Below are 130,903 nucleotides of genomic sequence, written 5' to 3' on the forward strand. Positions count from 1 at the left end.
GGTTTCCTCCGGGTGCTCCGGTTTCCCCCACAGTCCAAAGACATGCAGGTTAGGTTAACTGGTGACTCTAAATTGACCGTAGGTGTGAATGAGAGTGTGAATGGTTGTCTGTGTCTATGTGTCAGCCCTGTGATGACCTGGCGACTTGTCCAGGGTGTACCCCGCCTTTCGCCCGTAGTCAGCTGGGATAGGCTCCAGCTTGCCTGCGACCCTGTAGAAGGATAAAGCGGCTAGAGATAATGAGATGAGATGAGATATTCTTATTCTTTTATTTTTATTTCTTCATTCATCTTCTTGTTCTTTTATTTTTATTTATGTTTTCTTATTTTTTTATTTCTGCATTTAGTTTGTGTTTTTTAATTTCTATTTATTTTCTTATTCTTCTTCAATATTTATTTTCTTAGGGGCGGCACGGTGGTGTAGTGGTTAGCGCTGTCGCCTCACAGCAAGAAGGTCTGGGTTTGAGCCCCGTGGCCAGCGAGGGCCTTTCTGTGCGGAGTTTGCATGTTCTCCCCGTGTCTGCGTGGGTTTCCTCTGGGTGCTCTGGTTTCCCCCACAGTCCAAAGACATGCAGGTTAGGTTAACTGGTGACTCTAAATTGACCGTAGGTGTGAATGTGAGTGTGAATGGTTGTCTGTGTCTATGTGTCAGCCCTGTGATGACCTGGCGACTTGTCCAGGGTGTACCCCACCTTTCGCCCGTAGTCAGCTGGGATAGGCTCCGGCTTGCCTGCGACCCTGTAGAACAGGATAAAGTGGCTAGAGATAATGAGATGAGATTTATTTTCTTATTCTTTTACAGATTTATGGCACTCCTATGACTCAATGCAATAATTGTTAAATACAGTATATATAGGTCATCATCTTCTCCCTTGTCCAACACTGTTGCCAGGTCAGGGTCCATGTGGACCCTATTGATCCACATGTCATATTAATTGGGGCATAGTTTTATGCTGGATGCCCTTCCTGCCACAACCCTCCCATTTCTGGTCTTGGAGAAACAACAATTCACAGGACTGAGCTCAGAAAACTGATGGCACCTTGTTCTTGCCAGATTATCATAACAAACGTCATCATGGTGTGCTGGTGACACTGATGGATGTCAGATTTAAAAAAAAAAAAATCTAAACATGCATTGTGCCAAGCCCAGGCCTGCGTGAAGTAGAACACATTGTTACTAATGAATATATCCAATCTTCAGGAATTAGTTATCATTATACATTCAATACAGGGTGTCCCAGAGGAGAAATTAACACTCATCTCATTATCTCTAGCCACTTTATCCTGTTCTGCAGGGCCGCAGGCAAGCTGGAGCCTATCCCAGCTGACTATGGGCGAAAGGCAGGGTGCACTGTGAGGAGTCCCACAGTGACTGGAGCAGCCCAGTGGTCTTGGTTCCCAAGGCTGACGGGTCGGTCCGGTTCTGTGTGGACTATAGAAAAGTCAACACGGTGTCTAAATTTGACGCATACCCAATGCCTCGTATTGACAAGTTGCTCGATCGACTAGGCACGGCTCGCTTTTATTCAACACTGGATTTGACAAAGGGATATTGGCAGATCCCCTTGACTCCGCTATCCCGAGAGAAAACGGCCTTTTCCACACCATTTGGCTTACACCAGTTCGTCACACTTCCTTTTGGGCTGTTTGGGGCGCCCGCTACGTTCCAGCAGCTTATGGATAGGGTCCTCCGCCCCCACACCACCTATGCGGCTGCATACCTGGACGACATTATTATTTATAGTAATGACTGGCCGCGGCACCTAGAACACCTGAGGGCCATCCTTAGGTTGCTGAGGCGAGCGGGGCTCACAGCCAACCCGAAGAAGTGTGCGATTGGGCAGGTGGAAGTACGGTATCTGGGCTTCCACTTGGGCAATGGGCAGGTGTGTCCCCAAATCAATAAGACAGCAGCGATTGCGGCCTGCCCGAGGCCCAAGACCAAAAAGGGGGTGAGAAAGTTCCTGGGGCTGGCTGGCTACTATCATAGGTTTATACCTAATTATTCGGACGTCACCAGCCCACTGACTGATCTCACTAAAAAGGGGGCACCAGATCCGGTCCAGTGGACAGAGCAATGCCAGTGGGCTTTCTCTAAGGTAAAGGTTGCACTGTGTGGGGGGCCACTATTACACTCCCCTGACTTTTCTCTCCCCTTTGTTTTGCAGACAGATGCATCGGACAGAGGGCTGGGGGCTGTTCTGTCCCAGGAGGTGGAGGGGGAGGACCGTCCAGTGCTGTACATCAGCCGCAAGCTGTCGGTGCATGAGGGCAGGTACAGCACCATAGAGAAGGAATGCCTTGCCATCAAGTGGGCGGTCCTCGCCCTCCGCTACTACTTGCTGGGGCACCCTTTCACCCTCTGGTCGGACCACGTGCCCTTGCAGTGGCTCCACTGCATGAAGGATGCCAACGCACGGATCACCCATTGGTATCTGGCGCTCCAGCCATTTAAGTTCGAGGTGGTCCACAGGCCGGGGGCGCAGATGGTCGTGGCGGACTTTCTCTCCCGTCGGGGGGGGGAGTCGGCTGCAAGCTGGACGGCTGCCCGGCCTGAGTCAGGCAATGGGGATATGTGGCAGCAGGGGCGTGGTCAAGCGTCGGTCTGTGAAGGGAGGGCGGAGTCAGGGAAGGTAAGTGGCAGAATCACTGCACCTGACGGGAATTAACCTGTGTTTGTGTGTCTTCCCCAGTGACCGCGCCCTATAAGAGGACAGGGAGTGCAGAGGAAGGGAGCTCTCCCGACCAGAACATGTGTGTGTGTGTGTGTGTGTGTGTGCGTGTGTGTGTGTGTGTGTGTGTGTGAATATAAAAGCTCATCTCATTATCTGTAGCCGCTTTATCCTGTTCTACAGGGTAGCAGGCAAGCTGGAGCCTATCCCAGCTGACTACGGGTGAAAGGCGGGGTACACCCTGGACAAGTCACCAGGTCATCACAGGGCTGACACATAGACACAGACAACCATTCACACTCACATTCACACCTACGGTCAATTTAGAGTCACCAGTTAACCTAACCTGCATGTCTTTGGACTGTGGGGGAAACCGGAGCACCCGGAGGAAACCCATGCGGACACGGGGAGAACATGCAAACTCCACACAGAAAGGCCCTCGCCGGCCATGGGCCTCGAACCCAGAACCTTCTTGCTGTGAGGCGACAGCGCTAAGCACTACACCACCGTGCCGCCCTGAATATAAAAGCTGAAAAGCTAAAATAAAAAAAAGAGTTATTGAGAACTCAGTTCTGGTCTGCCATGCTTCTGTACTCCACCCACCTGGTATAATTCTACAACCTGACTCTAATTTCACCTTCAAATTAACTGCTAATCCTAGAGGTTCACATACTTTTGCCACTCACAGATATGTAATACTGGATCATTTTCCTCAATAAATAAATGACCAAGTATAATATTTTTGTCTCATTTGTTTAACTGGGTTCTCTTTATCTACTTTTAGGGCTTGTGTGAAAATCTGATGATGTTTTAGGTCATATTTATGCATAAATATAGAAAATTCTAAAGGATTCACAAACTTTCAAGCACCACTGTAGTTAAATTGGATATGTATTGCAAATATCTGTAATTCAGTTGTGCCTGGCTGAAAAGAAAATTTCAGATATCTCCAATGACTTTCTTCCTAGGACAAATGATGTCATGTTTGTGATTCATGTGTATTGAGTTTTCAATTCTGATATCCACAGTTACATTTTTGATACCCAGAATGAACATTCTAGATATCTGCAGTAGAATTCTTACTTGGAGAAACTTCCATTGATATTTACAATTCAACGGTTATTAGTCATAATTGAAGTGAGCCATTTTGGCATTTATTATTACATTGTTCTAGGAAGAATGTCATTGTTAATATTTGAAATGACAATTGTGGATAGGAAGAATGTTTTTGTGGATATCAGAAATGTTCCTTTTGACCAGGAAGAATTGAATTATGGATATCTGCAATACATATCCAGTCTCGCTATTAAATGTTAAAATGACCAGTTGTACTTGTTAATGAGATAAAGAGATCTTAAATTGAATTTTGACCAGGAGAAATAAAGTTTTAGATGTCTTGAAATCCAATTTCTGATCGTAAGCATGTGATTGTGGATGTCTGTATTTCCCATTCTGCCTCATAAGAAAATAATTTTGTCTAGGAGAAATGTTATATCTAAAATATAATTGTGGATAGTCAGTGAACCATTTATATGTTACTGTGTTCTATTTGTATGGCAACCCCTTTTAACATTTAATAGATAAGTTTGACTATCCAGAATTACTTGTGACTAGTATGAATTTTAATTGAAGATATCTATAACATTATTCTGACTAATCAAAACTACAGTTACAGATATCTGTAGTTTGGTTTTGACTAGTCACAATTGAATTACAGATATCAGCAGTGGCGTCAATCAAAACGGTGCTCAACTCGTCACACATCCTAAATAACAATTGCAAATATCTGTAATTCAGTTTTGACTATTCCAAATAACAGTTGCAGATATCTCAAATGTCATTATGACTTGTTGTGCATGACATTGCTCATGCGAGGCTTCCTATTGGATATTGGCCCAGCAAAGCATTTGTTTTGAAACAAATTTGAAGACTTAGCAGAGGCCATGGCGGTAGCAATCATGGATAATATAGTTAGAAAATGCCATGAAATAGAAAGAGCTTATAACGTGCATGGGCTGCAGCATTAAAAACCCTGTTAAACAACTGAGATTCTGCCTGCTCTGACATGGTGGTATGGTTTTCCCATCTCCTGCTTGCTGTAGCGTTGATTCTGACATAACTACAGATATCTGTAGCATCATTTTGCCGAGTCAAAACTCTAATTCAAGATATCTCTAATTATATTTTGACTAGGCAGAATAAGCATTAAAGATATCTGCAATTTCAGATATTTCTAATCTAAACTGATTTCAAGATATCAATATCTTGATAACAGATGTCTATAATTACATTATGACTATAATTCCAATTTGAGATATCTACAATGTCATTCTGACTAGTCCTAATTCAAGTTCAAGATATCTACAACATCATTCTGACTATCTGAAACTTAATTTAGGATATCTAGAAAGGACAATGTAGATATTTTCAATTGAGGAGGATTAAAGATATCTTGAAGTCGAATTAGGACTAGTCAGAATTAAATTGTAGATATCTGAAACTGGAATTAGAGATATTCACAATTCAGTTCCAGATATCCACAACTAAATTATAGATCTCTATAACGAGAAACCCCATACACATGAATGGGAAAATTAGTTTGAATCTTACTGGTCAAAACTGAATTACAGTTATCTTAAATGAGAGTTTTGACTAGTCAAAATCTAATTACAGATATCTCAAATTAGAGCTTTGACTAGGCAAAATTATATTGCAGATATCAGTAATGAATATCCAGTCTAGCTATTAAATGTTTAAACAGCTTGCCATATATCTGCTTGTCAACAGATATCCACAATACATTTTAGATATCTCCAATTGCATTGTTTCTGGTCATAATTCGAATTGTAGATATCCTAGTCATAATATGAATTGTGGATATCCATAGTGACATTTTAATTATTCACAATGTATTTTTGGATACTCAAAATTTCATAATGGACACATACATCTCATCTCATTATCTCTAGCCGCTTTATCCTGTTCTGCAGGGCCGCAGGCAAGCTGGAGCCTATCCCAGCTGACTATGGGCGAAAGGCGGGGTACACCCTGGACAAGTCGCCAGGTCATCACAGGGCTGACACATAGACACAGACAACCATTCACACTCACATTCACACCTACGGTCAATTTAGAGTCACCAGTTAACCTAACCTGCATGTCTTTGGACTGTGAGGGAAACTGGAGCACCCGGAGGAAACCCACGTGGACACGGGGAGAACATGCAAACTCCGCACAGAAAGGCCCTCGCCGGCCACGAACACGGACCTTCTTGCTGTGAGGCGACAGCGCTAAGCACTATACCACTGTGCCATCGGATACATACACATATACACACATTTTTTATAAATTTTTTTTGGGGGGGGTTCATTTAGGAAATCTGAAATTGCTAAAATTAAAATTATAAAAACTACTAACAGTTGCATACTTGCCAACCTCCTGAGAATGAAAAGTGGTAGATCAGATTGTGCAACCCAGTCACGCTCTACTGGGGGGTCCAGAAATTTTTGAAAAAACATGGTGTAAAATGGTGCATTCTCCAACATTCTGAGTGCTACATCTGAAGAAAATTTATCAAGAAATCAGACCGACATACAGTGCCTTGCAAAAGTAATCATACCCCTTGAACTTTTTCACATTTTTCCACCTTACAACCACAAACTTAAAAGTTTTTTATTGAGATTTTATGTGATAGACCAACACAGAGTAGCACATAATTGTGAAGTGAAATGAAAATGATAAATGGTCTTCAAAATTTTAAACAAATAAAAATCTGAAAAGTGTGGTGTGCATTAGTATTCAGCCCCCTGTACTCCGATACCTCTAAATACAATCCAGTGCAATCAACTGCCTTCAGAAGTCATCTAATTAGTTAATAGAGTCCTACTGTGTGTAATTTACTCTCAGCATAAATACACTTGTTCTGTGAAGGCCTCAGTGGTTTGTTAGAGAACACTGAAGAACAAACAGCCTCATGAAGACCAAAGAACTCACCAGACAGGTCAGGGATAAAGTTCTGGAGAAGTTTAAAGCAGGGTTAGGTTATAAAAAAATATCCCAAGCTCTGAACATCTCAAGAAGCACTGTTCAATCCATCATTCAAAAATGGAAAAAGTATGGCACAACTGCAAACCTACCAAGACATGGCCGTCCACCTAAACTGACAGAGCGAGCAAGGAGAGCACTGGTCAGAGAAGCAGCCAAGAGGCCCATGATCACTCTGGAGGAGCTGCAGAAATCCACAGCTCAGGTGGGAGAATCTGTGCACAGGACAACTATAAGTCGTACACTCCATAAATCTGGCCTTTTTGGAAGAGTGGCAAGAAGAGAGATATTGTTGAAAGACAGGCATAAGAAATGTAGGGGACACAGCAAACATGTGGAAGAAGGTGCTTTGGTCAGATGAGACCAAAGTTGAACTTTTTGGCCTAAATGCAAAGCGCTATGTGTGGCGGAAAACTAACACTGCTCATCACCCTGCACACACCATCCCCACTGTGAAACATGGTGGTGGCAGCATCATGCTATGGGGATGCTTTTCTTCAGCAGGGACAGGGAAGCTGGTCAGAGTTGATGGGAAGATGGATGGAGCTAAATACAGGGCAATCCTGGAAGAAAACCTGTTGGAGGCTGCAAAAGACTTGAGACTGGGAAGGAGATTCACCTTCCAGCAAGACAATGACCCTAAACATACAGACAGAGCTACAATGGAATGGTTTAGATCAAAGAATATTCATGTGTTAGAATGGCCCAGTCAAAGTCCAGACCTAAATCCCATTGAGTATCTGTGGCAAGACTTGAAAATTGCTGTTCACAGACGCTCTCCATCCAATCTGGCTGAGCTTGAGCTATTTTGCAAAGAAGAATGGGCAAAAATTTCAGTGTCTAGATGTGCAAAGCTGGTAGAGACATACCACAAAAGACTTGCAGCTGTAATTGCAGCAAAAGGTGGCTCTACAAAGTATTGACGCAGGGGGGCTGAATACTAATGCACATCACATTTTTCAGATTTTTATTTGTTTAAAATTTTGAAAACCATTTATCATTTTTGTTTCACTTCACAATTATGTGCTACTCTGTGTTGGTCTATCACATAAAATCTCAATAAAAAACTTTAAGTTCGTGGTTGTAAGGTGGAAAAATGTGAAAAAGTTCAAGGGGTATGAATACTTTTGCAAGGCACTGTACTTCACAAAATGCATGCTTCTTACTTTGCCACCCTGGTTTGATGTATGAATGATCCAACAACCAAGTTGCCTTAATGTTGTTGTCATAGCAAATCTTTTATTTTTCCTTCAGAGTTTTCATGGTTTGTGATCACCAGAGCATGTTTGGTTTGTACATATGGGTGGTTGACATATTTGGCCAAAAAAAAAGGGATTTTTTTAAATCTCAAATTTAAGTCATGGAATTCATTTGATTATATTCTACCAACTCTTATATTTCCAAATATATATGTGGTCTTGCAGATTTTGTCCTGAAATTTACATTTATTTACTAGTTTACGGACTTAGTGATTAAAATTGTCATATGGTGTGACATGAACGTTATTGTGCACTAAATTAAAAAAGGGTATAATGTGATATTGTAAGTCAATTTATCCTGATTGTCATTACTATATAAAAGTATATAATTTCTTATGTGCAAATATGTTACATTTTGATTGTTTTACTTTATCAACTCTCATAGAAAGATGATTACTCGTTATCTTTCAATATACTTCAAATTAATTTGGGTATACCTTGTTATAAAAGTACCAAAATGCTTGTAACCTTTGCTGGCACTATTCCCCATCTGTCACACTGATTAATTTTTGATTAATAATCAAAAAGACCTTTTTTTTTTCAAAATTCTGAATGTCACCCCAAATGACATGGTGTCATGCCATATGCATTTACTTTGCATTCAAGAGTGATTGAGTGAGTCTGCATGCATGTCTGAGTGAGTGAGTGAGTGAGTGAGTGAGTGAGTGAGTGAGTGAGTGAGTGAATGTACATGAGTGAGTGAGTGTGTGTGCGTGTGCCTACTCGTGCAAGCGTGTGTATGTTTATCTGTAGAGCTTTCTTTGAGCCGAGTTTTTCCAAGTATAATGTGCTTTTCAGGCGGCACGGTGGTGTAGTGGTTAGCGCTGCCGCTTCACAGCAAGAAGGTCTGGGTTCGAGCCCCGTGGCCGGCAAGGGCCTTTCTGTGCGGAGTTTGCATGTTCTCCCCGTGTCTGCGTGGGTTTCCTCCACAGTCCAAAGACATGCAGGTTAGGTTAACTGGTGACTCTAAATTGACCGTAGGTGTGAATGTGAGTGTGAATGGTTGTCTGTGTCTATGTGTCAGCCCTGTGATGACCTGGCGACTTGTCCAGGGTGTACCCCGCCTTTCGCCCGTAGTCAGCTGGGATAGGCTCCAGCTTGCCTGCGACCCTGTAGAACAGGATAAAGCAGCTAGAGATAATGACATGAGATGAGATGAATGTGCTTTTCAACTTGGTCTCAACATAACTGCACATTGTACAACTGGCATAGGCTATTTGATGCAGCCCCCTGCATCACTATCAATAAGTTGCTCGTCTCTTCCTCAGGACCTCCTCTCTCCTTACAGAATCTGCATTTAATCTCTCCCTGTATTTCCTTGTTCTTTCTTTACTCGCCATCTCTTGCCATCTACTGAAATCTGCCTCAAACTAAAAATAAATAAATAAATAAATCGCACTGTTCCATTGGCTCTCAGCTTCACTTAATACAAATATTTGATACTATATACTTGTATCCCCTGTGCTGAAAACAGCCGAAGCGAGGTCAGAAGAGCAAATCCAATCATGCTCAGTGATTATTTTGTAATGCGGTATTTCTTAGAACTAAAATCAGTAGGTGGTATTTACCTGTCAAAATCAATAGACTACGTCATGAATCAGTAGAGTCAGCAAGTATGCAACTGGATTGAAGGGGGGGGGGGGGTCCTAGTAATATGTCTATTGCAGGCATCCAGAATGGGAAGCCATGGCCTAATGGTTAGAGAAGCAGCTTTGGGACCAAAAGGTTGCTGGTTTTATTCCCTGGACTAGCAGGAATGGCTGAAGTGCCCTTGAGCAAGGCGCTTAAATGCCCAACTGCTCCCCAGGCTGCTCTGGGTATGTTGTATGTCACTCTGGATAAGAGCGTCTGCTAAATGCCATTAATCTAATGTAATTCTAGATATCAAAAATGCAGTTGTGAATATATGAAACTGAAAGCACAACACAAGTGCATGAATAGCAAACGTGATGTCATTTGTCCTTGGAAGAATGCCATTGTGGATATGTGAAATGTTCTTTTTTGACTAGGAAGAATGGAATACAATACAAGTGCAGTCTATCCATCCATCCATAGCCGCTCATTCTGTTCTACAGGGTCGCAGGCAAGCTGGAGCCTATCCCAGCTGACTATGGGCAAGAGGCGGGGTACACCTTGGACAAGTCACCAGGTTATCGCAGGGCTGACACAAAGACAAACAACCATTCACACCTATGGTCAATTTAGAGCCACCAATTAACCTAACCTGCATGTCTTTGGACTGTGGGGGAAACCGGAGCACCCGGAGGAAACTCATGCAGACACGGGGAGAACATGCAAACTCCGCACAGAAAGGCCCGCTGCTGGGCTCGAACCCAGGACCTTTTTGCTGTGAGGCGACAGTGCTAACCACTACACCACCGTGAAGTGCAGTCTAGCTATTAAATATTATAACAGATTCATCTCATTATCTCTAGCTGTTTTATCCTATTCTACAGGGTCGCAGGCAAGCTGGAGCCTATCCCAGCTGACCACGGGTGAAAGGCGGGGTACACCCTGGACAAGTCGCCAGGTCATCACAGGGCTGACACAAAGACATACAACCATTCACACCTATGGTCAAGGGCGGCACGGTGGTGTAGTGGTTAGCGCTGTTGCCTCACAGCAAGAAGGTCCTGGGTTCGAGCCCCGGGGCCGGCGAGGGCCTTTCTGTGTGGAGTTTGCATGTTCTCCCCGTGTCTGTGTGGGTTTCTTTCAGGTGCTCCGGTTTCCCCCACAGTCCAAAGACATGCAGGTTAGGTTAACTGGTGACTCTAAATTGACCGTAGGTGTGAATGTGAGTGTGAATGGTTGTCTGTGTCTATGTGTCAGCCCTGTGATGACCTGGTGACTTGTCCAGGGTGTACCCCGCCTTTCGCCCGTAGTCAGCTGGGATAGGCTCCAGCTTGCCTGCGACCCTGTAGAAGGATAAAGCGGCTAGAGATAATGAGATGAGACCTATGGTCAATTTAGAGCCACCAATTAACCTAACCTGCATGTCTTTAGACTGTGGAAACCGGAGCACCCAGAGGAAACCCATGCAGACACGGGGAGAACATGCAAACTCCACACAGAAAGGCCAGCTGCTGGGCTCGAACCCAGGACCTTCTTGCTGTGAGGCGACAGTGCTAACCACTACATCACCGTGCAGTGAAGTGCAGTCTAGCTATTAAATATTATAACGGCTTGTCATAATATACTGTAGCTCGCTTGCCTTTTTCCTCAGTGTGTGAGAAATTTAGGTCATTGGACTTCGGTGTGGGTCCTACATCAGGAGCTCGGTGTGCTCTCACTTTCTGATGGCGTTGAGTTCCTGTTTAAGGGAACGAGTATGTCAAGTCAAAGCTGTCACAATTCGTCACATTTCTAATACGTTTTGTTAAGAAAACGGCGTAAAATGCGGCGTTCAAACTGTTAAAACGGCGTAAAAAGCGGCACTGACAGAAACGTGACGAATTGTGGCAGCTTTGGCTTGCCATAGAGACCCGACGTAATATTACGCGTCTGCTTTCGTCGCAGCTGTGGTCGGTTGTCCGTGCACGGTTGCAAACAAATCTCACGCACAGGCGTCGCTTCCCGTCAGCCTTCCCTCTGCGCGCTTTCGGTGCAATCTGCGCCTGAGCAGCGTGGGGGAAACGCATTGACAGCTCTTAAATGAAACGAGGAAATCCTGCACCAAAAGTGGGAGGCGATAAACAGGTATGCAGAATGTGTCGCCAAGGCAGACTTGTGATCAAAACAAGGAGAACGATGATATGATGCTGCATGATTTCTGCATGTAGGACACTGTAGAAAGGACACATGGAACAAATGCATTTATATATTTACCACATTTTATATGCATGTAGCATTGCCTGGTTTGGGTGTCATCAGGGCTGTAGTCTTGGGTTTGGAAGTGTCAGATGCAGCTGTGACTGCGCACAACAGATGTTTGGCTGCAGAGGGTATGCGGCGCGTGAGTGCGGCTCGGTGCGTTATCAAGGTGCTGCGCGTGCAAAATTGTCTGAAATACGTTTGTACAGATGTGTTTACCTGTAAGACCTCGCGGTTTGCATTTGGATCCTTTCAGGGACGGGGGAACGTGTGCTGGCTTTGTGCCTCGTGAGTCGTGACAGGTGCAGCAAGCTTGTGTGCTAGGGCCTGCTGTGACCTTGCATATTTTTGTCACAAATCATTTCCAGTTACCAATATACCCCTATTGTCAAGGTGCAAATCCAGTTGTTTGGTGTATGCAATGACTGACCGGGAAGATTTTCCATTCTCATTTCTCCCATTCAGATACTGTTGTTTCAAGCTAAGGTATTACATGTCTCAAATTTAAGAACATTCATCCATCCATCCATTATCTGTAGCCGCTTATCCTGTTCTACGGGGTCGCAGGCAAGCTGGAGCCTATCCCAGCTGACTATGGGCGAGAGGTGGGGTACACCCTGGACAAGTCGCCAAGTTATCGCAAGGCTGACACGTAGACACAAACAACCGTTCACATTCACACCTACAGTCAATTTAGAGCCACTAATTAGCCTAACCTGCATGCCTTTGGACTGTGGGGGAAACCGGAGCACCCGGAGGAAACCCACGCGGACGCAGGGAGAGCATGCAAACTCCGCACAGAAAGGCCCTCATCGGCCGCTGGGCTCGAACCCAGGACCTTCTTGCTGTGAGGCGACAATGCTAACCACTACACCACCATGCCGCCCCTAAGAACATTCATAATTCATTTATAACATGATTACCCTGCTGTTAAATCCATCATGGTCTGATCAGTGACCAGCTGCAAAAACACAGGCTGAACTGGTCAAGCTGGTAGACCATCTTTGCCACCTGGTAAATTATTTTGCAGTTCTGTTACTACTTGACATGTCTTATTGTTGTGTAATTTGCATAAAAGCAACTTCCCTGCAACACTGAATTAATAACAGTACTTCAGAAACTGTTTTTGTTCTACGAGTGCTTACAAACTGGCAAATATAGTCCACCAGTTTGACCAGCTCTGCCTATGTTTTGGCAGCTGGTAGTTGGACAAACTGAGCTGGATTTTTCAGCAGGTACACCAATTATTTTCTAATTCTGTTCTCTGTTCTGTATCTCTCCACTGACACAGCATGTCGAGACCCAATCTTTACACTTTGTGCTGATCACATTCTGGAACAGTGGCTGTCTCCATGGAGACTTCTTTCACTCTGTTGGTGTGCAGCCTCATGTGTTTTGTGTGTGTGTGTGTGTGGGGGGGGGGGGGGGTTCTGTGCATGTTTTGTTCAGTACAGTTCATTGGCATCCATGGCAAAGCACTTTTTCTCTGTAGTATTTATTTGTACTATACTATCTATACAACAATACTGTGAAAGGCAGTTGGTATAAATGGGCTAGCAAGGCTAAGTCCCATGTGTTTCAGAGATAAAAATACATCCATATCTCATTTTTGGCATCCACAGCAGATTGTATGCTGTTTGTAAAAGTCTTAAGACAAATTATTTCAGATTTATTTGGCATATGGAACCAAGTATTTATCAGGTCACCAATGATCATAAGAAAAATACACAGTATGGTATGAGGAAATGAGTCTGGGTTTATATATACAGATTTATATGCAGCACAGACTGTAGATTCATGCAGCCTATCAGTGACGGTCATGTCAGGTGATTACACAGAATTAAATGCCCTCTAGATTTCTGTGCATTGGCACTAGGAATTTTCAGACATTTTCACTGACGCATCCATAACATGGTATCAGCAGTGATTGAGTAGGCGAATGAGAATATAGTCTCATCAAATCATAATAGTTAAATGGCCAGTTACTTAAAGCGAGACGTTTCATAAAATCAGTGAAATTTAGTTCCCTCTGAAATTTGGTCATTGTGATATATGTTTATTTCTGTAATATCTCACAAAATATCAGGCCATTCTGTGGCTGGGAAGTTATTTAATTTGAGGGGATTCCCTAGCAAATAATGTGCAGAAAATCACCTGCTTAGCGCAGTCAGCAGACAGAGGAAGTCTAGTGTGCGCATGCACAGGTTTACCTTTGACCGTGCACTGACAGTTATATCATTTTGTTGCTAAACGAACAGCTGATCACACCGAGGTGCTCACTGACCGCCGATATTTATTAGTTTGGTCCTGCATTTCCTTTCCTTCCCAACATAAGGTCTTTTCTTCTCATTTTCCGTTACTGTAGTCAGTCTTCCACATTTCATTCACACACTCACGTCCTCCATTTTTCTCTCCTGTTTCAAATTTGTATCTCACAATGCCTTGCGGGAACAGGGAAAGCCCACCACATGATGCATGATGTAGTATCTTGAATTGGGTCATATTGAAGCAGGCAAAAATAGCGGAGGATTTAGGGCCACATGGCCCTAAATTCATTAATTTTTCTTTTTTTTTTAAACTAATAAAATTGGAAGTCTGTGACTTGAATTCAGTACCTTTCGGTCCACTATGCAAAAATAATTGGGTCTCTGGGAATTTTTTATTTTTTTATGACCTACACTTGAAAAATCTGAAAGGCAGTCTACCTTTAAAGCAACATTATGTGAAAAATTGTATATTTTGCTCCTGGGCTCCCCCTACAGTTGCAGTATGTAATTTACTTTTATGCCATTGTCATAAATACAAATTGCACTTTGAGCTCCCCTGTACATGTGCATTTGTTGACAAGCTGAAGGATACAGAACCGGCAAAGACCATGCCAGAAGCCAAAAAACTATGTCAACTGACAAGGCAGAGTAATATTACAGGATTTTCACAAACATGACTGCATAGTTTTATTTATTGTGACATCAAAGAGAATGCTAACATAACAAAAAGAACAAGTGTTGCCAGGCAAAGCAAACCTCGCCCGGTAGCACTTATGATGAATATGAAGATATCATGAAAAAAATAGGTACCCTATGGGTCCATGTGGCTACTGCTTATAAATTAAATTGTTTTCTGATACCATGTCCATACAGTAAATATAGCATATATATATTTACTCTATGAGGCAGTAGCTACAAAAATGACGCGTAATCCAAAAATGAAAATTTAAAAATCACAGAAGTAAAATATACCAAGTGTCTGTACTTTATATTATTTTACTCTTACCTCTTACAGTTTTCGAAACTGAAACCTCCGAACCGAGGCTGACACACACACGCTGTCGCCATGACCAAAACTCTTATTTCCCGAAAATGGCCCGGCGCTAGAGCTCAGTGGAACGCACTTTCCCTCTGTAATAAGCATAAACATGTCTGAAAGCAATTTCTTTAGTCTAGTCCATTTATTTTGAATGGTGAACCGAATTGTATACACTCACCGGCCATTTTAATCGGAACACGTGTACGCGCATGCAAAGTGCATAATTGTTACACTCTTACATTCTTACAGTACAATGACATTGTGGCTAGCGCCTGTATATGAGGCAGTAGCCACAACAAAAATGATTTTGACCTTTTGGGTGACTTTGACCGGATGACCCTCAAAATGTTGGAGGTTCTATTTGAGACCAATGCCCATCTATCCTGAAAGTTTCATGAAGATTGATCCAGCCGTTTCCCCGTAATATTGTTAACAAACAAACAAACCTGACCAAAAACAATACCTCGCCCCCTGGTGGACTCCGTCCCAGCCGAGGTAATAACAGAAAAGAATGACAAACTTAGTTTTGCTGAAGTACAGTGTTTACCTTTTCAAGCCATATACATTGTTTGATAAGTGTTTGAATGTGAAGTATGTATTTAATCAAACAAAATGTTGTTGGCGACATGATATAGGCACATATTACACATACATTGGGCAGCGTAATTTATTACAGGCTAGCTGAGATAAATTTGCAGAGTTGTCAGCTTTCAATGCTTATTTGGCGTGAAATTGATAAAGCCTAACCAAACATTTGGTGTGAGATGAATTTATTTATTTGTAGGTTAGCCTGAGACGGGACTGAGGTTAGATGACTTTTGTCATCCAGAAATACTACAAACCTCCATGAGACAGGGATAACACTGATAAGGTTATGGCCTATGTCACAGTCTTTCATAAATAATATTGGCAGGGATGTACACTCTGCTGCTGGGTTGTCATTGTTTTCCAGTGACCACTGTTGCAATGGACTGACTTGGGTTTTGATCAAAAGCTAGTGAGTCAACAACTTTGCGAACACAGCCAAACATCAAACAAGTGCAACAATGAAGACAGCTAACGCAGTATTACTTGTTAGTCCAACAGAAAGAAACCCAGCTCTGCTTCTGCCTTGTAGCTTTTTATCTAACTCAACTCTCGCCAATGAGTAAAAGCCAGTCCAAGATTTACTCTTGTCCAGTCACTCTTGTTTTCTCTTCTTAGCTTCCTCTTACAGTGCCTTCTTTAGTCTCTTTATCTCTGCTATGATGTCTGTATTGAGAATACCAAGTTACCTTCTTCATAATTGTTGATGTGTGACATGGTGCCATAAGCATGATGCAGTTCTTGCGAGAGGTCTCAGGGATGCTCCACCAGAGGGACATGGTGCTATAACTGGTGAACTGGGTGCAGACAGAGAATGAAAGACAAGCCATTGTCCCTATTACAAGTCAATGGATCATCTAACTGGTTTTGAAGCAGGTAATTTAATCGAATGCATTAAAATGTGGTGGATAGAGGGTAATCTAGGACTAGGATTGGGAACCTGTGGTATAGCAGAACAAATTAGAACCAAATCTAACAAAATGTTCGACCCTCACCAAGGTATGGCTGAGGCAGAATAAATGTGAGGGTCTGATTGTAGTACTGTTTGCGTAGCATATTGTAGAAGATGAATGGGTACCAGGATAAGTGATTAGCAGTATGGGATATACCGTAAGGCAATAATATGAAAATCTTGAATACTCTGATTTAGTTGGAAACTGATAAATATGCAGTGATTGGTGATATGAGAGAATGTCCGGATTGTACATCATTAGCGTACACAGAAAAAAAATAACATTGACTAATTAAATGGGACTGCAATGAAAACAAAATGGTGACAAATTAAAAGGAAAAAAAACATGAAGTGTTTTGAAGTAAGGTAACAACTTCAGTGCTTATTGGCACAGATTCTACAAGTCTCAGGAATTGTACTGGAGGGGTGAAACACCATAATTTTCTAATCATCAAAGCATTCAGTGAACCCTCATGCCCTGTGGATAGGGACATTTTCACATTTTCATTCTATAAGAGACCATCAAGATATAAATATTTCATCAGAGGGTAAAGGTGATCAGTCAGAATAACTTTGTATTGGTTTGCAGTGATCCTTTCCCCTACAAGTGAACCCAGACCATGCCACATTGTTGACCCTTAAAGTGCATATCACGGGTAAATTCAGGAGCAAGATCAATGTAATTCTCCTATTTTATATTAAACTTTGGTTAAATATCTGTAACATTCTGCATTTTCTGCTATTTTTTTACCTTGCGCAATACCAGAAAAATTCAGTTGAAATCAAGCCGTTTGAGACAAATTGGTCCGCCTCTGAAAAAAATTGCCATTTGAATTTCCCAGCAAACATTGACTTTCATGATGTCATCTGCGGGACGCCTCTCTCTGAATCCTACGTCATCGCTGGTTTGCTTATGAGAAAACAACCTGGTGGTTTTCTGCAAATTTCTTCAACGTTATCGCGTAATTATTAAAATGGTTAACAAATGTATCGTAGGAGGGTGTAGCAACACCAATCTTGATGGGATTAGTACTCATCATTTTCCAAAAGACCGGACAGTGAGAGAGAAATGGGAGCGCTTGGTCTACACAGGCTGTGCACTTAAACCGTGCAAACCTCGCGCAGCCTGCTCACGCTTCTGCAGATAACGTCACGAATCTGGCTCCAGACTCCCTTAGGATTTTTCCAGACACATTTTGTTATTTTATTTTTTTCTGCTGTAGACAGATGGCCTTGTGCAAAATTACCCTTCGGGATGAGTGTGTAAAGGGACATACTTTCATATAAAAACACGAAATTGGTCCAGAATATGCACTTTAAGTTCTCAGGCCATCAAGAAAAACTCAGTATAACACCTCCAAAGAGGAAACTGAAACCCAGCCAAACTAGAAGATTAAAAACTACCTTACTAAGTAGACTGAGGATCCTGGTGACCTAGTATGACAGATTCATGATACTTTATAAGTATTGGCAAATTAAAAACGATGTGAATGTGTCCTAAAATACACAGAAGTTGTTTCTTTTTGACTGTGTTTGGTAATGGGTATTCGTGTGTGTGTGTGTGTGTGTGTGTGTGTGTGTGTGTGTGTGTGTGTGTGTGTGTGTGTGTGAGAGATGTATAAGGCCATCCTTTTTCCAGAGATGATTTACATGCAAAACGAGGAGATATTATCGGGAGATAATGACCGTCATGTCATTAACTGCCCATTAGAAAACCTTTTAAATGTCAATTAGCTTTATAATTAATGATGGAAGCCAGGTGCATTAACATCAAATGAACAAGTTTCCTGGCACATATGAAAACAAAGTTAACTAATATTTTAGAAAAGCTATTCTTAAATATTAATGGTTGAGGTTAATAGCAGAGGCCCATACTTAAGAGAATATGGTAAATGCATTGACCTGATTTTTGATGGTTTGACTGTATGACATCTGTCCATCCGTCCGTACGAATGTGTTCCACCACAGGGAACTCGACTGTAAGTACAAGGCAATGTATCTCATAAATACCTGACCACTGGACAATGAAATTGGTATCTTTATTTACATAAGATAGATGGATTTTTATCCAGCACTTATTTTTAATTTGATTTTCAAAAATAATATGGAATTATTTACTAATGCATTTTACAGAAAATATTCACGACAGTTTCATATAAAACTAGTTAAAATAGTTTTATTAGTCCACTAGCTTGTTGGACAATTGATAGTTTCTGTCATGTAAGGGTGATAGATGGATGCAAGTGCAGGAAGAGTTTTATTGAAAGTACGCTAGCAAACAGATCCAAAACAGACATAGGCAGAGTCAAAAAACAGGCAGTGGTTGAGCATGGCACAGACAAGATATCAGAGGTAATACAATATTCAAAGTCCAAAAACACAAACAGCATCAAAACCAGAAAAGTAATTCGAAATACAAGGCTTTCACAAAGTGTGTGTGTTACTGACAGTCCTTATATGTCTGTTCTGTGATTGCGCTCTAATCAGGAACAAATGCATTCTAATTAGTTCTGATAGCATGCACTTTACAATCTGCTGCTGTGCGCTCTGAGCTCCAACACGCATGGACATGAAAGATGGAACCAGACAACTGTTTGACATATCAAGTTTGATATTCGATCGTAACAATATAGTAATGATGTAATGTGACAGCACTGGTTCACTGCTGTCCACCAGGCACCCAGCAGAGTCACACCATAATAAATGTCATGGTGTTGTTTCTGGTGCATGGCATACTGTGTCAAAGAAAGGAATAAATATGTATTCATAACTACAATGCGTATCTCGTTATTGGCATCTCTGTCACAAGACACTGCAGCAATTTATTGACACGAAATACGCTACACTACACAATTTGATGGTTCATATGCTGTAATATTATATTCAGGTTGATTTTTTGCACTTGCAAATATTTTGCTCATATACTCATCAGGAGCTCTGCTTTTAGGCAGTGCCTAAATATCTATATTAGTGCCACTAGCTTGATTGGCTTTAGCTTGTCTTCCACTGGTTTAGCAGTGACTGAGCACTTGAGTTCGTTGACTCCATCCTTGGCAAACCCTATATTCAGGGGCCTCACTTTGTGCATGGGGCATGACAATGCCCCATGCACAAAGTGAGGTCCATGAATATAGTGTTGAAGAACTCAAGTGGCCTGCACAGAGCCCTAACCTCAACCCCACTGAACACCTTTGAAAGAATTGGAATGCCAACTTCACACCAGGCCTCCTTGCTAGTCATCAGTGCCTGACCTCACTATTGCTCTTATGGCTGGATGGGTACAAATTCCCAGAGCCATGCTTCATAATTTAATAGAAAACCTTCCCAAAATATTTGAGGATATTATAACAGCAAAGGGGACTAAATCTGGAATGGGATGTTCAAAAAGTATACACAAGTGTAATGGTCAGGTGTCCATAAACCTTTGGCCATTTTGTATACAGTGGTACTTGAAATTTTGTGAACCCTTTAGAATTTTCTATATTTCTGCATAAATATGACCGAAAACATCATCAGATTTTCACACAAGTCCTAAAAGTAGATAAAGAGAACCCAGTTAAACAAATGAGACAAAAATATTATACTTGGTCATTTATTTATTGAGGAAAATGATCCAATATTACATATCTGTGAATGGCAAAAGTATGTGAACCTTTGCTATCAGTATTTGGTGTGACCCCCTTGTGCAGCAAGAACTGCAACTAAACGTTTCCGGTAACTGTTGATCAGTCCTGCACACCGGCTTGGAGGAATTTTAGCCCATTCCTCCATACAGAACAGCTTCAACTCTGGGATGTTGGTGGGTTTCCTCACATGAACTGCTCACTTCAGGTCCTTCCACAACATTTTGATTGGATTAAGGTCAGGACTTTGACTTGGCCATTCCAAAACATTAACTTTATTCTTCTTTAACCATTCTTTGGTAGAACGACTTGTGTGCTTAGGGTCGTTGTCTTGCTGCATGACCCACCTTTTCTTGAGATTCAGTTCATGGACAGATGCCCTAACATTTTCCTTTAGAATTTGCTGGTATAATTCAGAATTCATTGTTCCCTCAATGATGGCAAGCCGTCCTGGCCCAGATGCAGCAAAACAGGCCCAAACCATGATACTACCACCACCATGTTTCACAGATGGGATAAGGTTCTTATGCTGGAATGCAGTGTTTTCCTTTCTCCAAGCATAAGGCTTCTCATTTAAACCAAAAAATTGTATTTTGGTCTCATCCATCCACAAAACATTTTTCCAATAGCCTTCTGGCTTGTCCACATGATCTTTAGCAAACTGCAGACGAGCAGCAATGTTCTTTTTGGAGAGCAGTGGATTTCTCCTTGCAACCCTGCCATGCACACCATTGTTGTTCAGTGGTCATATTTATGCAGAAATATAGAAAATTCTAAAGGGTTCACAAACTTTCAAGCACCACTGTATATAGGTCCAAAAATAGCAAAACTGTTTTGAGATGACAGGAAGGCTATGGTAGCTCAAATATCCACTCTACACCCAATACAACCGTGGTGAGCAGAAAAAGATCTCAGAATGCACAACACTTAGTACCATGAGGTAGATGGGCTACGACAGCAGAAGACCACATCAAGTTGAAACCCCATTCTTCTGTTTGCTTTTTTTATGCTGATGCATGCAATTATAGACTAGCATATTTATGCTGAACCAGTACTCTTGGTCTAATCTACTTCAATTAATATATAAATATATGAAAGATTGTGTCAGTTGCTGATATTAGATAATGTTGATGATATTATATGTTGAGTAAGAGTATAATCACTTTAGCCTAATCCTGTCTGCATGTAATACATAATTAAAACACAAGCATGCTCACTCACTGTGGTCTTTATACCATCCCACTAAGGCCAGGTTTCTTCTTGTGTTTCTCCTCCATTAAATGGTATTGGCTTAATCTGGGTTCTAGGGTCTAGCAATTATTGTGTGTTTATTATGCATAATAGAAGCCAAGGGGAAAAGATGAAATACTGACTGTCAGGCACTCAACTTAATCTGCAAGCTTAGTTCTGGGCTGCGTTTCCTGTACCTTACAGACCAACCTGAGGTCAACCCAGTCACTGTAAATGAGGATGATGCAGCACTGTTTGACATGTAGTGATGAATATGACCTTGGAAGGTAATGCTAGAGTTATTTATTTATTTATTTATTTATTAAGCGGTAGACAGAAAAAAAAGCTATTGATGAATACTATGGTTTATTCCTGTTAATTTGCGTGAACATTTATGACCGTGTGTGTGTGTGTGTGTGTGTGTGTGTGTGTGTGTGTGTGTGTGTGTGTGTACGCACACAGTTGGAGGGGTGGGGAGCATGGGGAGAGTGGAAGGGAGTGACTCACTTTTTCTCTGCATGGTATTGAGTCATGTGTGAGGGAGTCCCAGGGTGCATTATTGCAGTTAGTGCATCCTGATAACATGGTACCCATTTCATTTTCATTAAGATGCTCCATAAGACATCCCTCAAGGCCATGTTGTAATCTGTACAATGCAAAACCAAGCCCAATCCAAAGAAAATCCTTCCTATGAAACTACTGCGCGATGTCAGCTGTGCTGCTATATTTTGTTGAGCTGTACATTCCTTTGACACAAAAGAAGTCTGCATTATAATGGCTAATAAAACCAAGGAATAAAGTATACTGCCAAGGCACTACTTATTTGAAAAGGCATACATCTAACAACCAGTTGGGTGCATCTATAAACCAGACATTTGTAATCTTTACTGGCTCCCATAACAAATATGTGAATTGAAATTCTTGAGGAAAAACACAAAGAAGCATGTTGTTTTTCACCCAAATTACAATAGATGAGGATTTTTGTGGTATTTGTAAAATAATTCAATGTCGTATTTCCCTTGGAGTAGCTAAATGCTCTGGGGTGTAGATAACCAAGAGAATGCATAGTCATCAAGTGAACCTGTTTTAGCATTTTGGCACAATTAAAGCAAACTCTTGCAAAATATCCACTGCACACTACAGTATACAGAGGTGTAAATTTTCTGACGCATAAACCCCCCACCCCAGTAGGGTGTGTTTAAAGCTGCATGCAGCAAGGTCTGTTGTGTGTTTCTACATCTACGTATAAAAGTGTCTGATATAATGGGGCTGCACAGAGGACATCTGCTAACCAAACTCACAGAATAGACTATGCTGTCATCTCCTCTTTCTTGTTTTGATATGTGTAGATAGGTTGATGTTTTTGTGTCTTGGGAAAGTAATAAAACCTTTATTTTTTTTAAAGCTAATTTCAGCACACTACGCTGGCTATCATGGTCACAAAAAATCTAATTAAGATTGGATTTTGTCCCACATTACCTTTGTGATGAGCAGCATAGTAGCGCAGTGGGTAATGTTGCTACCTCAGTCTGAGGTCCGGTTGCTATCTGTGTGGAATTTCACATATTCTCCCAAAGTCCGCATGGGTTTCCTCTGGGTTCTCTGGTTTACGTATGCCTCCAGTAGGTAAATTGATGACACTAACTTGTCCTCCATACAGGGTGTTTTCCCGCCTCATGCTCAATATTCCCGGGATTGGCTTGTGATCCACTCCAACCCTGACCAGGATAAAGCAGTTAATGAAATTCATTACCTTTGTGATTTCGGGGAATATCAGAATTTGAACTTTTACACTTAGGTTTTCAATATAGTTAAGCCTAATTATCCTTCAATTCAGCAAGCTTTTAACAGATATTTTGCTCAGTATTGTCATTATTGCCACGTTTCCTACCCTTCCTTTTAATTTTCCTATTTTCTGAGCATTTTCTTTTTTCTTTTTTTTTGTCACATTATCTTAACATGACGGGGAAAATCTTTTTTTTCCCCCCAGATACATTGTACATTGAGAATTTGTTCAGAAAAACTGTATCAACAGTGGTATTTGGTTTTTCCCCACCCCCTTCCACGTAGTAAATAATTTTTGCTGGACTTTTGCTTCATTTGCTATATTTTAGAAAATGGAGTCAAAGAGACTGGAGGCCTCACAGCTCATAGTGCCATTAAATCCCAGAATAAATTTTGTTTTAGAAAAGATCATTTAAAAATGTCATTGCCTTCACAGGGTGTTTTCTGTGACTCACTGAAATTGTGTAAATTAAAAGTTGTAAAGGTCTGTCCATGGAGACAGATCATTGTCTCTTGTATGTGAAGACTGATCTTTGATTTATATATGCAGCATTGCTGATTTTTCCATTTGTTGGTGTTGATGTGTCTTTGATTTATTGTGTTGTTCGCTATACTATTAGACAGATTGGTGTTGCGTTAATGTTCAATGATAACATTTAAAGCACAGTGACTAAATCTGTATCTGTTGCTAGTTTAAAGGGCTGATGACACGAACATGACTCTATGCAATTTCTTAAATAAACTATACAACATGGCAAACATGTTAGATTTCTGTTATAATTACGTGAAAAGAAGCTGTTGTTACGCGAATATCCAACTTTTAATTGCACAGCGCAAGAAAACTGGGTCCGTGGCTCGCGGCCATGTTGTGACGTCAGCGGAAGAACACGCTGCGGTTCACTGGCTGTTCTACTCTGGTTCTACTCAATGGAAATGGCGCATGAAAACGCCGGTGAACTCTCTAGTGCTAGTTCTTCCTCTTCTGGGAGTCTAGAATTGTGTTGATCTCTTCCGAATAGAATCTATGATAGCCTACCTTCTTTACCCTTTGCCTCTCGTTGCTAGGCGGCAGTTACATGAAAGCCACAAGCTTTCACAAGCAAATACATGACTGATATCACGCCGACTTTATGATTACATTTATGATTATCATGTAGAATCTATAGCTCTACGTACCTTTATCTTATGTCGTTTCACAACACATGTTCTGACAGGAGGACTGTCTTTGGATCCGGCATAGCTACTAGTAGACCCCCTCCGGAATACTGGCAATGTTGCCAGATTGGGAGGTTTCCCGCCCAGTTGGGCGGTTTCAAGTGCATTTTGGTGGGTTTTGGACATATTTTGGGCTGGAAAACGTCAGCAGTATCTGGCAACAGATACTGCTGACGTTTTCCAGCCCAAAATATGTTCAAAATCCACCAAAATGCACTTGAAACCGCCTAACTGGGCGGGAAACCTCCCAATCTGGCAACACTGTGTAAGCACTGCTGATGGTAGTAACACACGTTTGTGCTGAACTGAACACCCAAGAGATTCCTTTAAGCTGGGAAGGGTGTCAAAACAATCCAAATCGAAGTGTTCAGAGCACAGGACGGATGTTGGTGAGGGCTCCCACTTGTCACGAGTGCGCCTGACTTGCTTCACCCACTTCGCATGCAGCTCGGGATCTCTGGGAAACTTGAATAAACTTACCCCATCCTTGTGGGTTTTGGAGCAAAAGCCGGCAACACAACGCGAAGGCATAATAACTATATATATAATAATGTATAATAATGTCTAATAAAAATACTAATAATGATAAACTGAACACCTGTCGCATCAACAACAAACTGGTAAGTTAGGAGGAAGGTTCTTTCGCTGACGTCATATAGCTCCTCCTCCTCCTTCGTCTCCTGGGTGCTGCAGCCCCGTCAAATTTGCCCAAATAGTCGTGTTTATCATCATAACTTGTAAAATAGGCGCCTTCGTGAATTAATATATGGATCATCGGGAATTACTTTTTATGTTATAAAACATCGCCAAAGATGTCAAAAACGTGTCATCAGCACTTTAAGCTATGTTCAAAATAACCTGAATTTTTCAGCAGCTCAGCCATTCTCAATGGTGTGTTGCCTTGTGTTTTTTTTTAATTATTATTATTGGGGGGGGGTGTTAAATAATTATTTTATTTATTTATCTATCTATCTATCTATTTTTTTATTTTTCCCTTTTCCAGGCTGGTTTGAGCTAAGGTGTTCAAGCTGTGCTAAGTGGGGGAGAAACAGAGGGAGGATAGAAGTGAGACACTGAGCTGCAGAGTGTGCTGGCTTGCCTCCATGTCTTCACCTGTCAATAAGAGATCTACTTCTGGGTCCCGCAGGTAGGGTGTTGACCCTTTTTTTTTTAATTAACTAATTTATTTATTAATTGGTTCTGATTCCTGTAATCTATATCCTGTCACACTCCTAAGACAACTCAGCTGCACACCTTTACTTTATTCTCACACTTTTTCCTGTCTTTCCTCTCTCAATGTTTCTTTTTTCATTTTGACTATGAAAAATGAGTCATACAATATGGTGTTCTTTTTTTATTATATCCTACTCTTGTTTATAAATATGGATACAGAATTGAATTTTTGGGTCAAGGTGTCTGAATATTGTATCTTGAAGACTAATTTTAGTTTGCAGCAAAGATTTGTTTATTTTTCTGGTTTCATACGTATATCACAAGTGTCACAAGTGCTGTGCTAAAGATAATGAGTCTCTTTCATTGTCTTTCTCTCTGCTTGCCTATGCCAGCTCTTTAACTTTGTGATTTTACCCATGTTTTTCTTGGTCTCTTTTTTTTTTTTTTGGTCTCAAGAACATGGATGATTGCCTTAAAGTGCACATCTTGGGTATATTTAGGAGCAAGATCAATGTAATTCTCTTATTTTATATTAAACTTTGGACAAATATCTGTCACATTTTGCGCAATTTTTTTACCTTGCGCAATACCAGAAAAATTCAGTTGAAATCAAGCCATTTGAGGCTAATTGGTCTGCTTCTGAAAAAACTTGGCATTTGGATTTCTTGGCAAACATTGATTTTCGTGACGTCACGTGTGGGACGCCTCCCTCTGAATCCCATGTCAGCATTGGTTTGTTTATGAGAAAACGACCTGGTGGTTTTCTGCAAATTTCTTCAACATTATCACATAATTATTAAAATGGTTAACGGATGTATCGTAGGAGGGTGTAGCAACACCAATCATGATGGGATTAGTACTCATCATTTTCCAAAAGACCAGACAATGAGAGAGAAATGGGAACGCTTCGTGCGAGGCACCTGGAAAAACTGGCAACATGCAACAGACCACAGCATCATATGCGGGGCTCACTTCATAAAGCCCAACAACTTTGAGAACTATTTGCAGTGGGAAATGGGCTTCAAGAAGCAACTTGACCTGAAAAAAGATGCAGTTCCATCTGTTAGAATGCCCAAAGCAACACCGTCTCCATCTGCGTCAGCGTCACCAAAGGAGCCAGCCGTGTTCGTCTCCCCTGACAGAAGGCGAAGTGCCGCATCCACTGAGGCCCTTGAAGCAGAGGACCAAGCAGAGCCAAGAAAAAGACCAAGAAAATCAGCAATTCACAAGTTGACTGTTGCCAGGGTAAGAAATAAGAGAGACTATATTATAAATTAGGTGTTCCTGTGTTTGTGTGGTACACGGATAATGTTATTTATTGAAACACACAAAAGTAAACAACACGAAAGCGCTGGGCGATAATACACTTACTTCACATGTATCAAGGGATATGCATGTCAGGGCTTGAGATCTTGGGACCTGTCAAACACATTAAATGTATATACAACCCTGCTTAGCCGATTCCATGTGTGTAGCTTATGAAATCTTTCTCCTACAGTAGCCAGTACTCTTCTAAATGAAGAAATATATAAATACATAATAGTAATTAGAAAAAATATGATTTATATAACAATAGATAGATGAGCAAAATCGCTAGCTGCTAAACTTGGTCTATACAGACTGTGCACTGAATCCATGCAGGATCTCCCTGCCTGCTGGCGGATCCGCACGTGACATCACGAATCTGGATCAGTATGGCTCCAGACTCCCTTGGGATTTTTCCAGACGCGTTTTGTTATTTAATTTTTTTCTGCTGTAGACAGATGGCCTTGTGCAAAATTACCCTTCTGGATGAGTGTGTAAAGGGACATACTTTCATATAAAAAAACACGAAATTGGTCCAGGATATGCCCTTTAAGTTGCCATGCTGAGTAAAAGATTTTAAGGCCAGCATACTTTGCACTAATCCTTAGCACTTGTTGTATGAATAAATTACTGATTAGGTTAGCAAAAATTTGACTTTGGTGATTTTGTGTGATGATAATAGAAACGACGATAGATTGAAATGCATGTTAATGATCTATTCTGTCTTGGAGTTGGCGTTGGTGTGATTGTCTTCCTATTACTCAGGTATGTTTAAACATGCTTATATCTGCAAAAGTGATGGTAAAACATTTACAGATATAAGTGTTTGAATAAAAGTATTTATACTTTCATTAGCTAATTGCTAATTTAGCATTAGCTAATAAAATAACTACTATTAGAAGCAGTAACATCTTTGCTTCTGGTAGAGCCCAGCTCTCTGCCTGTCTTTCTTGTCTTTCTCCCCAGATTCAATCCTCTGAAGGCCCTGCAGCCCAAATGGCGCTTGCAGCAAATACTGTCCTCTCCTTCTGCACCCCCTCTGTGAGCCTCAGATTCAATACCGTACATAGGACATGGTTATAGTAGACAGCACTATGGTTATAAAACTAGTTATAGAAAACTGCAATCCACACATGAAGCCAGGTCCAATCTAAAACCATCCCTTAACTTACACTAGGGAGGTAAAAGGATTGGATAGGTAAGGTAAAGAATTTAGTTCTGGTCACTGTTTTGCAGTGAATGTCCTATTGACCCAGACAATCTGTTATGATTTTGAAAGTTAAAATTTTGAATTTAAAAAAAATTAAATAAAAAAATAAAAACTTTCTCAAGTTGCACAACAAAAGCGCATTTGTCCGGTCATCAGGAGATTGTGAGTTCGAATCCCAGTGGTGCCACAGCTCTCCTCATTCATGAGTTGTTCTCTCTCCCCTGTCAATCATAGCAACATTAGTCAGTTATAGGCATCTGTGAGCTCATGTATGCAAAAGAAGGTAGACAGCCCTTTCCTTTTTGTGAGTCATGCTGCCCTTTGGCGCATCATGAGCAGTAGTCCAAAAAGATGCTATTGGCTGACTTTGTGTCTCAAAGGAAGCACATGCTACCCTTCATCCTTCCTGGCTAGTAGCTATTGTATGATAAGGGAGAGTTGGAAATTGGCAAGTGACCAAATTGAGAAGAATATGGGAAATTTAATTTTTAAGATTAAAGTACCAATAGCTATAAAATCAAACTCGATCAATGGGCGCTCATGTATCTTTAACTACACATTTATTGATGTCAACAATTTTTATAGAAATGTACATCCAAAACCCTTTAAATGTGGGGATCCTCCTGATGGCAGGTACGTCTGTACAGATTTGAAAAGTAAATAAGATATAGACCCAGTTAACTCTAAAGGTAAATAATTTGTTTATTGGTTGTGCATCACATAACAAATATAAGATAAGTTGACATATGCCACAGTTAAAAATCATGACACTGTAACTTCAATCCTTTCACACGTGCAAACTTGAATAGAATAGCCAGGTTGAGTTGTCTGAGATAACTGTATTTCTTTGTTGACTGAAAAGATAGATATGTTGAGACTCAATACCATGACCAACAAGTCAGTGATATTGGTAGTGATGAGTGGTGCAATAAATCAAAGTCAGATAAATTTAATGCCAAATATAACCAAATTATGTTTAATTTATGCTTTTACTGTATATAAAGAAAGGATGTACACAACTGCCTGCGTGGGTTCTCTCTGTGTGCTCCGGTTTCCTCCCACAGTCCAAAGACACATAGATTAGGTCAACTGGCTACTCTGAATGACCCATAGGCGTGAATGGATGGTTGTCTCTGTGTTAGCCCTGTGATAGATTGGTGACATGCCTAGGGTGTACCCCACCTCTTGCCCGAAGTCAGCTAAGATTGGCTCCAGTTCACCCACGACCCTGACGGATAAGTGGTATAGATAATGGATGGATGGATATACACAACTTAATTAAAGTCATTTTATCGATTATGTGTTCAGTCTCTAGTATGGACCTCATGGCTATATTATACTAAATTAAAAATGAAACATTCGCATAACACTTGAGCTTCTCATGTTTATGTTGATTAAGTCTGCTCATGAGCACATTTCAGTTTATGGACTTGTTAAAATCAGCTTCAAAGAATGGAAAATTACAGGACAGTATCGAATTGTCAGCAGTTCAATCTAGCTCACTCAGCAGTGCACATATTGTATGTACACAGTCTCTGTAATGCAGCTATTATTTAAATGTTTGTTGTTGGATTTTTACTAAAACAAACCTAAAGTGTTGCAATGAAAAATATTATATTTTTTTGATTAAAACTTTTAGCAAAAGTTGTGATTCCCAGACTATGTTCACACTAATACATTTTAGTTTTAAAATTAAAACAATCTCCATCTAGACGAGTGTTTTAGCATCTGTATCAGAAATAATTTTTATCCATACTAACATGCCTGAAAATGCATATTATACAGTGGTGCTTGAAAGTTTGTGGACCCTTTATAATTTTCTATATTTCTGCATAAATATGACCGAAAACATCATCAGATTTTCACACAAGTCCTAAAAGTAGATAAAGAGAACCCATTCAAACAAATGAGACAAAAATATTATACTTAGTCATTTATTTATTGAGGAAAATGATCCAATATTACATATCTGTGAGTGGCAAAAGTATGTGAACCTTCGCTTTCAGTATCTGGTGTGACCCCCTTGTGCAGCAATAACTGCACCTAAACATTTCTGGTAACTGTTGATCAGTCCTGCACACCGGCTTGGAGGAATTTTAGCCCATTCCTCCGTACAGAACAACTTCAACTCTGGGATGTTGGTGGGTTTCCTCACATGAACTGCTCGCTTCAGGTCCTTCCACAACATTTCATTTGGATTAAGGTCAGGACTTTGACTTGGCCATTCCAAAACATTAACTTCTTTAACCATTCTTTGGTAGAATGACTTGTGTGCTTAGGGTCATTGTCTTGCTGCATGACCCACCTTCTCTTGAGATTCAGTTCATGGACAGATGTCCTGACATTTTCATTTAGAATTCGCTAGTATAATTCAGAATTCATTGTTCCATCAATGATGACAAGTCATCCTGGCCCAGATGCAGCAAAGTAGGCCCAAACCATGATACTACCACCACCATGTTTCACAGATGGGATAAGGTTCTTATGCTGGAATGCAGTGTTTTCCTTTCTCCAAACATAATGCTTCTCATTTAAACCAAAGAGTTCTGTTTTGGTCTCATTCATCCACAAAACATTTTTCCAATAGCCTTCTGGCTTGTCCATATGATCTTTAGCAAACTGCAGACGAGCAGCAATGTTCTTTTTGGAGAGCAGTGGATTTCTCCTTGCAACCCTGCCATGCACACCATTGTTGTTCAGTGTTCTCCTGATGGTGGACTCATGAACATTAACATTAGCCAATGTGAGAGAGGCCTTCAGTTGCTTAGAAGTTACCCAGGAGTCCTTTGTGACCTCACCGACTATTACACGCCTTGCTCTTGGAGTGATCTTTGTTGGTCGACCACTCCTGGGGAGTGTAACAATGGTCTTGAATTTCTTCCATTTGTACACAGTCTGAAGATCAGACTTTGATAGATCCCTGTTCTTTAAATAAAACAGGGTGCCCACTCACACCTGATTGTCATCCCATTGATTGAAAACACCTGACTCTAATTTCACCTTCAAATTAACTGCTAATCTGGGAGGTTCACATACTTTTGCCACTCACAGATATGTAATATTGGATCATTTTCTTCAATAAATAAATGACCAAGTATAATATTTTTGTCTCATTTGTTTAACTGGGTTCTCTTTATCTACTTTTAGGACTTGTGTGAAAATCTGATGATGTTTTAGGTCATATTTATGCAGAAATATAGAAAATTCTAAAGGGTTCACAAACTTTCAAGCACCACTGTATATTACCATTCACGTAAACTGGGCATATGCGTCCCAGTATAAACAGGCTAGCACCATTTGTTTTCTTCCAGAAAAGGGTCATGAGATAGGAGCTTGATGAATCAAAGAAGGACTCATAAGACCCAATCAGGAAGCGAACATGGGTGTCTGCATCATTGTTTCAATGTCTTCATTTTTGCCCATCTACAATAAAATGCTACCCTGGAGTTTTCAAACTAAAACAGGGCCAGGAGCTTTTCCAAATGTCTCAGTTTTTGGGGCTTGAAACCTCTGGAATAGTGCGGACACCAGGCATAAATGTAGCAAAAGTGATGTATTTTAAAACTAAAATGTAATCATGCAGATACAGCCCCAGTTCTCTTACTCCAAAGGGTTGTATGAATACAGTGGTTAGGGACTGGTTAAGGGTTGGACCGATAGATGGCTTCCACTTGCTTAATTGACAATTGCACCCCTTAGTGGCTGTTGTGTCTATAACTGTGGCTTCTCGGTTTAAGATCTGTGTGACAGAGATACTGGATTTCTGCAAAAAAATCTCAAATAGTACCCAGAGGGTACATGACTTAACTTATTATATATTAGAACTGTAGGGTTCTAATTTCTTTCTTTTTTTTTGTTCTACTTCTCCACAACTAAATGTAGCATCTCTTTCACCAAACAGCATCATTAGTACTGCAATTGAGTCAGTCCATCTTATAGAACAAAGTATGATGGACAACCCTGGTGTCCACTGTCCCTGGCTGTCTCACTCTGCTATCAGTAATGATACCAGATTTCTTATGTCTACATTCCTTTGCTTCAGCTTCATCGCTTCTTTTTGCATCTTTGCCCGTATGGTCATGTCTATCCCCATACTCATCCTTACAGCCTTGGAAGAAGTATGCTGGAGAAGAACGTATATATTTTGAATAGAACCTTTCTTATGAATGGTTTGTTGCTGTGACGTAATTATTCTGGGTTTCGACATGAAGCTACTCTGTGGCTTATTGAGGTTTTGGCATTAAAAAAAGCTTTTGACTATTGATCCACAATGATAGTTGTTGGTTTTTCTTGGTGTATATCCAAAGTATCTTGCAGCCTATGTTAGGAGCTTGTATCAGAATTTCCTAAGCGGCAAGGTCAGTAAATATGTAAAATAATAATAATAATTTTACATAGGACTTATGAACCAGTGTCTAGCATGACCGCATTTCCTAGTCTCTGAACCTGTAAATAAACATTGCTTCTATTCTTGTCTAACCTGGTGATTTAATTCCCCCTGAGGGGAAAAAGAGCATTTATCCTTTAAGCTTCCTTCAATCCACTGTTTGTAGGACTTGTCTGGTCTTTGCCTGTTGCTTGGTTTAATATTCTCTGATTTTGGGAGGATACTTAAAGTGCCATTCCACCATTGGATGTATTCTTTGGCATAAAATACAATATATTTTATGACAACATGACTAGACAGAGAAATCTTTTAGCTTCAAAATGATATATCAAACATAATTTTTTGACAACGACAAGTATATTAATTTTGCGACCAAAGTCACCTACCCTTTTAATTTCCGCGCGGTAGTGAAACGTGATGTCATCGGCAGGTTCCCCTTCTTGTGTACCACGTCACGTGTGACGTGGCACAGATTATCAGCAATGGCGGATAGAACGCGATTTCCACTTGTCGATTGCTGTGCCGATATTCACCATCGACCGTCTCCTTTGGGCATCACTTGCTATTTTCCTTCGCTTCTTTTCCGAAGCTGACGATCGCATTCTATCCGCCATTGCTGATAATCTGTGCCACGTCACACGTGACGTGGTACACAAGAAGGGGAACCTGCCGATGACATCACGTTTCACTACCGCGCGGAAATTAAAAGGGTAGGTGACTTTGGTCGCAAAATTAATATACTTGTCGTTGTCAAAAAATTGTTTGATATATCATTTTGAAGCTAAAAGATTTCTCTGTCTAGTCATGTTGTCATAAAATATATTGTATTTTATGACAAAAAAATTAGTGCTGTCAAAAATGTCGCGTTATTATCGCGTTAACTTGACTCAATTTTAACGGTGATAATTTTTTTATCGCGAGATTAACGCTCTGTGACATGATGTAGGTTTTTCATAAGCTTTTGAAACTGCCAGGAACTTGGAACAGAGACTTTGCTTAGAAAAACGATAGCAGCTAGACTGTAATGCCACGCCACGCACAGCCAGAGTCCTCTGCCCTCCCCCCAAAGAACCAGCGCGGGCAGGGCGCTGTGCTCGGCTTAGGTTTCGTTTTCCCATCGGCGGCTCCAGCCCAACTTTGCAGTGGCTGTGACAAGACGTGTTATGCTCTGCAATAAAAAAAAAAAATCAGTGGTACAACCAGTGTTCAAACTATGCCGATATTTTTGGGGGGTCCCTTTTTTTCCCTTGGGTGTGTGTGTGTGTGCTTGCACTTGTCTCAGAGCGCGGATCTCCATCGCGCGCTCTGAGACAAGCGCGCGCTCCACCGCGGATCTCCATCGTGCGGATCTCCACTGTTGGCACACTTCCTTTCTACTAGTTTGTGCCCCCAACCTGGCAGCAGCAGTCGTTGTCATATCGGTTTATTTTATCTTTGATGTAAACACAACACTTCGGATATGCAAATGCTTCCCGTTACACACGATTGCTATGTCAATAAACATCATTTTGCCAATATTTTAGAGACCCCCCAACATTTCCCAAATCATGTTTTCAAGGGATCTCATGTCTGTTTCAGGGGATCTCGGATCCCCCGAGTACCCCCATAGTTCGAACGGTGAGCAAGCCCATTCACTTTTTTATGCTGATAAGAGAATTACAATGATTTTTCATGTGACAAAAATGTGCGATTAAATTGCGATTAATCGCGAGTTAACTATGACAGTCGCGACATTAATCGCGATTAATAATCGCTTGACAGCACTAAAAAAAATACATCCAATGGTGGAATGGCACTTTAAGGGGAGAAGTGCGCAGTGAGATTTAAGGACTGACACATGACCCTCAAAGGTATAGGTTAAGGCTATAATTACATGTCATTGTTAACAGAAAAGGCAGGAATACGTCATGCATGTCCAAGGAGCAAGGTTCCTCAGAACAGGCCTAAATCAGAATCCTCACTTAAAATATACACTTATTGGCCACTTTATTGGAAAACTGTACACTTGGTCATTCATTCAATAATCCAATCAGCCAATCATGTGGCAGCAGTACCATCAGGAGTAATCCACATTGAATTCTACTCCTGTCAGCCAACAACAAGAATATGAGGCTACACTGGGTCAACAAAATTGGGTAGTTGAAGATTGGAAAAAGACCAGCCACCACAGGAGTGGAAAACAATGTGGTTTTCTGTTTTAGCCCATCCACCTCTACAACCCCAGATCAAAAACATTGGGATGGAATGTTGAACTTGAAATTAAAACTGAAAACAATGATTCGTAAATAATCTTTGACTTGTATTGCATTCAGAACAAAACAGTACAATATAACATTATTTGATGTTTTACCTCATGTAATTTATTGTGGGTTTTTTTTTCAAAACATTTATTTCAATTTTGATTCTTTTCATACATTTTTTAAAAAGTTGTGACGGTAAAGCATTTACCAATTTGTAATGTTGCCATTCCTTCTCACACCACTAAAGATGTTTAGGGACTGAAGACCCCAAGTGATTAAGTGTTTCAAGTGTTATTTTGTCCTATTCTTCTTGCAAATAGGTCTTAAGGTGTGCAACAGTACAGGGTCATCATTATCATATTTTTCATTTCAGAATTCACCACACATTCTCGATTGGGGACAGAGGGGAAAACACCTTCTTCCGCAGCCATGCCTTTGTAATGTGTGCAGAATGGTTTTGCTTTGTCTTGTTGAAATGTCCCTGGAAAAATGTTATCATGAAGGCAGCATATGTTGCTCCAAAACCTCAGTGTACTTTTCTGCATTAATGCTGCCATCACAGAAGTGAAAGTTACCTTTGCCGAGGGCACTGACCCAAGCCCATAGCATGATAGACCCTGGTTTTTGGGCTTGTTGCTGGTAAGTCTGGATGGGTTTTGTTTTTGTTTTTTTTTGTTTTTTTGTCTTTGGTTCGGAGCACATAGCATCCCTTTCTTCCAAAAAAGACCTGGAATACTGATTTGTCTGACCACAATGCATGTTTCCACTGTGCGATGGTCCATTCCAGATGCCTCAGTGCCCAGAGAGGTTGACAGCACTTATGTAAACATAAGGCTCTCTTTTTGCACAGTAATCAGAGGTCACGGGATCAGAGATCAGAGATGTTCAGCTTAGACTTGTGTCCTTGCCCTTTGTGCACCAAAATTCCTTCAGATTCTTTCAATCATTTAATGATATTATGCACCGTAGATGGTGATGTATCCAAATCCCTTTCTATCTTTCTTTGAGGAACATTTAAACATTTCAATAATTTCTCATGCATTTGCTGACAAACTGGTGACCTTCAGCCCATCTTTGCACCTCGGTGACTAGGCCTTTCCTAGATACTGCTTTTGGACCAAATCATGATTACCTGTTGACATCACCTGTTTCAAGTCACATCATTATTTAATTGTTTTACCTCATTACTAGCCCTAAATTGCCTCCATCCCAACTTTTTTGGAATGTGTTGCAAGCCTGAAATGCAGGAATGGATGTATATTAACAAATGAAATGAAGTTGTACAGACAAAACATGAAATATCCTGTCATACTGTCTGCAATAAAATACAAGTCAAAGTTAATTTATCGAACACTGCTTTATTTTTTTTATTTGCATTTTCCATACCGTCCCAGCTTTTCCTGATTTGGGGTTGTAGGTTCAGCATGTTGTACATTCTGAGATGCTTTTCTGCTCACTGTAATTGTAAAGAGTGGTTATTTGAGTTACCATAACATGTGATATGAGTTACTGTACCATAACATAGCCTTCCTGCCAGTTTGAAACAATCTAGCCATTCTCTTCTGAGCTCTCTCATTACAGTATAAGGGTAAGGCAAGGCAAGGCAAGTTTATTTATATAGCACATTTCATACACAATGGCAGTTCAATGTGCTTTACAGAAGTAAAAACAAAAACAGTAAACAATAGAGAAATAAAATTACATAAAATAATTTTATCTTTATTCTAAAGTAATTAATTAAAAGAATTAAAAGAAAATAATAAGAATTAAACAATAGTAGAAATAAAATATTAAAATGCCAAAAAGAAAAAGGAGAAAAAGAAAGAGAAAGAGAAAAAAAAACTAGCAGAATAAAATAGAATAAAGTTAAAATAAATTTAAAACATGCAGAGAAAAAGATTATAAAAAATGTAAAATATTAATTATTTAACAGAAAGCATCTGAAAACAGCTTGGTCTTTAACCTAGATTTGAAGCTGCCAACAGCAGGAGCATTTTTGATGTCCTCTGGCAGTTGGTTCCATAGCTGCACTGCATAGTAGCTAAAAGCTGCTTCACCACACTTTGTTTTAACAACTGGTTTTAATAGTAAATTTTGCTGCTGCGATCTGGTAGATCTGATTGGGTTAGGCCGCTGCAACATATCAGAGAGGTAATTGGGCCCTGTACCATTTAGAGATTTGTACACCAGCAGTAATGCTTTAAAGTCAATTCTGTAGCTTACTGGAAGCCAGTGAAGGGACCTTAGAATTGGAGTAATGTGCTCTGTTCTTTTTGTTCGTGTGAGAACCCTCGCCGCTGCATTTTGAACCAGCTGAAGTCATTTAATGGTCTTTTTTGGCAGGCCTGTGAAAAGGCCATTGCAGTAATCAACCCTACTAGAGATGAAGGCATGTATTAGTTTTTCCAGATCATGTTTTGACATAAGTCCTCTTAGTTTGGAAATGTTTTTTAGGTGATAAAATGCCGTTTTAGTGATTGCTTTCATGTGACTGTCAAAGTTTAGCTCGCTGTCAATGAAAACACCAAGATTTTTAACCATTTCTTTAGTTTTAATCCCTTTTGTGTCAAGAATAGTGGTAATCCTGAGTCTTTCATCTTTTTTTCCAAATAGAATTATTTCTGTTTTATCTGTGTTCAGCTGAAGAAAATTTTGTGACATCCAGTTGTTGATTTGATCGATACACTGGTAGAGACATTCAAGGGGGGCATAATCATTTGGTGATAGAGCAAAATAAATTTGGGTATCATCTGCATAGCAGTGATACAGAATTGAATTTTTATTGATAATTTGCCCAAGTGGGAGCATATAAAGGTTGAAAAGTAATGGTCCAAGAATCGACCCCTGGGGGACACCACAGGTCAAGGGCATTGACGTTGAGGAACAATTTCCCAGGGTAACAAAGAAGCTTCTATCTTTTAAGTATGATTTTAACCAATTGATAACTTTACCAGTCAATCCAACCCAGTGTTCAAGTCGATATAGCAGTATGTTGTGATCAACAGTATCAAAAGCTGCACTGAGGTCCAGTAATACCAGGACCGATGTTTTGCCTGCATCAGTATTAAGACGTATGTCATTTATAACTTTAATCAGCGCTGTTTCAGTGCTATGATTGGCACGAAATCCTGACTGAAAATTATCAAAACGGCTGTTTGATATCAAGAAGGCAGTTAATTGATTGAAGACAATTTTTTCCAGGATTTTCCCGATAAATGGTAGATTTGATATTGGCCTGTAATTATTTAACACTGAAGGATCCAGATTATTTTTTTTAAGAAGGGGCTTTACAACAGCTTTTTTTAGGGACACAGGAACAACGCCAGTCTCCAAGGATGTATTTATAATTTGAAGCACATCTGTAATTATAAGGTGAAGAACAGACTTAAAAAAGTTGGTGGGCAGAATGTCCAGTTCAGATGTTGAGGAACTGAGATTTTGTACAGTTTTTTCAAGAGTCTCATAATCAATTAAACAAAATTCTGACATTGTGTTAAAGTTATCTATCTGTGTCATTGGTGATTGCAGTTTTTCAATATTTTGCAACTGAGATATATTATGAGAAATATTCTGCCGTATTTTATCAATTTTACCTTTGAAGAAGGATGCAAACTCATTGCATTTATTAACTGAGAGAAGTTCAGGTGCTAATTGTGGTGGGGGATTAGTTAGCTTCTCTACTGTTGAAAATAGCACACGGGCATTGTTCATATTCCTGCTGATGATATTGGAGAAGAAAGACTGTCTTGCTTTACGAATTTCATAATTATAATTACAAAGCATCTCTTTATGGATTTGATAATGGATGTGAAGTTTAGATTTGCGCCATTTTCTTTCAGTCTTTCTACATTCTCTCTTTAGCAGTTTAACAGCCGGGTACTGCTTCCATGGTGCTTTCTGCTTATCATTGATTCTTTTGATTTTGAATGGAGCAATATCATCCATAATTTGGGTCATATTTAAATTAAAAAATTCCAGTAAATCATCTACAGAGTCTGACATTTTGGTTGAGTTCTGAGAGAGAGCTTGCTTAAAAAGAGCACGTGTTGTCGTTTATGACTCTCCTGCCTATAGTCGTTGAGCTATTCTGAATGTGAGGAGACATAGAAACTTCAAAGAAAACACAGAAATGGTCAGATAAGGCCAGGTCAACAACAGTATAAGAAACAGTAAGACCCTTTGTGATGACGAGGTCAAGAGTATGACCACGAGAGTGGGTCGGTCCCTGTACATGTTGTACTAGGTTAAAGTTATCAATAATTGCAAATAGTTCTTTGGCATAAATGTTATCAGTATTATCTACATGTAAGTTAAAATCCCCAGATATAATAAGACAATCAAACTCTAAGCAAATGACTGATAACAATTCACCAAACTCTTCAAGAAAGACTTTGGCTGAATGTCTCGGAGGCCTGTAAATAGTTAATAATAATATGTTAGGAGAGCATGTAACAAGTGCACATAAGTGTTCAAAGGACATAAAATCACCAAATGAGGATTGTTTACATTGAAAAGAGACTTTGAAAATATTTGCGATCCCTCCACCTTTCCCTTGTCGGGTAACATTCAAAAAATTAAAATTTGGGGGAGCTGCTTCGATAAGGGTGGTAGCACTATTTGCTTGATCCAGCCAGGTTTCAGTTAGAAGCAAAAAATCAAGATTGTGTTTACAAATAAGATCATTAATTAAAAATGACTTGTTTAAAAGTGATCTAATATTCAGAAGGGCTAGTTTTACAGTAATATTTGGTTGTGCACTCTGATGCTGTTTTAAAACAGGAAGGAGATTAAATTGGTTCACCCCCAGGGTTAAATGTGCTCTATGTTTTCTGTTTCTTATCAACACAGGAATAGTGTCAACATCGGATCCCTGCTTTTTTCTACATCCATTTGCAGGGACCCAGAGTACATCAAACAAGACTTTCTAAATTCTTTTCTTTTAAGTTCGTTTCTTAAGACACGTATTTTTAAGTATGTTACCTTGCTTGTTGACAGTTTCGGCGAACACTTCCGCCTTCTTCAAAACAGTCACCAGATGTCGAGTGGTGACGTGCCTTATCAGCTGTCAACAAGCGAGGTAACATACTTAAAAATACGTGTCTTAAGAAACGAACTTAAAAGAATAGTTATAATTATCAGACAAGACTTTCTAAATGTTCCATTTGGTTTGAGGGTGAAAGGACTGGAGATGACATGTATCTTTTGGATGGTGAAAAAGATTTGTAGCCAGCTGAAAGTCCTGGACGAACACAATTTTGATGAACTGGGTACACTGCTTGTCACGACAAATTTGGACTAGAAAAAGAGAGCGTAGCCATAGGAAGCAGTTTTTTCATGCTATTTGGGAAATCCATCCGAGGAGAAGTGGAGTCGTCTGTCCTTGAATGTTGGGAGGCCTGCAAGTCAGATGTTTGTGTGTCCTTGATGACGACTTGCAAAGATGATTGTTTAGGCTTTGTAACTACACTCTAAAAAATAATGGGGCCAGTACCGGTTCTTCAGGGCGATGCCATAGAAGAACCTTTTTCAGGGCTTCAAAGAACTGTTCATGCAACAGTTCTTTAAAGAACCATTTAAACCATTTGTTTGAGCAGTGAAGACAGATTTGTGTAAACATAGCCTATGTGCATTGACCAGCAAATGGTAAGAGAATGCCAGGCTCTGAAGAACCATTTCCAATGTGAAGAACCTTTCGCATAATGTAATGGTTCATCACAGAGTTTTGACTCTCCATGGAACCATCCAGAGATTTGAAGAACCACTGAAGCACCTTTATTTTTTAGAGTGTATGTCAGTCTGCGACATCTTATCAACTGTTTTCCTTGGTGCTGGCTGAGAAAAGATTGCAAGTTTGTAGTGGTCTGCTAAGACTTTGGCTCCAATCCAGCTGAGTTCAGTGCTATTTGGCTTGTAGAATTCTTTGCGATTCCAAAAAAGATTAAAATTGTCTATGAAATTCATACCAAATGAAGAACAAGTTTTTCCAAGCCAGGTGTTAAGACTGAAGAGTCGAGAAAAAGCAAAACTTCCTCTCGCTGGGAGTGGGCCACTGATAAAAGATTGAATTCCAGTCTTGTAGAGCTCAGAAAAAAGTTTTCTGAAATCATCTTGGACAAACAGCTGTTCTCTGAAAACATCGTTTGCTCCCACATGTACAACGATACGCTTAATCGTTTTATGCTCGGACATGAGTTTCAAAATGCTGTCTTTGGTGTCAGAGATGGATGCATTTGGAAGACAACAAATAATCATCTCATAACCTTTTAATTGTCTTACAGTGGAATCACCAAGAACAAGGGTTGTGGGATCAGGTGGTGTTACGAGCTGCTTTTTGCCTCTTCTCACAGCTCTTCGATCTTGGTGCGATCTCTTTTTACTATGTGTTTGTCCACTTGACAAATCCTCTTCCACATCCCTGAGGCATTCAAATTTGTTCTGAAGCTTTATGGGCTGTGGATTTTCCATAGGATTGTAGATCCTATTGTAATTTGTAGAACGAGCTGGTGTTGAAGTAATTACTCTTCTGTTTTTGTTTTTAGGCTTAGCACCCATCATTTGCCAGTTTTCAGTACTCACATTTTGTACAGCTTGAGTTATGAATTCTTCCGCTTGGTCTGTAATGTCCTCAGTCTGTCGGAGCGCAATCTCTGCATTCTCAGCCACTGTTTCTGTACTCCTTTCCTGAGATATCGCTTTTAATTCGTCCGTTTTTGGCAAAGCATTAATCTTTGATTCCAGAATAGAAATCCTCTGTTCTAATTCCATGCATTTTCTGCAGGATTTTTTGCTTCCTGGCATTTAAAAAAAAAAAAAAAGTGGAAATTAAAATTAAATTTAAAAGCTTATAAAGATGAAGAAAAGAGAAGAGAAAAAAAAGTGGAAATTCAATGAGAAAGTAAAGTATAGAAATAAAGATTAAGAAAGCAGGAGCAAAGCAAAGAAGCGTCCTACTCGCTTGAGTAGGAGGAGCCTTGTCACGCTGGGTACGCTGACACTTGCACGATTCCGTGGCACGCATTGGCACGACTCGAGTCGTGCCAGTGCGCAAACTAGTCATAAACTGGCGTGAAGTGTGCGTAAACCCGTCGTGACTGCGTGCCATGTCGGGACGAGAATTTTGAAATGTTCAAAATTTTGGTCACGACAAAATTTCGCGACCGGGTCGTGAACTATGCGCAAACTGTTCGTGATCTCGTCGTGAACTCGTCGGGACGATGCGGGAGGATGCGTGCCAGTGCGTGGAAGTGCGCGCCATGCCACGACTGCCACGAACTGCCACGAATAGTTCACGAACAGCTCATGTCGAGTTCACGACATGTTCACGAATTGGTGCGCGTCGCAGCGTGGCCGTGCCTTCCCACTGACACGGTCACACATTGATGGCACGAGCAGTTCACGACTAGTTTACGCACTTCACGAACAGTTTGCGCATGGCACGAGCAGTTCACGACGAGTTCACGAGCAGTTCACGACTACTGTGCGACAGTGGCGCTCGCGTCGGTGCGGGGGTATATATAGGGCTTCCCGGACACTTCTCGCCATTCGCAATTTTTTTTCTTGCTTTTTTCTTTAATGTCTTTTATTTTCTATTCCTTCATGACTTTTTTTTTGGGGGGGGGGGAGTTTCGTTTCTTTTATTTCAAAAATGGAACAACTGTGGATGCAGCTCATGAAGCTACTACCATTCTTTCTTGCCAAGGGACAGCACCAGCAGGGGACATGTAGTAATGTGACAGGTAGTCTCGCTGATCCTTTGCATCCTTCTGGGTATGATGGCCGGTTAGAGGCAGCAGCCCCTGCAGGTGTCGGTCAGTCCTCCATCCACCAGGGATCAGATCATGTGTGTCCGGATCTTCGCGGTCCACTTCTGAAATTGCGTGTGGGTATCTGATGAGGATGAGGTTGTGCATGACACAGGCGTGCCCAAGTCGGCATGACACCGTCCGAATTGCGCAAACTCGTCGTGCCAATGCGGGAAGTGTGTAAACTATGCGCAAACTATGCGTGAACTCGTCGTGCCAGTTCGTGAATGTGGACGGGCACGCATTCGTGAACTCGTCATGAACTATGCGTGAACTAGTCATGAACAGTGCGGGAGCCTCCCAGTTCGTGCCCCAAAATGGCACGACTTGCCACGACAAAATCGTGGCCAAAAGTCGTGCAAGTGTCAGCCTAGGGTAACACTAACACAATGCATGACCTACCTTGTACATTGAATAAGTTTGCTCATGAGCAGGTTTGAGTTTTCGGTCTTGTTCTTTTAGCAACAAGTCCAACAGCAGGTTCAGAGAACACAGAAAAGCTATTAAATCCAGCTGACATACGGTAGTGGTATGCATATGTACACTATCGCTGTAATATAGCTATTATTTAAATGTTTTGTTTGTTTAAAGGTAGACTGCCTTTCAGATTTTTCAAGTGGAGGTCATAAAAAGAATTTTCCCTGACACCCAGTTATTTTTGTTTAATGGATCGAAAGCTACTGAATTCGAATCACAAACTTCCAATTTTATTATTATTATTATTATTATTATTATTATTATTATTTAAATAGAACAATTAATGTTTTGGGTTTTTTTCCTGCTTCACCGTGACCCAATTCCAGATACTACGTCATGCATCACGTGGTGGGCTTTCCCGTTCACTCAAGGCATTGTGGGATACAAATTTGAAACAGGAGAGAAAAATGGAGGATGTGAGTGTGTGAATGAAACATGAAAGACCGATTACAGTAACGGAAAGCAAAAAGAAAAGATGTTATATTGCAAAGGAAAGGAAATGCAGGACCAAACTAATAAATATCGGGGGTCAGTGAGCACCTCGGTGTGATCAGCTGTTCGTTTAGCGACAGAGTGATGCAACTGTCTGTGCACAGTCGAGGTAAACCTGTAGATGTAATAGAGATATTACAGAAATAAACATATATCATAATGACCAAATTTCAGAGGGAACTAAATTTCACCAATTTTATGAAATCGAAAGGCCGTCTAGCTTTAATGGCTGCGTTCGCTGCAGTGAAGTCAATATGTAGCTTTTCCTTCTTTTCCCACCTGTTTCTTTTTGTTAACTGTATTTTATTGGGGGGGAAAACTGATTTTAAAAAAAATGGCCCAGTTTCAGAGCAGGTTTTACATTGTTTGAGTATTATGTTTTGGTCTGCTTGTAAAGGTTGTACACAAAATATCAACACTGATATTTCAGCAAAGCATTTTTATTACTGTATGAAGAAATGGAGTCATACCTTTCATTAACATGTTAAATTTGTGCTAAATAGGAGTTACGTGCACAAGTTAGTTGCTTACCTTCAAAAATGTAGACCCCTCACCGGACAGTTAAAATATAGTTTCTGGCTTCAGGTGTTTGTCAGGGTCATGAACTGATCTTTTTCTTTTCTTTTACCACTTTCTATGTATACTTTGCTTAAAACGTTCAGAAAAATAGGTGTTTGGGGAAAATGAATAAATCCATATAACGACGTTTTGGATTAAAATGGGATATTGGATCACAATATGTGTAGTCTCGTGATTAATGGTGTGCTCTTGTATTTGGGTCAGTTTTGACTATTGCAGGTTTATAGAGCTAGACTACACCCCCATGGAGGCAGGAATTATGGTCTCTATGAGGCAGAGCAGAGGATTTTTGACATCAAAGTCTCCGGAGCGCCACTGTCGGTCAGAGCATCATCCATCGATTGCCCACTCTTAACATACTCTCCTTTTGCTGTTTCCTATGTTCTTTTTTTCCTCTAAGGCAGTCCTCTAGCATGAATTTATGCTCCTCACTTTATCCATTTTTAATTTGACTGGATTGCATATCCAGGCATTTATCAGTCATACTGTTCCGTATGTTACTGACTGGAGTGCTTGCTCAGTCTTTACCATCTGGCTTGAAGCTGCATTCTTTCTTTCTTTTTTGCTAAATCATAGCCCATAAATCAGTTTAAATAATTTTTCTTTAATTTCAGACTTTTGTGCTTTTGTGTTTTCCGGTTTCTTAGGAGATGGTGGGCCCTGTCGAGTTATTCACCCTGTGTTGTGGCATGTTAGTGATGTTATTGTCGACAGGCATGTTTTGGTGTTCATGCTCTACAGGATTGTAGTTTATGGCTGATTTTTAGTTTTTATTACTTAAGGAGTATGATTATTCCAAAATGCTGTTTGCCACTGGCCTATGTTATGCTGTATATGTTCATTATGCAGGAGTTGCTTTAGCTTTTTCTTTTACCCTGTGCTGTAGGCGGAGTCCAGCACCTATCAGTAACCGTGATCCCTATGGCAATGCCTCGCTCAGCAGCAGCAGCAACTCAGGATCATGCAAGGGGAGTGACTGCAGCCCCACCCCCAGGTTGGATACACATGAGAAATTAGATGAATACATTCAGACTAGAGATGAAGTTACATGAAAAGTTCATAACATCATAACTGTACAACTCAATGTCATAGTTTCACAGTATGGGCTCATAACCTCACATAGAAAGAGAATGGCTTAACTAACAGCTTCCTTCCATACTCCTCTTCCCCAGGCGCCATATGAAGTACACCTCCTGCACGGATAACCATGGTATTAAGCCACCTCCTCCTGAGCAGTACCTGACTCCTCTGCAGCAGAAAGAGGTGTGTATCAGACATCTGAGGGCACGACTGAAAGAGACTGTTGAACGACTCCAGGACAGGTAATATCCCTTAGTGAAACTTTATTGCCCATGAATCCATAGTACAGACTCCCACAACTGCCAGTCAACAATTATTCTGTAACCAAAGTTCCTGCCAGGTAGATTTGTTCTTCCTCACAGATCTGACCCTTTAACAGGCAGTCCAACCACATGGTTACACACAATTATCATTGTAAGTCCAATATTCAGAATATTCCAGTATTCATAAATTTGTCTAATATATAGTGTTCACAACTTTTCCCTTTATCTCAAGGGATTACAATAAGTGTTTCTGCTATAATACATCTGCAATGGGGTGCTTTCAGTTTGGAAATACAGCTATGAAATCGGCATTAACACTGGACACCTATATCACCAACGCTACTCCTCATTCCACAAGTTACTGAGCTAAAAGGTAAAAAGTTAAAACTTAAAAAGATAAAACATACCTTGATTTTGATTTTTCACTCTTGATATGATGAAAATATGATATTAGTCATTCTATATTTATCGTACCAGTGAAAATTTGGACACACTCATTCATAGTAATTGTTGACTGGTACGTATGTTGTATGCATGAGTTGTGTTAAAATGTGTTACCATACAGGCGTGTAGTCGCTAAACTGAAGTGACTTCACTGTTCATAGTGAATTCACTGCAAGACATCAGTCAGCTCCGCTGTAAGCTAGATTTATCAGCAATTTCACAAACATCATGTTTTATTAAGATAACTTTTTACTTTACAAATATCAAAAAGCGCATATACAGCACTTGTATTTTCATACAAACTACATCCAGGGCATCGAGAACCAAAAACGTGACACATTTTCCAATATTCTCACTTGTGAGGACATCGATGAATTGTTTTGATTAAATTTTAGTACTTTTTGTTTGTGAATGTGTCGATATAATACAAAGAATATCACATGTTGGCCTGAAGATATGAAGTTTATCTTTTTGTTTTGAGAAACTCGTACTTTCATACAAAATGCATCGCTGATCTGAGTGGCATTTAGCACAAACTGCTGAAAAAGTTAATGCTGACAACTTTCTGTTTAAACCAGCATTAATTTTTTTCAGCAGATTGTGTTCCAGTAGCTCTTCTGTGGGATTGGACCATATGTGCTAGCCTTTGTGCCCCATGCAAGTCAATGAGCCAATGACACCCATGACCCTGTCGCCAGTTGTCCTTCCTTGGACCACTTACGGTAGGTACTAACCACTGCATACCGGGAACACCCCACAAGATGTGCTATTTTGGAGATGAGCAGACCAGTCATCTAGCCATCACATTTTGGCCCTTGTCAAAGTCTCTCAGACCCTTACGCTTGCCCATTTTTCCTGCTTCCAACACATCGACTTCAAGAACTGACTGTTCTCGTGCTGCCAAATATATCCCACCCCTTGCTCCTTCCGAGGTGCCACTGTAATGAGATAATCAATGTCATTCATTTTACCTGTCGGTGGTCATAATGTATGTGTGATATATACTGTATATATTAGGCAAGCTCACAAACTTTGTGACTATGGCTGAAAAATTTGTGAGCTTTTACTAAAATATGTAGAATAAAGTTTCAAACTATGTTTGTAGAATGTGTAGTATTTGTTTTTATAGAAAGTGACAGAAGGTAGATGGTCTTATAGAATGTGATAGTCACGGTCTCATCCTGTCAAGAGTATGTGAAGGGACTAAATACCTAAATATATTTATTATAATTAAGTACTAGGAAAATGTTATCATCAAAATAAATTAAATTTGTAGTTCTAAATTGAAACAATACTACTGGTCCATTGAGCTCGATGGGCACTTCTGCTGTTGCCATAAACAGGCAACTCAAGTGGCTGGTAGATGGCCATAACTTCTAATCTAATGGGTGAATTTTAAAACTTTGTTTAAAATGTTTTATTGTGTGCCTGTAAAAGGGTTAAATACATTCAATTTAGATTAGTATGTTTGCAGAACTTTGTATTACAGTGGTGCTTGAAAGTTTGTGAACCCTTTAGAATTTTCAAAATTTCTGCATAAATATGACCTAAAACATCATCAGATTTTCACACAAGTCCTAAAAGTAGGTAAAGAGAACCCAGTTAAACAAATGAGACAAAAATAGTATACTTGGTCATTTATTTATTGAGGGAAATGATCCAATATTACATATCTGTGAGTGGCAAAAGTATGTGAACCTCTAGGATTAGCAGTTAATTTGAAGGTGAAATTAGAGTCAGGTGTTTTCAATAAATGGGATGACAAACAGGTGTGAGTGGGCATCCTGTATTATTTAAAGAACAGGGATCTATCAAAGTCTGATCTTCACAACACATTTGTGGAAGTGTATCATGGCACGAACAAAGGAGTTTTCTGAGGACCTCAGAAAAAGCATTGTTGATGCTCATCAGGCTGGAAAAGGTTACAAAACCATCTCTAAAGAGTTTGGACTCCACCAATCCACAGTCAGACAGATTGTGTACAAATGGAGGAAATTCAAGACCATTGTTACCATTGTGGTTGACCAACAAAGATCACTCCAAGAGCAAGGCGTGTAATAGTCGGCAAGGTCATAAGGATTCCTGGGTAACTTCTAAGCAACTGAAGGCCTCTCTCGCATTGGCTAATGTTAATGTTCATGAGTCCACCATCAGGAGAACACTGAACAGCTGTGGTGTGCATGGCAGGGTTGCAAGGAGAAAGCCACTGTTCTCCAAAAAGAACATTGCTGCTCGTCTACAGTTTGCTAAAGATCATGTGGACAAGCCAGAAGGCTACAGGAAAAATGTTTTGTGGACGGATGAGACCAAAATAGAACTTTTTGGTTCAAATGAGAAGCCTTATGTTTGGAGAAAGGAAAACATTGCATTCCAGCATAAGAACCTTATCCCATCTGTGAAACATGGTGGTGGTAGTATCATGGTTTGGGCCTGTTTTGCTGCATCTGGGCCAGGACGGCTTGCCATCAATGATGGAACAATGAATTCTGAATTATACCAGCGAATTCTAAAGGAAAATGTCAGGACATCTGTCCATGAACTGAATCTCAAGAGAAGGTGGGTCATGCAGCAAGACAATGACCCTAAGCACACAAGTCATTCTCCCAAAGAATGGTTAAAGAAGAATAAAGTTAATATTTTGGAATGGCCAAGTCAAAGTCCTGACCTTAATCCAATCGAAATGTTGTGGAAGGACCTGAAGCGAGCAGTTCATGTGAGGAAACCCACCAACATCCCAGAGTTGAAGCTGTTCTGTACGGAGGAATGGGCTAAAATTCCTCCAAGCTGGTGTGCAGGACTGATCAACAGTTACCGGAAACGTTTAGTTGCAGTTCTTGCTGCACAAGGGAGTCATACCAGATACTGAAAGCAAAGGTTCACATACTTTTGCCACTCACAGATATGTAGTATTGGATCATTTTCCTCAATAAATAATTGACCAAGTATAATATTTTTGTCTCATTTGTTTAACTGGGTTCTCTTTATCTACTTTTAGGACTTGTGTGAAAATCTGATGATGTTTTAGGTCATATTTATGCAGAAATATAGAAAATTATAAAGGGTTCACAAACTTTCAAGCACCACTGTAAATGTTCTGGGATATAAAAAAAAAAGGTTTCAAAAGTTTTAATCAGTTATGAATGGAAAGTACTCTTCACTGTCATCAGTCGCTGAACATATGCATTTACAGATGCTTTACAACTGGTAATTTATTCCATAGCACAATAGAACACATATTTCTACTGTAATATCGTTTTGCTTGTCATCAGTCCTTCATTGCATTTTGAGTGACTCCAATTCTTGTGAAAGGTCTACCCTTGCTCCTTTACCTCAGTTCAGAATTTTTCCATTTATGCACTGCTGTCTATCATTATCTATGTTTGTTTGGTACATGAAGAGCTTAATGGCCAGACAGGGCAGGCAGTGTGCCCTATCTTTCTTCAGAATATACTTGTATATTCTGAACCTGTAGACCTAGGACCAAAATACCTGGTAGGCTGCCTTTTTTCCTATTATGGATTCATCAGCTAGTAAGCTTATTGTCTGGAATAAGTATAAATGTGACGCTTGTAGTTGTGATGTCTACAGTTACTGTACAATCAAGTCCCAAAAGAACTGCACCACCCTCAGCTCTCTTCATCAAGATTAAAAACATTTTACCTGTCTCCCTGTGCCTATGAGTTTTAAGTTAAGCACTGTTTTCTTCTTTAACATTTTATCCATTTTCTAAGTTTAACATATTTCAAGTCATCTTTCTTTTTTGTAATCTTTTCATCACTACCCATGTAAAGCACATTGACTTTCTAATATAAATGTGTTGTACAAATAAATTTGACTTGTATTGCTTCTGTCTCATATTCTCTCCTCAGAGACTCAGAGATCGATGAGTTGCGAACTCAGTTGTCCCGGATGCAGGAGGACTGGATTGAGGAGGAGTGCCATCGGGTTGAGGCCCAACTGGCCCTGAAGGAGGCACGCCGGGAGATCCAGCAGCTGAAGCAAGTCATTGATGTTGTACGGTCCAGCCTGGGTGAGGCAGACTCGGGTGTGCAGAAGTGCTTTCAAGACATCAATGTCCAAAATCACAAGTTGGAGACCCTGCTGCAGAGCATGGAGCTGGCACAAGCCGGAGTGGCAAAGGTTGCGGAAGCCCCAGCTAGGGGTGGGGCAGTGGGGGCAGGGCCGTGGGTTGGTGAGGGGTCAGTGGGCTCTTGTGAAGGCTCGCCGGCTCACTCACTAACCCGCAGCTCTACCTACACTAAACTGAGCGAGCTGGCACCACCCGAACGCAATGAAAGTGGCAGTGGCTCAGATGTGGCATGCTGCCTATCAGCTGAGGGTACACAGGATAGTGGTTTTGTGTGCTGTGGGGATATGGAAGGGAGCGGAGCCACACGGACTGAGCTGCTGCTGGAAGCTGCTTGCCTATCAGAGGAAACAGCATCACTGCTGAGCGCTTGCTCACGCCTGCCCCACTCAGCTACCTATGAGGCACTATGCTGTGGAGAGACGCGAATGTTGCCACTGCGCTGCAGCTTGGGTAGAACTGCTGGAGGAGAGGCAGCTACGAGCGTCAGTCAACCCTGCCTGTCGCATCACCACCTGTACCTGCATCACCTACGAGAACAGGCAATTCAGACAGAATGCGACCCTGGACCAGCCTCAGCCCCAGTCCATGGAGCTGCTTTTGGCTCTGACTTGGATACTATTGCTGAGGTTCGCACTTTCCGCTCTCAGGCCTGCAGCCCCACCTCCACCTGGCTGTCAGATGAGGGTGACGATCTAGACTCAGTCACCACTGAATCAGTCATCACGGCCACAGCTGGTGGGAAAGCCCTTTTCACAGAGACTGTCTCCACTGAGTCAGCCCTAGCATTAGGTGCCATGCCATTTTCTGCAGTGGAACCATTTAATAAATCATCTGCTGCCACTGAGTCTGCTGTGACGCTAGCTGTTGTTGATAATTCTTTTGCTGTGTTGCCCACTGCAACACCTATGCCAGAACCTGATCCTTCCCAAAATTCTTCTTCTCAAGATCTGCTCCCAAACCCTGATTATGCCTCTTGTCCTGTGTCGAGGATGCCATTGATGGAGGAGAATGGCGAGCCCACCCCACAAACCACCCAGCCACAGCGTGTAGCCTCACAGGCTGACATCAATGGGGCCACTGTTGTAGAGGTGGATGAGGATAATGAAGAAGACCAGGACAAAGGAGCAGCCAGTGCAACGGGCTCTGGCTGCGGTGTGGCTGTAAAGAGCTACTGGAGCCGCCATTTTTTAGTGGATCTATTGGCTGTGGCAGTACCAGTGGTACCCACATTGGCATGGCTGTGTCGGGGCCCACAGCACAGAGGCCAGCCCATGTACCACATTGGGTCATTGCTGCGTGGTTGCTGTACCGTAGCCTTACACTCCCTGCGCCGAGGGGGAGGTCTGCGCCATTACCCTGCAGGGGGAGGGGGACCAGGAGGCATAAGTATATGAGATCAGACCTTGAGCACCAGAAAGGATCCTCATGCTGCTCACAGTGCTGTTTGCAGAATAGACTGGGAGAGACTGGTGTGGGGTGTTTAATGAACAGTTGACACCAGCTCAGGAGGCAAGATTAGCACCACACCTCTGTGATCAATTAAGTCCTAAGCATCACAACCCTAGTCCTGATATAGGATGTAAAAAAGAGGGAGAAGTGTTTTACCAATAAATCTTTATTGAAAATATGACTGTCATCTGTGGCCCTGTTATCCATGATTAGTTGGCAGGACAAGAAGCTGTTGATGGCCATCTGATAGACATGAACAGTGTTGGTATTATCAGGAGTATAAACAGAGTGAGGAAAAGAACACAATGTCTAATTCTCTGTCTTCCTGTCTCCTGATCCCATAATGTCCTCTTCTGGTCAAATCCAGTAAGATGGAGGTTTTAAAAAATATATATGTGTGTGTTAATACATGTGAGTTTGTGTTTGTGTTGTGTTATTGTACAGTGTAGCTCAAGCACCTGAACAATTGGAGATGATCATTGCTGCATCTGTTGTAGGTGCATGGTTAGTTCTCCCATTATAGTACTGCTAATCTATAAACTATTTAAGCTTCACATAGATTCCTGGTGTTCGAGGTGGCTTCTCTTGCTAGAATGTAATCCATAGGCAAAAAGTACATGAAACATATTAGCTTTATTGTCTTATCCTAAACCAAAATGAGTGTGTGAAGAACTACTTATTACAGAATTACTATCAATGGAGTTTTGGACCTCCTAAATGGCTATGTTTGCAAAAATTAAAGCATTGAAGAATGCATGGAGAGAAGCAATCATACAATGTTGATAGTAATAATAATAATAATGACGCTTAATTATGATGATCAGAATTTAAGAACAGGTATATATAAGGTTTCTGTAGAGGTACATTTCATGTTTCTTTTACACTTTGAGAATTTGTAAATGTTAATAGTCCCTGAACCGTACTTGTGGTGGTAGTATCTCATTTTTCAGTGTTTTGTGTTACTCAAGTGTCCCCCCATGGAAATGTTACTTTTGACCGAATGAGCTCAATGTGGTTTGACATTTGCCTAGATCACTTGCACTATAATTCACTTTACCACCAAGATACTTGAAGTTTAGTGTGTATGCCAATGTTCAATGTTCATAGGGCAGATATTCACATAGATCACAGTTTCAACTGGCTCAATCATGTACACCTATGTAGACATATATATATACTTAATAATGGACAAATTGCAGCCATAAGAGCTCATCAGATATAAAATCATAAACCACTGGATAATCAGTTCATATAAATAGAAATTGCTGTTTTATTCTTGTGAATGTCTCTCTACTGTATATCTTTGATTATAACATCCATTAGTTGCCTTTTACTTTATTCTCCCTTCGCTGTGGAGTCACTGTTTGTGCTGTCAGCTGGCTTTTATGTATTGCAATGTACATTCACATGGACGTTGTGTAGCTATCATATAATTCTTTTTAAAAGCTGTTGTTGCTTTTTCCTCCTAAAACCATGTCAATCTTTGTGTTGTGACTTGTGTATTGAAAACATTCACAGACCTGTGGTGTGCAGTTTACTTAAAACATGCTGGGCTCACTCTGCCTGTTTTAGCACTTGTGCGTGATTGTATGCTGTTGAACACGTGGCATAAATTCATTTTTTATTTTTATTATTTCATATTTTAGGTTATGATTGTTTCAGATAATGGATGTATGGGCTTTGTGTATTATTTGTCCTGAAATGGTCAAAGAATGTTTTGGCCCAACTTGACAGCAATCCATTACCTCTAATTTATTAGCCAGTAAAGAGCCATTTAAACAATCTTCAATGGTGTTGATAGCAAGATCAAAGCAAGATTGCATTAAAGTGACTGACTAATAAGGCCTTGAAAGTTTTCTGTAAAGCCATATTTTATTAAAGGACTGTATGTGCAACCTACATTCTAGTCTGAGTAATAGACATGACTTAATGAAAGACTCCTCATTTGGTAGTGAGGGGACTTCAATTTGTGTGCGAGTCTGTATGCGCTATGAAATCTGTGCTTAAAATGCTTGATGGTTCTTTTCATTCCACTGCAAACTTTGTTACTTTGAATATCTTACTCTAAGTCAATCAGATTTGTGAATTATAATTAAACCAAGACAAACTCTTATTTACCCTACATATAAATAAATTACCAACTAGGGGCCAGATTTTTGCAATCACAGGATCATGAATAAATCATGGCATTACATGAAAGACCAAGTATTATTAAGAGCTCTCTTCACCTTATACCATCACAAAGCTTTTAGAAAATGCAGACCAGCATTGCTTAGATCACTACGATCTGGAATTTTTACATTTAGGCATAGTATAACAGATATTCCCTTTAGATACTTGAAGCTAAGCTTTAACTCCCAAGTCTGGTATTTATCTCTGCATACAACAAAAGAACAGAATGTCATCTGCATCACATGTGATGTGTGTGAATGATAGCACTCTATATTTTTTTAGCTATGCGTAAATTATGTTACACTTCCACACAATGTGTAAAAATGAGGAATAATAAAAATTGTTTCTTTCAATGTTTGCAATGTCATTTGTCAAGTTGTTTGTCAAACAAATATTATGGGTAAATAATTCAACTATAAAACTGCTATTTTAATAGTAATTCTAAATTGTACAGAAATCCTTGTTTGTATTTAAAAAAAATTAAACTAAAAAAAAAAAAGACTATATTAAAACAGCATGGTGTATATACTCCCCTCTTTTTGCATTCAAAGTTTGTCCTTTTAACCATTTAAAAGTGTCTTACCATTCTGCTCAATACATGGTTTTCTCACCTTATCCTAGCATGGTCATCTGTAAGTAAACACTTCCAGCAGTCCAATCTCTTCAGGGGTTAAGCTAGTCAAAATATTACCACAGTTATACCACTATATTTATTTGCTTTTATTACAAGTATGTTGAGGCTATATTTTAATACAATGTAACCATCATAGAATTTACATAAATGGCAGAAAGTGTCATCTGTGACGTACATTTCAAAAAGACAACTAAAATGAAGACGTATTTTAAAACAAAGACTAATCAAATCAACCTTGGTTAGAGTCTGGCAGTGCAAGTCCTTCTTGGCACATACTTGTGAATGATATGCTCTTAATAAGAGACTGATAACCTGTGCATAGTGGGTGGCTTTTCATAGTTTTTAGACTACTGAACTCAATGCCCACAATCCTTATCGTTCTTCGGAAGCCTGAGAAAAGCCTATTCCTATTTTTTTCCTCCTTCTTTGCCCACTAACCAATCAAAAGAAATTAAAAAAAAAAGAAAAAGCTAAAATTCAACGCCAGTAATACAGGGATAGGTAATGGATTATTATTATTGTTGTTACATATAAAATACAATTAAACAATGCAACAGTAACAAGGAAGATAGAAAAAATAGATATACAAGAACATCTAAAGTAGAAAAAGGCAAATTTCTTGTGTTATACATGAAAATGATTGAAGAAGGATTAATTCTAACATAAACCAGCCATGTGATAGAAGGGCCTGATGGAGATTGCAGATGTTCTGGAAAGGGCTGAGGTGTGTGAGAGGCTCAGACCTCAGGCACCGAGTGATCCATTGCTGACCTCAGCAGGCCACCAGACATCCTACAACAAGCAGAAAGGAATTAGCATTTAGCACCATTAGTTTTACAAGCCAATGAACACAACCAGCCCATTTTATAAGAAAAAAATGAATGCATTATATTTAAACCTAAACATCTATTAAAGTTTGCGCTTCTAGAGTCTGTAAATGTCATAATGCAAGCAAAAGTTTGACCTTCAATAGAAAATAGACCCCTTTCACTGACGTCACCCGAAACCGGAAGTAAACAGACCCTGCGCCATTTTGGAAGACCAACAAACTCGTGATTAGGGGGAATTAACGGCAGCGGTATGTGAACCCACGAGAATAAAGTGGAGTGGCAAACGACTTAAACAAAAAAATCTGAGCTGTTTTATTTATGATTTATTGGCCCAACAGTAGACTTGAAAGAAACCTGTGTGAGACTTGGCAAAAAACTGTGGATATAATGGATAAGTCTGTGCATGATCTGCGGACACTTTGAGGTAAGCAAACGCAAGAAATTCAGATTTAAAACATGCTAAATTGGCCCCAAGTTGATAACTGTATGAGGAGCAAGCCTCCCAGACTTCTACAATTTAATAATTTAGGATGGTTTGGGGCTTGCTCGCTGCTGCCAGGTTGGTTGTTGAGTAGCCTGACTGTTTTTTTTTTTTCTTGCGTGTGGTATCATTGTTGACGCGAGGTTGTTTTTTGAACATGCCAATGCGGACACGATTTCCCCTGATGAGTTATGACTTCAGACGCGATGCATGTGTGGAGGTGTGGAGTCCGCGTGATATGTGCGCAAGATAGGCTTCTCATATGTTTGGAGATCCGCGCTCTGAGACAAGCGCAAGCGCCCCCAGGGAAAAAAAGGGACCCCCCGAAAATATCGGCATGGTTCGAACACTGAGTGTAAACAACAAATAGTTTACAATATCTGGGTAGCAAACAGATGGCAGAATTGGTGTCCGGTCCTCCTTATGTTTCCATTCTCCCTTGCCCCGAGAGAGCCAGTTTCTCCACATACCGTGCCCTTTCTGCAACTGGTAATGTACTCACATAACCCGAATTATCAGCCATCGTGTCACTTTACTCTCGCTCGTACTTTGTTTTATATTGTGAGTGCATGTACTTAGTCTTCCAATATGGCGCCTAACAAAATCTCGCGGCGCGGTGTCGTCATGTGAAAGGGGTCTATACTGGTAAATTCTGTCACCCTCACCTTTTCAAGCAACACTTAGTTTCCCCTACCCTTCTCCTGCAGCCTTTTGGAAAAATCCATGATCAAAACTGCCATGTTATTGCTCTAAATTTCAAGCTTTACTCAAGAATCAGGCTTTAAATCCAATTAATCTTCACATATCAAGCACTGATTTGCAAGAGTAAATTATCACACAAAATTACACAATTTTTAGCATTTTTATTTGTGGCTGAATTCAGCAGGGATGAGAGTGGGTGGTCATCAAAAAAAAAAAAAGCAGAAAACGAAGCCAACGGGGTCTGGGAGGGATACCCCCAGGAAAATTTTGAAAAATAAGGCCTCACAAACCACTTTTCCTGCAATCTGAGCTGTAGTAGATAAAAAAATATCTGTTGTCTTTTTTATATATTTACATGAAAATATGTTTCAAATCAATAGGAGTATTGTTTGAATTCAAAATAAAAATCACATTCTACATTCAAGGGTATGGTTATAATTCATGATCAACAAAAATGACAAACTAAATTCACATTAAACTTAAGTTCTATTAATTATCAAAATGTTCATACATTAAATAAAATTTCTTAGGGTGACTGACCTTTTCTCCCTATGTCTTCATTAGTTGCATATGATTTCTTCAAAAAGTCTTTTGAAATATTTAAGTTTTCAAAACTGTCAGCATTAATTCAGATTTACTGACTATCATATACATGTTCAATGTATTAAATCAAACGAATGCTAAGTTTATGGGATAAACTTAAAAAAAAAAAAAAGCCGATATGAAAGAGAAACGTATTTTTGAAGAGCAGCGACGATGAACATGTGCAAGTTGCAAGTTTCGATAAAATAGAACGGATGTGGGTACTTTTGTAAGAACTGTTATGATTGGCTATCATGCTCTCGCCATCGATGTTTTGGCCAGTTACATTGTAGATAACACGTATTCTACCACAAGACTTAGTGAGACTAAAGATGGTGAAAATATAAACATGTAACATCGTCGTAGGAATGAATCACACTTGAGTATCACGAAGGAACATGCCCCAACCCCCCTCAATAAATGGAAAAAAAAAAAATCTCAACGGATTTGGCATAATATAAAAAGGTCGATTTTTACTCAGAAAAAGCGGAAATCTGCCGAAAAGCGGAAAACTCTCATCCCTGATTCAGATAAATGTGTTTTACCACTCATCTGTATCCTTAGTATAATTAGGTTATCAAGGGTTTTTAAAAAAATTAATTAAATGACTACTAAATCTCTAAACCCATCTAATGAGTGTCAAGATCCCTTGTGTGCAGTTTGAAAAACACCCAATCAAATTTTAACACCTGCTTTTTATTTCTCTTTAAAAATACCAATAGGTAACAGAGGAATCTTTAACACCCACACACACACACAGATCTGGATAATTGGGTGCTGTTCAATACACCCTGACTAATAAAGCTTAAATAAGTACTACTGGTACTGCCATTAGATACCTCTTAATCATATGCTCATAGATGATCTTGGGCATGATGGTGATGGTCATGGCAGTGGGAGATGTGGTCAGGATGTCTTTAATCTGAGGATCCTGCAAACACATTCAACACGAACAATTAAATCCACTGCTTGGACTAATGTCTTGGTGAAATATAATAAATTTGATTAAGTGAATGAAAAGTAAAATAAAAATTTAAGACCATATCAGACCTGACAACATTTATGCATTTTGTGTAGGAGCTCTATATTTTAACATCTGAATACTTTGGAAGATAGTTTAAATAAATAAATAAATAAATACCACCCATCCACAGCAAGAGAGCTGTCTTCTCTTTTCCCAGTAAAAACTGCATGAATTAATCGACATGAACCTGGAGCGATTCATTTGCACAGCAGATCAGTAGTGAAAAATGCTGGCTGAGGGGTTTTTGTTTGTTTGTTTTTTTTAAACACAATTTCTACGAGTCTACATGGGACCTGTAGACCAGTCACTTGTAGAATATGATATTTTCAAGTGCTTCTATTTTGTTTTACTTTTGCTAGTTAATAATCAGTAACAAAAGCTGCCCAGGGCAAAAGGGATGAATTGACCTGCTTTTCCTAGATATATGCTGCAGTAATTTGAGTATTGAATGTAGAAATGGGCAAGATGGCCTTCAAATATAAAATCACAGTATTTGGGGATGTTTTTGCGATAATGATATTCACGAATGATATTTCAAAACAGTAAGTTTAAATTTTAACCTCCTAAGGCCCAAGCTGTTTTTTTACATGCATTTTTTATTTCTCTTTGCTATTTGGGCTTATTAGAACCTGATTAGAATAAAAACTAAGCATCATCTTTTGATAAGATGTACTTTTAGAGAAAAAGTATGTCCACATATGTGGATTCTTGTTCAGAATTTCTAAAAAGTGCTATCCACGCATGTGACCGCTAAGCCCTAGGAGGTTAAGACACATTGTTTTGCAGCCAATCCTCCAATTATGACCTTCACATTTTCACTTCAACAGTAAAATAGAGAACACAGTACCAGTCAAACATTTGGACACACCTTCTAATTAAATGTTTTTTTCTTTAATTTTATTAATTAAAAAAAAAAAAAAGACTTCAGGTCTTAAAAGTAATGGTAGACTAATTTCCCTTTACTTAGTTGAGCGGTTCTTGACAATGTTTTACTACAGTTGTGGAATAGGGTCATTTACTATATTTTATTATTATACATACGGGCCACTTTTTCCATGGAATAAAAACGTACTCTATTCCCTTCTAGCTGGTTTACTGATGGCATGCAATATTGCTGTCATATCGCGTATCCTCCATGTATTACACCACTCTCCCCAATGGAGAATAAGCATGCAATATTGTTATAATATTGCACGTTGTCAAGACAACACGACGTCACATCGGAGCTCATGCAAAGATCCAATGACAAAACTTTTCTGCTGCGCGTGCGCACAATCATTTCTTTGTTGGCTGGGAAAGAGAGAAGATCCAGTGCTAGATTTAAGCACTAAATAAATAAACTGAAATATGCACAGAACATCCGAAAGGCTACCAAAACTTCACTGGATATTCTTCACACATTTACAAGAGAACAAAAAAATAAAATTAAATAAAAAAAAAAAAAAAAAAAAAAACTGGAAGAGACTAGTCTGGCTAACGCGACTTCAAAGCTCTACGAGCTATTGGCCTGGCCAAGATATTAAGCCCAACCGTTTCCCAGAGCCCGTGGTTGACCCGCCTCCCTGAAATGCCTCAGTTTGCTACTGGTCGAAGCCAGAAAAGGCTGTGATGAAGCTTACACCAATCACATCACTCTTTCCTCTGACGTATGCGACACGACGGGGCTAACTGGTAGATTAAACTCTTACCGAAGCCGGTCGGGAGCAAGGCGAAAACGTCCTTCCTTTCAATAAATACCTCCAGGGCTGCTCTTTGCTCCGTTTTCAATGAGAACTTCCCGTTGAATGCTTTCAATACAGCATCTATGCGTAATAGATACGGAAGCGTGAATGAAGCGCTTCCGGCATAGATTCTGTAAACAATCTATGGCTTCCGGTCGCAGTTCTCCTACGTCAGTGCCTTGAACACGCCTCTACCCAGGGCCGTTGGAGATGCTCAAAGTTGATTGGTTCCCGATTTTTCGGGAGCTTGGAAGAGCTGTAGATAGCTTGCCTGGCCAGACTAAGCTCGCAATAGGCCCTCGTGTTGCATCACGCTTAGGATGGGCGGGCCCAGGCTAGGAAGAGACAGCAATAGCGGAAATATTGTCAAAGTTCTACTTGGAGGTGAGGAAAAGTGACGGAGACTTTTACAAGAGGATTTCACTCATGGACTTCACTCAGCAAAGCCCTTTTGTTTTGAACAACTGCAATGTGACAATTAACTACGGCCAAAAGTAACTTTGAACTTGAATGGTCAAGCTGTACATAGCTTGTATATAATTTGGGTTGCTGTTCATGCTTTTTGGACTTGTACCATTTTTATTTTTTTAACTTTGACTTTGTACATGTACATTGGATTGACAGAACATTGAATTACATTCGATCAGAATCAGCATTCAATATTGGTAAGTTACTCTCCTGTTCTTAACTTTTTGGAAAATCTATAATTGTTCCATCGAATGTGTATGTATAATAATAATAATAATAATAATAATAATGGCTTTTTTCGTGGTATATCAGATATATTCCATTCAGCTAGCATGATACTGAATGAGTCGAAGTTCAATATCATGCTAGCTGAATGGAAGATATCTGATATACCATGAAAAAAAAGACAGCCAATATTATTTATCATTTGATAGTCTCAAACGTATTAAAGTGTTCTTTTGATTAGCTTGGTTTATTTGCATGTGCGGATGTATCCATAGAATATAAAAAGAACATTATATGGCTGCACGAAGATATGAAGTTTATCTTCTCGTGTTGAAAAATATAGCACTCGTTCGTGTCGCTCACTTGTGAATATATTCACCACTCGATGATAAACTTCATATCTTCGTGCAACCATATAAATGTTCTTTATAATGGACACATCCACACACATTTCTATTTATTTAAACCTGTTACAGTGAAAATTTGAAGGTTATAATTTAGTATATATTTTGTAGAATTTGTACGTGTACATTAACTGAAGCATTTGAGCTGTAGCTACTTGATTTTATGCACTGTTTGATAACTGAATAAGTAAGGGTACAGATGTTCCCATTATAGTGAAAGGTGTGCATATAACATCAAAAACATGTTATTCACTGTAGCACACCTGTTAATGCAGTTTAACACTTCAGTCATTCAAAAACTGTACTTGTCAAATTCTTGGTCAGTTACCTTGAGTCCAATGACATTCTGGCCATTGATCTCACAAATGTAGTGATCAGTGAGAAGGCCATTGCGGGCAGCAGAACCATCCTTCACCAGAGAAGTGATACGGCCAGACTTAAAGATGAAGCCAACATGACCGGAGCTGTCCTTATGCATGGTGATTGTGCGCTGGAAGGGCCTGTGAGCAAAAACACCATGAAATAAAACACGTCACCCAAAAAAGTAAGGCCTGGTAGATCTCTGCACAAACATCAGGCATGACACTGTACTCAACTTACAGTAAAAGCATCTTCCCATTTAATCAAAACAGTGAGTTATACTGTTTATGTTCATAAACATCATTGTGCCATGAAAGAGAAAAAAAAAAGTTTCCACAGGGTGGAGCCAGAGCCACCATGCTGATGTTATTAGATGCAAAGCATCCAGAGTCCAATGTGTTTTTAGTGGGTTATTTCAAACTGGCCATTTTATCTTTATCGGTTATGTATTTGATATAGTTGACAAACTAATGCATCACCATTTCACAAAATATAGGGGCAAACTCGAGCAAGTTTTTCTTTTTTTTTTTTAATTAAGACAGCTCCTCTCACTAATTATATAGAGTGCAAGTTTTAGTGATTGGACTAACCTATCACGGACCACAAGCTCAATGCGCTGTTCAGCTGCTGCCTTCAGAGCCTTGTGGGCTTTGTCTGTGCTCCAGCCGGCACAGTTCTGCCCGTTGATCTGCAGCACCTGGTCTCCAAAACGCAGACCAGCCAGTGATGCAGGGGAATTCGCCTGCACCAGCTGAATAAACACACCCTAGAGGAAAGAGGAGTAGTTTAAAACTAAGATTCCTTACAGAGTTTAATAGGTGACTGTAATTTCACAGGTATGGAACCCAGTAGTCTCATTCCTCGTGTCACACCAGAATCTGACTGCATTCTTGTTTGTTTTTTAGCTTCACATTTCAGGCCTCAATGTTAACTTTTGACACCTTGTGCCCTACAGGACAACTGGCCTCAAAAAATCCCCCCCGAATTTCTTTTTGCTCTAAAATTGTGCGGTATTTCGGCAAGTTTTCAAGTACACGATTCACGGCAATACTGATATGTTTTCTAGGGGCATAATTGAGTTATTTAGACAAAAGTGAATTGTTCTTTAAAAAAAAAAAAAAAAAACTTATTTCTGCAACAGAACAACAAGACAAGCCCTGAAAACATGAAACAATATCATGTATGTAACACTTACATACGGTACTAGTACGTAATACGTCTTTTTATATAGAGTTTAGGACACAAAACACACTTTGTTTTGCCTATAACAATGACTAGCAATATTGCAAAGATGAAATATAAAACTAAAACATTATAAATGATAAATGGGGTAAGATATACTTCTCTACAGGATAATTCACTATGTAAATGATATATATTTACTGTAGAGGGTGTGGTTTACTATTTGAGACACAAAAGCATGTCTTTCCATTCATTGAATGTGCTTACCACTAGCTTTTTTTTTTTTTACACACACAATATTATATATATATACAGTGGGGCAAAAAAGTATTTAGTCAGTCACCAATTGTGCAAGTTCTCCCACTTAAAAAGATGAGAGGCGCCTGTAATTTTCATCATAGATATACCTCAACTATGAGAGACAAAATGAGAAAAAAAAAATCCAGAAAATCACATTGTCTGATTTTTAAAGAATTTATTTGCAAATTATGGTGGAAAATAAGTATTTGGTCAGTAACAAAAGTTCATCTCAATACTTTGTTATATACCCTTTGTTGGCAATGACAGAGGTCAAACGTTTTCTGTAAGTCTTCACAAGGTTTTCACACACTGTTGCTGGTATTTTGGCCCATTCCTCCATGCAGATCTCCTCTAGAGCAGTGATGTTTTGGGGCTGTCGCTGGGCAACACGGACTTTCAACTCCCTCCAAAGATTTTCTATGGGGTTGAGATCTGGAGACTGGCTAGGCCACTCCAGGACCTTGAAATGCTTCTTACGAAGCCACTCCTTCGTTGCCCGGGCGGTGTGTTTGGGATCATTGTCATGCTGAAAGACCCAGCCACGTTTCATCTTCAATGCCCTTGCTGATGGAAGGAGGCTTTCACTCAAAATCTCATGATACATGGCCCCATTCATTCTTTCGTTTACACGGATCAGTCGTCCTGGTCCCTTTGCAGAAAAACAGCCCCAAAACATGATGTTTCCACCCCCATGCTTCACAGTAGGTATGGTGTTCTTTGGATGCAACTCAGCATTCTTTCTCCTCCAAACACGACAAGTTGAGTTTTTACCAAAAAGTTCTATTTTGGTTTCATCTGACCATATGACAATTCTTCCAATCCTCTTCTGGATCATCCAAATGCTCTCTAGCAAACTTCAGATGGGCCTGGACATGTACTGGCTTAAGCAGGGGGACACATCTGGCACTGCAGGATTTGAGTCTCTGGCAGCGTAGTGTGTTACTGCCTTTGTTACTTTGGTCCCAGCTCTCTGCAGGTCATTCACTAGGTCCCCCCGTGTGGTTCTGGTACTTTTGCTCACCGTTCTTGTGATCATTTTGACCCCACGGGGTGAGATCTTGAGTGGAGCCCCAGATCAAGGGAGATCATCAGTGGTCTTGTATGTCTTCCATTTTCTAATAATTGCTCCCACAGTTGATTTCTTCACACCAAGCTGCTTACCTATTGCAGATTCAGTCTTCCCAGCCTGGTGCAGGTCTACAATTTTATTTCTGGTGTCCTTTGACAGCTCTTTGGTCTTGGCCATAGTGGAGTTTGGAGTGTGACTGTTTGAGGTTGTGGACAGGTGTCTTTTATACTGATAACGAGTTCAAACAGGTGCCATTAATACAGGTAACGAGTGGAGGACAGAGGAGCCTCTTAAAGAAGTTGTTACAGGTCTGTGAGAGCCAGAAATCTTGCTTGTTTGTAGGTGACCAAATACTTATTTTACCGAGGAATTTACCAATTAATTCATTAAAAATCCTACAATGTGATTTCCTGGATTCTTTCCCCCCATTCTGTCTCTCATAGTTGAAGTGTACCTATGATGAAAATTACAGGCCTCTCTCATCTTTTTAAGTGGGAGAACTTGCACAATTGGTGGCTGACTAAATACTTTTTTGCCCCACTGTATATAATGTGTGTGTGTGTGTGTGTGTGTGTGTGTGTGTGTGTGTGTCCTGAAGTCAACCTGGGAAAACGTAGAGGGCACCAACGATCACTCGCAGTGATGAAAAGCACAAATGCACACACGCCTGAAGCGAGCCAATCAGAATTGCCATTACAAATCGAGGAAAAAAAAAAAAATGGTGATCACAGGGGAGGCAAGGATGCTGATTAATACATCTTGTTTTTTGTAATGTACTCGCTCAAAAGTCATTTTTGTGCTTAAAGAAGCCAACCATAGGCATGCCCGAATGGGTCTAACTCACTAAAATATTTCTGCTCGAGCATCTTGGTCGGACAAATCGGGCATTCGGGCAACGCCTGGCGTTAAGGCTTGCATTTAGTGCCATGGCACATGGAGAGAAATTAACAGACTATTCTCACATGCAACTTATTACAATAGAATAATCAGAATGCACACATGACCTTACCCCTGGTGTCAAGAACATTTGCTCAAGTGCCCTATAGTCATATTCTGGCAGTTCTTGGATTTGTTCGTGCTCATTTGTAAAGAATTTTATCTTCTCGCTGCTCCAAGATTTGCAGTCAAATCCCAGTTGATGTGTAGCTTTACGCACTAGGTCACTGCATGCTAGTAAATATCAGATTTACTCACATTGTCAATATCCCGTAGCCGCAGGCCAACCTTGCCATCCTGGTCCTTGCAGAGGATGACCTCCCTCAGGCCTGGGCGAATTTCAGCTCTCCTGATGCCCAAGTCTGCGCCCGTCACTGGCCGCACCATGCCCCCTAGACCTGATGGCACTGCAACCTGCTGCAGAGAGAGAGAGAGAGAGAGAGAGAGAGAAAGTGAGAACAAGTTATGGGTGTAGCAAACATGAAGAGGACAGTTATGACTATTGATTTTTCTGCTAATAGAGGGCAGGCAAGGCCAGCAATTTCACTCTTTTTTCCGTAAGTGTATTACTACCACTTGCAATATGTAGTGTGACATGCATATATCCGATGGAGACAGATGGAGGAAATTCAAGACCATTGTTACCTTCTCCAAGAGTGGTCGACCAACAAAGATCACTCCAAGAGCAAGGTGTGTGTGTGTATATATATATATATATATATATATATATATATATATATATATATATATATATATATATATATATATATATAAAATAGTCTGCGAGGTCATAAAGGAGCCTAGGGTAACTTCTAGGCAACTAAAGACCTCTCTCACATTGGCTAATGTTGCTGGTCATGAGTCTACCATCAGGAGAACACTGAACAACAAATGGTGTGCATGGCAGGGTTGCAAGGAGAAAGCCACTGCTCTCCAAAAAGAATATTGCTGCAATCTACAGTTTGCTAAAGATCTCATGGACAAGCCAGAAGGCTACTGGGAAAAAAAAAAAATCTGTGGATGACTGAGCCCAAACTAGAACTTTTCAACTTAAGTAAGAAGCTTTATATTTGGAGAAAGGAAATCTCTGCATTCCAGCATCAGAACCTTATCCCATCTGTGAAACATGGAGGCGGTAGTATCATGGTTTGGGACTGTTTTGCTGCATCCGAGCCAGAAAGGCTTGCAAATCATTGATGGAACAATGAATTGTGAATTATTACAGTGAATCCTAAACGAAAATGTCAGGACATCTTTCCGTGAACTGAATGTCAAGAGAAGGTGGGTCATGCAGCAAGACAATGACCCTCAGTACACAAGAATACAGTTAACATTTTGGAATGGCCAAGTCCTGACCTAAAACCAATAGAAATGTTGTGTGAGCAGTTCACGTGAGGAAACCCACCAACATCCCAGAGGGGAAGCTGTTCTATCCAGAGGAATGGGCTACAATTCCTCCAAGCCAATGTGTAGGACTGATCAATTACTGGAAACATTTAGCTGTAGTTACTGCATCACACCAGATACTGAAAGCAAAAGGTTCACATACTTGTGCTACTACAGATATGTAAATAATCGGCTCAATAAATGACCAAGTATACTATTTTTGTCTCATTTGTTTAATTTGGTTCTTTTTATCTACTTTAAGGACTTGTGTGAAAAATCTGATGATGATTTAAGTTATATCTATGCAGAAATATAGAAAATTGTAAAGGGTTCACAAACTTTCACGCACCACTCTATGATGTATGTCATGAGAAAGTTAGCAGTAAGGTTTCAAACATATTACTGGAGAAAGAGTTTAATCTGTGTTTAGCTCAATCTATGGGAGTGTAGAACAATGAGCACAAGATCACAATTTTTTTTTGTCCTTAAAAATGAGATACACTTGCTGTTAACAGGTATAATGCATCTCTTCATACTGTAAAAGTAAAAATGCTTTGACATGCAACAATGTTGACCATTGCTTGATACTGATTTGTTTAAAATTAAACCTAAAACTGGTGAATACGGAGTATTTTCTCCTAGCGATGCAGTCTTTGAATATTCGCTTCTCACTCTGCCCCAAGTTCATCAGCCAGAGTAAAAAGAAGAGGAAAACAGCAGAGGAAGATAACGTTCTCATCGAGGAGAACTCAGCAGTGAACATAACAGAGACCAAAAACACAGCACCAAGCTCAGTGCAGAGAGGAAGATATTAACAAGTAAACAGATGTGTTTTTACATTGTGCAATGAAGTCCACTGCAGCAAATCCATCAGCGCAGATGGACAAAGCCAGTAATACTGGCAGATACTGTCTTCGTGTGGGCCTGAGTGTATGCATAGCCTGAGATTGCATTCATGTGGGCGCAAATACCCACACACCCATGTTTGCTGATCTCACATGCTCCATGAGTCAGTCTCGGTTTGGGAGATATGACCGAAATATCACATCAGTAAATATTTCACATAATTGAAAAGTATTACAGTATTCAACTGCATTTTATTTTCCAAAGCAACTTACATGAGGGGGCGGCACGGTGGTGTAGTGGTTAGCGCTGTCGCCTCACAGCAAGAAGGTCCGGGTTCGAGCCCCGGGGCCAGCGAGGGCCTTTCTGTGTGGAGTTTGCATATTCTCCCCGTGTCCGCGTGGGTTTCCTCCGGGTGCTCCGGTTTCCCCCACAGTCCAAAGACATGCAGGTTAGGTTAACTGGTGACTCTAAATTGACCGTAGGTGTGAATGTGAGTGTGAATGGTTGTCTGTGTCTATGTGTCAGCCCTGTGATGACCTGGCGACTTGTCCAGGGTGTACCCCGCCTTTCGCCCGTAGTCAGCTGGGATAGGCTCCAGCTTGCCTGCGACCCTGTAGAAGGATAAAGCGGCTACAGATAATGAGATGAGAACTTACATGAGGGGAAAAAAGTGACTTATGGACAGTAATATTTTGTGTATTTTTAAGTCTGCTTTTACAAATATTCACCATATCCGCTCACAAAAAGATTAGAGGTGTTTCTCCCTTCGCAGTAACTCATAGTTTGCATATAATGTTCTTTGCACAAAAGCATCTCTTCTTTTCCTTTGCTCAAAAGCATGTCCACACTAAGTATTAAATCAATGTTTTTAAAGCAGATCGGTGGTATTTCAGGGTGGATAACTCACATCAGCTTGTTTTAGCTAATAGGTAAATCAGAACACAAGACAACGAACAAAAACGTTGTGAAACCTTGTGGGCAGTCATGTCAAATTGACAAATTAAATGTTAACAAGAGTGCTCGGAGAGCACAATATCCCCCGCTGGCAAGTATGCCGTAACTGGTAAAATGCGACTGAATTGAACGAAATTGCAATATGCGTATTACCGACATATAACAAACAATCCTGTCACGTTTCATGAAATTCCTTCAAAAATTGTGAGAGGAGTTGATTTCAGAAGGTGAGTACCCTTCCTGGGACGGACATCACCACGACAATCCCCCTTCAGGCCTTTCTGCCAGCAGGGATAAAAATTGTGAGGGAAGTTGATTTCAGAAAGCAAGCACACCTTGATGAAATTACCAAAGTACAAGTTTGTTAATAATCAAAGGCATAACTCTGGTAAAATTTGCCCAAATTAAATGAAATTTCAATGTGTGTATAACTGTCATATAACAAAGCCTTTTGCCAAGTTTGGCGAAATTCCTCAACAAAATTGTGAGAGGAGTTGATTTCAGAAGGAAAACACGCTCATGAACTTGTCAAATTATAAATTTTGTTAATCAAGGGCTGTAAATCTGGTAAAATGTGCCCGAATTTAACGAAATTACAATATGCATATTACCGGCATATAACAAAGAATCCTGCCAAGTTTCGTGAAATTCCTCCAAAAACTGTGAGAGGAATTGATTTCAGAAGGTGAGCACCCTTCCTGGGACAGACGGACGGACATTGCCACGACGTAATCCCCCTTCGGGCCTTTCGGCCAGCGGAGGATTTAAAAAAAAAAAAAAGCACCCGTACACCCACAACACCCCACCTTGTTAAATGGTTAAAAGGTTCACCATTTAACATTTCTGAGTGTGGCTACATCACTTGATTTTTCAAAGCACATTAGCATGTAAAAAAAAAAAAGTTAATTTTATACAATGCCCAAGACTCAACCTATAAGTGTTAACCACTTCCTCCTAAAGCTGGCCTGACACCAAAAGACTTTTCAAGTTATTTTACTCATCAAATTTCCAACTTCGGAATAAAATCATGAGAGTCTTGCTGGAGTTGTGGTGTGCTCCCGTCATCTTGTTCATTTGTTGTAAGGTGGTCAGGATAGCTGTCTTAAGCAAGTCTTTTTTCTTGTCATGATATTCTGATCAAAATCAACCAGGTTTAATATTATCATAGGTTTTTAGTCTTGGCTCATGACAATGTCCATGTCACTATTTGCAACAAACAATAGGTGAGCTTTCTCCAGCCCCAAACAGGAAGCAGGTACAGGAACATCCTTCAAAAAGAATTTAGCTGCAGTCTTGAAAACTGAAACAGTGCATGATCCCCAGTCTTTGCAAAATCATAGTCTGTTAACAAGAGTTCTATGACTAATGATACATTGCCTTTAGCTATCAAAGGGTGTCAGATTTTAGGCTTTTAAGTCTTCTCAAAAGTCTTTTAGTGTATGGTTAGCATTACAGAAAGCTTCCCCAAATCGTGATTTTTTTTTTTTTAAAGCTTAGATTATGTGGAGCATCTACCAGTCAAGTCCATGTGAATGAGCCATTACTATAGAAAATGATATCTTAGAATGAGGGTATTAAACAAATCATATTCAATCCCAGACGCAACTTGAAAGAGCTCAAGTACAGCTTAGTGCCTGACAAGCACGTCTTTCATAATATCAAACTTAAAAACAGGCTATGTAATACAGCCAAGTTACTGCAAGCATGCACACACACTTACATTATCTGCAGCTGGGATGAGAGCCAGGTTCTTCTGTACCTCATCACTGGTGAGACTGAGTCCCATGTAGTCTCCTAGCTCCTCCAGATTTGGGTACAGACCTTGAAGAATCAAAAAAAGTAAAGACGAGAGAGGGCATAAGTTACCATTATTTTGTTCACAGGTGGATAAGATAGCAAAAATACTTCAAATGCTAGCTTTGTGAGGCTCCCAAGTGCTGCAACAGAAAAAAGTGCTCGCCCCATCATTCAGAGCTTGCAACTTGGAATCTCAATGATGCCACAACCATCATGACTGGAAGCCCATGTGGTGGGCTCTGAAGGGAGGCATGGCATACTCTGTCTCACTGGTCAATTACAGCAGGTTCCTTTGGCAAACCTTTGTCAAGCACTACAATACTGAGTTACATCCACAAATGCCAGATTTTTTGGGGGGGGGAAGAAATGGATGCAGTGTGCTCCAGACCAAAGATGAAAAGGGCCATCCAGACTGTTACCAGCAACAAATCCAAAAGCCAGGGTCTGTCATGGTATGGGGTTGTGTCAGTTCCCTTGGCAAAGATAACTTTCACTTCCGTGATGGCAGCATTAATGCAAAAAAGTACAATGAGATTTTTGAGCAACATATATTGCCTTCAGGATGACATCTTTTCCAGGTATATTTCAACAAGACCATGTAAAACCACATTCTGCACACATTACAAAGGCATGGCTGTGGAAGAAGAGAGTGCCTGTCCCTCTGTCCTCAACAAAGAATGTGTGACAAATTTTGAAATTAAAAATGTGACAACGAAGACCCCATACCGTTGCACACCTTAAGACCTGTTTACAAGAAGAATGGGACAAAAACCACACCTGAAACACTTCATCACTTGGTGCCTTCAATCCCAAAATTAAATGCTTTACTGCCCTGACTTTTTTTTTTTAAGTGTTGCAAAGATGAAAATTGAAAAATGATTTATTTTAAAAAATTTAAAAATACAGTTAAAATAAAATTCATGAGGTAAAACATCAAATGTGCTGTTGTATTGTTCTGAGCGCAGTACAAGTCAAAGACTATTTACAAGTCACTGTTTTCGGTTTTAATTTCAACATACTGTCCCACTTTTTCTCATCTGGGAATGTAATAAGTTTCCTTTATATAGTGCCTTTCACAATCCCAAGGTTGCTTTACAAGTCTGAGTCATACAAAATCCTGGATTTCAACAGTGTATGCATACCTCCTCTTATACAGCACTCCCATACAATATGATCCCATTACAATTCTAATAGAGTAGCAGATAAATATTAAGCACAGAGGCTTTGTCAGATTTAAAAAGCACCTGACCAAAACATTAACAGCACTGAATTAACAAGATCAACTGTGAGCTACTGCTCACTTACGTATCCCCCTGCTCTCGCTTATATCAGGATTAGGGTTTAAAGGAACAGTCCACCGTACTTCCATAATGAAATATGCTCTTATCTGAATTGAGACGAGCTGCTCCGTACCTGTCCGAGCTTTGCGCGACCTCCCAGTCAGTCAGACGCAGTCAGACGCGCCGTCACTCCTGTTAGCAATGTAGCTAGGCTCAGCATGGCCGATGGTATTTTTTGGGGCTGTAGTTAGATGCGACCAAACTCTTCCGCGTTTTTCCTGTTTACATAGGTTTATATGACCAGTGACATGAAACAAGTTCAGTTACACAAATTGAAACGCAGCGATTTCCTATGCTATGGAAAGTCCGCACTATAATGACAGGCATACTAACACCTTCTGCGCGCTTCGGCAGCGCATTGATATCGGAGCTCAGATATCAATGCGCTGCCGAAGCGCGCAGAAGGTGTTAGTACGCCGGTCATTATAGTGGCAAGAAAGTGGCCATGCTGAGCCTAGCTACATTGCTAACAGGAGTGACAGCGCGTCTGACTGCGTCTGACTGACTGGGAGGTCGGGCAAAGCTCGGAGAGGTACGGAGCAGCTCGTCTCAATTCAGATAAGAGCATATTTCATTATGGAAGTACGGTGGACTGTTCCTTTAATATTTTTCCCGAAAATGACATGAATCAGATCCCGGGATAAGATGACCCATTTCCCGGGAAATAACTGCGGGTTTTTTTGTTCATTTTTTTTTTTTTAGCCCAAGTAGGCCTTATGTATGTATAATTCAAATATTCGTCCCAAACTGACATTTTGTATCAAATTGTTACACATTATTTGCATCATTATTAGGGCAAAAGAATACAGTTTAGGCTGTGTCCATTGATGAACACAGCAATAATAAAGTCTGCCACTGCCGTCGTGCGCGACATCTGCTGCAGCACTAATTAAGGTGGATTGTCCCTGACTTGTCTTCTGAAGAACCCTTAGCCTATATAAAACCAATATTTTACAGAGCTCCATTATAAAAACGAAATAATGTTAACCACTGAATGATTCCTTCCTCATCCATTATCCTAAACTAAATCCATTATGTGGCTGTTAATATTTGCAAGTGGCTGCAAACTGGAATAAATCACTCGAAGTTAATCAAATATTTCTTTATTGTTCAGGGCAGGCATATTTCTCTCTGATTTTAAATAATAATACAAAAAAAAAAAAAAAAACTTAGGCTAAGCACATAGCCTACATGTTCAATAAATTAAAGAACATCACCCCAAAATGTACAACTGCACTGCACTAGCCTACTTAAACACAGGCATAGTATAGAAAACGATAGACTGAACTGAAATAATAAATTTCGCTTTGCAATGAACTCATAGCTCAATATTTCTTTAAGTTTACAATTCATTTCTCACCCTGACCCTGTCCTTCTTTCTTTTTCTTCTGGAAGTTGATGTGCGACAGACCTAAAACCAGATTTTTAGGTCTTTTGATTTTTTTTATTAGGCTATTTTCCCGGTTTCCCGTCATAACCTTTCCCGGGAATCGAGAAACAGTTTTGATCAGATTTCCCGGGAATCCCGGGTCCCGGGATTAAACCCTAATCAGAATGCAAGCAATCGAAGCAATAGGACACTTATTACGAAGGTTGACTTCAACAAATAATTAACCCTGAAACAAGCTGTTGCAGGTGAGGTGGTCTCCTGTTGGTGGCCTCGAAGAGGGAAAATTCTTTGGTTATAACTTTTCATGAAGTTACCGTCTTTCATTTCCTCTGATGCTGGCATAGTGGTCATAGAAACTGCCTGCTGCAGATCTAATGCTAGGTTCCCTTCACTCTGAGTCGAGACTTCTTCATTCAGACTCGGAACTTCCCTTTGCGTACTCGATTGTGTAGGCCTACCATCTACTGCCTCTGAATAAGACGCACCATCGCTCTCAGTAGGCGCCAGCCTACTGCTGGTGGTTCTGTATTACCGTAACTACTGTGGCACCGTCGCCTCCATCAACGTTACTGTAGGTCAACAAATAGACGCCAACCATTGATTTTTTTTATTAGGCTATTTTCCCGGTTTCCCGTCATAACCTTTCCCGGGAATCGAGAAACAGTTTTGATCAGATTTCCCGGGAATCCCGGGTCCCGGGATTAAACCCTAATCAGAATGCAAGCAATCGAAGCAATAGGACATTTATTACGAAGGTTGACTTCAACAAATAATTAACCCTGAAACAAGTAAATAAAGAGCAGCGTTCTCCCTAGGGATTTCAAATAGCGTCCTGGCAAACTGTCATTTTGAAATAGCATTTTGCTTCTTGAAATAGCGTCAAAATCCACACTACATGTTTCATAAATACATTCAGTCGGTGTGCGACAGACCTGAAAACGGTACACACGGTATAGAACTCCAAGCTGAAGCTCAGCACCAAATAACAAGCAGCTGTGATTTGTAGCTGCCGAGAAGAGTGTTACAAAAATTTTGTAAATCCACGCTATACGTTTCGTAAATACGGTCAGTCGGTAAACAGGAAGTTGATGTGCGACAGACCTAAAAACAGTATAGAACCCCAAGCTGAAGTTTGGTACCAAATAGCTATGATTTGTGGTTGCTGAGAAAAAGGGTATTTCGGATGGACGGAAATACAGACGAATGGACAGACTGTCCAAACCAGTATACCACCCACCCCTTCGGAACAGGGTTATAATAATCTCATTACCTGTAGCTGCTTTATCCTGTTCTACAGGGTCGCAGGCAAGCTGGAGGCCATCCCAGCTGACTATGGGCGAAAGGCGGGGTACACCCTGGACAAGTCGCCAGGTCATCACAGGGCTGACACATAGACACAGACAACCATTCACACTCACATTCACACCTACGCTCAATTTAGAGTCACCAGTTAACCTAACCTGCATATCTTTGGACTGTGGGGGAAACCGGAGCACCTGGAGGAAACCCATGCGAACACGGGGAGAACATGCAAACTCCACACAGAAAGGCCCTCGCCGGCCACAGGGCTCGAACACAGACCTTCTTGCTGTGAGGCAACAGCACTAACCACTACACCACCGTGCCGCCAGGTTATAATAATAATTAAAAAAAAAAAAAAATCACCTTGGGTCACGTAGGAGAAACTGATGAGTGAAGCATATAGGTGTTATTAATATATAGTGGGGGCAGCACGGTGGTGTAGTGGTTAGCGCTGTCGCCTCACAGCAAGAAGGTCCGGGTTCGAGCCCCGTGGCCGGTGAGGGCCTTTCTGTGTGGAGTTTGCATGTTCTCCCCGTGTCCACGTGGGTTTCCTCCGGGTGCTCTGGTTTCCCCCACAGTCCAAAGACATGCAGGTTAGGTTAACTGGTGACTCTAAATTGACCGTAGGTGTGAATGTGAGTGTGAATGGTTGTCTGTGTCTATGTGTCAGCCCTGTGATGACCTGGCGACTTGTCCAGGGTATACCCCGCCTTTTGCCCGTAGTCAGCTGGGATAGGCTCCAGCTTGCCTGCGACCCTGTAGAACAGGATAAGCGGCTACAGATAATGAGATGAGATAATATATAGTGTTCTTAATATAGTGTTCTTAGTGAATGAGAGTGAGACACAGCTCAACATAACAGGGAGAATAAGCGAGGAAAAAAAAAGAAAATAGTGAGAGGCTTAGAAAGAAATGGCATCAGTCTCCTTCTGCCCTAGTCCAGCAGTTCCAACACTAATCTTAAAAAAAAGAAAAAGAAAGAAGGGGGGGGAATAAACAAAAAAAATCCCCCCACTTCTCCCCTCCGTCCTTAATACACAGAACTCCCAGTGAAATCTCCATGACTACACAGAGTTACTTCAGCTTAAAGTAAACCATAGCCCCACAGTCCCTGATGGCAACCATTCCTGAGAGAGAGAGAGAGAGAGAGAGAGAGAGAGAGAGAGAGAGAGAGAGAGAAATCCCCCCCACATATTTACACGTTCACTTGCTCTCACTCTGTCCAAGTTTCTTACACCTGGATGTAAATCGACTCTCGAGTGGCAGACTTTGTTCTATAGGGACGGAGGGAAGAAGTGGAAAAAATAAGAATCTAAACAAAAACGTAAACGTTTGTACTATTCTTGTCCCTATGGCATTTTAATCCATTATTACACAACCACTGTAGTTTCAGGGCTTTCAATTTATTCCCCCTCATATAGTCTCCACAACAAGATTTCAGGCACAAGAAAGGAAAAAGAAGGGGGAGGGCGAACAAAAATGGCAAGCATGCATTCAGCTGGAATCTGAATACATTTGGCTGGGATTAAAAAAAAAAAGCGGGAGCGACTGACTTACTTGAGCTTGGCATGCTTTGAATGGTAGGCTGGCAGGTGCCCTCAGTGATGGCTGGGGCAGATGAGGTGGACTGGGCAAATTGGGCCTGTGCCTGCCAGAGAAGATATTCATTTACACAAAAGATTATTACAGTATTACAATGCTTGAACTAGTCATTAAAAAAAATAAATAAATTAAGCAAAATGTATTACCCTCATGACTTTGTCCACCTTCAGGTCCTCTAGAGATGGATAGAGCGACATCCTGCAAAAAGAAAAAAGGGAAAAAACTGATAAATATGTAATAGGGGACATCTTAAAATGAAGACTGCTTAAAATAAATTGTATAACATGCGCCTATTAACAGTGAATGTTGTCTTGCACAGGCCTATTAAAAAGCCCTTGACGTGAACCTTGGCTAAGGGCATAATACACACTGATTAGGCAGCAAATAAATGAAGTAAGATACAGTGCAGGGGATGTTATTTAGCTGTGCTGCACTTACACTCCGTCACCAATAGTCAGTTTGCAACACAACCTCTCACACAGATCACAGCACAGATGGTCCACTGCACTTACACAATAAGCCACACTCTTCCTGTTTCCACACCGCTTCAGGCACAAACAAAAGTTTGATCAAATGCAACATTCACGATGTTCAATACAAAAAAACTGTAGCCTTTTATAAGTACACAATTTGCCTGCGTAACTAATTATTTGGTAATGTGATATACGCAACTTACCATCACCCCACTGACCCACTTATTTACCACCGGTGATGATCTTAAAGATTTAATAGAGAGTTTTGTGGTGTTAAATGTTCTACTTAACGAGCCCCAACTGACTTATTTCGTACAACCCCGATTCCCAAAAAAGTTGGGACGCTGTGTAAAACGTAAATAAGTACAGAATGCAATGATTTACAAATCCTTTCAACCTACATTTAATTGAGCACAATATAAAGATGTTTAATATTCTAACTGATAAACTTTGTTTTGTTTTTTGTAAATATACACCAATTCTGAATTTGATGTCTGCAACATGTTCCAAAAAAGTTAGGAAGGGCCAACAAAAGACTGGGAAAGTTGTTGAATGTATAAAAAACACCTGTCTGGAACATTCTACAGGTAAACGGGTTCACTGGTAATTGGAAAGGCTCAGTCGTTCACAAGCTGAAAAATTGCATGGGCAAATATTCCAACAGTTTAAGAACATTTCTCAAAAGTACAATTGCAAGAAATGTAGGTATTTCACCAGCTACAATCCATAATCTCATTTAAAAAAAAAAAAAATTCAGAGAATCCAGAAAAATCTCTGCATGCAAGGCCCACTTCACACGGAGACGGTCTGAAACAAAAACGCAAAAGTCCGTTTTCGTTCTCACTTTTTTCCGCGTCTACACGACCGTTTTCAAGGAGGAAATCTGCGTCTATACGGTGACGCATAAATGTGTGGAATTCAATTGGATGTGCATGCCAGGCGGCTAGGTGGTGCTGTGAAAGACCTCCGCTATGTCTGCACGCATGCGCAACGTCTTCCGTTTTGTCTGATCTGCACATCTGCGCCGCGAAAACTTTGACTACTCTGGCTATGGTAAGTAAGAAAGTAAGTAAAAAAGTAAGAGCATACTATACCCGCCTCTGTTCATTAACGGTATATGTGCAGATTCGGTATAGATGTTCGAAGGACTCCTGGACGTTTATTAAAGCTGCCAGAGCAGCTTGAAGGTCCGTTGGATCGATGTAATCAGACATGCTCTTACTTTTTTACTTACTTTCTTACTTCCCAGGCTGGCATGTACAGTATATGACATATGTATGACGTAAATGCGTACCCGACGTGAGCAGATCCGAGCAGAGTTTCGCGTATTGGGTAGTTTAGACGGATATGCAACGGGGGCTGTTTTTAACTTATCCACTCTGGAAGGCGTTTTCAATTTTTTCCGTTTTTCAGCCTCGGAAACGCCGTCCCCGTGTAGACGAAAGGCACTTCTGATAAAATATTTAGTCGTTTTTACCCGACAGCGTCCTCGTGTAAACGGGCCCTATGGGGCAAGGCCGAAAACCAACACTGAACGCCCATGACCTTCGATCCTTCATGCATCACTGCATTAAAAACCAACATGATTGTATAAAGGATGTTATTACATGGGCTTGGGAAAACGTTTGGGGGGACAAACAAACATATTTGGTAAAACACAGTTCGCTGCTGCATCTACTACGCAAAGCGAAAGCCATACATCAACAACATCCAGAAACGCCGCAGAATTCTCTGGGCCTGCGGTCATAGGAGATGGACCGACTCAAAGTGGAAAAGTCTGACGAGTCCACATTTCGAATTGTTTTTAGAAAATCATGAACGTTGTGTCCTCTGGGCTAAAGAGGAAAAGGACCATCCTGATTAAATATAATTTGGTGCCTGTTAATATTCCTGGACAGCCTGCCCAAACAAAGTTTATTTGTGGAAACTGTGCAGGCAATGAGGAAATTGTTGATAAAAGTACGGTGTTTAAATTCAAAATAAAAAAGTGGTTAAATTCAACTTTTTTATTCTGGTAATTGTTAAAATAGGCCATTAAAAATCATCGATATCGGCTGAAATTAAACATTATATCTTAAAAAAACAAACAAACAAAAAACTACTATCACAATACATCACCCAGCTCTACCCCAGGCCTGCTCAGCTGGACCTCACTAATGCTCTTGTGGCTAAACAAGCAAATCCCCAGAGTCATGCTCCAAAATCTAGTGCAAAACCTTCCCAGAAGAGTGGATTATTGTTAACAGCAAAAAGGGAATAAATCTAGACTGGTATGTTTAAAAAGCACTTATGAATGTGATCAGGTGTCCACATACTTTGGGCCATATCGTGTAACTGTCTCTCAGACATTCCACAACATTAAATTAACTATAACTCGGTAAAAAGCACAACGCGTCATTCATTAATAAGTAAATATTGCAATCGTTGACAAATTTCCATGGTATAAATAGAACAACACACTCCAGACTGCACAGTTATACTAAAATTACACACTTCTGGATGGTAACTCCATTTTGTATCATGCCGCATCACACCACCCTGGTGTGCGTGGTTTTCTACAGTCGATGTACAAAACGATGGACAGCATATTGTGTCTAAAAAAAAAATTGAAGCTGCCACAGGTCTAGCACCCCTACTGGCTGGCTGCAATACAGGTTTTTAGCCCCACCCATCCCCATGTGTTTCAATGACAAAATAGCCTTTTTCCCATGTCACATTTCTCATCTAAACTGTCTTTCCATCTACAGTGTCTAATTCAAACAGTTTTGCCCTTTGTTGATATCTGCACATTTGTTATTCTGCCCCCAGAAATGAGTTTTTAAACGTTACTCTACTACAGGGGTGGGCAATTATTTTTTCCATGGGGCCACATGAGAAACAGAAAATTTTGTGGAGGGCCGGACCAAAAGGCTGAACTAAATTCTGCATAATATTAATTGTATTTCTTTATATAAAGCAATAAATAACATTGTTTTTACAAGCTGCTAAGACTGGTAAGAGTATGGAAAAAACGAGGTTGCCTTACAAAAAATGTCATTTATTCAATCAAATTTCCCAAAACAATGGTTAACAAAATGTGAACGTTTGTACCTGTTTTTTTCAGTCACATTCACCCCAAAACACAAAGACATCACAATATTGTCTTTCTACTCCAAATATCAAGCAAGATACATCATATTATAATAATGATGCCCACACATTTGTAGTTTAAATCACCTCATTTGGTGCTTTTCGCCGGAGATCGGCTCCGGCGCCTGCTGGTGACGTCACACGATGTGATTGGCTGGACCGTTTGAAGGATGACGTACAAGTTTGTGGTTGGTCTGGACAAATTACGGAAGTAGTTATCGCGGGATTAGGTTTCGTGGGATTTCATGTCATGTTCATGTCGCACGCATTGCGTTTTTGTTGAACACAACTTCAAAATAAAAGCAATGCGCATTCAGTCCATGCATGAGGTAAAATTAGAAAATACGTTTATTTTGTAATTTCTAATTAACCTTACGCGGGCCAGTCTGAATGAACCAAAGGGCCGGATGCGGCCCGCGGGCCGTAAAATGCCCAGGTCTGCTCTACTATATTGCAAGAAGGCATGGATACGTTTAGGAATGAAGCGATTGTATTAGTGCATGTGTCCAGAAAAGTTCAAATAAGTAGGTATGCGTAATACACTAATACAAACTGCTAGCCATATGTATCAAAAACATGTGAACCATTGAAAGGTTTAAGAGGAAAACTCTAGTTTAATCGGGCTAGCTACCGAGCAATACATCAACCTCGATAGCCATCATTTCAGTATTAACAAGATCCAGCTAGCCAGCTATGGAAATTTGCACAAAAGCCTGTTATTCATCAGTGAACACATACTACCAGTAAAATTCAGATGGATTTTATAAGTAGGCTAGTTTACAGTGCCAAATAATGAAGTATTAACTCACAGGTGATGAATCAGTAGTCACATCAATCAGTGCGTTTACATGCACATCCAAATCGAGTTACTGTCGGTAATCGAGCTAAGGGTCCCAGCAGGGGTACCAGAGAAATCCAATCCTACATGCACACAAGGAAATCGAGCTATTGTGTGAGGTACATTGTGCACCCGAGCCACAGGTGGCGCTACACGCCCCATCGTGTTGGTACACTTCCGGTTGTCGTCATGAAGAAGAGCTATTCAAAAGTGTAAACAAAGTTATCAGCTCCTCATTGCTCCAGAAGTGCACATTTCTGCTCGCCATTTTCTCTTCTTCGTTCGTTCGTTCTCCTTGTTCCTCCTGACCTCTTCTGCTGCTCGCTACTACTACTGTTGTCATGCCGACCGAGGCTGTTGTGTTTCCCGCTTGTGGTCTCGTCACTCGTCACTTCCGGAAGGGGCCGTGCTGAAGTAAGTAGCTTGACTACGTAGCTCGATAGGGTTTACATTAGGGGTGGGTATTGCCAAGGACCTCACGATACAATATGCATCACGATACTTGAGTCACGATACGATACGCATCATGATACGATACTGCGATATCAAAATTTTGCGATATATTGCGATATTCTACATAGTTCACTGAAAAATGGAAACTGCATTATGCATCTTAAAATCCGAGTTGTATGTACATCAGATGATAGTGATAATTCATGGGACAAACTGAGTCAAAACAATGTAATTCAAATTATCCATACCATTTTATTGTAACTATACAAGTGCAAGTTACAACATATTTGCAGGAACAACACACTGTCTGGAACACATTGAAAAGTGCAGTGGGCATCTTAGTCTCCCTGAGCACAATTATGAAACAAAGTGCAGTGTGGGTCAGTGTCCACACACTGAAACTGAACTGAAACCTCAGTGAATCATGTTTCTTCTGAACTTTGAGTAAATACTCAAAATAAAATGTGGTGTCTCGCACATTAAAATTGAAAATGCAAAATAAAGTGCAGCTTCTTGCCTTTGGCCTTAAATGACAAAATTAAGTTCACAGTTACAGTAAGTCACACATCACTGAAGTAGACGGGAGGACTTTGGCGCTGTCCAGTGTAGTTTGCTTCGGGTCGGGTTTCGGTGGCTCCGGCTGAGCTAATATGTCGGGGTGGTGTCGTGCTAAGTAAGTTCGCAAGTTTGTTGTGTTACCTGAATATCTAATTGGAGCGAAACAGGTTTTGCAAAGTGCGTACTCTTTGTCCAGCTCACTGTTTTTTTTTCTCCTTTCCTTTGGAATCCAAAGTGCCTCCAAACATCTGCCTTAAAGTTCGGCGGTGTCTCTAGGTTTACGTTAACAGCCATGCTTGCTTGTTTTTTTCCCCTCACTGCAACCACCGGGGAAAAAAAGAGAAGACGAAGAGTGCCTTGCAGTGAGGTAGCGGCACAGCGACACCTTGCGGAGCGGAGGTGCGGAAGTCGTACTGGATTTACAACCCGTCTGAAACATGATTTATTATTTGAAAAAAATATCGATATTCAAATTGAGTATCGATATTGAATCGGAAGACAAAAGTATCGCGATATATCGCCGTATCGATATTTTTGCCCACCCCTAGTTTACATGCACCAAGTAGCTCGGCTACAATCGCATAATCTAGGTTGCGTAGCTCGATTACGAGAAATCCAGTTCGGTTCGATTTCAGCCGAGCTAAGGTGTTTCCATGGCATTTAGAACTTCGATTTCAGTCAAGCTATGGCAGAAATTCGATTTTCTCTATGTGCATGTAAACGCACTGACTGTCTGCAAATTTCCTTCCTAGATGTATCTGTATTAAGGAAATATCTCCAGCTGAAACTATTTAAGCTCTCTGGATCAATGTAATAAAGAGAATTTGAGAACATTCCCATATTCATCTGATCATTTCTAACGTTGTACATTGGGAAAAGAGGGTGCACCCGACTTCAACTCTTGTCTGTCCTGTGCAGACTCAAGCAACAGAAAGTACCTACATGACAGAGGTATTCTAGTATCTTTTCTATGGATGGGGAGGTAATGGAGACACACCATCCATGTTTTCTAGTCAGTGGTTTTGTATAACAGTACAGCTGTCATGTTACATTTATTAGTGATGCCACCAAAAATAAAAAATATTTAGGACGCAAAACAAGCTTTTTCCATTTTTTGGCTCTTTCAGTTTTCATCCATTCTGTGATGAAATTGCTTCACAAATAATGTTAATAGCGAAGATAATTAGAAAGTTATTAAATTTTGCACAATTTAAGTGCTTTTTTCCTCCTGGGTGCTCCTGCTCAACCCTGAAAACATCAGTCATGTGGACATTAGACAGCCTATTTGTAAAAAGATTATATCAAAACGTCGCATTATGTTTTTTTTCCCCCCTGGAAAACAGTGACTCAGACACAGCACCACAGATCCTTCTGACAGGAAAAGATAGAATGAGGCAAAATTTTCAGAGAAATGAAAGTTCATAAGGCAAGTATTTTATCATTGTGTCTTATGACATAGCACGGTTATGTACACTGTAGGCTCAGCATTAGAAGTGACCTTCAGTGAAACTCCAAAGGCTACATGACTCACCACACTGACAACAGGCACGATAAAAAAAAAATTTAATAAAAAAAAGGGACACAGGGGACATACAGTGAAACAACTAGCAAGGAGCCCAAACTCCCAGGGCAAAAGTCTGCCTCCTTTTAAGTCACAAAAAGCAGAGATATAAAAATGAGCAAGCAAGCAAGCAGCTGGCTGAAAGAAAACACAAACATCTCTAAAGCCAACAACACTAGCCGACTAACTTGGAGAGAACAAACCACTCACGTCGGATTAATGGGTGTATTTGTATTACGCAATCTGTGTTCTCCATGTATTTTATGACCTCTCTGTATAGTTTGTTCTCCAGCCTGTCAAACACGTTATACAAGCAGTAGTTTAATAGTCAAAAAGTTTTAGCACACTACAGTGGTGCTTGAAAGTAGGGGTCGACCGATAATCGGCCTGGCCGATATATCGGGCCGATATTCTGCATTTTTAGGGTTATCGGTATCGGCCATAATTTCCACCGATATGCCAATAACATGCCTTTTTGCAGCCATTTCGCTCCTAACGCGACTGTCACTGCACGTCCTTTCCTGCACTCGCCTCTCTGAGTTCAAGAACACGGTCCCGCCCACCACAACATCTGATTTGTTTGGCACAAGAGATATAGCCAATCGACACGCGCAGCTAAACACTCTGAACTGTTTCAAGGCGCCCGTATCAAGGTAAGGACACGGTGCTTTTGCCGCAATAAGTCACAAACACACAAGTTGCAAAAGCACAACATCATTATATGTTTACATTCTTCATCTACTACTCGTTAAAATTGTCCATTTGCATCTGTGTAGCCAGGCAAACTTAGCTTACGGAAGGAAGCACTTGAATTAGCCGACAACCAACTAGTCTCGCTGAAACAGCATAACGTAGGCTGCGGTCATTTTTAAATCCCCGCCTGGAAACGTTGTGAATGTGTCAGTAGTTCTACTCGAACAGTAGAATGACAGCCATACAGAGAGGTGGTCAAGGCAACTTTATAAAGCGCTGTTTGAACATTTAAACAAGCCAGGTGTGACTAGAATTTATAATTCTTGCGCAAGTGATTCTCCTCGCTAGCGCTCCTGATTAGGAAAGCGATATACTCTTAAAGGAGCAGCCGCATCTAATAGGGAGTGATAGCCTACTTTACTGTATGTTCGATTTTACTTTTTAAAAAATGCTGCAGGCAGCTCCCTACACTTGGTTTGTTATTTAAAAACTACTTGAAGTTGGTAAGTCTTACTTAGTTCTTAGTGTAAAAGAATCCAGAGTGTATTTTCATTTATTTTCCACTGAAAATGGTGAGCTGTAATATAGTAGGGAGTGATTTTATTTTTTTATTGGTGAATATTTATTTTATTATTATTTTATTTCTCATTTTATTCTAACTAATGTTTGACTTTATTGTACAAATGCTGCTGGCATCTCCCTGCACAAAATTTCATGTTCAATTTTATAATTAAACATACATTTCATGGATATGAAGGTCTTTGTCAGTATGTGCTATGTTTAATTTCATGTGAATTATAATGTTCACATTTATCGGTTGCACATATCGGTTATCGGCATCCCAATTCCATAATAATCGGTATCGGCCCTGAAAAAAACATAATCGGTCGATCCCTACTTGAAAGTTTGTGAACCCTTTAGAATTTTCTATATTTCTGCATAAATATGACCGAAAACATCATCAGATTTTCACACAAGTCCTAAAAGTAGATAAAAAGAACCCAGTTAAACAAATGAGACAAAAATTATTATACTTGGTAATTTATTTATTGAGGAAAATGATCCAATATTACATATCTGTGAGTGGCAAAAGTATGTGAACCTCTAGGATTAGCAGTTCATTTGAAGGTGAAATTAGAGTCAGGTGTTTTCAATCAATGGGATGACAATCAGGTGTGAGTGGGCACCCTGTTTTATTTCAAGAACAGGGATCTATCAAAGTCTGATCTTCACAACACGTTTGTGGAAGTGTATCATGGCACGAACAAAGGAGATTTCTGAGGACCTCAGAAAAAGCGTTGGTGATGCTCATCAGGCTGGAAAAGGTGACAAAACCATCTCTAAAGAGTTTGGACTCCACTAATCCACAGTCAGACAGATTGTGTACAAATGGAGGAAATTCAAGACCATTGTTACCCTCCCCAGGAGTGGTCAACCAACAAAGATCACTCCAAGAGCAAGGCGTGTAATAGTTGACGAGGTCACAAAGGACCCCAGGGTAACTTCTAAGCAACTGAAGGCCTCTCTCACATTGGCTAATGTTCATGTTCATGAGTCCACCATCAGGAGAACACTGAACAACAATGGTGTGCATGGCAGGGTTGCAAGGAGAAAGCCACTGCTCTCCAAAAAGAACACTGCTGCTTGTTTGCAGTTTGCTAAAGATCACGTGGACAAGCCAGAAGGCTACTGGAAAAATGTTCTGTCGACGGATGAGACCAAAACAGAACTTTTTGGTTTAAATGAGAAGCATTATGTTTGGAAAAAAGGATAACACTGCATTCCAGCATAAGAACCTTATCCCATCTGTGAAACATGGTGGTGGTAGTATCATGGTTTGGACCCGTTTCGCTGCATCTGGACCAGGATGGCTTGCCATCATTGATGGAACAATGAATTCTGAATTATACCAGTGAATTCTAAAGGAAAATGTCAGGACATCTGTCCATAAACTGAATCTCAAGAGAAGGTGGGTCATGCAGCAAGACAACGACCCTAAGCACACAAGTCATTCTACCAAAGAATGGTTGAAGAAGAATAAAGTTAATGTTTTGGAATGGCCAAGTCAAAGTCCTGACCTTAATCCAATCGAAATGTTGTGGAAGGACCTGAAGCGACCAGTTCATGTGAGGAAACCCACCAACATCCCAGAGTTGAAGCTGTTCTGTATGGAGGAATGGGCTAAAATTCCTCCAAGCCGGTGTGCAGGACTGATCAACAGTTACTGGAAACATTTAGTTGCAGTTCTTGCTGCACAAGGGGGTCACACCAGATACTGATAGCAAAGGTTCACATACTTTTGCCACTCACATATGTAATACTGGATCATTTTCCTCAATAAATAAGTGACCAAGTATAATATTTTTGTCTCATTTGTTTAACTGAGTTCTCTTTATCTACTTTTAGGACTTGTGTGAAAATCTGATGCTTTAGGTCATATTTATGCAGAAATATAGAAAATTCTAAAGGGTTCACAAACTTTTAAGCACCACTGTAGCTAACACACAGAGCAACAAATATCCACACCTGGATCAGCTGATGCCCTGAATGATGCACACTTGTGCAATATAACAGTTTGAAATTTAAAAAAAAACAAAAAAACACACACACACACACACACACACACACACACACACACACAACACAAAGTCATAAGCTGGCCATCATGAGATCTTTAGCAAAAGAACCTCACAACTAGGGAAAAGATACAAATTCCACAACAAGGAGGAGTTTGATTCACTCGATTCCCAACAAATTAGAGAACAAATAAATGTCTTGTGTTCATCAGGATGCTAATCTTAAAAATATTCTAAAAACTAATAACAGTACCATATGGACTCTCAAACCCCTGCTGACTTTGTTTCCTCTTTCATTTTGACACTCATGAAAGCAACTCAGAACAGCTCGAGAAACATCATATAGCTTTATCAGATCCCCTGACTCAATCTCCATCCCCCTCATTTTCAACACATGGATCAGAGCAGCCCAATGGTGGGTAGTGTTGCCACCTCCCTGATTCGAGTCTGTGCTCCAGTTGCTGTCTGTCTATGTGTAGTTTCTAGACATGTTCTCTCTGTGTCCATGTGGCTTCCTCCCACATCTGCAAAATATTTTGATAGGAGGATTGGCTACTTTAATCGTCCTCAAGTTGTGTGCGTGCAAGAATGTGTATTTGTATGGTGTCCCATCCAGTGTGTGTTCCAGAGAGGCTCTGGATCCACCGCAACCCTGACCAAGACAAAGCGGTTACTGAAGATGCATGAACAGGAATGAACAAACAAAAAGTCCAACTTTAACGCTTCACGAGTATTGGTAGCATATGATATGAAGGTTTACAGGTGCTTAATCACAGGTTCCAATCCCCATTGATGCCCGAGCTTTGATGTGCACCGAGGCTGCTGGAGGGTTATGCACATGAAACGGCTTACTGCATTCTTGAACATGACTGTACTTGTGACTCAGTATGATATACCTGGGATTCGGAACTCTAACCAGGTATTCAAACCTCACTGCAGCCATCTCTCCTTCTTCCCTCAACACACCTCCCCCCAGTCATCACAGCAGCCCCCTCCTCCCCCTCCTCAACACAGACTCCTCTATACATTACTGCAGACCAGGTCAGAGGTCAACTGAGGAAGCTTCACCCCAGGAAAGCAGCAGGCCTGGACAAGGTGTGTCCACGACTACTGAATACCTGCGCTGCTGAACTGGGTGAACCACTCCAATGCATCTTCAACCTCAGCCTGCAGCTGGGGAGAGTGCCAACCCTCTGGAAGACCTCATGTATCATTCCAGTTCCCAAAAAGAATTGGCCCAGCGAGCTGAACGACTTCCGACCGGTGGCGCCCACTTCACATCTGATGAAAACGTTGGAGCGGCTCTTCCTCAGCCTCCTCAGACCCCAGGTACAACATGCCCAGGACTGTCTGCAGTCTGCGTACCGGGCAGGTATTGGTGTGAAGACGCCATCCTCTACCTGCTACACCGAGCCCACTCGCATCTGGATAAGGGAAATGGCACGGTGAGGATCCTCTTCTTGGACTTCTTGAGTGCCTTCAACACCATCCAGCCCCTACTGCTTCAGGACAAACTGAACAGGATGCGAGTGGACCCCTGCCTAGCCACCTGGATCTCCAGCTACCTCACTGACAGGCCGCAGTATGTCAGGCTGAAGGACATCACATCTGACACTGTAATTAGCAGCACCGGAGCACCCCAGGGCACGGTGCTGGCCCCTCTTCTCTTCACCCTGTACACCACGGACTTCTGCTACAACTCGGAGCTGAGTCACATTCAGAAGTTTGCCGATGACACAGCCATCGTTGGGTGTATCAGTGACGACAGAGAGGAGGAGTATAGGAGCCTGGTGAGGGACTTTGCTGTGTGGTGCAACAGGAACCATCTGCAGCTCAACACCTCAAAGACCAAGGAGCTGGTCATTGACTTTGGAAGGTCCAGACCAAGGTCACAACCAGTTCTGATCGAGGGAGTCGAGGTGGAGGCTGTGGATTCCTACAAGTACCTCGGGCTGTGGCTGAACAGCAAGTTGGACTGGACTTGCAACACCAATCACTTATACAGGAAGGGACAGAGCAGGCTGTACTTCCTTAGGAGGCTGCGGTCCTTTAACATCTGCAGGAAACTACTGTGGATGTTCTATCAGTCTGTGGTCTCCAGTGTCCTGTTTTACACCATGGTGTGCTGGGGGGGCAGCACATCCAAGAAGGACACATCCAGGCTGGACAAATTGATCAGGCGGGCCGGCATGAAGCTGGACTCTCTGGTGACGGTGGCAGAGAAGAGGTCTATGGACAAACATCATGGACGATGCCAGTCACCCTCTGCACACCGTCATCAGCAACCAGAGGAGCCTGTTCAGTGACAGAATGCTCCTTCCCAAGTGCAGGATGAACAGATTCAAAAACTCCTTTGTCCCTCATGCCATCAGACTGTACAACTCCTCTCTGGGGGGAGGAGGGGTAACAGGAGGACGGGAAGGAGCAGTAGCCTAGCCTAACAATAAGCAATACCGGACAATGTGCAATATAAAGTGCAATATTTTTCCTGCTCCCCCACCCCCACACACTTACCCTAACCCCACTTCTCCCCCCTCCCTCTCTTCCCCATATCTTATTCTTTTATAATTTGTATATGTAAATACTTTATTTTAATTTATCTAGAAGTGTTTTCTCCATTTCTTTTCTCTGTTTATCTGTAATGATGCTGCTGGAATCTTAATTTCCCTGAGGGAACCCTCCCAAAGGGATCAATAAAGTTTTATCTAATCTAATCCTGTTATCACATTCATGATTTAAACCCATACTGGTGAACAGAGTTGTACAATGCTTTTTAATTACTACAAAAACAGTAAACAATTCAATTCTACAACTTTTGATTATTTTATTGAAGTAGACTGGACTAGAGATTTGTCCACCCCTGATCTTCCAGAAGGATTCGACTGTGTGAGGCCCAAACCTAAATTAGGTGTGATGGATTAGCAGCCATAAAGGCTTCAACACATGCAAATTATCACACAGATATTATCTCAAATTTAAACCACATTCTAATTCCAAAGTTTTCCACCCACAGAACAAAAATATCTTAAAGCCTTTCTGTTTAATCCCCACTCAGATTCAGGTACGTTAATGCGCTTATGGGTAGAACTACATATTGCAAGCAGGAATGCGAGTCAGAGACTCCACCTCACCTCAATCTGAAATATCGGTTCAAAAAAAAAAAAAAAACCTCTGTATTGATCATCCATTCAAGTGCATTCTGAATGGACAAGTCTTTAGTACTGCAATGATTCAGCATGCTGCTGTCTGAGATACGTCGCCATTTTATAGATTTATTGGTACACTACACAAGAAGTGCATTATGAGCAAAACCTCATTTAACAGTGTGCTGAGTCTATAAACTGAATCAGGAAGTGCTTTAGAGGACAAACAGGAAACTCATCAGGACAGTCACAGTTGATGACCATAAGACCGATGTACGTCATGATCACAACAGATGAAAGGTTTCGTGACACCGATGTATAGTTTGGATTTTGAGTCTCTGGGGTAAATGGTAATGCACTGAAAAAAGAAAAAATGCACTGGAAAAAAAACAAGATACAGCATTTCAGATACATAATACCAATAAGATATTATTGTTATTGAAGTTCTCTCTTCTTGGCCATTAACAAAGCTAAGATTGGGTTCACTTAAACCTAATGTAGTAGGTGAAAAGCCCCCAGTCTGAGAGAAAATGTGCCATGGCAGATAAGGTGTTTGCAGTACATTTTTTAAAACATTTAATCATATATTACACATCCATAGAAACACAGAGGAACACTAATCTGACCCTACAGTGGTGCTATCAAGTGACAAATTATTCAGCTCACTTTTAGTTTCTCTCTTTCAAGAGTTTAGTGACCAATACTGTTATTTTCCAGTATTACTTTGAGTTCTAATGAAGTTTGATAGTAGCAGTACGGCATATAGCTTCTAAAATTAGTTAATTAAAAATTAGCCTGTGTGAAAATTAGTTGCCTGATTTATATGTTTATGTGCTAGGCTTCATTTCAGCTACACTGACAGGTGACGTATTATGAACAAGAGTGCTCTCAGAGCACAATATCCCCCGCAACAATATACTGCAAACGAAATTGCAATATGCATATTACTGTCCTATAACAAAGCCGTTTGCCAAGTTTCGTGAAATTCCTCCAAAAATTGAGAGAGGAGTTGATTTCGGAAGGTGAGAACTCTTCCCAGGACGGACGGACGGACTTCGCCATAATATAATCCCCCTTCGGGCCATTCGGCTAGCAGGGGACAAAAACCTCACTTTAAGTGCTTGTACACATACATTTGTCTACCAAACAACAAGCTCTGAAATAAGACAAGCCAATCAGTTTTGGGTTTTTTTTTTAGTGCTGCCCATTTCACAAAACACGTGCTTCAACAAGCCATTCAGATTTGTCTCCTCTTTTTATGTCACAAGGGACGCTCATAAGAATTCTGCCACCCTCCACTCATGGCATGAGAACTGTCTTTCCTCATGAATATTCAATGACAAAGTGCTACCTGATTGGCCAGCAGAAGAGGGGGTAGGGTGAGCAGTGGCTCATTATCATTTAAAGGAACAGGCATTTAAAATGACTGTTTTCAACAGGGATGTTTAGACAGGGAGGGAAGGGAGCTGTGGTGCTTCATCCTTACGGTATTTTGACCAAAGCATGTCACAGACATTTCATTAAGACCTCAGAGAGCTAGGTCAACTTGTGGAAAACGGGGGTATAATGTTACCTTTAAAAGTTTAACAGCCAGTATGGGATTACAAACTAATATTATAACCTATAATCAACTATAATAACCTTTACAGCAAGCTAACTGTATAGCTATGCACAAACACACCAATGTTCTCAGATTTATCTTCCTAATGTCTCTAAAACAAATTTAACGAGAGGTCATATATAACAGAATAAGACAAAACCATGGTTATAAACTGTACCGTACTTCAGTTTTTGAATGGCAAACAGTAAATGGGAGCTCACTACAGTCAGTAAAGCTGTAAGTGGGGAACTGAAGAAACATCAGACCACACATGTACCACAGGATGTCTCATCATACATAATTTGCACAGAATAGAGAAAATCTCAAATTCAATTCTTGATTGCTGCAAATTTGAGATTTGCCGCCGTCACTGAAATCATGGCTGTGTGGTGCACTGTGGAAACCTAAAAGATCTTCATGTTTTGTTTTTACTGACTGATTTTATACTAATTTTTTTTTAATCAGTGTAATGTGGTTATATAAATCACACACATACACTTGGATTTCATATTGGAACAGAGTTTTTTATATTTTGGTATGGCTGCTGTTTTTCCTCACTTTCTCAGGCTACATTTACACTAGACCGTATCTGTCTCGTTTTCTTCGCGGATGCACTGTCCGTTTACATTAAACCGCCTGGAAACGCCTGGAAACGGGAATCTGCCAGCGTCCACGTATTCAATCCAGATCGTGTCAGCTCCGGTGCTGTGTAAACATTCAAAATACACGGATACACTGTGCTGAGCTCTAGCTGGCGTCTCATTGGACAACGTCACTGTGACATCCACCTTCCTGATTCGCTGGCGTTGGTCATGTGACGCGACTGCTGAAAAACGGCGCGGACTTCCGCCTTGTATCACTTTTCATTAAAGAGTATAAAAGTATGAAAATACTGCAAATACTGATGCAAATACTGCCCATTGTGTAGTTATGATTGTCTTTAGGCTTGCCATCCTTCCACTTGCAAGTAGTAAGTGATATGCGCTGGGATCACACACAGCGGCTCAGTCCCGAATCACTGCTTGTGCACTTCACTCGCGCGCTGTGTGAGCTGCGCAGGGCCGGAGTGCGCACCCTCCAGAGGGCACTCGCTGTTCAGGGCGGAGTGATTTGGAGCGCAGGATGCCTGCGGAGCCGAGCGTATCCGCGTATTGGCGTTGCTGTGTGCACGGCTAACGGTTTTAGTGTAAACGCGAATCGTTTTAATAACGTTAATCTGATGATCCGCTGATTCGACGTAATGTAAACGTAGCCTCAGAACAGGAATCCTAACTGGAAGGCTTAGTTACTTATCACACTGATCTTACCCAACATTCCACACTGGAAGGAAGAAGAGTTCATTTCTTCTGTATAACAAATCAAAATGCGTTTCTTCATCAGAGTCATCCAATGAAAAGAGCTGTATGCTAATGTGTATGTAATACACATTTTGTACTGTACGCTTAAAGTGCTCCGAGGTAAGCAAGTTGTAGGTATGCTGTAAGAGTAGATTCCTAGGCTTGTGATTATTGAAGCTTTTATGTGCATGCTTAAGCAATTCAGAATCCATCCATCCATTATCTGTAATCGCTTATCCTGTACAGGGTTGCAGGCAAGCTGGAGCCTATCCCAGTTGACTATGGACGAGAGCCAGGGTACACCCTGGACAAGTCGCCAGGTCATCACAGGGCTGATACATAGATACAAACAACCATTCACACCTACGGTCAATTTAGAGCCACCAATTAGCCTAACCTGTATGTCTTTGGACTGCAGGGGAAATCAGAGCACCTGGAGGAAACCCACACAGAAAGGTCCCCGTCGGCCACTGGGCTCGAACCCAGAACGCTCTTGCTGTGAGGCGACAGTGCTAACCACTACACCACCGTGCCGCCACAATTCAAAATTCTTACTAGTGAAATTTTTTTAAGATCAGTTTCCACAACAGCGCACACACAGAAAATGAATGGTCCCCTGATATGTTGTCATGTAGGATTATATATTATTCAAGATCCTCACAGCACACCAGTAAAACTTCTGATTGGTTAAAAGATTCATCTGCAGTCTTCTGCAATATCAGTACAGTAATACACGTTAAACATTTAATTAAAATAAATTTAAAAAAAAAAAAAACACTGCCTTCATAATGTCCATTTCAAGAAGGCTGTATGAGAGACTTTCATGATAAATGGCTTTCCCAGGGCAGAGGACCGAGTCTAATTAATCCGCTTGAGAAACAAGAGACAGAGCACCTTCCCAAAACAACTTAAGAGTCACATGATCATGGGTTCTCGCGTCACCGGATCTGATGAGGTCATTCAAGGAAAGTCCCTTCCTAACATCCTGCAGCTCTGAAATAGGGTGCATCAGTTGCTGCCTAAAACTGAAAAGTTCCTCCAATCATGATGCATTTTTGTTTTTATATATGTTCCTTTTGGTAAGAAAACACACTGGGTGAAATATTTTGACAAAATTCAAAAGTTTAATGGTTGCACCAGGAGCTCAAAGTTATGGAAAAAGCTAGCCTGGCAAGCCAGACTAAATGTGAATATTTAGTCTGGCCTCGATCCATAGACATTTCCGAAGCGGGTAGGAGGAACAAACCGCTGTCTTTCAAACTGTCTCTGTGCGTATAGGCCAACGCTCTGACCAATCAGCGCAACAGTGACTGTGACGTAGTCAGAGCGACAGAAAGCAGTGGGGGAGGCCTTGAAATAAATTTTTCAAAATGCGTATTAATTAATAAACAGGTTCTAGATATTAAGAAGTTTGGAGATAATGACCACAAGTTTGGAGTCTGTACCACATACACATTTTTTCCCAAGTGTTTTTCAAGGGTTTGCTTAAACTGTTTTTGAGAGTTTTTATTTAGTGGTGTTTGGTGAAATAATTTCCCTTAAATTTAAAATAACGGGAAAATAAGAAACAATCAAAAAGTAATGTTTCAAAGCTGTTTATTAATTCTTCGTACTGCACAAACTAGCCCCATCCTTTTGGCTATGAGCGGAGCCAATGTTCTTTTGCCATAGCCGGTCGGCAAAACAGCGAAAACGTCCTTCTTGAAAAGGAATGAGCAGAGAGCCTCTTCCTGCTCATGTTTCAACAAAAACTCCAAGTCTAATTCTTCTAAAACTGATTCCAAAAGCGGTGTCAAACGCGCGCTGTTCACTAACCCGTAGCCATCTTTCCTGTTGCGCTTTCTCCAGCGTCGCGCAGCTTTGTCGTCACTCCTGCAAAAGCCCGCCCAAAGAATCCAAACAAAAACCTTGCGTTGTGATTGGCGGGCACGATTTGATGCCCGGGGTGTTTTTGTTTATATGGTGCGAGGCTAGACCCACTCGCTAGGCAAAAAATATTTTTGGCCGCTAGGCGGGTGGGTCTAGTTTACTAGGCTAGGAAAAAGCTGCTATTTTATGACTTTTATGACAAAATTTCAATCACTTTTCATGAAACATTATGGCACCTTATAGAGTATACCAAATATCTTAGATACACATTTTTAGTCCATATTCTAAATATATCATCAAGCACAGTTTGAGTTTTAGCTGTTTGTTGAATCATTGTTCAACTACTTTTAAACAATACAAATGTATTATGAATCACATTAATGCTTCTCAATCCCTTGCAAAGGTTCTTAACATGATCTCTGGCTCACAAGGAATCAATAAATGGAGTCCAATATCGTGATTCAAACCTTACACGAAAACATTTTTAAGCGTTTTTTGGCAAAAAATGAACCTCATGGTGCCACCATTAGACTTTTGAATATGGTCAAAAAATTTTACAGGACGTCTTTATTGGTGAAAAGGAACACCCGAACAAAAATGCATCAGATTTTATGAAAGTGAAGGCAACTCATGCACCCTACAGCTCAGGTCGATCACGTGACTTTTTATTCCGCATTTCCGTTTCATTATTCAGCCCGTGCCACAACCCTTTCCTGATTTTCAGCTGACAAACCACAGCATGTACAGCCAACTTTTTTTTTTTTAAATCCCCCTAGTAGTTTCGAGTTAGAAACGCCTAAACACACACCATATCAAAACAGTGATATGTTAACTCGCTGTTACTTATGCGGCTAGTTTTGGATTATCTAGACAGCTGCATTTTCTCTCTTATGGTAATAGCTAGCTAACTAATTAAGTGTTCCACAACCAAAACCCGTTGCATCCTGTTCTGTACAAATTGAGCAAGTCTGTACATTTACAAATCTGTAAATGATAATTTAACCAACTTTTCACAGGGGTGTCGAGACTTAATGTCACTGTTACTCTGTAGGGTTGAATACACAGTCAAGCTCTGATGTTCCTGTAATGTTAGCTGGCTATTTTGGTTGGGTTTACTAACAGAAATACAATAAAGTTGCATCTTACTATATGACTTCGGTCGATAGATAAAAAGATAAAAAGAAAAAACTATTAAGATTAACACAGCAACGTGTCAACGGGGGGGGGGAGGGAAACCGTTTTATGTGTGTGTGTTGTATCTAGCCGGTTAGCTAGCTAATTATGCTCGGGTATAGTTTCTGCTCCACTAGATTAGCTAACTAGCTGTTAACACTAGCTAGCGTTAGCTTATCTAACCCAACATCAAATCAAATACATCAAAATATCTTACGTTTATGGTCCCGAAGAGGTGATTCCAGGTACAAAAAAAGTGTGGATAAGAGACGAGGTAAACGAAGACAAAGCCCGATTCAGTTCTCTGCCTGTGTTCGGAGGAGGAATGGAAAATCTACCGTTAACTTCCTGCTCGGCTCTGTGACGTGTTTGTTGACGGAACCGTCGGTGCCTAAAATAAGTGCATTAGTCACTGCTGCAATTACATTAACTTTTAAACTTTATTGATCAGAATGATTCATCATATATGAAAGTAAGGAGGCGCCGACTATGCTGTTTGTTATTTCAACTGGATGAACCAGACACATTTTAATCTAGAGCAACAGAGGAAGAGCTGAAACTAAGGTTTTAGGCGTTGACTACATTAGGTGCGTCATATATTCGAGTGGACACACACACACACACACTATTTTGTTAAGTTGCTGTTTTGTTTTTGGGGTTTTTTTTAGCAAAGGAAAGGAAGTCAGTGAAGAAGGTAAATTAAAGAAAGAAAACACAACTTTATTCATCACACATTTGTGAAATTCCTCTCTGCATTTAGCCCATCTGAAGCAGTGAACACACACACCCACCCAGAGCAGTGGGCAGCCATGCTAACAGCGCCCGGGCAGCAGTTGGGGGTTCGATGCTTCGCTCAAGGGCATCTCAGCCCAAGGCCGTCCCATATTAACCTAACCACACGTCAAGAAGGTAAGTTAATTTATTAGGGCCCGAGCACGGTTCGGTGCGAGACCCTATTGTTTTTCGAAGGATTATTATTATTATTATTATGCCATGTTTGGCCTTATTTGAGGCGTTTCCCATGCACGAAAACTCATGAAATTTGATACACACATCAGTCAGTCAGTACGTTTACATGCACGTCCAAATCGAGCAAAGGGGACCAGCAGGGGTGCCAGAGAAATCCAATCCTACATGCACAAGTGAAATCGGGCTATTGTGCAAGGTGCATTGTGCACCCGAGCCACACGTGGCGCTACACGCCCCATCGTGTTGGTACACTTCCGGTTGTCGTCATGAAGAAGAGCTATAGTGTTGCCAGATACTGCTGACGTTTTCCAGCCCAAAACATGTTCAAATCCGCTAAAATGCACTTAAAACCCCCAATCTGGCAACACTAGGTTCCGTGCTCAAGCTGTTCGGCTTGCTCTAACAGACTATGGCTACAAACTGTCCGGCGCAGACCACTGTTTTGTAAGACAACTTATTTTGCACAATAATATTTTTCTAAAGTCCATTTTTTGCTTACAAAAAAATATTTTTTTTGCTTACAATTTAACTTGTGTCTTAATAAACACACAAAAAGTTCAATTGTTTTGTTTTTAATGACATTCTTCAGATGTTGGACATTTATATATATATATATATATATATATATATATATATATATAAATGTGTGTGTGTATATATATATATATATATATATATATATATATGTATATACACACACAAATACAATGACTTGTTTATGTACACAATTCACAGCTATGCAACAGCTGTACAGATGTATTTGGTGATACAGTAAGTGAGCTAAATTTTAACAGTGCAAACAATGCCACAAAAAGAAAAGATTCATGCCGTTGTCATGATTCGTTGTCATGCCGACCGAGGCTGTTGTGTTTCCCGCTTGTGGTCTCGTCACTCGTCACTTCCGGAAGTAGCTCGACAGCTAGCTCGATAGGGTTTACATGCACAAAGTAGCTCGGCAGAAATCGCATAAACTAGGTCGTGTAGCTCGATTCCGAGAAATCAAGTTCGGTTCAATTTCAGCCGAATTAAGGTGTATACATGGCATTTTGAACTTCGATTTCAGTCGAGCAACGGCAGAAATTCGATTCTCTCTATGTGCATGTAAACGTAGTGAGTGTCCTCGCTACTCAGCCACAGACTTTTGGCCCCGGGCATGGCCCAGGGCCTTCATAGCGCCCCTTTTTCCATTTCCCATTGAAATGAATGGGTAGAACTTTGGAATGATGATGTCATAAGGCAATTTGGAGTGAAATTACACATGGTTCATCAAATTCATGTCAAACTTGGCAAACATGATGCCAAGATATTGCTGAAGTTGAATTGATAAGGGATTTTTATGTTGTAATATGTTGAAATAGGGCGGCACGGTGGTGTAGTGGTTAGCGCTGTCGCCTCACAGCAAGAAGGTCCTGGGTTCGAGCCCCGGGGCCGGCGAGGGCCTTTCTGTGTGGAGTTTGCATGTTCTCCCCGTGTCCGCGTGGGTTTCCTCCGGGTGCTCCGGTTTCCCCCACAGTCCAAAGACATGCAGGTTAGGTTAACTGGTGACTCTAAATTGACCGTAGGTGTGAATGTGAGTGTGAATGGTTGTCTGTGTCTATGTGTCAGCCCTGTGATGACCTGGCGACTTGTCCAGGGTGTACCCCGCCTTTCGCCCGTAGTCAGCTGGGATAGGCTCCAGCTTGCCTGCGACCCTGTAGAAGGATAAAGCGGCTAGAGATAATGAGATGAATGAGATGAGATGTTGAAATATTATAACATATAATATCCCAAGATATTGCTGAATGTTGAACTTGATATCTTGTAATATGATTCTGATTCTGATACTCTTTAGCCGTTATGGGCCTGTCTGGTATAGCGCCACCAACTGGCCAAGGAAAGAATAGGGTTGTGTGTTTTGACACATGATGAATTTTAACATGCTCCTCCTAGACCAGGGGTGGGCAATTATTTTTTCCATGGGGCCACATGAGAAACAGAATTTTTTGGCGGGCCGGACCAAAAGCCTGAACTAAATTCTGCATAATATTAATTGTATTTCTTTATATAAAGCAGTAAATAACATTGTTTTTACAAGCTGCTAAGACTGGTAAGAGTATGGAAAAAACAAGGTTGCCTTACAAAAAATGTCATTTATTCAATCAAATTCCCCAAAACAATGGTTAACAAAATGTGAACGTTTGTACCATTTTTTTTTTTTTTTTTCTAGTCACATTCACCCCAAAACACAATAAAGACATCACAATATTGTCTTTCTACTCCAAATATCAAGCAAGATATATCAAATTATAATAATGATGCCGTGTCGATTCGGTGTAGGTATCAGATTGGCTCGGGCTCCGGCGCCTGCTGGTGACGTCACACTATGTGATTGGCTGGACCGTTTGAAGGATGACGTACAAGTTTGTGGTTGGTCTGGACAAATTACGGAAGTAGTTATCGCGGAATTAGGTTTCGTGGGATTTCATGTTCATGTCGCGCGCATTGCGTTTTTGTTGAACACAACTTCAAAATAAAAGCAATGCACATTCAGTCCATGCATGAGGTAAAATTAGAAAATACGTTTATTTTGTAATTTCTAATTAACCTTACGCGGGCCGGTCAGAATGAACCAAAGGGCCGGATGCGGGCCGTAAAATGCCCAGGTCTGTCCTAGACGGTTCATGAGATTCATGTGAAATTTGTTATACGTGATGCCAAGATGTCGCTGATATTAAATTGCGAAGGGATTTTTGATATCTTGTAATATGTTGAAATGGCCTTATGATTTTAATATCTTGCCACATCAACAGGAAACGTGTCAGAAAGCCACAGTGCATTGACTGTATGGTAGGGTGACCAGACATCCCGGTTTGGGGTTGTGTGTCCCGAGTCCCGACAAAAGTCTGTCGGGACACGGATATGTCCCGGTTTTCGCCACTCGCGACGTTTGCGACTGAGCAGCGTGGGAATCGTTAGCGGAGAAATGTCTGCATTTACTATTTTGATGAATTGACAGGAATCGCAAACTTTCCTGGTTACTGCCCCCTGGCCCTGTGTGGCATGGGTGTTTATTTAGCCACATTAATTCCAGACAACAGAACGTGTTGCCATGCAACAATAAAATAAACATTAACTGGCGCGAATGTTCTTTGTCTAGCACAGGGGTGGCCAACCAGTCGGAGCCCAAGAGCCACAATTCTTACTGTGTTACGGCAAAGAGCCACATCAGCACATGAACATGGGCACACAAATATTACCCTTCCTTCTGCGCGCGCGGACACACACACACACACACACACACAGCCAGATTGATGTCACACTCCAACTTAACCAATGCCCCACACCAACATGATAATGATACATTTACTGCAGTACCAAGACCACAGGCCAGTCATTTTCAACAGTGGTGACTGGTGAAGAAAATTGTAGGTGGGGCACAAAGGCAGACATTGTTTACATGTGGGGATTCCCCCCATTGGGGGGGTTCCGGGGGGCCTCCCCCGAAAAATTTTGGATTTCTTAGATGCAATTTCCTGTATTCTAGTGCATTTTGGAGTTACCTGTTTAACATCGAAAATGCAAAAGCCATTTTGATTCAGCTTGAATTCTCAATTGCATGACCTGCACAAGACCTGCATTCAAATAAATAAGTATTCAAATAAATACAGTCAGTCGGAAAATGGAAATTACAAAGTGCTAATTTAATTTCCTCAAACAGTACAAGCTCCATAGGCACTGGGAACAGTGATCAGTGCAAGTGCAAATATAGATAAAATATAATACAATGCTCAAATTTTTGAAAGAAGAACACACGCACACACACAAATTGATAACTGGAAAACAAATGAACAAATACATAATGTATATACACTACATGCCAAAATTTTGGACACACCTTCTCATTCAATGTTTTCTGTGTTCTCATGACTATTTACACTTACAGTATACTCTACTGTCACTCAAGGCATCAAAACTGAATGAGGGGAAACTCACACACACAGTTAAATCCACAAGAACTCACCCATTACTCAGGCTTTCAGGCCCAGCGCATATACCAAGCCTTGTGCTTACGAAGTTCAGCTCACTACATGCTAAAATCGACCAGGAGTTTCCAAAAGGGAGTGAAGAGACGCTGAAGATTTGAACCCTTGAAATGCAACAATGACAACTGACATAGAAGGCAGAATGGTATATAATACAGTCATCATCGTTTCTTTAACATCTATGCCACGGGTTCGGTCTTTCAGTGGCACGATATCCAGGAGTTCCTCTTTGATTTCACACTCCTTTGACACAGAACGTGCAAATATTGCCAACTGAGGCTTGTCTTCTATGTCACAACTCTCATCCAACGCCACACTGAAATACTCGCATGCTTGAAGATCAGAGTGCAACTTAGATTCAACAGATGTGTTAATGTCTGATATTCTGTGCTCTACCGTGTGGCGGGACAGTTGGGGGTCCGATGCCATGCGTTTTAGTTGGTCGTTTTCAGGACACAAGATTTCAACAGCGTCAGTTATGCATTTTTTAACGAACTCCCCTTCATTGTATGGCTTTTTAGCCCGAGCAATGTTCCAAGCCAGTTTATACGATGCATGTGTTACTGTCTCTGATTGTTTTGTAAATTTTTTGAAGAGCTGTACCTGCTTTTGTGATTAACTTTTTAACGTGATTAACTTGTGTTTACGAAGTTCACTCCCTTTCGGAAAGTCCTGGTCGATTTTAGCATGTAGTGAGCTGAAGTGACGCTGAAGATTTGAAGCCTTGAAATGCGACAATGACGACTGACATAGAAGACAGAATGGCTTGCCATAATGTTCAACGAAAAAATATAAATCCTCCCACTCTGTTAAAAACGTCCTGTTTTCATCTTCATATTTTCTTTTTGAAGTGCATTTTTTCCCTGCCATTTTCATCTCATCTCATTATCTCTAGCCGCTTTATCCTTCTACAGGGTCGCAGGCAAGCTGGAGCCTATCCCAGCTGACTACGGGCGAAAGGCGGGGTACACCCTGGACAAGTCGCCAGGTCATCACAGGGCTGACACATAGACACAGACAACCATTCACACTCACATTCACACCTACGGTCAATTTAGAGTCACCAGTTAACCTAACTTGCATGTCTTTGGACTGTGGGGGAAACCGGAGCACCCGGAGGAAACCCACGCGGACACGGGGAGAACATGCAAACTCCACACAGAAAGGCCCTCGCCGGCCCCGGGGCTCGAACCCAGGACCTTCTTGCTGTGAGGCGACAGCGCTAACCACTACACCACCGTGCCGCCTCCCTGCCATTTTGAGATCTGAAATTTAGCATATCATCTCACGCACCTGCGCATTTGTCATGATGTGAAAATACCGTAATGAAACCAAGCGAAGCACCTTTAATAAAATAACCGTAATTAACTGCAGTGAAGCAAAAACGCACATAAAACCACAAACGAACACCAACTTGGACGTGAAGGTGAGAGCCGCATGACACCAGGCAAAGAGCCGCATGCGGCTCGCGAGCCGCGGGTTGGCCACCTATGGTCTAGCAGCTAGCAGCAGTAATGCCGCAGCAATTATGCCGAAAAAAAAAATTTACCTTTTCCAAAGATTTACAGGGCACCTACCCCTTCCTCCAAGAGGTGCAGAACAATGTGCACGAAGCCTACTGCACACACTGTAAGTGTTCCTTCTCCGTAGCCCACGGTGGTAACGCCGATATACAGGATCACATTAAAACGGCTAAACAGTCGCCTTAGCTTTGTTCCTGTGCTTTGCCCTTGTACTGAGTTGGGTAGCCTATGTTGCAAATGATGTGCGCTCCTGTGGGGGCTTTCCTCGGGCTGTCGCCCCTCTCCTCCTTTATTGCTGTTTTGAGTGTATATTCTCAAATCACTTGTCTCTTTTTTGTTTCTGTTTAACATACCATTCTGACAGTTTGGCCATATTGCTGTGTTGAACAGCTTGTTGCACCTTCCATTAAAGTGTTCACTTTTGTACACATCTTGCTTTATTCATTCAGTTGTGGGGAATGGTTAGTAAGGTTGATTCTGACCTAGGCTATGTTGAGGTCACGTATCTACTTTTTAAGTTCATGCTATAGTGCATACAATTTTAGAGATCTAGCCTACATGTGCATATGCATTCTTCTTGGTGTTCTCACAAACAGGTGAAATAAATCAGTTTAAATTTGGCCTATGGACATAGCCTGGTCTATTCTCAGCCATTACAAAATCTGTTGTCTGACCATAATTTAACTGATCTGTATACCATAATGCTACTAGATAACAAAATGCCTGTTTGTTTTATATCATGTGAGATGTTGATAAATGTGAGCTTCAACAAAATAAGAGCACCTCTCTGAGTGTCACGTTTACGTAAAAAAAAGGTGTGCGTGCACGAGCATGGTCGCGCGCAAAAGTGTCCCGGTTTCAGACTAGGGAAATCTGGTCACCCTACTGTATGGTCGGACACGATATTATGATTATTATGAGAACCTGACACCCAATGGGCCTGCCTGTTATAGCGCCACCACCTGGCCAAGCAGGAAATGTGCCAGAAATTGGCAATGCCTTAACTGATTGATCTGACACTTTACAAAATATTGTGTATTATGATTGTGATGATAATCACATGTATAATTCAGATGCCTAGCACAATGCCACCATCTGGCCAAGCAGGAAATGTGCCAGAAATTGGCAATACCTTAACTGATTGATCTGACACTTTACAAAATATTGGATATCATGAGTCTGATGATATAACCTATACAATTCTGTGCACACTCATACACACAGTCATATGCATATTTATGCATACACACATACACTCACAAGTATGCACTCACATGCACACGCAACATCTATGAGCACACACTCTCTTTCACACACACATACACACACACTTTTTCTCTCTCTCTGACAAACAGACACACACACGCAAGCACACACAATAATAGCGGAGCTCCAGCGGAGCACCATACCTAAGAAAAAATGGTAAACCCATCGAATCGATTTTTTGTGGTTTGTCCGCGTACGTGTACCGCGGCCGCCAGTCATACACACCGCCTAGTGGCCAGTGTTAGTAATTACCAGTCATACACACCGCCTAGTGGCCAGTGTTAGTAATTACCAGTCATACACATCGCCTAGTGGCCAGTGTTAGTAATTACCAGTCATACACACCGCCTAGTGGCCAGTGCTAGTAATTACCAGTCATACACACCGCCTAGTGGCCAGTGTTAGCCAGTAAAGAAATAAAACAAAAGAGACTGGCTAGGATATAAGAAAATTCTACAACCCAGAAACAGATGGGAGCTCCACTTTTAGGCAGTGCCTAAATCTATATATTAGTGACCTGCCATCATTGTGCATTTTGTTGCAGACATATGAAAACTCTGCATGTATATACACACACACACACACACACACACACACACACACACACACACTGCAGGCACAGGAAAGCTAAGATGATTTAAGATTACAGCGTGAGATAGAGATAAGGAGGAGACACATGCATAGTTTTGTACATATATAAATGTACATTTTCACACCACAGAAACACACACACACTTACAGTCTTTTGTCTGTCTATCTCTCATCCGGCAAGCAGTCATGGCATTTGCAACGTGCACATCACCTTTGAACATTTGATGAATATATGACATGTGATTGTTTTGTTGGGTGGCGGGATGTCCTGGGTTGCGGAACCACACGTGCGAGGGCCCATCAAGGCCGCTAGCGGCTTTTATTATTATTATTATTATTATTATTATTATTATTATTGGCGGCACGGTGGTGTAGTGGTTAGCGCTGTCGCCTCACAGCAAGAAGGTCCTGGGTTCGAGCCCCGGGGCCGGCGAGGGCCTTTCTGTGTGGAGTTTGCATGTTCTCCCCGTGTCCGCGTGGGTTTCCTCCGGGTGCTCCGGTTTCCCCCACAGTCCAAAGACATGCAGGTTAGGTTAACTGGTGACTCTAAATTGACCGTAGGTGTGAATGTGAGTGTGAATGGTTGTCTGTGTCTATGTGTCAGCCCTGTGATGACCTGGCGACTTGTCCAGGGTGTACCCCGCCTTTCGCCCGTAGTCAGCTGGGATAGGCTCCAGCTTGCCTGCGACCCTGTAGAAGGATAAAGCGGCTAGAGATAATGAGATGAGATTATTATTATTATTATTATTATTATGGCAGCACGGTGGTGTAGTGGTTAGCACTGTCGCCTCACAGCAAGAAGGTTCTGGGTTCGAGCCCACCGGCTGGTGAGGGCCTTTCTGTGTGGAGTTTGCATGTTCTCCCCGTGTCTGCATGGGTTTCTTCCGGGTGCTCCGGTTTCCCCCACAATCCAAAGACATGCAGTTAAGCTAACATGGGGCAGCCTTGGGCTGAAGTGCCCTTGAGTGAGGTATTTAGCCCCTGACTGCTCCCTGGGCGCTGTAGTATGGCTGCCCACTGCTCTCTGTGTGTGTGTGTGTGTGTTCACTGCTTCAGATGGGTCAAATGCAGAGGAGGAATCTTGCTGTGCTTGAAGTGTGCATGTGACAAAGGTTTCTTCTTCTTCTTCTTCTTATTATTATTATTATTATTATTTAATACAAATAAATATTTCAGTCACTTTACACCTACTGGGTCTCCAGTCTAATTCTGAGTTAGCATTACTGTGAAGGGTTTAGCTTGTTCTCCATGTGTCCGCCTTAGAATAAAACTATTTTCTCAATAGTAACAACAACAACAACAACAAATACAATTGAATGCCACTTGATGTTGAATTTCAGACTAGTCTAGTACGCTAGCATAGTATAGGTTAAATTCATCAATCCCAGTCTATCTGAGAAACACACTGGCAGCACACAGGGAGAGTTTCACTGTTAACCTTTTAACTGTCACTCACTGAAATAGGTGATGAAAAAATTACTTAACTGTAAATATCTATTACTAGAGCACCAAATAACAATGTCTGACAATTTTTAATATCATATTCTTATGCTTTTAGGTCTCTTCTATGTGGAACAACATCATGGTTTTCCATTACCTACCAAATTCCTGCTTTATGGCCTAATATTTGAGGAATAATTTGTGGCGCTGCCTCTGTCCTCAGAGTGGGGAAAGTTCAGGAACTGCTGCTCCACACAGTTGTGTTGAAAAATAATACTCTTTATGCAAATTAATTGGGGGGGTTGGAGCTCCATACCAACCAGGGTGCTGGGCTGATTTTTTCCTCATAGGTCTTTTCACTGTCAAATTCGGTTCTACAGCAAGGTTGAGAAATCAGATAAAGGGTTAAAGGTAAATAGTCATCTAATAAAATGTATAGTTGAGTGATGATGGCACAAACTGTTACAGAGAAATCATAAAATTAAGAATTCACTTAGAATAGAATCCCTTTATTGTCACTGCACAAATGTACAACGAAATTTAGTTCATCATAGGAGAGCAATGCATGCTGCCACTCTTGGGCACTTCAGCCCAAGGCTATCCCATGTTAACCTAACTGCATGTCTTTGGACTGTGGGAGAAACCGGAGCACCCGAAGGAAACCCACGCAGACACGGGGAGAACATGCAAACTCCACACAAAAAGGCCCCCGTTGGCCGCTGGGCTCAAACCAAAAACCTTCTTGCTATGAGGCGACAGTGCTAACCACTTACACCATCATGTCACTTAGCAAGTGACATTCCCCAAAATGCCAGTGTACTGTGAGAAATGGGTTAACATTTCACTTATGGGTATACAGTGGGGCAAAAAAGTATTTAGTCAGTCACCAATTGTGCAAGTTCTCCCACTTAAAAAGATGAGAGAGGCCTGTAATTTTCATCATAGGTATACCTCAACTATGAGAGACAAAATGAGAAAAAATCCAGAAAATCACACTGTCTGATTTTTAAAGAATTTATTTGCAAATTATGGTGGAAAATAAGTATTTGGTCAATAACAAAAGTTCATCTCAATACTTTGTTATATAGCCTTTGTTGGCAATGACAGAGGTCAAACGTTTTCTGTAAGTCTTCACAAGGTTTTCACACACTGTTGCTGGTATTTTGGCCCATTCCTCCATGCAGATCTCCTCTAGAGCAGTGATGTTTTGGGGCTGTCGCTGGGCAACATGGACTTTCAACTCCCTCCAAAGATTTTCTATGGGGTTGAGATCTGGAGACTGGCTAGGCCACTCCAGGACCTTGAAATGCTTCTTACGAAGCCCCTCCTTCGTTGCCCGGGCGGTGTGTTTGGGATCATTGTCATGCTGAAAGACCCAGCCATGTTTCATCTTCAATGCCCTTGCTGATGGAAGGAGGTTTTCACTCAAAATCTCATGATACATGGCCCCCTTCATTCTTTCCTTTACACGGATCAGTCGTCCTGGTCCCTTTGCAGAAAAACAGCTCCAAAGCATGATGTTTCCACCCCCATGCTTCACAGTAGGTATGGTGTTCTTTGGATGCAACTCAGCATTCTTTCTCCTCCAAACACAAGTTGAGTTTTTACCAAAAAGTTCTATTTTGGTTTCATCTGACCATATGACATTCTCCCAATCCTCTTCTGGATCATCCAAATGCTCTCTAGCAAACTTCAGACGGGCCTAGACATGTACTGGCTTAAGCAGAGGGACATGTCTGGCACTGCAGGATTTGAGTCCCTGGCGGCGTAGTGTGTTACTGATGGTAGCCTTTGTTACTTTGGTCCCAGCTCTCTGCAAGTCATTCACTAGGTCCCCCCGTGTGGTTCTGGGATTTTTGCTCACTGTTCTTGTGATCATTTTGACCCCACAGGGTGAGATCTTGCATGGAGCCCCAGATCGAGGGAGATTATCAGTGGTCTTGTATGTCTTCCATTTTCTAATAATTGCTCCCACAGTTGATTTCTTCACACCAAGCTGCTTACCTATTGCAGGCTCAGTCTTCCCAGCCTGGTGCAGGTCTACAATTTTGTTTCTGGTGTCCTTTGACAGCTCTTTGGTCTTGGCCATAGTGGAGTTTGGAGTGTGACTGTTTGAGGTTGTGGACAGGTGTCTTTTATACTGATAACGAGTTCAAACAGGTGCCATTAATACAGGTAACGAGTGGAGGACAGAGGAGCCTCTTAAAGAAGAAGTTACAGGTCTGTGAGAGCCAGAAATCTTGCTTGTTTGTAGGTGACCAAATACTTATTTTACCGAGGAATTTACCAATTAATTCATTAAAAATCCTACAATGTGATTTCCTGGATTCTTTACCCCCATTCTGTCTCTCATAGTTGAAGTGTACCTATGATGAAATTTACAGGCGCCTCTCATCTTTTTAAGTAGGAGAACTTGCACAATTGGTGGCTGACTAAATACTTTTTTGCCCCACTGTAAGTACATTATCACTCTGAGATTCCATTAATGACATAGTCATTACAGTAATGCGTGCTCAGCTGTTATTTTTAGTTGTATTATTCCCTCATTAGTTCACTTACAAGTAAGAAGGTAAAAGGTCTAGGGTTGATTTCAGGTGTGGCATTTTCAGTTGGAATGTTTTGCCATAAATTCTCAATATGAAGTCCAAAGAGCTGTCACTGCCAGTGAAGCAAGCCATCATTAGGCTGAAAAATCAAAACAAACCTATCAAAGAGATAACAAAAACATTAGGTGTGACCAAATCAAATATTTGCTGCATTCTTGAAAAGAAAGGATGCACTGGTCAGCTGAAGGATGCCAAAAGGCCCAAAAGACCATGGAAAACAACTGTGGTGAATGACAGAAAAATTCTTTCCCTGGTGAAGAAAACTCCTTTCACAACGGTTGGCCAGATTAAGAACACCTTCCAGGAGGAGGGCGTATCTGTGTCAAAGTCAACAATCAATAGAAGCCTTAACCAGAGTAAATACAGAGTGTAAACCATTGGTAAGCCAGATTAATAAATCATATTTAACCAATTGCTTCCAAACCCACTGGGCAGTGCTTAACATGGACAGTGACCTGCAGCATACTTTGAAAGCAACCCAAGACTTTTTTTAAGGCAAATACAGTTAGGTCCATAAATATTTGGACAGAGACAACATTTTTCTAATTTTGGTTCTGTACATTACCACAATGAATTTTGAACAAAACAATTCAGATGCAGTTGAAGTTCAGACTTTCAGCTTTAATTCAGTGGGTTGAACAAAATGATTGCATAAAAATGTGAGGAACTAAAGCATTTTTTAAACACAATCCCTTCATTTCAGGGGCTCAAAAGTAATTGGACAAATTAAATAATTGTAAATAAAATGTTCATTTCTAATACTTGGTTGAAAACCCTTTGTTGGCAATGACTGCCTGAAGTCTTGAACTCATGGACATCACCAGACGCTGTTTCCTCCTTTTTAATGCTCTGCCAGGCCTTTACTGCAGCAGTTTTCAGTTGCTGTTTGTTTGTGGGCCTTTCTGTCTGAAGTTTAGTCTTTAACAAGTGAAATGCATGCTCAATTGGGTTGAGATCAGGTGACTGACTTGGCCATTCAAGAATATTCCACTTCTTTGCTTTAATAAACTCCTGGGTTGCTTTGGCTTTATGTTCTGGGTCATTGTCCATCTGTATTATGAAACGCCGACCAATCAGTTTGGCTGCGTCGCCAACCACTTGCGATTGATCAATTACGCCTTACGCACGGCTAAACAGGCAGAGAGGTGTTCCCTTCTGTACACACTCCCCTATGGTAGGTGGCGCATCTAATGATGCTGCACTCGCCGGAAGTTGGATAATTGCCTACCGTCAATTTAGAGGAAGAGGAGAGAGAAGAAGGTATCCGAGTTGAAGACGGGTGTCTCAGACAGGTTTGTACATATGCACGCCAATGTGTGGTGTTACTGGCGTAATTATGAACTTATATAAAGTTTCTTAATCGTTTTAGCCTATACGTGTTGTGAGAATATTTAATGCCATATCGAGAGCTGTGTACTAGGCATGCTAAATCATTATAGGCCTCCTGCCGTGCCGCAGCCTCTTATCTTCCCCAACAAGCAGCACGGGAGAGCACCTCCTTAGCACACGTTTATTAAGGCACATTTTTAGTTTGTTTACTGTATGTTATCATACTTTATGACTTTATTTGAAGCCATACTGGAAATGTTGTAAAATAAAGCAAGTAAGAGATAATATTACAAATGCAAGAAGAGCCATTAGCCACCATACCTATTGTTTATTTACAGGGTATTTATTTTTAATTATTTATGATGTATGTAATTGCTCAGTTAAAGTAAATAAAGCATGGTCACCTGTAATATCAAAGAACTTGAACTTGTGAATAATTAAAAAAAAAGACAGAGAACAATATACTGAGGAGACAGGGTTTCAAAGAGGGCAAGACAGGTAGAGAATATTTGTCAGTTAACAGGCCCTGACGAATGCTCTATTACTAATAAGAAACATAGATAATAAATAAATTAATAAGAAATATATTACTGTGATGACCTGGCGACTTGTCCAGGGTGTACCCCGCCTTTCGCCCGTAGTCAGCTGGGATAGGCTCCAGCTTGCCTGCGACCCTGTAGAAGGATAAAGCGGCTAGAGATAATGAGATGAGATGAGAAATATATTAATATAGCTTATTTAAGTATGACCAAAATTTTTAAGCCCAACTTTGTGTGCACAGTCCCACCTATGGCCAAGGTTCAGCTTTTTGTGTTTCAATACAGTTCAAACTTAATCATTTTAATGTTTCTTGTAGCACATGCACATTTTGCTTACTGTTTAAGCATTTTATTTGTTCTTTTGCTGTTGATATTTTTCCCCATGCCAATCTTCTGCTGAACCCAGTGGTGGGGAAAGCCCTTAAATGCATAATGAATGAGTGAGGGACAATCTTATTTTTTGCAACAGTTATTAAAAACTTAACATTTAGTTTCAATTCAGAAGGTGTTTAGGCTTAGCTGATGAAATATTTTCAAACATGAACTTGCCTTTAAATCTGAAACACAGGTCTATAGGGCTACAGGAACATTGGCAGTCATCTGTAGTTTTCTAGTGTGGGGGCTTTTAAGCCAAAACTTGGTGCTTTTGTTGGCCACAAGCTGAAGGCCTGGCAAGTCAGGGTGTGTAAGAATGTAGGTATGGCACAGCAGGTCACTCCAAAAATCCACCAGAATGCAGGAACATCTACTAAATCCAAAATCTCAAACACCCCCCACCCCCATTGTCCATCTCCAGCTGGGCAACCCACAAACAAAACACCAGAATGCAGGGGGACAAGTGAATATCAAACTGAATACAAAATTCCCACTTACTGCATGGTGTGCGGAAAAATTCTGACGTCGACACCCCACCCCCACCCCCCACCCCCCCAAAAAATCTCACTCCAAGGAATTTCGAATAGTTGGCAGCCCTTATGGACCTAACTGTAAGTGGAAAGCTCTGCAATGGCCCAGCCATTCACCCAACCTGAATCCAACTGGGCATGTGTTTTACTTCATGAAGGCAAAACTATGGCAAAACAAAGAGCAAGCATAAACTAAACAGTGGCAGTAAAGGCCTGCAAGAAGAAACCCAGCATTTCATGTTTGTGGTTTCTAGACTTCAGGGAGTCATTGACTGCAAATAATTTAATTTCTGATTGTTAGTTTGTCTAATTACTTTTGGTCCCTTAAAGGAACAGTCCACCGTACTTCCATAATGAAATATGCTCTTATCTGAATTGAGACGAGCTGCTCCGTACCTGTCCGAGCTTTGCGCGACCTCCCAGTCAGTCAGACGCGCTGTCACTCCTGTTAGCAATGTAGCTAGGCTCAGTATGGCCAATGGTATTTTTGGGGGCTGTAGTTAGATGCGACCAAACTCTTCCGCGTTTTTCCTGTTTACATAGGTTTATATGACCAGTGATATGAAACAAGTTCAGTTACACAAATTGAAACATAGCGATTTTCTATGCTATGGAAAGCCCGCACTATAATGACAGGCGTACTAACACCTTCTGCACGCTTCGGCAGCGCATTGATATCTGAGCTCCGTATCAATGCGCTGCCGAAGCACGCAGAAGGTGTTAGTACGCCTGTCATTATAGTGCGGACTTTCCATAGCATAGAAAATCGCTACGTTTCAATTTGTGTAACTGAACTTGTTTCATGTCACTGGTCATATAAACCCATGTAAACAGGAAAAACGCGGAAGAGTTTGGTCGCATCTAACTACAGCCCCAAAAAATACCATTGGCCATGCTGAGCCTAGCTACATTGCTAACAGGAGTGACAGCGCGTCTGACTGCGTCTGACTGACTGGGAGGTCGCGCAAAGCTCGGACAGGTACGGAGCAGCTCGTCTCAATTCAGATAAGAGCACATTTCATTATGGAAGTACGGTGGACTGTTCCTTAGTTTTAGGACTGCAAAGTGATGACATGAGATGATTTTTGTAGTGACTATCTCTGCTAGCTTTATTTTTTTCCATCCAACACATCTTCCTAGGTTAATTTCATTTTTTCTATTGGTAAACATTAGCATACATTTTCCCTAAACTGACAACCAGTATATTGTTAGGTGTTAGATGTAGGTAGAAGTTAGCTAACTATATTTGTTTGGATATGGGACACGAGTAATACTACTGAATACTACTGAAGATCGCTTCTTCTTACTCATAAAGCCATTATTATATTGTGTGTGTTTTAATATTTTGTTGTATTGCCTGTAATACTTGAATACTATTGAATACTAAATACCTCTTACCAATAAAATTAAACTTTCTAGACCTGCCTAAACATGTACAATGCAGTGTGTCGTGAGGTTACAGCCTAGTATTATTCGGTAAAGATGTCTGTCACATTTATATACACAATAGAGTTTTTATTATCATAATGCATTTTACTTATATCTTCAGAGCTGTAAACACTTGGGATTAGTCCCAAACCACATACTACTGTACTAAATAATTTGTCAGTACACCAGTGGTGTTATTAGTAGACATCTGGCAGGCTTTCTCAGACCACCACACGTATTTTATACAAAAGTTGGACTTCAGCTGCCCCTAACTTTAAAACTAAACCTTTAATAACTTGATTAACAGGCCTGCTTTATGTAAAAATGGTCCAACATTTTCAGCAGTTGAAATCTATGCATCCAATTCACTCTTTATTTCCCTAATTGGAAAGTCATTGATATAGATAATTGGTCTATCTGTATCCTGAATATGAAAAAATATTCTCAGTTAAGTTGTGAAAAATGTAGATGTGGGACTGGGACTGAAGTCAAGTGGGGCAACATAATATGACAGCATCTGTCAGGTTTCAGGGTTTTTTTTTCCCTTCAAGTTAAAAGTTCCTTAAGTTATAAGTATTTTGTCGAGAAGACTACTGTGCTGAAAAGCACGAAGGAGGTAAAGGAGTCCAAAATAAACAGTGCTGCTCTCTCTAACACCTCCCTCTCATGCCCTCATTTCTCCTTAAGCCTGCCAGGACATCACAAACTGATATATTAACAGAGTAATCAGATATGACAACAGCAGTATATTTGATATTAAATATTTCAAACAGCTGAATTGAAAGGGTTGGCTCACCCTTCCCAGAATCCAGTTCTTTTTTTGTTTACATATGAGTCACTGCATTTTGAAAGCATGTGACTTCTACTCGGCTGATTCTCTGTACAGTCATATGTGGAAGCAAATGGAAAAGCACAAGGAAATGGCCAGATTCGCTCAAGCCATTGACTATATACTGAATGAATGGTGTGGCTCTATTACCTCCCATTCTACAGAAATGAAGCCGAAATCCCTCTGCCATGTTGTCAAATTTGCAACCAGAGTCTGCACAGTAGAAATGGTCTCCTTCTGGAGTCTGCATGATACAGCCGAAGGGCAATGCCACTCCTTTGCTGGGTAGGTCCTTTCTCCGGTGCAGTGATGAATGATCACAATGGTCTCAAATTCTCTTTATTTTATCTAGAGAGCTTAACTCTTTACCCCTTAAAGCAGTTGCTACAGCCACCCTTGTATATGTATATACTGTTCACCCTTAGAACATCTCATCTCATTATCTCTAGCTGCTTTATCCTGTTCTACAGGGTCACAGGCAAGCTGGAGCCTATCCCAGCTTACTACGGGCGAAAGGCGGGGTACACCCTGGACAAGTCGCCAGGTCATCACAGGGCTGACACATAGACACAGACAACCATTCACACTCACATTCACACCTACGGTCAATTTAGAGTCACCAGTTAACCTAACCTGCATGTCTTTGGACTGTGGGGGAAACCGGAGCACCCGGAGGAAACCCACGCGGACACGGGGAGAACATGCAAACTCCGCACAGAAAGGCCCTCGCCGGCCCCGGGGCTCGAACCCAGGACCTTCTTGCTGTGAGGCGACAGCGCTAACCACTACACCATCGTGCCGCCCCCTTAGAACATATTTACAAGAAAAAAAGTCGTCAAATGTCGTCACTATGGTGCATACACACCGGCGTCATATGTCGTCATTATGGGATATACACTGGGTCATCATATGTCGTCATTAAGGGGTAAAGAGTTAAATAGTTTCAGCTAGAGGTATTTTATGAATATGGATGCATCTAATAAGGACTTATCACTTGGCCATGAACTGGAAATTTGCTGACAGGTTAACCATGGTTTCAGGAAGAGCAGCTGGTTTAACAGCAGTCGGCAGTGCAGGATGAGTTAAAAACTCATATTTGGGACACTTATACTACTTAAGTCTTTCCTAATGTTATTGGTAGTGTATGCGTTCACTGACGAACAAATGGCTTTTGCGCAAATTTCAATAGCTAGATGGCTGGATGTCATTAATACTGAAATACAGGATACTATATGGCTAGGTACCGCGAGCTGGCCTAATGGTTAGTGCGTCTGCCTCTTGACCGGGAGTTCAATGACCCTAAGCACACAAGTTGTTCTACCAAAGAATGGTTAAAGAAGAATAAAGTTAATGTTTTGGAATGGCCAAGTCAAAGTCCTGACCTTAATCCATTCGAAATGTTGTGGAAGGACCTGAAGCGAGCAGTTCATATGAGGAAACCCACCAACATCCCAGAGTTGAAGCTGTTCTGTATGGAGGAACGGGCTAAAATTCCTCCAAGCCGGTGTGCAGGACTGATCAACAGTTACCGCAAACGTTTAGTTGTGGTTATTACTGCACAAGGGGGTCACACCAGATACCGAAAGCAAAGGTTCACATACTTTTGCCACTCCCAGATAGTAGAATATTTTTGTTTCATTTGTTTAACTGGGTTCTCGTTATCTACTTTTAGGACTTGTGTGAAAATCTGATGATGTTTTAGGTCATATTTATGCAGAAATATAGAAATTCTAAGGGGTTCACAAACTTTCAAGCACCACTGTATATACAGTCAATGGTTCAAGCTGCCAGGAAGGATAAGTGTCCCAAAAGTCTCCATACATAAGGGAAACTAATGATTTTTAGCAAATGTTGCCTTATTTACAAACATCCTCTACATGATTGCTATTTCTTTGTAAACACACATGGAGCCATCTCTCAAACTCATGATGAACTCATGTTAACACACCTGGTGTTATGCATATACTTGCACTTTGAATGCATTTCTTTAAATGATCTTTGTTCTGTACCGTTTCCTGGTACATCATGGCCTTTGTGTGCCCCCGCAGGTAAAAATCAAGTGTGATGAGATCTGGGAAGTTCGGAGGCCACTCCCACAGGTACCCAATCCAAGAACCCAGAAACTGTTGATCCAACTATGGCCTATGTATGGAGACTTTTTGTGAGACCATGTAGTAACTTAATCACTCTTTACAACCTTGGTGAGCAGAAAAACATCTCAGAATGCACAAAACATTGAACCTTGAGACTGATGGGCTACAACAGCAGAAGGACCACATTGGGTTCCACTTCTGTCAGCCAAGAACAGGAATCTGAATCTATCATGGGCTCAACTTCACCCAAACTGGACAGTTGAAGGGGGGAAAAAAATCGCCTACTCTTTTTCCAGTCTTCAACTGTACAGATTTGGTGAGTTTTACATATTGTTTTGCAGTTCTACAAATTGTATACACTATATTAATCACAGATTAATACAGTGGTATTAAGGTAGCTCGCCACAGATGAGGTATTTATAATTGCTGTATTGTGTCCAGTGCAGAAAATGCATAGATGTATAATGATGCATGGATAAAAAGATGGATTAGAGTGCAGAGTTGTACAGATGACAGCAGGGAAAAATGATGTCAAAGATGCAGGAGCAAGTGTATGAACACAGACACAAATTGGACTCACTTAGTTTGTTAAATTTTCATTTTATTTTAATTAAATTTTTTTTTAACTCTGTGACACTGTTTATTTTGGCTCATAATGTGATTGAATCTATGCACTTTGTAAAGCAAGTAGTTTTGTTGTTTAGCTCACTGGAACTTCTCATTTTACCTTGAATTTGCAGCGTTTATAAAGCAAGTATCTTGGCTAAACTTTGATATAACAGTCTAGCCTTCCAGTATTCCATAATCACTCAATCAAGGTTTTTTTTTCTTTCTCCCAGTCCCTAGATGATGTTTACTTGTAAGACATCTGATGATGGTTTCATGAAGGGTAAAAAATGTAATTCACTATCACCAACTGCATGTAAATGTCATAGAAACATCCAAGTGTGAATAGAGAAAGGGGAGGAGCCTGAGGAGAGTTTGTGGGATATTTACTGCTGTGCCACTGCTTTTGTCAGCAGTTACGCTTATTAAAAAAAAAAAAAAGATTGAACATTTTAGAGGGCTGTGATAAATGAGGCCTGTAATTGCACATGTTGGAGACACATGCTTTAGGTTGCATGTGGAAATTGAGGTGGCTGCAAAACACTGATTTTGTGTCCCTTAACCTTTTTTTCTGTTAATTTGGATTTTTTTTTTTTTTTTGCATCATTTTCTTGTTGAAAAATCCATCTATGGCAAAGTTTTAAAAGTTTTCAAAAAGTCTGAAAGGGGGACATGGCCAAGCATCAAGAAAAAATTCACTACATGAACAAACATGTGAAAACATACAATGGTGCTTAAAAGTTTGTGAACCCTTTAGAATTTTCTATATTTCTGCATAAATATGACCTAAAACATCGGATTTTCACACAAGTCCTAAAAATAGATAAAGAGAACCCAGTTAAACAAAGGAGACAAAAATATTATATTTGGTCATTTATTTATTGAGGAAAATGATCCAAAATTACATATCTGTGAGTGGGAAAAGTGTGTGAACCTCTAGGATTAGCAGTTCACATTTGAATGTGAAATTAGTCAGGTGTGAGTGGGCACCCTGTTTTATTTAAAGAACAGGGATCTATCAAAGTCTGATCTTCACAACACATGTTTGTGGAAGTGTATCATGGCACGAACAAAGGAGATTTCTGAGGACCTCAGAAAAAGCGCTGTTGATGCTCATCAGGCTGGAAAAGGTTACAAAGCCATCTCTAAAGAGTTTGGACTCCACCAATCCACAGTCAGACAGATTGTGTACAAATGGAAGAAATTCAAGGCCATAGTTACCCTCCCCAGGAGTGGTCAACCAACAAAGATCACTCCAAGAGCAAGGCGTGTAATAGTCGGCGAGGTCACAAAGGACCCCAGGGTAACTTCTAAGCAACTGAAGGCCTCTCTCCCATTGGTTAATGTTCATGAGTCCACCATCAGGAGAACACTGAACAACATTGGTGTGCTTGGCAGGGTTGCAAGGAGAAAGCCACTGCTCTCCAAAAAGAACATTGCTGCTTGTCTGCAGTTTGCTTAAGATCACATGGACAAGCCAGAAGGCTATTGGAAAAATGTTTTGTGGATGGATGAGACCAAAATAGAACTTTTTGGTTTAAATGAGAAGCGCTATGTTTAGAGAAAGGAAAACGCTGCATTCCATCATAAGAACCTTATCCCATCTGTGAAACATGGTGCTGGTAGTATCATGGTTTGGGCCTGTTTTGCTGCATCTGGGCCAGGACGGCTTGCCATCATTGATGGAACAATGAATTCTGAATTATACCAGTGAATTCTAAAGGAAAATGTCAGGACATCTGTCTATGAACTGAATCTCAAGAGAAGGTGGGTCATGCAGCAAGACAACGACCCTAAGCACACAAGTCGTTCTACCAAAGAATGGTTAAAGAAGAATAAAGTTAATGTTTTGGAATGGCCAAGTCAAAGTCCTGACCTTAATCCAATCGAAATGTTGTGGAAGGACCCGAAGTGAGCAGTTCATGTGAGGAAACTCACCAGCATCCCAGCATTGAAGCTGTTCTGTACGGAGGAATGGGCTAAAATTCCTCCAAGCCGGTGTGCAGGACTGATCAACAGTTACCGGAAACATTTAGTTGCGGTTATTGCTGCACAAGGGGGTCACACCAGATACTGAAAGCAAAGGTTCACATACTTTTACCACTCACAGATATGTAATTATGGATCATTTTTCTCAATAAATAAATGACCAACTATAATATTTTTGTCTCATTTGTTTAACTGGGTTCTCTTTATCTACTTTTAGGGCTTGTGTGAAAATCTGACAATGTTTTCGGTCATATTTATGCAGAAATGTAGAAAATTCTAAAGGGTTCACAAGCTTTCAAGCACCACTGTACCCCCCATATGGGGGGAGATTATGATCTGATATTTGGTTGTTGTTTTTTTTTCTGCACTGTTCATACTATTTTCACACTAGAATAGACCAGAACCTGGACCAGGATTGAATAAATCGTAAACTATGAAGACGCAATATAATATGAACTCTGTTATGATATACAATACCAGTCAAAAGTTTGGACACACCTACTTATTCATAGGTTTTTCTTTATTTTAACTTTTTTCTACATTGTAGAACAATACTGATGATGTCAAAACATGGATTTATGTGGTAAGCAAAAAAAAAAAGTGTTGTTAAATGTCTCATATTTTAGATTTTTCAAAGGAGCCACCTATTTGATGGCGCTTTGTACACTACTGGCATTATCTTAACCAGCTTCATGAGGTAGTCACCTGGAATGCTTTTTTAATTAACAGGTGTGCCTCGTCAAAAGTGAATTAGTGCAATTTCTTGCCTTATTGTGTTTCGTTTGTGTTGTGTTGGGGTAGTGTTGTTGGTATACAGTAAATAGCCCTATTCAACAACTGTAGTAATCCATATTATGTCAAGAACTGCTCAACTAAGTCAAGAGAAATAGCATTACTTTAAGACCTGAAGGTCAGTCAGTCTGGAAAATTGAAAGAACTTTGAATGTATCTTCAAGTGCAGTTGCAAAAACCATCAAATGCTATGATGAAACTGGCTCTCATCTGGAGAGTCCCAGGAAAAGAAAACCAAGACATACCTCTGCTGCAGAGGATAAGTTCATTAGAGTTACCAGTCTCAGAAATCTTCAATTAACAGCACCTCAGATTAAAGCCTACATGAATGCTTCACAGAGTTCAAGTAGCAGACACATCACAGCATCAACTCTTCGGAGGAGGCTGCATGAATCCAGACCTTCATGGTCGAATTGCTGCAAAGGAACCACTAATGAGGGAGACCAATGAGAAGAAGAGAATTGCTTGTGCCAAGAAACCCAAGGACTGGACATGAGACCAGTGGAAACTTGTACTTTGGTCTGATGAGTCCAAATTTGAGATTTTTGGTCCCAACTGATGTCTTTGTGAGACATGGATGGTATCTGCATGTGGTATCTCCACCGTGAAGCATGGAAGAGGAGGTGTGATGGTGTGGGCGTACTTTGTTGGTGACACTGTTGGCGATTTATTTTAAATTGAACACACTCTTAACCAGCATCACTGTTACAGCATTCTGCAGCGACATGCCATCCCATCTGGTTTGTGCTTAATGGGACCATCATTTGTTTTTCAACAGGACAGTGACCCAAAGCACACCTCCAGGCTCTGTAAGGGCTATTTAACCAAGAAGGAGAGTGAAGGAGTACAGTATCAGATGACCTGACCTCCACAATCACCCAACCTAAACCCATTTGAGTTGGTTTAAGATGATTTGGACTGCAGAGTGAAAGAAAAGAAGCCAACAAGTGCTCAACATATATGGGAAATCCTTCAAGACTGTTGGAAAACCGTTCCAGGTGACTACCTCATGAAGCTGGTTGAGAGAATGCCAAGGGTGTGCAGAGCGTCATCAAAGCAAAAGGTGGCTAATTTGAAGAATCTAAATTGTAAAACATTTTGCTTTGGTTACAATTTTTTTGCTTACTACATAATTCCATATATTATTTCATGCCTTCAGCATCATTCTACAATGTAGAAAATAATTTTTAAAAAAATAAAGAAAAAGCATTGAATCTGTCCAAACTTTTGACTGATGGTGTATATGCTGTTGCAATATTATTCAAACACTTATGGTTTCTGGGAAAATGAGGAACCAGGAGACGGGCTTGTGAAAACTTGGGGCGAGATTGTTATTTTAATTCGAACTTTTCAGCTATCTACAGATGTGCGTGCACACACACAGCACTATGCTTGTTCCCTCTTCCTGCTTTTTCTCCACAAGCACAGAAAACCATCACACATTAGTGGATTGTGGGTGATTAGACACATGTGAGACTCATCACGTGTTACCTGCCGGTTCTACCCGCCTCCTCTCCGCCTACAGCCGATGCTTGATCACACCCCTGCTGCCACAATTGCATATATTGTAGACTGTTGTAAGCAAGTATATGTGTCAGTATTGAATAAAAAAAAAAACTTGGTTTATAAGTCAGGTTTTCACAGTTTGAAATTTATTATAAATAGTGGACACTTCTAAATTTCTTTCCTTTTTAATTTTTTTTTTACAATTTAAATCGAATTTACATTCTTTTTTTCTCCTTTCTAGAAAGATTATCATCCCATGTCTCTAATTAAAAGGTGCATTTATTATCTATGTTGGGGAGTTCTGCAGGTAGGTGATTTATTAGAGCTAGACACCACACCACATTATAGTCTATTACCGTTATATAACTGATTTATCATTTCAAAATTCATAAATTATATGCATGTAATCATTTACTACAAGCATATCTATTTCAGTCTCTTTTACACACATTTAAGGCCACACACAGATAGCGTTCACAAAACTGCAAAGAGAGTGATGCCAGTCTAGGCTAGTCTAGTAGGTTTAACAAAGATTACATCTATTTTAACCAAAATCATGTGACACATACAGTATTTCCCTGGTGAAAAATAAATATGCCAAGTGTACTAAAATTTAGCATACTTTTGTGTACTTGAAGCCACACTAATCATCAATATACTTCAAGTGTGTTTATGATTGGTTAACTTGAGGCATGCTATTTTGGAACAACTAATTTTGTACTAAATATATTTTAATTGTAATTAAATTGTAGAAAAGTGCAACTTGAAGTGTATTTAGTGTACTTTTATGTGCTAAAGTGTAACAAAGTATATTTTGTATACTTTAAGTATATGACTTTATATGTACTAATATATGCTTAATTAGTACTTTGTATTATAAGTACCTTAAAAATTATTACACTTTAGAAATTACACACAACTTTCACTTAAAGTATATTTTAGTATAATATATTTCTATAAAGTGTAATATAGTATAATTATTTTAAATTGTGTTGTGTTAGCGTGAAAGCATGATGTTAGTATACTTTTTATATATTTACAAAAAGTACAATTTGTGTAAGTACATTTTCAGTATACTGTTGAAAATATGAATATACTTTAAATACAATAAAGTACTTTTTTTTTTTTTCACCAGGGTTGTCTTAAAGGCTGGGTTATACTGGATAATATACATTGAAAATATTGGAAAATGCTGGAATTTCACTTTAGAAAAGCTTCACAGACCCTCCTCAAAATACCAGTAAAAGTAACTTGAGTAAGTAATGTGGTGACCAATAAAGTAACTTGATGACTTCAACGCAACAACTCCTCCTGTCTCTCTGGTTTATTTTCCGCGCTGTATAACAAGAAGAAGAGATAACAGTTATCAGTATTTTCCCTAGGAAAAAAATTAAAGCCCTAAATTCTGGCATGATGATACACAGACAATTGAGTGCTAATGGTGCGAAAGTGAGCGGTGAAGGCGCGAAGCAAAACTAGGGGGGTCTGGGGGCATGCCCCCCTGAAAATTTTTTGAAAATAGATGCTCTCAGGTGCATTTTCAGGGTCTCTGAGAGGTTTTAGATACATGATTATAGGATAGATTTTACCAGTGTTTCAATGATTTCTGACCTAAATAGTACAACCCCGATTCCAAAAAAGTTGGGACAAAGTACAAATTGTAAATAAAAACAGAATGCAATAATTTACAAATCTCAAAAACCGATATTGTTTTCACAGTAGAACATAGACAACATATCAAATGTCAAAAGTGAGACATTTTTGAAATTTCATGCCAAATATTGGCTCATTTGAAATTTCATGACAGCAACATATCTCAAAATAGTTGGGACAAGGGCAATAAGAGGCTGGAAAAGTTAAAGGTACAAAAACGGAACAGCTGGAGGACCAAATTGCAACTCATTAGGTCAATTGGCAAGAGGTCATTAACATGACTGGGTATAAAAAGAGCATCTTGGAGTGGCAGTGGCTCTCAGAAGTAAAGATGAGAAGAGGATCACCAATCCCCCTAATTCTGCGCTGACAAATAGTGGAGCAATATCAGAAAGGAGTTTGACAGTGTAAAATTGCAAAGAGTTTGAACATATCATCTACAGTGCATAATATCATCAAAAGATTCAGAGAATCTGGAAGAATCTCTGTGCGTAAGGGTCAAGGCCGGAAAACCATACTGGGTGCCCGTGATCTTCGGGCCCTTAGACGGCACTGCTTCACATAGAGGCATGCTTCTGTATTGAAAATCACAAAAGGGGCTCAGGAATATTTCCAGAGAACATTATCTGTGAACACAATTCACCGTGCCATCTGCCGTTGCCAGCTAAAACTCTATAGTTCAAAGAAGAAGCCGTATCTAAACATGATCCAGAAGCGCAGACATCTCTGGGCCAAGGCTCATTTAAAATGGACTGTGGCAAAGTGGAAAACTGTTCTGTGGTCAGACGAATCAAAATTTGAAGTTCTTTATGGAAATCAGGGACGCCGTGTCATTCGGACTAAAGAGGAGAAGGACGACCCGAGTTGTTATCGGTGCTCAGTTCAGAAGCCTGCATCTGATGGTATGGGGTTACATTAGTGCGTGTGACATGGGCAGCTTACACATCTGGAAAGACACCATCAATGCTGAAAGGTATATCCAGGTTCTAGAGCAACATATGCTCCCATCCAGACGACGTCTCTTTCAGGGAAGACCTTGCATTTTCCAACATGACAATGCTAAACCACATACTGCATCAATTACAGCATCATGGCTGCATAGAAGAAGGGTCCGGGTACTGAACGGGCCAGCCTCCAGTCCAGATCTTTCACCCATAGAAAACATTTGGCGCATCATAAAACGGAAGATATGACAAAAAAGACCCAAGACAGTTGAGCAACTAGAATCCTACATTAGACAAGAATGGGTTAACATTCCTATCCCTAAACTTGAGCAACTTGTCTCCTCAGTCCCCAGACGTTTACAGACTGTTGTAAAGAGAAAAGGGGATGTCTCACAGTGGTAAACATGGCCTTGTCCCAACTTTTTTGAGATGTGTTGTTGTCATGAAATTTAAAATCACCTAATTTTTCTCTTTAAATGATACATTTTCTCAGTTTAAACATGTGATATGTCATCTATGTTCTATTCTGAATAAAATTTGGAATTTTGAAATTTCCACATCATTGCATTCCGTTTTTATTTACAATTTGGACTTTGTCCCAAGTTTTTTGGAATCGGGGTTATATATTGTAAACTACACTATACGATCAATATTAAGTGCACAAATATTATAGTCTGTTTTATCTCACACAGTGCAGTGTAGCCAGCCTACTGAACACTATGTAGCTTACAGTATGTAATTATTATTATTTTTTAATTGTGCTTGGGATGTCTGGAAAGTGGGGTGGCACGGTGGTGTAGTGGTTAGCACTGTTGCCTCACAGCAATAAAGTCCTGGGTTTGAGCCCAGTGGCTGGCGATGACCTTTCTGTGTGGAGTTTGCATGTTCTCCCCGTGCCCGCGTGGGTTTCCTCCGGGTGCTCCGGTTTCCCCCACAGTCCAAAGACGTGCAGGTTAGGTTAATTGGTGACTCTAAATTGACCGTAGGTGTGAATGTGAGTGTGAATGGTTGTGTGTCTATGTGTCAGCCCTGCGATAACCTGGCGACTTGTTCAGGGTGTACCCCACCTCTCGCCCATAGTCAGCTGGGATAGGCTCCAGCTTGCCTGTGACCCTGTAGAACAGGATAAGCAGCTACAGATAATGGATGGATGTCTGGAAAGTAGGATGCCAGAAGTCTTTCCTCTGTCTCCATGTGTTGATAGCCCTGTCATTCATTGTTTAGCCTGCCATTAATCCCTTGCAAAAGCCTTTGCCCTGTTACTTTTTTGGTGTGACTGGCTAAGTTTTGGCGGGGCTGAAGTCCCAGCTCTAATAGTAATGATTTGCCACTGGTGGGTTGGTAGGCTCCAGATACCCAAATGTATGTGCAGAAGCACTGAAAAAGTGAGTTTTTCATAATATGTCCACTTGAACTTTTGGGGGTAATCAGATTTTAAAATGCTTTAATTTTAATTGTCGTTGAGATGCATGCAGAAAGTAAATATATTTCAATTCAGGAAAGCATGCAACTTTCACAGCTATATAGGAAGTACTGAATTTTTCACCATGTGACGGCACGCTGCCCATATAAACTCATCTCATCAGCTGAATATAATTCATATTATTACAAGGTTCTGTGCAAGCTACCAGGCAGTCGTAATTGAAGCCACTAAATTACAAATGAATTCTTACTGTAGTGCAAGTGTAGAGACACCATGTGACACACCTTCGCTAAACTTGTTAAATACATAGCAAGAGGAAAAAATGGGCTCCAGATTGGTGCACAACGGGTTCTTAATCTTAGTCATCCACCACATCTGGCAACACTGACCTGCAAATAAAGACAAGCAGTGTAATGAGAAATAAGAAGTAAAAGATTTTCCTTTCCCTTTATCATATATGTCTTACAACAAGTTAAAATAATTGCATGGACAGGCAATTTCCAGGCAACAAACCTTATAAGACTGATAGCAGGATATCCACTATAATGTCATTTGTTTCAGCAAAAGACCAGAAAATGGCATACGATTGTTTTCTTCTGGCCAATCTGTTTTCTTTCTATTTTGTTTTGGATGATTGGACCTCCTAGGAGAAGAGAAAAGGATTATATAAAACCTAGAGTGAACCTACCAAGGCAGTAAATGGAGGGTTGCTAGACCAGCACCAGCCAAAATGGTCCCTATGGCAAAGATGAGTAAATTACCCTTCACGAGGATGTACATGAGGATGAGAGCAGGAAGATAAATCTGTACAGAAACAAGGGAACATAAAAGTACTGATTTAAATTCTTGATTTAAATTTTTTTTTGTGGTGACTAATGATGGGTCGTCTGAAGCCAAGGTTCCAAAGCACGTCTCAGGTGTAAGGGGGCATGTCAGATGAAGCCCTGCTTCAAAGCATGTATCGTTTAGCAGAAAACCACGTGACTGATGACAGACGAGGCCTCGGTTTGTTTGGTTCACATCAGCATTTCATCCCGAGTGTGTGAGAAAAGGAGCTGCTTCAATCCAAACACAGTGAAAAAAAATTGTTCCTAAAAAAAAAAATAAATAAAGGTTCCCCTAAATGTTCCCACGGCTGCAGTAGCATTTGCAGTTCATCAGGCACACAGAACACAAACACAAATGTTACCCCTCTTTATGTTTATGTACATCTTTTTATTGTGCAGACACAATTCTACTGAGCATAAATTCATACCGAGACTGTGTGAGAGTGAATTAGAAGAGTTGACATCAAATAACAAAAAGGCACATAAAAACTTATTACATAAGTTATTTTAAAATGGAACATTGTGCAAAGTACTTGCAAATAATACTGTAAAGTGTCAGAACACTGATGTTGATGTAGAAATTAAAACGTGCTGTACATTTCTCTTAGCAGTAGGTGTCACCAGTGAACTCTGAATGAGACTTCAGGTAATGAACCTTTTTAGTGAATCACAACCGAGGCCTCAGCTGTCATCAGTCACGTGGTTTTCTACTAACCTATACATACCTCGAAGCTTCATCTGTCACGCCACCTTATACTCAATATGTGCTTTGAAGCCTCATCTAGCCATCACTAGTGGTGACCTGCAAGAAAGTTCTGGGTTCGAGCCCAGTGGCTGATGAGGGCCTTTCTGTGTGGAGCTTGCATGTTCTCCCTGTGTCTATGTGGGTTTCCTCTGGGTGCTCAGTTTTCCCGGACATACAGTTAGGTTAACTGGCTACTCTAAATTGCCCATAGGTGTGAATGGTTGGGAGGAGAAAACCTCTACAATAATCCAGTAGAAGGCAACAGGAAACTGCTACTCTAATTCTTCCCTAGAAACTTTGATGGCTAAAGCCGTCAAAGTGGACCTGCCATCAGGCAGAACACTAAAGAAGAAGAAGTGGTGACCCATATGTGAAAAACAGCCAAAAACAAACCAAAAGCAGCCCAAAAAATTAGAAAATGCAATAATAGTTTAACTAAACAAACAAAAAAAGCACAACCCTATGTTCACATCAAACAGGGTGAGATCATCAAAATTCGCTCTCACTCCCCTCCCAACGATGCTGTCGAAGTTCATGGACTGTCTGTGATGTAGATGAAATAGGCAGCTACAAGTTCATTCAGAATGTTTCATCTTGCAAACTTTATTTAAAAGGGCTGCAAAGCAAATACGTCAACCGGTATCTTTGTGCCAACTAACCAGCACACCTCATGAAATCTTTTAAATGTGAAGATAAGAAATCGGTCAATGAAGGAAAATAATGAACAATTTTGATTACATTGTCTTTAATTAACATTGACATTACTTTGTATGTAGCCTCCATTAACTGTGTTAAACAGGAAATTGTCAGCACTATTTTGCATGCTATGGTGCTAGTTAGCATGCAATTCCCTCCTCATCTCATCTCATCTCATTATCTCTAGCTGCTTTATCCTTCTACAGGGTCGCAGGCAAGCTGGAGCCTATCCCAGCTGACTACGGGCGAAAGGCGGGGTACACCCTGGACAAGTCGCCAGGTCATCACAGGGCTGACACATAGACACAGACAACCATTCACACTCACATTCACACCTACGGTCAATTTAGAGTCACCAGTTAACCTAACCTGCATGTCTTTGGACTGTGGGGGAAACCGGAGCACCCGGAGGAAACCCACGCGGACACGGGGAGAACATGCAAACTCCACACAGAAAGGCCCTCGCCGGACCCGGGGTTCGAACCCAGGACCTTCTTGCTGTGAGGCGACAGCGCTAACCACTACACCACCGTGCCGCCCTGCAATTCCCTCCTATTTTCACAAAATATATTATGCACTGGGCGGCACGGTGGTGTAGTGGTTAGCGCTGTCGCCTCACAGCAAGAAGGTCCTGGGTTCGAACCCCGGGTCCAGCGAGGGCCTTTCTGTGTGGAGTTTGCATGTTCTCCCCGTGTCCGCGTGGGTTTCCTCCGGGTGCTCCGGTTTCCCCCACAGTCCAAAGACATGCAGGTTAGGTTAACTGGTGACTCTAAATTGACCGTAGGTGTGAATGTGAGTGTGAATGGTTGTCTGTGTCTATGTGTCAGCCCTGTGATGACCTGGCGACTTGTCCAGGGTGTACCCCGCCTTTCGCCCGTAGTCAGCTGGGATAGGCTCCAGCTTGCCTGCGACCCTGTAGAAGGATAAAGCGGCTAGAGATAATGAGATGAGATGAGATATTATGCACTTCAGCAACTCTCCAGAAACACCTACAATTTCTCACACCTGGGTTCAATGCTTTGTTTGTTTGTTTGTTTCCCTGCATGCAAACAGAGACACATCATAAATAATAAAAAACACCACAATTATTATTTTTTCCTACGAATGGTTTGAACGGAATCAATTTTGCAAGACTGTGTTCTCTGGGATTCTTAAGAGCAGAGCACTTCTAAAGGCCAATTTATGCTGACAACGCAGTCCTCGCAGATAGCATCGCAGACAGTGTCTGCGTAGCCCCCCCCCCCCCCCCCCCCCCTTCGCAGACGCTCTGCGTGCACCTCCCAAAAATTGTGACCACCGCAGAAGCCTCGCAGACAGCGTCGCAGACAAGAGGGCTCGGATTGGTCTACTCTACATCTGCTGTACACGCACTTCCGCTTCCCTACTTTCCCGGTTTGGTTTGTTTTCACGACCGCCATTTTTAAAAACACAAGCAAAGATGGAGCAGCACGAAGAGCGGTTGATCGAGGAAGTGAGGAAGTACGTACATCTATACGACTCCAGTTCTAGTCATTATAAGTAACCGGAGGATAAACACTCCACTAACCACACCCACCAACTACTCCTAGCGACTTCGCACCCCCTTGCGTTGTGGCAGTGAATAACATCGCGCACGCCTATTACTCCCCGCTCAACGATAAATTACAACTGTCTGCGAAAAGCTATCTGCGAAAGCCTTGTCGCAAGAGCATGCAGAGGCCTTAAGTTCCCATTGATTGCCACAGAACCATGTCATAGCTCATTACCATAAAGTCGCCTGCACTTAAATTTTATTCTAATGCCCCCACCACCAAAGACGTGCCGCCAAGGATATCACCCAGGCAGACGGTGGCTCATGTCAAAAATGAACGACTTCCAGTCGTTTTGACGCTCTCGCCGCATTTGGTGTGAATGTAAGGTAACGGCAAGTTAGGAAACAGGACATCAGAACCAAAAATACAACTGCAAGTTTACAAACACAACAGCAAACTCAGAGATACAACTGTTGTTCTGTCTCTGAATTTCTTGTTGTGTTTGCAAATTTTCTCTTATGCCTCTAAATTTTGTGTTTCATTTCTGAATTTGCTGTCATGTTTTTGGTATATTAAAGTGTTTAGCACTTATGGGCCACTGTATGATTTATCTCATTAACCCCTTCGGACATAACGTGTACAATTGTACACATGAAGTTCCATAGCATTTTTCCTTATGTCCGAAGGGGTTAATGATATAAATTTTAACTCACTTACTGTGTTTTATCCATATAGTTAGTGGACACTTGGGGGGATAACGGAGAGAAGACAATCTCACTGGTAGCCCAATGAAGATGGTGGATTTCTTGCCCAACCTGACCAGTAGCATCTGCCATAATGGAATGAACAATGTGGCTGCCGCTTGCACACAAAATGAGAGGTTTCATTTTAATTAATAGCTAAATTATTCATCTCATCTCATCATCTCTAGCCGCTTTATCCTTCTACAGGGTCGCAGGCAAGCTGGAGCCTATCCCAGCTGACTATGGGCGAAAGGCGGGGTACACCCTGGACAAGTCGCCAGATCATCACAGGGCTGACACATAGACACAGACAACCATTCACACTCACATTCACACCTACGGTCAATTTAGAGTCACCAGTTAACCTAACCTGCATGTCTTTGGACTGTGGGGGAAACTGGAGCACCCGGAGGAAACCCACGCGGACACGGGGAGAACATGCAAACTCCGCACAGAAAGGCCCTCGCCGGCCACGGGGCTCGAACCCAGGACCTTCTTGCTGTGAGGCGACAGCGCTAACCACTACACCACCGTGCCGCCAGCTAAATTATTAATTAAGAATAAAATACTTATATATTTTTGTAAATTATGGGTTTGATGAGCTGCACACTTAGAGCTGCACACATGACTACATGGAGAAAAGTTATTATTTGTTTTTAAAAACTCGAAGTTTCACTGGAACAGGAAGTGCAATAAACTAGAAAGTAAAATTTGCATACAGGCAGCATGTGTCAAGGAAATGGAAAGGGGAAAATAATGCAATCAAAGACCAATTGACAAAATAACACACTCAAGGGGCAAAATGGACAAAAGCATTACCTCCATGCTTGCCTAAAGGAATCTGAAGCATTCAAGTAACAAGGGATAAAATAATCTAATATTCGCAGGAAAATAATGTGCTTTCTTGTTTTCCCTATGGTTATTTCACAGGCTTAGACCTACAATACCTCAATATCACAGACCTAAAGCATAACACAAGGAGTACAAAATACTCAAGCTCAAATCCTGAATCTGTAGACAAAACCAGAAGAAGGTAGACATGCAGACCGGTTGTTATTGCTAAAATATGACCTTGGATAGGGCCACATCATGCTCAACAAGAAGGAAAAAGACTCATGTTTCTCATTGTGTAGTACTAGTGCTCATGTACCAACTGGCAACAAGAAGCGAGTCTTATAAACCAAACCTTTTCATACTCATCTTAGAGGGTTCAACAAATTCAAACCAAATTTGGTTAACATGATGTTAAGATACCATGATCTATAATGATGTTGCCATGGTGAGATGATAAATTAACAAGTGATGTTGCTTAATTGTACATCATGCAATCTGGTGTATCATAATCATAATGTATGTTGCAGTCAGAAGTTTACATACACTGAACATGAACATCATGGTACTATTGGGCTTTCAATGATTTATTTGAACTGTTCTCTTTCTGGTAAGAATGATTGTACAGCATATATCTTTAATAGGAAAAAAAGCACGAATTTGGGCCACAAGTTTTAATTGATTTTAGGTTTTCTGAAATCAACACATGGTCAAAATTAAACTGCACAGAGGGTCGGTTTCATTTGTCTGTTGAGAAGACACAAGTTATCTGTTTTTCAAAAAAAAGGGCTAACCCTACAGTGGACCTCAGATTATATGGGCAGCCACTCAAGCAAGTGGATAATTTTAAGATACCTAGATGTATGGTTTGATGTTAAACTTTCTTTTAAAGTACACATACAGAAGATTATTGATAAGTGTAAGAAGAGTATTAACATTTTGAAATGCTTAACAGGAAATGAATGGGGGGCATCAAGCATATCCTTGAAAAGAATATATAGCGCTTTAGTTCGACCAGTCTTGGATTATGGATGTATAGTTTATAATTCAGCAGCTAAGTCTTCCTTATCAGAGCTGAACAGGATACAAGCCAAAGCCTTTCGTATATGCTGTGGTGCCTTCAGAACCTCTCCAATCCCAGCACTTCAGGTGGAAACAGGGGAGATGCCACTGGACCTCAGGTGGCTGAAATTATGAGTATCATATTGGCTTAATCTACAGGGTCATGAGGACAATCGCCCGACCAAACAGGTACTCAAGGAATGCTGGGAGTATGGTCACGTCATACGTAGCTTTGTGTGGGATGGTAATCAGCAGGCAAATCAAGTGGGGGATCAACAACATTCCATTCAGTAAAACAATAGTAAGGTCAATCATTCCCCCTTGGTTATTCTGTTTCCCTGTTGTAAACATGGAAACAAAGGAGATAGTAAAATCTAGAGGTGTTTATCAGAATGTACAGCAGTATTTAGAAATAATGTATGATGATGCAACACACACATATATATCTCCTTCTCACCCCCGGCGGGGGGGTGGTATCCATGTCATCCTCAAGCTCGGGTCCTCTACCAGAGGCCTGGGAGTTTGAGGGTTCTGCACAGTATCTTCGATGTTCCTAGGACTATGCTCTTCTGGACTGAGGCTTCAGATGTTGTTCCTGGGATTTGCTGGAGCCACTCTCCCAGTTTGGGGGTTACTGCCCCAAGTGCCCCCACTACCACGGGGACCACGCAACCCTTGACCTTCCACATCTGTTCCAGCTGCTCTTTCAACCCTTGATACTTCTCAAGTTTCTCATGTTCCTTCTTCCTGATGTTGGCGTCAGCTGGGATCGCTACATCTATCTCCACCACCACTATGTCTGGTTGGTTAGCCAGGATCTGTTTGTCAGTCTGGAAGCTGAAGTCCCACAGAACCTTGGCCCTGTTGTTCTCAGCCACCTTCTGTGGTATGGCCCATTGGGACTTGGGTACTTCTATTCCATACTGGTTGCAGATGTTCCTGTATACTATCCCAGCCACTTGGTTGTGCCTCTCCATGTATGCTGATCCAGCTAGCATCTTACACCCTGCTACTATGTGCTGGACTGTTTCAGGGGCTTCTTTGCACAGTCTGCATCTTGGGTCTGATCTACTCTGGTAGATCCTGGCCTCTATGGCTCTTGTGCTTATGGCCTGTTCTTGTGCTGCCATGATTAGTGCCTCTGTGCTGTCTGTCAGTCCTGCATTATCCAGCCACTGGTAGGATTTCTTGATATCAGCCACTTCCTCTATCTGACGGTGGTACATGCCATGTAGGGGTTTGTCCCTCCAGGTTGTCTGTTCCTCCTCCTCCTCTGCACTCTCATCAGGGTTCTGCTGCCTGAGACATTCACTTAGCAGTTCATCCTTTGGGGCCATCTTTCTGATGTATTCTCGGATTTTCGATGTTTCATCCTGGACCGTGGTCTTGATGCTCACTAGCCCTTGGCCTCCCTCTTTCCGCTTAGTGTATAGTCTCAGGGTGCTGGACTTGGG

The 130,903-nt window shown here is 40.9% G+C and overlaps 2 protein-coding genes and 1 long non-coding RNA gene across 5 annotated transcripts; 2 read left to right on the forward strand and 1 right to left on the reverse strand.

Moving 5' to 3' along the window:
• The first annotated feature begins 25,583 nt into the window (after positions 1–25,583).
• Positions 25,584–51,416, forward strand: snphb (syntaphilin b). The gene is made up of 6 exons (XM_060938041.1): positions 25,584–25,627; positions 27,925–27,999; positions 44,350–44,466; positions 45,032–45,139; positions 45,318–45,467; positions 49,802–51,416. Exons 1-6 carry the CDS (start codon positions 25,584–25,586, stop codon positions 51,414–51,416), a joined length of 2,109 nt encoding a protein of 702 aa, XP_060794024.1.
• Positions 51,417–54,348: 2,932 nt separating this feature from the next.
• Positions 54,349–95,004, reverse strand: sdcbp2 (syndecan binding protein (syntenin) 2). 2 transcript variants are annotated; one of them, XM_060938043.1, is made up of 9 exons: positions 94,799–95,004; positions 75,325–75,376; positions 75,134–75,224; positions 69,468–69,568; positions 64,820–64,975; positions 61,665–61,840; positions 61,043–61,214; positions 57,712–57,803; positions 54,349–55,069 (listed from the first exon to the last, which is right to left on the reverse strand). In XM_060938043.1, the coding sequence occupies exons 2-9, from the start codon at positions 75,373–75,375 to the stop codon at positions 55,015–55,017; spliced, it is 894 nt and encodes a 297-aa protein (XP_060794026.1). In that variant the 5' UTR covers position 75,376; positions 94,799–95,004; the 3' UTR covers positions 54,349–55,014. The 2 variants fall into 2 exon arrangements, with proteins under 2 accessions (XP_060794026.1, XP_060794025.1); XM_060938042.1 differs by having other exon boundaries at positions 64,820–64,978; positions 94,799–94,984.
• Positions 94,822–120,319, forward strand: LOC132896892 (uncharacterized). 2 transcript variants are annotated; one of them, XR_009656199.1, is made up of 4 exons: positions 94,822–95,275; positions 95,342–95,490; positions 119,256–119,321; positions 120,150–120,319. It is a non-coding gene; the product is annotated as an uncharacterized LOC132896892 (long non-coding RNA). The 2 variants fall into 2 exon arrangements; XR_009656198.1 differs by having other exon boundaries at positions 94,822–95,168.
• Positions 120,320–130,903: the final 10,584 nt, after the last annotated feature.

The sequence above is a fragment of the Neoarius graeffei genome, chromosome 13 (genome assembly GCF_027579695.1).
Source record: "Neoarius graeffei isolate fNeoGra1 chromosome 13, fNeoGra1.pri, whole genome shotgun sequence".
NCBI lineage: Eukaryota > Metazoa > Chordata > Actinopteri > Siluriformes > Ariidae > Neoarius > Neoarius graeffei.

Bases quoted from the DNA above. Each gene is read 5' to 3' on its own strand.
- snphb (XM_060938041.1), top strand. From the start codon at position 25,584: ATGTCTTCACCTGTCAATAAGAGATCTACTTCTGGGTCCCGCAG. The intron at 44,467-45,031 runs GTCAGAGCATCA...CCTGTGCTGTAG, and splicing joins TCTCCGGAGCGCCACTGTCG to GCGGAGTCCAGCACCTATCA. The intron at 45,140-45,317 runs GTTGGATACACA...CCTCTTCCCCAG, and splicing joins GACTGCAGCCCCACCCCCAG to GCGCCATATGAAGTACACCT.
- sdcbp2 (XM_060938042.1), bottom strand. From the start codon at position 75,375: ATGTCGCTCTATCCATCTCTAGAGGACCTGAAGGTGGACAAAGTCATG. The intron at 75,225-75,324 runs GTAATACATTTT...CTTCTCTGGCAG, and splicing joins AGGTGGACAAAGTCATGAGG to GCACAGGCCCAATTTGCCCA. The intron at 61,841-64,819 runs GTGAGTAAATCT...TCTTTCCTCTAG, and splicing joins GGCTACGGGATATTGACAAT to GGTGTGTTTATTCAGCTGGT.